Here is a 144179-nt window from a genome sequence, read left to right as displayed (position 1 = left end):
AATGTTATTTACGTTTAAAACCTACCTTTGGACAGGTGGATGCTAAATATAAATTTTGTTTCGAATGTCTTCAGTAGTTTTCAAGTTGTAAGGAATACGCTTTACACGCACCCGCTCGTGAGTTAAGTCCGATGGGACTTGTACAGAAAAACGGTCCTTTAATGATATCTCCCTTATTGATCCTCGTATCGAAATGATGCACATGAGAAAAAAAGGTTTAGACATTAATTTCTACCAAGGTAGGTAGACTTCCATAAACTTTTGTTGTGTATATTTTTTGGAAGTGCAAAATCACTGTTTCGGTTTCGTATAAACCCCCAGTTAGTTCAGGGATTTAGAAACAATATTTGCCCTGAAACCTATCAAGGACAGGTGTATTCTAAATACGAATCTTGGTGGAAATGCATCCAGTAGTTTCTAGCATTCACGTACATACGGCGTAATTAAGGAAGAAAATAATACAATTAAGAATGTTGAAACTAATAGAAAATGGATTATAACTGAGGACAGCCGGATAACGACAAATAAATAAATGCCGTGAGTTATGGATATAATAAAGCGTTAACAGAGGAGAAATTTAGGTTCAGTGATTCTTAGGTAAACAAATATGAAGATGACTAATGGTGTTATTACTTAATCTATTCGAGGGCGGTTATAACCTCCAACGATATTCCGCCAATATCCCGCAGATGAGCCGATTGATGCCTCTCTTGCCATCTACCCAAGGAACAACCACGAATTTAAAAGCATGATGAGGAAAATGGCAATACGTTACTTCCCTACTGGCATGCAGTCAGAGACGTTGCCATGGTAACCTGTAGGTTCGTTGTCGGTCTGTCGGTCACTAAATGCAGAGCATGATACCAGCAGAAAATTGTAAATTTCTCCGTCATGTGAAGAGTAAGGTAAATTATGAACATAACGAAAGTTGTTTATAATGAAGAGACGTTTCACGTACGGTAAACGAAGTTTACAGAAAATCAATAGTATAAGAGAAAATAGAGGAAAACCACTGTGGTTTTCCTATAAACACCCCGTCTATTCAAAGATTTTAAAATTATATGCATATCGGAACCTTTCCTGGGATGAGTATACTCTAAATATGAAGTTTGGCTGAGATCTATCCAGCCGTTTCGACGTGATGGTGGGAAAACCACTCTGGTTTTCCTATAAACCCCCCGTCTATTCAAGGATTTTAAAATGATATGCATATCTAAACCTTCCCCGGGATTAGTATACTCTAAATACAATGTTTGGTTGAGATCCATCCAGCCGTTTCGACGTGATGGTGGAAAAACCATTCTGATTTTCCTATAAACCCCCCATATATTCAAATATTTTAAAATGATATGCATATGGAAAACTTCCCCGCGATGAGTATCCTCTAAATATGAAGTTTGGTTGAGATCTATCCAGCCGTTTCGACGTGATGGTGGAAAAACCATTCTGGTTTTCCTATAAACCCCCTGTCTATTCAAGGATTTTAAAATGATATGCATATCAAAACCTTCTCCGGGATGAGTATACCCTAAATATGAAGTTTGGTTGAGATCTATCCAGCCGTTTCGACGTGATGGTGGAACAGACAAACAGACAGACAAACAGAAACAATTTTATTTATATAGATTTTTACACTCGTTCTTCACCCCCTTTCCATCCCCGCCCAAAGGAGTCCTATGAGTGCCTTACACAACAGTATATTTTTTTCCCAGATATTAAGTCTTATTTGTACCTATTTTGGTTGACAGCTATGCCCAAACGTACATGCATAATCTCACTGCTCTAGAATCCTGGAGCTGACGTTGCCATGGTTACGGCAGTTCATTTCTTTATCCGATTCCTAGAGCAGGTGTAGTGTGGTGCCAATATCTCCGTAACGGTTGGTTTTAGGGCCTTAAAACATGGTTTTCGGGCCCGTAGGGCTTACCGAGTTTTGTTCTTTGCGTCAAGAGGATTAAATTGAGCTTTGTCTCGTCCTTATACGACAAATTCGATATTTTGCCTATAATAGTATAAGAGAAAATGGAGGAAAACCGTTTTTCCTATAAAACCCCCGTCTTTTCAAAGATTTTAAAATGATATGCATATCGAAACCTTCCCCGGGGTCAGTATACTCTAAATATGAAGTTTGGTTGAGATCTATCCAGCCGTTTCGACGTGATGGTGGAACAGACAAACAGACAGACAAACAGACAAACAGAAACAATTTTATTTATATAGATTTTACACCTGCATCGAGACAGACAGTTAGTGTAAATTGAAATATGTGTCAGTCCTATGAGTAAGGAATAGGTAGTAACGAACTGAATTTCATATTTATTCGAAGAATAACTGATATTCAGACAATTTGAACTCCAATTCTTATCTGAACACCAACTCGATGATTCCATAAGCGTTCTTTATTTCTCAAGAAAGTTTAATCAGAGATATTGTAAATAGTAATTGATACAATTTTTATTTTTTTCTTCTTAAAGGATGCATCCAACACTTTTAATATTCTTGTTTTTAATGATTATTTTCTTGCCAGTACGGCACATGTAAATATAATTAATTTCATTCATATTAGTTTAATTGATTATCGCCCAACTTCGTAAGTGAATTGCCTACGAATGAAACCATATGTTTCTTTATAATTCCCAAATGTTATGTAATATTTCTTCTAATATTCTATAATTTTGAGAGATCAATTGACTCATGAAATGAAATGGTAGAATCCTAGAATGCGTTTATTTACGATGAGTTCGGAGGATATGATTTTTCTCAGATGTTGGTGAAGAATACAGACTGTAGGAATAACAACGAATTACTCACTTCAAGAAGTTTTCATTGATCGATTTTAAGATGATTTTTCTTATAATGTCTAACTTAATATTTAAATAAATGTGAGATAGTATAACCTCAGCATTCTTTCTATGTGTTCCTAGAATAAGTATTAGTTATAAGATAGTGGTATCTTCAGTTGACGACAACTTCTCTATGAGCTAATAAGAGTATGGTATCTAACTAGTAACGGGTAAGAGACGTCTTTCAACGTTAGTTAGAATCTACCATTAACCGACCTGAACGTTTTTCTCTTACGGAACCCATACCCATAAAACTTAGTCGTTGAACCAATTGAATTTAGAGCCAGTCAGGATCTCTTGTGTCCATGCCTGGACGCGGGAACGGCGCAGTAGACTCATGATTTTCCTCACGAAGTGGTACTAATCACAGGTAATGTGGACCAATGGTGTTGCACACAGAGTGGTGCTAATCACAAGCAACGCTGAGACACGTGGTGTTCCTCATACAGTGGTACTAATTACAGGTAACGTACACCCACGGTGCTCCTCCCCGAATTATACTAATCACAGCCCCGTGGCGTTCCTCACATAGTGGTACTAAGCTACTGTCTAAGTTGTAGGGGGCCCGCTGTCTGTAATTTCGTTTGCTTTGTCAATTTTTCAGATATTTATCCATTTTAGTCAATTCAAGTCGTGTCTATTTGTCTTTTTTGATCCACCATCACGGCGAAACGGCGGAAGACATCTCAACCAAAGTTCATGTTTAGAGTATACTCATGCAGGGGAAGGTTTTGATATGCATATGATTTAAAAATGTCTGAATAGACGGGAAGTTTATAGGAAAATCAGAACAGTTTTCTTCTATTTTCTCTTATAATATTGATTTTCTGTAGATGCCGTCGACTCTATGAGAAACGCCCCTACATTTTAAACAATTATTGTTATGTACATAATATCGATTACTCTTTAAATGACGGAGAAAATTACTAATTTCTGCGGGTCTCATGCTCTGTATGAGTGACCTACAGACCGACAACGAACCTACAGGTTACCATGTTAACGTCTCTGACTGCTTGCCAGCAGGGAAGTATCGTGTTTCCATTTTCTTCATCATTCCTGTAAACTCGTGGTTGTTCCTTGGGTCGAATGCGAGAGAGACGTCAATCAGCCATTCTGCGGGATATTGGCGGAATACCGTGCAGGTTACAATCGTCTTGGAATAGCATTAAGGGGCGCTGTTAATATTTGAACAGTACCGCGGAGTGTAGCCCAATATTTCATTCCGTATGGTGTTTTCTGGCATTTGCTATAATGTTTACTGTGTATCTATTCTACTTTGGTTTTCCGCTTTAATTTCTTGCCTCTGCCTTGCCTCTTTAGGCTGCAGTAATAACACTTTCGTTATGTCCATAATTTACCTTACTCTTCTAATGACGGAGAAATTTACTATTTTCTGCAGGTATCATGCTCTGCATTCAGTGGCCGACAGACAGACCGACAACGAACCTACAGGTTACCATGGCAACGCTTCTGACTGCATGCCAGCAGGGAAGTAACGTATTGCCATTTTCCTCACCATGCCTTTAAATTCGTGGTTGTTCCTTGGGTAGTAGGCAAGAGAGGTGTCAATCGACCATTCTGCGGGATATTGGCGGAATATCGTTGGAGGTTATAACCGTCCTCGAATAGCTTAAGTAATAACACCATTAGTCATCTTCTTATCTGTTTACCTAAGAATCCCTGCACCTACATTTCTCCTCTGTTACCGCCTTATTATATCTGTAACTAATACCATCACAATTTATTGAGAGGCATTTTATTTTCAAATATATCCTCTTGGTATTTACATATTTCTGCTAAACGTCCGTCCTCTGTTATAACCCTATTTTCTGGTAATTTCAACTTCTTTAACTGTATTATTTTCTTCCTTAATTACTCCGTATGAATGAGAGTGTTAATCACGAAACCTGGACACACTTTTCGTTGAGGAAAAATCCAAGCTGTTCAAATGTATAACTTTTGGCCACGGAAAATATCGAAATATGGATGCAATGTGAATGGCGGTGCAGACCTTCGTTTCGGGATGATTGGAAGCTAAACGGTAAGTCGTATCACAAAACAGTTAGCACAGTCGACGTTCAATTTGAAGAGATCTACAACTTTTGTCCTATGCGTTATTGTCGTGTTTTGATTGTTGATGCGTTAGATAGCGCTGCATTTCTCGATTATAATCAAATCTCTCCAATCGATTGTGACTGGCATAAGGAAGAGAGGCGTGTCTTTATAATGAAAACTGTCCATCTCTACTGTGAATGGCAGAGTCGAAGTAAGACTGCCATTATAATAGAAACTCCGGAACTTGATTGTGATTGGCAATAGGAAATGTGGCCTGCCATTATCCTCAAAACTTCCCTAATACTTACCCTACGTCGAAAACAACGTTTGTTTTGTTTCTCGGACAGCGCCTAGAGACATGAAATTTAATATAATCTTATTCAATGCCTTTACAGTAATTTACGGAGAAATCCCTATACAATGTAGAATACCGTAGCGGAGCACGGGTTCATTTGCTAGTCGCAACTGAAGTCGACCCGTGGTGTTCTTCGCGTAATGATAGGCCTACTAACCACAGGTAATCTCATGGTTCCAAATCCATCATCCCTTGGTCGCCCCTTTTAGTCGCCTCTTACGACAGGCAGGGGATACCAAGGGTGGATTCTTCGTCTGTGTCGCCCCCCCCCACAGGGGATCATTCTTATAGAGTACCATGCCCAAGTCCATCTCTAGTGAGGTATAGTCCCTCGAAAGGCAACACTATAACATCACCCTATGACGTCATCCCGAAGTCAAACACTTGTTGCTAGATACACTAGCCGAAAGGAAGACAGTTTCAGGCGTGTTACGTGTCGGAATGAAGAGCATGTCAGTTAGTGTGACGTCCAACGAGAGCTGTGGTATCCCATTTTCACACCAGACAAATGCTGGGGCTGTACCTTAATTAAGGCCACGGCCGCTTCCTTCCCAGCCCTAGCCCTTTCCTGTCCCATCGTCGCCATAAGACATATCTGTGTCGGTGCGACGTAAAGCCAACAGCAAAAAAAAAAAAAAAAAAAAAAAAAAGAGCTGTGTAATGTATTGTTGTAAGATAAACGGCGCTGCGTGTATGGAACTGGAGGGTTCAGTTAGCTTCAGCGCTCTCGTCAGCAATAAAGTGCGAGATCCTGATACTTGTCTCTCTGAAGAATATTTGCAAATTCTACAATATCTTCGTCACCCGTTTCAAGGCGTAGAAACATTTTCCAGTACGTTTCCGCTTTTTGCAACCCCGTATTCCATCGACGACAACAAAGTTCCAAATAGGTACCAAATGCAACTGTTAAATTTACAATATGACGAATCGTTGGAGGTCGAATACAAACAAAAAAGAGGACTTGGATGATTTTTACAAGAATGTTCTCAAAACCAGATTTCCGAGATTGTATGCACTTGCTGTACGGATATTATGTATGTTCGATTCGACAAACGTGTTGAAACAAAGTCCACATTGTCCACCTTGACAGATCATGACCTAACAAGCAATCTTCGATTAAATATTCGCCGGACATGATATCGTAACATTGATAAACTAGAAGAAAAAGGAAACAGAAAATGCAGGAACATGTCCACAAAATTGCTCTGAATGGGTCTGTTCTAAATTCCATTATGTCTTGTTCCTTTTACGTAACAACATGACTGTCCTTCATATTGAACCCTTTTGGTCCATCAAAGATCATGGGTTCAATATGAACTAGAATTGTTGTACAGGATAAACCGAAATTTGCGCACTCGGGCGTCGCAGCGCGACTCTTCACATGCCAGCAATAAAAAATATATCTCACAAAAGTTCGTCCTGCGAGTATATCCGGCAGAAAAAGGATGTTGAAGAGTGGCAATCTGGCAACACTGTAACCACATGTAGGGTAACTACCTCTGTCAGCACATACTAGTCGTGCTGTGCATTGGATAGAGTTTTGGCTCAGCATGCAGGAGGTGGAGGGACGATCCTGGGTTGAGGCGTATGCTTTTTATTTCGTAAATGTAGTCCAGGTGGTATAGTATCTGGCATCTTAATCGTCACCAGCGATTGCAGCCGGTCCTCTAAAAACCTTTTGCACTTACATACTACGATCCTAGAACTGGACGAACAATCGTTTTCATTGGTCAGCTTTGAAAGACGCCCTTTCCACGTCGTGGCCTGGTGTGAAAATGGGAAACCACGAAAAACCATCTTCAGGGCTGCCGACAGTGTGGTTCGAACCTACTATCTCCCGAATACTGGATACTGGCCGCACTTAAGCGACTGCAGCTATCGAGCTCGGTAAAACTAGTTTGAATAACAACAGAAAGTTCCACCCATCATAGACATGTGCATAACGGTTAGAAGGTTAAACATTATTACAAATGAAGTCACTTCAGAAGTTTCACAACTAACTGGATTTTTTATTTCTTTCTGCAACAGCGTACATTCCTGAGAAAAAGGCCGTAAGTCTTCTGCAGATCAAACATTAAGACGAATCTTGAGCATGTGATGTTATTAGTGAACTGGAATACGATAGGCCTTCCTTTTAGAGTATGGAAGGAAATGATGTAATAATATGTTATTTGTTCTTTACAGTGCTGTCTATTGATTTTATTCATTCATGATGTCATTAATGCACCCATTTTAACGATACTGCCCTGGTAGCATATGGAGTGTTGAATTTATCTCCACAGCTTTTGCCATATGTAGGCCCTATGTATGTTTAGTCATCAGCCCGAAGACTGGTTGGATCCTCAACAGCTCCGCCATCAGCTGTCATAGATGGCCTAGGCATCACTGAAGAGGCGTACTACGGAAATGAGGAGTGAGGTAGTTTCCCGTTGCTTTCCTCACAGAGCCAGAAGTTGCTATTACATATCAGTCTGCCAAGCCCACTGAAATGCATGCACCAACCGACCCTATGAGCAATAGTTTCACACCATTCATAGCAGGGACTGGCTGCATAAGGAATGACACTACTAGCATCGCTCATACCTCAGTCACTTTCATATTGTCAAAGTCAAGGGTAAGACAGAGACAGATCTATGAAAGTAACAAAACTGCTCTAGCCTATACCAGAAGACATAGTGCACTGTCAACACTAGGTACCGCCAGCAAAGGCACCTTTTGCCATAAACAAAAATATATTTATTGTGTTTGAATAGCTAATAGCAATTCCGTCAGTTTATTTTGGAAATGTTTACAATCCATTATCTAAATCTAATAAAACATACAAGGGGCACGTCTCAATATACATTGTATAATCTTCTTCTTCTACCAGACCTTTTCCCAATTACTTGGAGTCGGTACTACAAGTGTATTTGACCCAGTATTCTTCCTAACGTCAGTCCTGCGTATAGGGATGTATTAAACTATTACGTGCTTCTGTGATGGTTGATAGTAAGGTGTATTGTGTGCATTTGAATTGGTATAAAAGTGAATACAAATATCCAGTCAACGATCTAGAAGAATTGATTGATTGATTGATTGATTGATTGATTGATTGATTGATTGATTGATTGATTGATTGATTGATTCCGTGTGGTCTTCGGAGAAGCCCGGTGCAGTTTTTTCTATTTGACGCCCATGGGTAACCTGAGCGTCTGGGTCTGCGATGATCATAATAATGAGATAGGGTAAAACCCGGTATCGGTCTATAGCCACACCTGTTTAATAATACCAAGGGACCTGCTTAAAGTTTAACGTCTCCATCCGACCGAAGAACCACCACCAACAGCATCATATGACCTCAACTCACATGGACACTGCAGAGAGTTTTGGAAATGAGCCCAGGATTTTGACACGCAATCGCACCATCTCTCCTACTTTGCTGGCCAACATTCTGATCGTGAAATTTTTGCTATTAACGGGACTATAATAATTTACTGACGGTATCAGGCCATGAAGACTTGACGCGATCATGGTCACATGCTAGAAGAATTAATCAGACATGACTAAAATCTCCGACCGACTGGAAATAGAAACTCGGACCCTGTGAACCGAAGGCTACTACGCTAATCATTCAACCTATCTGCCTTAGTGCAATTATGTTTAATTATTTTTGATACGACTTATTCTCCATTGTCACTTAACATTTATGGATATTCACTTTGCTCATGCTAACCCTCAGATCTTATTAACCTCAGATTCGATTCCTAGCTCATCCGAGAAATTTAATCCTTGTTTAAGGTCTGGAAGTGGGTTCACTCAGTCTGATTTTTCAGCCTGAGAGCTGTGGTATGCGAGATAGAGAACGCGATCAAAATGCCAAGGATTACAGCTGAAGAGGTTGTCACTCTGACTGCAGCACTTAACCTAATGCAAGTAAAAAGAGATAAACGGACAGCGATCAAGATGACATCGTTTAGAACAGTCTTTTGCTCAATAGCTGGTTATTACAACCTCGGAGTGGTCGTTGACTTCCGTTGTTTTGACATCAAGAAAACATATTCAGTGCTAAATTCTTTAAGAGCTTTACAAGCCTGCAATAAGAGGAAGACGAGAGTGGACGTCTATCTCGCCAATTAATCAATCATGGAGGGACAGGCTACCTCGTTAATGACCCAGAGTGCGCCACACATCATTATAGTAATGGCAAGGGAACAGCGCTGTAAAATTCTCATTCCTTTCTTACGACTGTAACATTATAAAGGTTCGACGTTAGCTCCGAGTTATCAACAGGGACTGTGGAAAAGTTTATCGCTTAATAGAATGAACGATATACATCCGCAAAGAAGCATTTACAAAGCGGAATTGCAAAGAGCCACAAGGATTTTCTGATCTGGCTCGTTATGACCTATCTGTGAATTTTTTTTTAATTTGCAGTATTGCAGGGTGTCAACGGAACCTCGAATATCAAAATGTCTCTACGCTGAATGAGCTCTGAATTTTGCTGTAGTCAGATGTGGAAACACTAAAGACGTGTTAATGAATTAATATAAACTGTAACTCTATTGTATGCAAACGCATATTTAGCGTGTTATAATTATTGCAAATTAAATGACAACTCCATACTGTATCTCTGGTGGCTAAGGTTAAGAAATCCATGATCGCTGGTTGGGGGTCGAAGAAATTATTCTGGACTAACTACCTTCTAATGTTTTCGGAGAAGCCGAGGTGCCGAAATTTGCCCCGCATTCATTTCTTACGACTATGACAATATGAAGTTTCGCCATTAGCTCTTTATCGTGTTATTAATCTACAGACACCAGATTTTAACATTTATCCACTGCGTAGGGATTCTATCCTGCACTCTTGTGCAAAGAAAGTTATCAAGAAAAAATTATATTGTTCCTCTTTCTTTATTGAGGTTAAGTGTCCCGCCTTTTGTTTATGGCCAGTCATATTCGACATTTTCCTTTTATCGTAAGACCACTTAGTATTGGCAATTATGCCCGTCTTAATTTGTTGTTGTGTGTAGAATTGTTTCTGGTGTGAAGTTCCCTTGAGGGATAGAAAGTTATAAACAGTTTAGCATTAGGTAATCCCACCTCCGTGCTACTTGGTGTAAATAATTTCATTGAGGACAACCGATGTATTTTCAGGCATGACTTACGGAATTTATGCCTCTGCGAGGCTGGCCGATAGCACCATTTGGAGCTCATACTCCTATGACGTATAAATGATCAGAGCAAATATGTTCTTTGTAAAATACTGTTCCTGTGAAGAGCAATGATGCTCTTTTCTATGTAAATCCGTCCAGCTATTAACGATTGTAAATTTTGTACCTGATTTTTGGACTTTAAATCATTGTTATTGCTAGAGCCGACGAGCTCATTCATTGTTGTTATTCATTTATATTTTCTATTTATAAAATTTTAAATTAAAAAAGGAAAGAAAGAAAATTTCACAATTTGTTATGTTCAGTTATGCTGTAGTTACTTTCTTGTCTACCCATTCAAACCAGGCACTTCCTAATCCTCTATGAGCCACGGAAACCCCATAACGAGTGGTAGCAGAGCGTGGTTGAATGGGCATGCACAAAGCCCCTTTTGACAATTTTATCTAATATTTGGATTCGAACACTAGATATTTTTCGGTTTTCCAATTTTTCAAAATGTTGTTATTCATTATGTCTGGCCCTAGAGAGGTTCTTGCTCCTTGGTATTTGCCCAATGGAAAGCTCTTTTATGAATTAGCTATTAGAAAGATTCTGTCTGGTGGCACGGTTGCGATAGATGCGTCTAGATTCAAATATTCTTTACAGTTACCCATTTGTATTCCTGTTATGGGGAGAAGGATGTTGGTGAGGCTTCATTCACGATCACCACAAATATATCTGATCTTGAATTTTTGTGAGTTTTTTAAAGGGGGGTGAGCCCTCCGGTAACCAGCTTACGTGTTCAGGCTAGACGGTTTCATTTTTATAATAGAGTGGGGTATCTGTTGTCTCTTAATCGAACATTCTAGAATGGCTAACTCCTTGTGTCAACATATTTCCGAGCTGTCCAGTAAGGTATACCAGTTACTATCCGGGTTTGTTAGTGTGAAGAGTGACGCCATTAACCATGAATACGGAAGGAAGAGAACCCGAATAAGTCTTCTGACAGTGGAGAATCAGTTGAGCAACAGCAAGCTTCTGCCCCATCTGAACAAATTGCTAACCCCGTTGGCAATCCACATCTCCCACCATTTTTCGTAAGTGTAATGACGCTTTCGATCTTCAACCTCCGACTGTCTCTCTGGTAATATCCCCAGTCTTAAGGTGCTTACCCCATCCTTTAGCCATGTTGCTTAAAGGGATTTCTAGATTTTCTGTTAGCTCCACTAATGACGTCATAGCCTTCTTAAGATTTCTCGTAGTATTCCATGCCTATGCTATGGTGTTCGCCCTGTCACACTCACACACTTTACAAACGATCTATCCCTACAAAGTTGGTGTTCTATTAGACAAGATTGTTAAGACTACATCGGAAAGGGTTTCCGCTGAAACCTTTGATACTCACTTTTGGCAAACTTTATTCCGGCAAGAGCTTTGTCATCCCTAATTCAGAAATATTATTCCCGAGTCCAAAGTCTGGATGAAAATCTAGCTGATTTTAAGTTCTACACTAGAGTTTTTGCTTTGCACTATTCCGAAGGTCATATTGTACAAACTAACATTGAAGAGATTTCGCCCTCTCATAGATCATATTTGTGTTTTGCATCCCGTCCTCAAATGTTTAGGGAACTTGAGGTCATGTCTGTGTCTACGAAAGGAGTAAAATATGCCGATATTCTGCGAGTCGCTCGAAACCCACCACAATCTTCTAATATTTCTCGGCCACCCATTCGCCGAACTTTCAATCCCCGCAAATGTTATGCATGTAGGTCTGCGGACCATTTACGAACTACGTGTCTTCTATTAAATACAAAGGATCTAAGAATGGATTGTCGTCTTCTGTAGGCTGTTTCAAATGTGGATCATTTACACACCTGGCTAAGAATTGTAATTTACGAAATACTACACCTTTTTCTACCTCTAGTAACAACAACAAGAACAGAATTTGAATAGAGTGCCCGGCTGAGTCATCTTCTCAGTCTTTCCCCAGGCTCAGCCTAGTTTCAATCTGACGATACTATTGTATGTTTTGAGGAAATAAGACCGTCTTAAGCTCTCTAGATGCTTGTTGTTTAAAGGGGCTTAACATTTAAGGTCATAGGCCCTCAAGCTCTCTTTGAAAGTCCAAAAGAATGCCTCAAAATTGCCTCCGATATTCCAGGATTTTTACCCTTCAACAAAATTGAGCTAAACAATGAACCTGTTATTGCCCTCTTGGATTCAGGAACTATTGTGTCCATTATTTCTGAAAACTTGTATTCTAAGTTAAAGTATTGTTGTAAATTTCCTGAATATGTTTCTTCTGTAAGTTGCGTTTCGGCTAACTCTTCCCTGTTAGAAATTTTAGTATTTATCCATGTGAAAATTCGCATTTTAAAATTATCCCATAAATTTTAGTTATTTTCTGCTAAAAGTTTGTCATGCCCTATAATAATATGGGTCGATTTCATGCCTCACTCCGGTCTGGTGCTTGATCTTCAAAATAAGTCATGCACATTCAAGTTTGATAATTATGTCCATATGCCAATTTTGACGTGCATTTCTGTTTCATGTTCACTTATTTCGCCTCCTCAGTGTGAGATGGCGTTATACCTTAGGCATCTAAATGTGGATCAGGCTAACTTCATTCGTAAATTATGTCAGTCATTTTCCGACGTGTTCTCGGAAAATCTTGGGGTGACTGACTTAAATGAATACAAGATAGAGGTCACGTATTTGATTCCCGTAACATTTCTTCCTTATAGGCTATCTCCACCTAAAGTGAAGGCCCACATGGAAATTGTAGATAAGATGTTGAGTGATGGTATCATTCGACCCTTGTAGCAGAGTACAAAATCGTAGCAGATATAAGAGTTGTGTAGTAAGTAAACCACTCCAACTCTCCAACTTGTCACTGGCGTAGTTGCCTTATTTCTTTCTTGTGTGGTATAGTACTTCACCTCGGTAAACTTTGTTTTTCTTTGTCATCTTCTCCAACATGGCTTATTTTACTGACAATTTTTCTCCCTACACTTCTGCGACTTCTGACATTTCGTTTGAGCCTTATTTTAATTTTTCTGATCCAAATCCTTTTACTAATATGCCTTACAATCTTTTGCTGCTTGCAATTCAGATCTTACTTCCACTTCCAGTACTCTTACTACTACTACTACTACTACTACTGTCTCTTCCAGTACGCACTCTGAACCATTACTACCCACACCTCAACCTGATCCCCTCCTCTATGCTGATCTTTCTTTTTTACTGCTCACTCTAAACTTCCACTCAATCAGGCACCTCCCCCTTCTGTCGATAAAACTCAATCTGAACAGCACTACATTCCAGATTGGCGAACTCCACCACCATCCCCTTCTCAGCAATATCTTTATGAATCTCCATTTCATCACAACCCTTCTTCACAACCACTTAATTTCCATATTTTGACTAAATGTCTTGACCAGGTACCCCTCATTCAGCCTACTGACCCTGATACTTTGACACAATGGCTTTTTTGGTTCGCAAATTTCTACAGACCGACTTAGCTCCATTTTCCCAACAACTTTCGTTGCTTCACCCAAAAACATCTGGCCATCTTAGTAATTTTTGGCTACAATGTATGAAGTCTTCCCATGAGTGGGCCCATTTCCGCTCAGTTTTACATACTTATTTTTTTCCATATGAAATTCGACAGCAACTGAGTAACAAGTACATCAGACGTCACCAACGTACTGATGAATAGGCTTATGATTATCTTGACTCCATTATCGGCTATTCTGACGTGTTAGCTATTGCTCAGCATCCCCAGGATATTATTTCCCTTATTCGATTTTATGCTTCTCCAGCTTTCCGTCAAATAATTAATCCCTTTACGCCACCCACCACTATCCCTCAGTTTTACAATATCGCTCAACTAGATATTCTGAATACCCACAGTAACTTTTCTTATTATTCCTCCACTCCACCTCCCCACTTTAACACTTCAACAAGTCACACCCCTCCTACCAATCGTCGACCTTCACATGGCAATATTTCTCGTCTCCGTTATTATCGATGTCAGGCTATGGGGCATTTAGCACGAAATTGTACCAATTCTAATTTGGGAAACTTCAACTCCCGTCGTCAGTAGGCAGCTCACGACCTCATGGGCAAAATCTGCCTCATCTTTCGTCAACATCCTCTTCTGGTACTAAATCACAGTCATACACTCTTGTACAGATACAAAACACTCCTTCCTTAGCCTTATTAGATTCAGGTTCTGCAATTTGCCTAATAAGTTTCTCCTTTTTTCAGCAACTTTTACGAATATATCCTCATCTTCAATTACACCCTTCTACCATCAGGTGCCTATCCATATCTCAACACTCTCTTCAAATCGTGGATCAACTAAATGTTAACAATTCCAAATTTCCTTGGCCATTTGAATTTCAGTATGTCAATAATTGCTCACTTCCTGTCATATTGGATTATTATATTTTTACCCGTACTGGCCTTATTTATAATACTGCCATATCCTCTATCTTTTTTTTCAATCCACACGTTCATATTCCTTGGGTAGATAGTCTCGATTTTTCTATGAACCACGTTTTCAGTCATCAGCATATTTGTGCCACTGCTCTGTAACAAAATGCCTTGAAATGTGAATTCGCCGATGTTATCACAGATAAGCTAGGCTCTGTTGTTAATTATCAGGCTCACATTGATTTACTTGATGATAACCCTATCTGTTCGGCTCCTTACCATCTTAGTCCTCTTAGGATGGCCAAAATGGATAACATTATTCAGAAAATGCTTCAGGATGGTACCATAGTTTCGTCTTCTTCTAATTATGCATCTCCTGCATTTTTAATCGACAAGCCTGATGGTTCTTCGCGCCTCGTTATAGATTATAGGAAATTGAACTGCAAAATTATTTTTGATTCTTAACCTATTCCTCAAATGCAAAATGCCTTTCACTTCTTTTCCAAAGCTAAATATTTCTCTCTCTCTTGGATATTAATTCCGCTTAACCAAATCCTCTTGGATTCGCACAGCATCAGGCTACTGCCTTTATCACCCCGAATGGTCTTTTTCAGTTTACGAAACTTCCTTTTGCGTTTGGGGTCGCAAATTATGCAAAGATTGGTGGATTCTTTATTTTCAGATATTAAGTATCAATTTATGTATCCTTACATAGATGGTCTTTTAATATTCAGCCCGGATTTTGAGGCTCATATGTCACACCACCAAGTTCTCTCTATATTACGTTCAATTGGACTCACCGTTAATCCTTCCAAAATCTCCCTAGCTCAGACCTCTATAAAGTTCTTAGGTCACATCGTGTCATCTCATGGAGTAGCTGTAGATCCCGAACGTACTTCTGTTATTTCTAACATCCCACCTCCCAAAAATCTTAAGCAAATGCGCAAATGCTGAGCCTCTCAATTGTCTGAAGCGCAAAAATATTCCCTTTAACTGGACACAATCTCAACAGGATGCCTTTCTTCAGCTTAAATCTCTTTTGATGCATGCCCCCATTCTTCATTTTCCCGGTTTCACCCTACCTTTTGAAATACATACTGATGCTTCTAATCTTGCTATTGCTGGTGTTCTAACTCAGGTTGTTAATGATGTTCCTCTACCTATTGCCTATTTCAGTCGACTTCTTTCTCCTATTAAGAGGAAATATTCCATCTTTGAGCGTGAAGCCCGGGGTTTATTAAACACAATTGAACACTTTGCTGAATATCTGGAACATAAAGAATTTCTTGTTAAGACAAATAATCAGGCTCTTTCATGCACCTAAGATTGGTAGAACTGGCTGACGGCTTATGCGACTGTCAAGATTCAAATTTTCCCTTAAATTTGTTTCTAGCACTCAAAATTCTGTAGCTGATGCTCTTAGTCGCTTATTTGAAACTTCTACCTCCCAGTCAAGTACGACTGACGATCTACCCCCTGATGTCTCATTGATGCCTTCATCTTCCTCAATTAATGCTGTTTTTCGTTAACAGGTTTTCCTCTTTCACTTCAATCCTGTCAGTCACATCAGCTCACCGAGCAGTTCTGCATCCAACTCAGTCTATCCTTTTTGACCCCTCTTATCAGGGTCCCTTTACCATCTTCAAAGATCTCTTGGTCTACAAACCCACTAAGAATGCTTCTCCTAAAGTTTTACCTCCACAGGCTCTTCAACCCATGATCCTGCAGTATTATCATTCCTCCCCTACGGGTGGGTATCTAGCAATGACTAAAACATACAATTGTATAACCTCTCTTTTCTTCTGGCCTCAAATGCGTAAGACTATTCGGAACTTTGTTCAAACTTATGAATTGTGTCAAAAATCTAAACCTTTAAACATAAAGTCCGCTGGCCTTCATTCTGCCCTTCCAACCACTCACCCTGCTCAAACCTTATTCATCGATCTAGGTGGACCCATCGTTCGTTCTTCTCGTGGCATCTTGTATATGTTGGATGCCTTTTCAAAATTTTTAGTCACTCGACCCTTACGGAATATTTCTGCTAGTATCATCATCCATTTACTCACAGAACAAATCTTTCCTATTACTGGTTTACCTGCTAATAGTGTTTCTGATAATGCTTCTATCTTCACTTCAAGTGTGTTTTAATATGTGCCTTCTACTGGGTATTAAACGTATTTTGACTTCTCCCTATCACCCTCAGTCCAACACGTTGGAAAGGTATCACCGCAATCTCAAAGTTGCTCTATCTGTATTTCATAGTTCTTTCCAGAAGGACTGGGATTCTCATCTCTTCTCTTTGGCATTAGCTTTTAACTCCAGCATCAATAGTTCCTCTGCTCAAACTAGGGCTAACCTTTTTCTAGGCCGTGATCGTCAAACCCCTCTTTCCCTTAATTGGGATCTGCACAACTTCTTCGAATCGTCTGATCAGCCATCTTCTTCATCCCTCTGGAAAGACGCCTTTGATAAACTGGCTAAAGCTCAACAAGTGCACAAAATAGCTTTTAACACCCGTCATACGCCATCCAACTACAAAATCGGGATTTAGTCCTCGTTGCCAATCATCCGCACAGCTCGGCAGTTAATGCTACCTCTGCTAAACTCGCCCCTCATTAGCTCGAACCATATCGTATCTTGTCTTTCCCTTCCCCTGTCACTGTATATTTGCAATGTACTACAGACTTGTTTGACACTAAGAAACTTCATCTTAATCAGCTCAAGCGATTTTATCCTTCTTAAACTTTCACATTACGATTTCTTTTGCCCTGAGTTCTCCTTTCCCTTTTTTCTCGTTATTACCTCCACTTCTTTTTAATTTTCCCTTCTGTGTTTTGTATGGAAATGTTTAATGCTCCCAGTGTTATTTATATTTTTTGTTCTTTTCTTTCCTTTTGTTTGTCTACCTCATCCCCCTTTTTTCTCCCTCTTTATGGATTTTTTATTTTCTTTTTCCCCTCCGCACAGGTTTCTCCAATCTGCCTCCCAGCCCAGAGGGCACAGTTGTAATGGGAGTGTAAATATATATTTCCAACTATTGTCTTCTCTTTTATAATTGCTCTTACTATTTGTAATTTGAGATATACATACCGTCATTTTGATAACACGCCGTATTTATTCAGCAACTGGGACGCAAATAGCTCAGTGAATATATTTATTGAAAATCACATACTCTGCACGGACTTCAGCTGCATCCATCTTCACTATCTACAGTCAACTGACTACCTTCTTGCCTGCTGACGTCATACGATACTGTTCGGTTGTTGCGCATGCTCCCGTAACATCTTGAATCTTCCTGACGTATTTCTCCTCAATTATTTTCCCTCTACTCTAGCGTATAAAAACCAGGCCATTCTCCGGATTAGTCGAGGTGGACTTTAGCCTGCGTGGAGGGTGGAACACTAAACGTCGTCTCCGTCATTTGCTGACCTTGTGCACACGAGTGCTCTTTCTGTGCCAGTACTACAAACATCAAGATGAGGTATGACAAACAAATCATTCATTTACTGTAAATATTAGCAGCTTCAAAAGGAACAATATTCTTTTGAAATTTTAATACGGAGCATTTCCAGACCAAGATTCCACGTACTTTCAAACTATTTAATGTTTCCATTCATGAACTTAGTTGCAATTCTCTTTCGAGCTGTGCGTGTTCGGTATCTGGCACTCCGCGAGTCCTACCCACGCTTATACGTGAACAGTGCCTCGCATTCATGTTTACAGTTGTTCATGTTTCAATGTGACTGTCTTGGAACAGCTTTATTGGATAATTGTGATTTCGGACTGCTTGATAATCCTACTTAGTGTGAATTCATGCTGTGACTGACTGGTAACAGATGCAGTTCTGATTTATATTTGGACTTCACTTCGAAGGATTTTGGTGTTGTGTAAAATTTTTAAAATTAATATTTCTTGTTACTCTTGACTTTTCAATAAGTAGGCGTATTTTTCCTTTTTCCTCCATTTTCCTTTTCATTCCTGCTTCATTCTTCCTCATTTGGTTTCTTTCTTTCCTTCTTGTAGCTTTTATCTTGTGTAATGTTCCAAATCTTTAGGTTAATGGTTGGGAAAGCACCATATTTGTGTGTTTCTTGTTCTTTGTGAAAATTTGTAAAATGTTTAGTGTATTTCAACATGTCTTCAAAATTTATTATGATTTTCTCTTTTTTTTGTAATCTTGCCCTATCATGTTCCTAACTTGACTTCACACTCACTGTTTTTCTAACACTCATATGCACGGTTTCCACTGCGTTAGTTTGTTAGTTGGACGTGAATGCAATTAATCTTGGTTTACCACGGCCTCCATTTATCCATCTGGAAACTTCTCGGTGTTGTGAACATATGGGGATCTTGCCTTAGTATAATTTATTATTACTATTATTATTATTATTATTATTATTATTATTATTATTATTATTATTATTAACATTTGTACGTATGTATACCCCATCGGTTACACCCTCCAAGTCGGTGTAATCTTCACCTATTCTTCTAGTGCCAAAACCACAAGGCGGCTTCAGGCCAGTAATTTATTACAGGGCGTTGAATCGTAAGATTGTACTACAATCAGTACCCCTTTCCAACTTGCATTCATGTTTTTCTTGGTTTCGTAAGTCTAAGTTCTTCACCATTTTAAATTAAAACCAAGCCTATAATCAGATACCTCTGGCAGAAGAATGGAAATATCTGACTGCTTTCGCTACCATCTGGAACCTGTACGAATACAATCGCGTGCATTTCGTGCTCCCCACGGGTGCAGCGGTTCTTACTAGGCTCCTACATGGAGTCTTTTCTGATATTAAATTTGAATATCTTTACCATTATTTAGATGACATTGTTATTTTCTCTGAGACCTTCGAAGAACATTTAGCTCATCTAGAGGAAAATCTAAAACTCCCTCAACAAGTAGGTTTGACGGTCACGCTGCCAAAAGTATCTTTCGCAAAACCATCTCTTTCTTGGGGTATATTGTTTCACCTGATGGAGTCGCCATAGATCATTCCAGAACTCAAGCTATCCGTAATTTCAGGCCTTCCAAAGATATTAAAGGGTTTGCTAGATTCATCGGCATGGTAAAATTCCTTAGGAAATTCACCCCCGACTTCGCTAATAGGGTGCCACACCTGAATCTTCTTCGGAGGAAAGGCGTCAAATTCGAATGGAGCCTTTCTCAACAGGCCGCTTTCGAGAATCTCATATTAGCCCCTTCAACGGCCCGGCCTTGGCTATGCCAGACTGTTTAGCAAATTTTGTTGTACATACCCACGCGTCTTCATCGGCGGTCGCTGCGATTCTTCTTCAGGAATTTGAACTCGGAAGGCGGCCTATCACCCATGTGTCTCGGACCGTGTCACCTAAAGAGCCCAAATACTCCATATACGAGTTAGAGGGACTGGCCGTGCTCTTTGCCTTTAAAACTTCCACCTTTACTTCAGCATGTTAAATTTGAATTAGAAACTGACCATCAGTCCCTAAGCTGGGTATTAGCTAGGTCTTGTCGTACTGGGCGCATCGCACGCTGGGCCATCAGAATTTCAGCTTTTCAGTTTGTCGTGGATCTGAGAATGTGGTCGCAGAAGGGTTGTCTTGGAGGAAATCCCTCGACCTTCTCTGTCAACACCTTTTGGTATAAGTGCAATTCTGACTGATATCCCTATGCTGTATCATGACATAGCGAAATACCAATGTGAAGATCAGGTGCTGGTTCCCATCACGGATACCCTTTCTTCCGGGGAACATGTCGTCCCGTTTGTTTTGAGTAATGGGGTCCTGTGTTGCCCCTCAAAGCACGATCAAAATATGAAAATTGTACTTTCAGCAGTTCTAGTACCTACGGTTTTCAAATATTACCACGAGACCCCATTAGGGAGACATCGGGGCATTTTTAAAACCAGAGAGAAGGTAAGGGAATTGTTTATCTGTAAGAGTATAGACGGCGAAATTAAAGAACTGGTTGAAGCATGTAGATCGTGTTGGATTACTAAGCCCACGTTGTCTACCAAATTAAGACTATTCTCATCAAACCAAGCCTCTCGCCCTATGGAGTGCTTGTACTGTATATTGATTGTGTGGGACCTTTCTCGCAATCTGAAGGATCGGGAATAAATTCATTCTTGTGTCTGTGGATGGTTTTACATCATTCTCATGGCTGTTTCCGACCAGGCTTGCCACCGTACAAACTATTATTTCTTGTCTCAATTCAATTGCATGTTTTGGACTCTGTCAGTATGTTGTTTCAGATAAATCTAAGCCGTTCACTTCCAATTTATTTCGTATGTTCTGTTTTGATCTCTATATTTCACATGCCACTACTTCGTGATATTACCCACAGCCACCTCTAGCTGAGCGGGTTTATCGAAATATTTGATCAGCCCTTATTGCCTTCCACCAAGAAGATCATTCTCGTTGGGACACGTCTATACATTGGTTATCATTAGCCTTTAACTTGGCCGTTCATGTGTCTCACAAGTTTTCTCCAATATCTCTTAAGTTTGTTCCAAACACTACATTGTCAAATTTGTGGTCAATTAATGAGCTATTACCAGAGACGATAGATCCAGTAGGTATCCTGGTTCTATGGAGAGAGGCTAAAAATAATCTGTCATCTCATAAGAGAGTAGAAATGACGTACGACCGTGGACGAAAACCCACCAATTTAAAATTAGGAGATCAAGTCATGGTAAAATATTTTGTTCCCGCGGGCAAGCTTGCCCCAGATGTCATGGGCCTTGTATAATCGTAGATTTTCTTACTCCTGTCACACTTTTGGTGAGTAATCTGGAGACAATGGGTATTTCACGTTCATCTGTCTCAAGTCAAGCCTGTGTGAAGGCCTTCGCTTTGTTCAGTAAATGCCACCAAGTGATTATGTTGTTGAAATAATTATATTCCTTTCCTTGGCATATTTACTAGTTTAAGTTTTATGGAAGTAAAATGAAGGAGGCCTTCTGCTCCTATTGGTTATCAAAAGTTAAGTATGTAAACAGGAATTTATTTACATGTTTAAGTTACATCCTAAGTTAACCTTGGTTCGTTGTTAAAATTCTTTTGTAAAAACTTTCTTGTGTATAAGTTATATGTAATCTGCCATGAAAGCCCCTACCTCTAAACTTGAATCGAAAACTCCGTGTGCTCCTCCTCCATAGTCGTCAACCTTATCTACACCATGTGTAGCACCGTTTGATAAACAGTTACTGTCGCTACAAAATTGAATGTTACAGTACCCAACTTTCATCCAAGGCCATGTTATATCAACCTGAGGGAGATGCTGGCACGAGGTATGGGCCCGCCTCGTTCCGACCAAGTCTCAGATTTCTGCCTCCTTTGGGACTATTTTCATCATTGGGAGAAGGCGAGGGGCTGGATTCAATCTCCCACTCTATCCTTAGACTGGACCGTGTTACCCTGGCTTCTGCCTTCCATATATCGGGAGGATGGTATCTCAGGGTACCTAAAGGTCCGAGCGACCCCATCCTAACATCGGCAGCGGCGGCCTCTCTTGGCGTCAACCCCGGGCGCTACAGCGCGGACTTGCACTACTTCGAAAACGCTATCAAGACTGCTATATTTCTATAATCCGAAAACAAACAAACCTGAGTGTACACTCTGTCAACAGATACTCCTACCTATACATGCTTTTCTCAAGATTAACGTATCTCAAGCTTTGAAGATTTCAAACAGTTCATCCAGTTGTAAAACCTTAGGGGGTGGAGGTCTCTACCGATCAGATTTTCAGTATGCGCCAGGTAATTGAGAAATGCTACGAGAGGAATATACAGTTATATTTATGTTTCGGAAATCTAGAGAAAGCATATGACAGGAGTATCAAGGGAAAATATGTTCACCATTCTAGGGGACTATAGGTAGAGCCGTGCACGGATGCGGATATCCACGGATTTATCCGGGGCTACTTGGTGTAAATACTTTAATTGAGGACAACCGATGGTTTGTCAGGTGTAACTTCAGTGCGCCATAAGAAATGTATGCCTCTGCGAGGCTGGACTCCAGTACTTTTTGAAGCTCAGACTCCTATGTCGTATAAATGATCAGCGAAAACATGCTCTTTGTAAAATACTGCTCCTATCAAGAGCCATGATGCTCTTTTCTATGTAAATCAGTCAAGCTATTAACAATTGTAAATTTTGCACCTCATAATTGTAATTGCTAGAGCTGACGAGCTCATAAATATTGTTGTTATTCATTCATATTTTCTATTTACCAATTTTTAAATTAGAAAAAAAAAAGAAATATAAAATTTCACAATTTTTGGGTGAATGATTATTGTGACTAGTAGATATGACAAAAGAAGAAACACTTAAACTTCAACGAGCACTGAATTCCTGCCTGCGATTTATTTATAATATCGGGTACGATGTTCATATTACCCCATACTATAAGGCTCTCTCATGGCTGAAGCCTGATAAACGTCGGCAGCTACACATTTTAACGATGGTGTTTAGAGTACTAGCGGAAAGTCAGCCACTGTATATTTCTTCTAAATTCACCTTTTTTATCATCGTTTCACAACTTAAATACACGTTTCAGATCCACTCGTTCTATTCCAGTGCACCGCACAAATAAAATTAATAGATCGTTTGTAGTGACCGGCGCAAGATTATGGAATTCCCTGCCAGCTCAGGTCAGAGAAACTAGCTCTTTACAAAGGTTTAAGGTCACCTGCCGAGACTACCTGCTGAGGACAGCTAACTGAATGGCTGAAGTATGAATGTGTGCGCGCCTGAGGATTAGTCATTATTAAGAGTTCTTACTATTAATTAGTTTTATTATTAACTTAGTAATGTATTTAAATTTGTTCTCAATTCTATTAATTTTTTGTTTGGTTTTAACTATTTTAAATATCTCAATTTTATTTTTGATTTTGATTAGTATGTGGTTAAGTGGAAGAGAGGGCCTCGAGCCCTAACTTCGCCACTGAAAACAAGGCATTAATAAATAAATAAATAAATAAATAAATAAATAAATAAATAAATAAATAAATAAATAAATAAATAAATAAATAAATAAATAAATAAATAAATAAATAAGTTATGCTCTAGTTAATTCCTTGTCCACCCATTCAAACGAAGCGCTTCCTAATCCTCTGTGAGCCACGGAAACCGCGTATCATTATTATTATTATTATTATTATTATTATTATTATTATTATTATTATTATTATTATTATTATTAAAATTATTATTATTATCCTCCGTGGCTCAGGTGGAAGCGCGCCGGCCTCTCATCGCTGGGTTCCGTGGTTCAAATCCCGGTCACTCCCTGTGAGAATTGTGCTGGACAATGCGGAGGCGGAACAGGTTTTTCTCCGGGTACTCCGTATTCCCTGTCATCTTTCATTCCAGCAACACTCTCCAATATCATTTCATTTCATCTGTCATGCATTAATCACTGCCCCCGAGGTGTGCGGCAAGCTTCAGCAGCCGGTATAATTCCTATCCTCGCCGCTAGATGGGGCTTCATTCATTCCATTCCAAACCCGGTGAAATGACTGGAAACAGGCTGTGGATTATTATTATTATTATTATTATTATTATTATTATTATTATTATTATTATTATTATTATTATTATTATTATTATTATTATTACATTGCAATTGTCTTTACGTCGCATCAACACAGATATATTTTTATGGCGACGATTGGACAGGAAAGGGCTTCGAGTGGGAAGGAATCAACTGTGGCCTTCAAATGCCTAGTGTGAAAAATGGGAAAACCTCAGAAAACCACCTTCATAGTTGCCGACAGACTTATCTCCCGAAAGCACACCCATCGCTGCCTATTATTATTGTTATCATCATCTATAGAAGAACTTTGTAGTATTTTATTGACTGTAACGTACAGAATAATAATATTATTTCCGACTCCCCCTCCCCCCTGACAGGAGCCGTTCAATATCCTCATTGTGCAAGTGTTGCTAATTTGCAACACCAGCTCAGCCCTTGTGGAGGGGAAGCTACCCTCCAGTGAGCAGCACACAGTCTTGCTGTATCTTTTCTGCTTGCCACCTGCCAGCTGCAACTTGTTCTCCTCAGTGTGGGTGAGAGTTCTGTTAATATACTACACAATATAATGTACACCGTACATAGAATATGTCAAGATATTTTGCAGCACTAACTTGGCACACAACAGCGTAGTTAGCTCACGAATACAGATTGTCACACAAGTAAGGTAAGGGTTATTCTGGCCGAAGGCAGGTCCGAATCTCCGCAGAGGTGTTCCTGAGCCGGAGTTTACGTGCGGTAGGGTGGCCAGTTCCTTTCCGCTCCTCCATTCCCTTACCCCCACCAACAGCGCGTGGCAACCCATCCAACTCCTGACCACGCCCAATGTTGCTTAACTTCGGAGATCTCACGGGATCCGGTGTTTCAACACGGCTACGGCCGTTGGCGATTGTCCTACAAAGTGGAGTGTTATTTCAGACTTACTTTCGGGTAAGAAATTCAGTTGTATTAATCTACTTGCTGTTATATCCGTTGTTGACGGGACAGTTTTGTATATTGGCAGCAATACTGTCATCTAGCTGAGATGAGTGGTAGTGTAAAAGATACAACATACTTCATAGACGCCGAGTTTTGTAAATTCCCTATTTGATTAGTATACAGTCGCGTAGCAATATTAAAGAGACAGGAAATGTAAAATTTCTCCGTTAATATCAGCTGTAGTCCGTCTCTGTGGTATAGTGGTTAGTGTGATTAGCTGCCACCCCCGGAGGCCCAGGTTCGATTCCCGGCTCTGCCACGAAATTTGAAAAGTGGTACGAGGGCTGGAACGGGGTCCACTCAGCCTCGGGAGGTCAACTGAGTAGAGGTGGGTTCGATTCCCACCTCAACCATCCTGGAAGTGGTTTTCCGTGGTTTCCCACTTCTCCTCCAGGCAAATGCCGGGATGGTACCTAACATAAGGCCACGGCCTCTTCCTTCCCACTTCCTTGTCTATCCCTTCCAATCTTCCCATCCGCCCACAAGGCCCCTGTTCAGCATAGCAGGTGAGGCCACCTGGACGAGGTACTGGTCTTCCTCCCCAGTTGTATCCCCGACCCAGATTCTGAAGCTCCAGGACACTGCCCTTGAGGCGGTAGAGGTGGGATCCCTCGCTGAGTGCGAGGGAAAAGCTGACCCTGGAGGGTATCCAGATTAAGAAGAAGAATATCATCTGTAGGGATAAACTATACCATATAAATGTCATGCAAAATAATGTTCTATCTTTCATATTTTATGTACTTTTACCTTACGAATAATAAGGGAGATATTCGTAATTATTACATTTGTCTCAAATTTTCAAGTATTTTATGTCCAGAATTACTGACCCTCAGTTGGTCGCCCGTCGGCCCCTTCGTCGCCATTTTTCCTTCATCTAGTGATGACATTGGTTAAAGTCTCCCTCCTACAGTGTTGTTTCCTATTGTAGGTTCTGTTCCTTTGTTATGTTATAAATGATATATTATTTATATTTGTTTCTTTGTTTTTGAGTGAAGTGTTGATAAACACAGGGTCGGTCGTTTAGACCGTGCTGCGCCTTGTAAGGAAGGTGACATATTTCTAGCGATGGAGAGTTTTCATTCTGAAGTTCCGAGTTATGCATTGTACATTTTGTTTATAGTTGGTGGGCTTCTTCGATTTTACGAACCCTTAACGAGACATCCGTGATAAAGATGAAATTAGTGGATATGAGGCGGGGGAAGAAAATAATGTATAAGAATATGATCATAACACGGACACAGAGAATGCATTTTCTGAGCAGGAAGCTAACATTAAGAGTGATTTATCAGATATCGATGGGACTTTCGTTTTAAGAAAGGATATACACACAATTATTTTATCATATACATGTTCAAGGGCGCCCATACCCGGGGGCAAGGTGGGGCCGCGGCCCCCTCTAGCTCTCAGGGAAAGGCAAAAGTCTAGTCTAGTCAGGTGTTTTCCTTTCAAGAAAATGATTTAAAAGTCAGTATTACGTAGAAGCGGTAGTACCGTTCCCCACCAACAGGCAGGGAACACCGTGTGTTATTCTACCACAGAATACAAGTCGTCATTTATCTTCCAAAATATTAAAAATACTACGTGCCCCCAGGTCTGCCCCCCCCCCCCCACTTACAAACTCTCATATGGGCGCTGATAATACATGTTCTAGTTGACAATCCACATATGTGGAGGGGGCGATAACAATCCTAAGGGAAAGAAAGTCGTGACATTGTTTGGCACAGTTTGTACTTCATTTTTTCAATCCACTTTATGACTTACAACGCTCTCTTAACTTGTATACGATGTAGCCATGAATTTCGGAACAAGTACCAAGCACGGCGAAACGACCGACATGCGAACACTAGCGTTACAGAACTAAGCACGCCTCACAACGGGTTAATACTATCTAAAAAGTGCACTTAACAATAATTATAGAAAATCCGCCCGTCGGCGTGCAGATTATGAGGTGTCGTGGAGTCGGCACGAAGGATCCTCTCGGCTAATATTCTTTGCTTTCTAGACCGGGGTTTACCATACGAGCTGTGGATACAAAAATATATAAATGTTTGAATATACAAGGGATATAGATAGGCCTACAGTATTTAAATGCCATTAAAAGCAGCTGATATGACTGTATGGGAAGCACTATTTATTTCTCACACAGAAATTGAAATTAATTCAATGTTTCTAAAATTCGGTAAATAAATGTCCGATTTTATATTAGTTATGAATATGTTATTTTCCTCTACCACTTTCACTCAGTTAATGGGTTTTTCATAGCTTAATCTATTGTATTTACATTACTCTTGCATGTGGACTACTCTCTGTGGCTGTAGCCACAAATATTCAAATAGAAAATAATATTACGGCCACACATTGTCGACTGCATGCACCACTTACTACAGCTTATATTATACTGTCAAACAAAAGGAACTATATACTCATAGGCATGATACTGTATAGGCTTTTGGGCTTAAGCCGTGTCAAGAAAATAAGGTGAAATTATTTACGTTTCCAGAAAACTGTGCTCCGCGTCATCAGAAGAAAAATCTCAGCTTAAGCCTTAAGAAGCCTTTCTCGTGGACAGTCGAGGTTTTTCTTCTGATGACGTAGAGCACTTTTTTCTGCGAAACGTAAAGAATTTCACCTTATTTCCTTGAGAAGGCATAAACCCAAAAGCCAATGCAGTATCATGTCTATAAGTACGGGCCGTGAAAGCATCCATGGGAACTATATACTATCGCCCGTCGGTAATAACTAGAGCCCGGATGTTTTGGCAATGGGCCGTAGCACTATGAAGTTTGGTTTGGTTTGGTTTTCGTAGAAATACGTTTGTTGAAAAGTACCCTTTCCTTCATGTTTTATTGTTTATTCACGATATAAATTTAAAATACATTAGCACCGAACTCCCATAACATAACCATGGACTTTTCTGTTCAGTGGTCTACTTAACATAGACATACTGTGTATTTCTCTACTTAGTATTTACTGCCAATTCAAATTTACAGAAAATGTAAACAGAAAGTATTCTATTGCAGAAAAGCTATTTTAGGGTAGAGACTCAGATTGAAAGGACAATTTGGGGAAAAAACAGACTGCCTCCATACTGTACAGTCTATTATAAGGCTTAATAATTCTTGTAAATTCTGAGAATATCTTTGTATTTACAATGGTTGGAGAACATGTGATCTGCTGATCTCTCAACCATTATCGGCAGTGACAAGCAGACAATACTTTGTAGATTATTAAATGAGAGAAGGTTTGAATAAAAGATGCATTTTTGTAAAAGTGTGTCATACCAAAATTACGAGGAAAAGTGAATAAATATATCAGTGTACAGCTTCAAAAAGGCTAAAAAAGAAAAAAAGTACTGCACCTAGGTATTATGAAATGCAGCAAAGATAGACAAATAAAAGCTGTCCATGCCAATCTCAGATATGCCACAAGAGGTTTATTTCCATAGTAACACTTTCATATATCAACTCAGAAAAAAAGGCATGTCGTGAATATCCCCCGTTACCACAGCTCAATGGGATAAGGTTGTACGAGATGTACAAGTCGGGAAGTAGCATTTTTGACATTAGTTATGTACAGTTCTTCGATACCGTTAATATTTATGAAAAAATTTGACATTTACTGTTTTGGCTCATTAATATTTCTATGCCATTTTACAATAATCAAATAATAATGTCTTAGCGCACAATCCGGCTATCGTTAAAATTCAATATAGAGTTTCGAGAAATTCTGTTAAGTAATTTTCCTGTGATGTCATAACAACCAAACACGGACAGACTGACAAACACTTACTGTTAACTTATGTATACCTCCTCCGAGTTAAGAGTGAAGTGTGCGGCAAAAATTTGAAGTGTATAGACAAAGTTATAATTTATGTACTATAAATAAAATCACAATGACCGAGCGAGTTGGCCGTGCGGTTAGGGGAGTACAGCTGTGAGCTTGATGGGCGAGGCTGATATATGAAAGCGTTGTTATAGAAATAAACCTGATCTGGGAGATAGTGGATTCTAACCCCATTGTCGGCAGCCGTGAAGATGGTTTTCAGTGGTTTCACATTTTCAAAACACGCAAATGCTGGGGTTGTACCTTAATTGAGGCCATGGCCGCTCCCTTCCCGTTACTAGCTCTTTCCTATCCCGTCGTCGTCAAAATACCTATCTGTGTCGGTGCGACGTAAAGCAACTTGTAAAAAAAGTAATTAAAATATGAGTTTAGAACATATTTACTGTTAGTTTTATTTCAAAAGCCAACGGCCGTAGCAGTGTTGAAACACCGGATCCCGTGAGATCTCCGAAGTTAAGCAACATTGGGCGTGGTCAGGAGGTGGATGGGTTGCCACGCGCTGTTGGTGGGGGGTAAGGGAATGGAGGAGCGGAAAGGAACTGGCCACTCTACCGCACGTAAACTCCTGCTCAGGAACACCTGCCGAGGTTCGGACCTGCCTTCGGGCAGAATAACCCTTACCTTACTTTTATTTCAAAACTCAGTGGTGTCCGTGAAATTTTACCTTAGTTCAAGGGATCCGTGGACTGCAGAGTTTGGGGAGCATTGAGTTTGATTATTACTCGCCGCACCATAGTCGATGTTGAGTAGCTGGTTGTACGGTCCAGTTACTGTATAGTAACAGGATGAACCTGGCTAGACAACCCTTGATACCAAATAAATTAATGAATTTCATAATACCGGGAAATTCTTGAAGGCACTACGCAAAAGGATAGTGATATGTGAGTGACACTGCCATAGGCTTCGTATCCGTTGAGTCACGATACTCTGAAATCTAGAAATACTGACACATTCCTCTCACCAACGAACTCCATGTACCACCTTCGTCATTCACATAGCTTTGAAGCTCCTGCCCTGATTTGTTTTAACAGTTCCTTGTTGCTATAGGCCTACAAGTCATCGAACATATGTATGTAAAATGTCAGAAGTTACATTTCAATAAAGCAAGTTCTTCCACAGAATCGATGGTAAGTTTCTTTCCTTGGTTCACGGTGATTGTACGAGAAAAAAAAATACCCTTTCGGTATTGGCATTGTGGTCTGTTACTGAAACAGAATCGAGCCATCCCCACAACCTGTTCTTCACTTTTGCCAAGTTCTATATACCCCATGGCACTACGGCCTTGAAGAGCCTTGGCCTACCAAGCGACCGCTGCTCAGCTCGAAGGCCTGCAGATAACGAGGTGTCGTGTGGTCAGCACGACGAATCCTCTAGACCGTTAATTCTTGGCTTTCTAGACCGGGGCTGCTATTTAACAGTCAGATAGCTCCCCAATTCTAATCACATAGGCTGAATGGACCTCGATCCAGCCCTCAGGTCCAGGTAAAAATCCCTGACCTGGCCGGGAATCGAACCCGCGGCCTCCGGGTAAGAGCAGGTACGCTACCCCTAAACCACGGAGCCGGCGAATCCATAGCCAATCCATTTTCCTTGGCTAGACTCTGCTTACCCATCATAAGAAAGGACAAATTTCAACAAAGTGGAAAATAAATTGGAAACAGTCGATTGACAGTTCCACCGGCCTCTAGCCAACGTCTGCGTTCTTCTGCGTACTTCATTCGTGCGTGAAGCTAACGCTTAACACTTAACGCACTTAACACACAAATATGAATAGGAAATATCTCTTTGTGGAAAATGCAGACAAACTGCAGTAGATTTCCAAAATGTATGCGGATAGCTAATTTTATTATAAAAAACAGACATGAAGGCATAAATACTGACCACTATGTCTGTGATTCGAGTCATGGATAAAGAGTGTAGGATTTTAATGTCACGTTACTGTGCTTCGGTCACTTTCATGACACCTGTGGCTAACGATAGCAGGGTTAACAACTACGTAAGTTTGCGAAATTTTTACTGTTGCCTGAGATGTTAAAACTCCTAAGCTTGAAATGTAGTCGTGTCAACGTCACTGCCATAATTTGGCACTTTCCTATTACTTTGGTAGTTCTCCAGACATTGAGCGTATCCCGTCGGAAATGCTGTATTTTGGTGGTTGCTTCCTCTGCCCTGGCGAGCGTTAAGACCGCCCATGCAGCATGGTCCTCTGCTTATTTACGGCTGGTAATATCCATGACAGATTATATGTTTTATGTGTATGAGTGAAGCGATTTATAGGTTGCGCGGCACAACATTAACTTTATAAACACGGCGGTACTAATGTATTCATTAGAATCTTCTTTAGCAGGTCACTACTAAATGTCGCCAAGCTGCCTGCAGCTTGAGGTATGGCCATTAGAATACCGCAACTGTTGACTGAGATACATCCTAGTAAAGGCAAAATATAACTCTACAAGTTTTAATATATCATATTTCTTGAATATATTCTACTCCAGACGCATTTCCCAAACCTTACATTTTACAGGAGGTTTAGTTTTTATATAGGGCCTATTCATTCAACAGCCTAAAGTATATACTATTTTTAGTCTACCCTATTGAACCGAAGTTTAACTTGCGGATTTCTTACTCTGTCTTCTGTCTTAGTGTATCTATGGTTGCTAAGCTTCTGGGCTCGGTGATATTAATACATTTATTAATTTAGCTCATGGTACAAGATAAGCCGCGCACAAATTGAGTAACATGTAAAAGCAGCAAATCATTTACAAAATAGAATAAATGTAAAAAATCAAGGTAAACATAAAGCAGAAATCGAGATAGATATGCATTATATAGAAAAGTAGAAAGAAATAGTACAAAAATACAAAAATGATGGAAAATATAAATACGTAAATTAACAAATTAAAAATGAAAACTAAACTAGGATGCCCAGTTAAAGTAAATATATGATTGAATACTGGATTAAAGCCACTATATTTATTTAATGAAGGCGAGCTTTAAGCCAAATTGCATTGGCCTTTACAAAATTCAAAGAAACGTGGAAGCCATGACCGTACTATCCACGGCCTACCTCACTAATTGGACTCAAGGATCGTTGTGCTGTGATTCACCGCCCTCTGTCGACTGTTTCCTGAGTGCGTCTCGCTGTTCCATGGTGGTGTTATGCATGCATTTCTGCAGTACAGGTCTTCTTGTATTTGATAACTTGAAGCCGTCTTCCCTGAACCCGGCATACATAGCTAATGAATTCGCTTCTAACAGGGAAGACGGCGTCAAGTTATCAAATACATGGAGACCTGTACTGCAGAAATACATGCATAACAACACCATGGAACAGCGAGACGCACTCACGAAACCGTCGACAGAGGGCGGTGAATCACAGCACGTCGATTCTTGAGTCCAATTAGTGAGGTAGCCGTGGATAGTACGATCATGGCTTCCACGTTTCTTTGAATTTCTTTGCTCACTGTCGGAAACAGAACTTAACATGCAGTGATTAAGGCCAATGCAATTTGACTGAAATATGGTGGCTTTAATCCACTATTCATTTATTTATTTACGTTAATACAATGAGCCACGAAAACCTACGTTCATTACTTAGGATGTCCAGTTGTTGCAGCCATTGAATAGCTGTTATTGAAGCTGTCAGGAGGTCGTCGATACTTCCGTGGAAGGCTCTATGTGGGCATCTGAAGGTGATGTGTCGCACTGTCTAGAATTTTTCACCACAGTCACAGCTTGCAGAGGGGCGCAGGCCCCAAGAATGCATCGCAGAGCCGCTTCTTCCGTGCGAAGTGCGCACTCTGCAGGAAATTAAACCCGGGCGGGGGCTGCGTAGGGTCAAAGATCGATCTCCATTCGTCGGGGAGCCTTAGCAGTCCATTCTTCATTCCAAGTTCGCAGTCGACAGTGGTTTTCTTTCATCACTTTTTGAACCAGCAGCAGGGGAGGGTGTCTGGATTTCAGTCAAGTTGAAGTGATTCTTTGGATGTCTTGATGAATTGGAAGTTATCTATTGGCCTGTATTTTACTTGCTTCTCGGACGAGATTGCTCATGTGGCGTAGATCTGGAGGAAGGATATTACTAAGGACTGGAAGCTAGTGCAGTGGGGTTGTTTTGATGACACCGCTGATAGTCCACATTGTCTGATTCAGGACAGTGTCAATTTTCGTGGTGAGGGCGCTATTCAGCCAGACGGAAGAGCAGTATTCAGCTGTTGTTTAAACCAAGCTTACGGCAGAAGTACGTAAAGTTGCCACTGTGGATCCCCATGTGCTGCCAGATAGCCTGGATAAGATGTTGTTTCTTGTACTTAGTTTGGCTGCAAGTTTGGAGAGATGTTTACTATATGGCAGTGTCCGGTCCAGTGTTACACCGATATATTTTGGGTTTGGGTTGTACGGTAAAATGCTGTCATGGAGAGTCACTTTCAAGGTGGTATGAGCCAATACGTTACTCAGATGAAAGCAAGATGTTTCTGTGTTGGTTGTGCTAAGCGTCAAAGGCCACTTTTGAAAGAAATTTGTCAGTAAGCAGATATATTTCGTTAGCGTGTCCTCAAGGCTGCAGAATGTAGTGTGTTGCGTGGCTATGCAAATATCATCGAAATAAGCATATTGTCTTGATACCACTTCGGGGGTGTCTGCGAGATAAAAACTGAATAACAAGGGGGCTAATATGGAACCTTGCGGGAGTCCATTATTTATTTTTCTTGGTTTGCTCAGGGTGTCGTTCATGACCACTTGAATTATTCTACCTGAGAGCATGTGATAAGATTTGTAGTATTTTTACACTGTAAGGGTTTCGAGAGTTTATACATTAACCCGTTCTTCAACACAGTATCAAAAGCAGCCCTGAGATCTATGGATACCGCACCGATCTTTAGCTTCTCTTCAAATCCAGCTTCAATGAATGTCGTCAATGCAAATACTTGGTCTTCACAACTTTGTTACGGGCTAAAGCCAGCTTGTTCTGCGTGGAGGATCTTGAACATGTCTGAACTGATTCTGTTGTAGATAAGCCTTTCCAGTAGCTTGTAGGCTGAGCTTAATAATGCTATGGGTATATAACTCTCGGAAGCATTGGGCGGTTTTCCAGGTTTCAAGAAAGCAATGATCTTCGATCTCTTGAACTCCGGTGGCAGGTGTCGTGTGCGATGGATGGATGGATGGATGGATGGATGGATGGATGGATGGATGGATGGATGGATGGATGGATGGATGGATGGATGGATGGATGGATGGATGGATGGATGGATGGATGGATGGATGGATGGATGGATGGATGGATGGATGGATGGATGGATGGATGGATGGATGGATGGATGGATGGATGGATGGATGGATGGATGGATGGATGGATGGATGGATGGATGGATGGATGGATGGATGGATGGATGGATGGATGGATGGATGGATGGATGGATGGATGGATGGATGGATGGATGGATGGATGGATGGATGGATGGATGGATGGATGGATGGATGGATGGATGGATGGATGGATGGATGGATGGATGGATGGATGGATGGATGGATGGATGGATGGATGGATGGATGGATGGATGGATGGATGGATGGATGGATGGATGGATGGATGGATGGATGGATGGATGGATGGATGGATGGATGGATGGATGGATGGATGGATGGATGGATGGATGGATGGATGGATGGATGGATGGATGGATGGATGGATGGATGGATGGATGGATGGATGGATGGATGGATGGATGGATGGATGGATGGATGGATGGATGGATGGATGGATGGATGGATGGATGGATGGATGGATGGATGGATGGATGGATGGATGGATGGATGGATGGATGGATGGATGGATGGATGGATGGATGGATGGATGGATGGATGGATGGATGGATGGATGGATGGATGGATGGATGGATGGATGGATGGATGGATGGATGGATGGATGGATGGATGGATGGATGGATGGATGGATGGATGGATGGATGGATGGATGGATGGATGGATGGATGGATGGATGGATGGATGGATGGATGGATGGATGGATGGATGGATGGATGGATGGATGGATGGATGGATGGATGGATGGATGGATGGATGGATGGATGGATGGATGGATGGATGGATGGATGGATGGATGGATGGATGGATGGATGGATGGATGGATGGATGGATGGATGGATGGATGGATGGATGGATGGATGGATGGATGGATGGATGGATGGATGGATGGATGGATGGATGGATGGATGGATGGATGGATGGATGGATGGATGGATGGATGGATGGATGGATGGATGGATGGATGGATGGATGGATGGATGGATGGATGGATGGATGGATGGATGGATGGATGGATGGATGGATGGATGGATGGATGGATGGATGGATGGATGGATGGATGGATGGATGGATGGATGGATGGATGGATGGATGGATGGATGGATGGATGGATGGATGGATGGATGGATGGATGGATGGATGGATGGATGGATGGATGGATGGATGGATGGATGGATGGATGGATGGATGGATGGATGGATGGATGGATGGATGGATGGATGGATGGATGGATGGATGGATGGATGGATGGATGGATGGATGGATGGATGGATGGATGGATGGATGGATGGATGGATGGATGGATGGATGGATGGATGGATGGATGGATGGATGGATGGATGGATGGATGGATGGATGGATGGATGGATGGATGGATGGATGGATGGATGGATGGATGGATGGATGGATGGATGGATGGATGGATGGATGGATGGATGGATGGATGGATGGATGGATGGATGGATGGATGGATGGATGGATGGATGGATGGATGGATGGATGGATGGATGGATGGATGGATGGATGGATGGATGGATGGATGGATGGATGGATGGATGGATGGATGGATGGATGGATGGATGGATGGATGGATGGATGGATGGATGGATGGATGGATGGATGGATGGATGGATGGATGGATGGATGGATGGATGGATGGATGGATGGATGGATGGATGGATGGATGGATGGATGGAAGTCAGCAAACCATTTCCTAGCGTTTTTACGACAGCTAACGAGGAACTCATTATGGATGCCTTTCCAATTTTTCAGCTTTGAAGGGCTATTGTGACTTCATCTGCGGTGAATGGTGATGCTAGCTCCGATATAGAGGAGCATGATTTTCTTAGTTTCCGCAGGTCTCCTATGATTGTTTAGGAGTGTGCTTTGTCTAATTTAGTCTTGGACATCTGAATGATTCGGTCTGCTATTCTATCTGGTTTGACTTTTGAGGTGTTTGTGGTTTGTGGGAGTGGCCTCCTAGTTTCTTTAGAAGTTTCTAGGCTTTTTTACTTGAATGCTTGAAGTCTAGTTCCCCAGCCGTTTTAATCCATCTTTCCCTTCTGTCCTTATTCAGACTGCTAATGAGATCATCTGCAACTTCTGTCTGACCATTCTGGAGGAATTCTTGATACAAAAGCTCACTAGTGTCGCTCCAACATGGCATGTACTGTTTACGAATGCCTCTGGGTATGTGCTTTTGGCCGTTGAGATTACCATCCTGACGAACGTCTGGTAGTTAACAGGGGTGGAAGCGATCCATCGTATATTGCTGTCTAGGTTTTGAGAAAATTGGTCCCAGATGGCTTCGAAAAAATTCTATCGCGGGTGTTGTGAATTTTCAATGATTGGTATCTGCAATCCTACTTCTAGGATGATGGGCCGATGTTGACTCTGTGGAAAGTTATCAACAATGTATCTGCTGGTCGGTAGATGTTATACTTCATCGTCAGTCGTGAGAAAGCTCAGGTCTGGATTTGTTTCACATTTCCATCTGGCTGAACGAAATGTGCGTTTGTCTTTAGGATCATACACGAGGAGCAGATTGTGTGCTTTGACCCAACTGATTACTTCAGTACCATGTGAATTATCCTGTGTGTATCTCCAGCTGGTATGATGACTGTTGAAATCCCCGATGATGATTGCTGGATGTGAGATGGTTGGCAGGAACCCATCAGGCCATGATGCATTTGGTGACTTGTAAATGTTTGTAATTTTGAAGTTACCCATTTTGATTGTTATTGCTGAATAGTCATAGTGAGAGCTTATTTCATTGAGTTGAGCGTTAGGTATTCACTTTCGTTCATAGTGGTCATGATAAGTTATGTGATATCCAGGGATTGAACCACGTGTCTAAAACTGGTCTGCATTGTCCACATGCGTCTCCAGCAATGCGGCAACATCTACTTCGTTGTCTCCAAGGATCTTGTGTAATGTTTCGCATTTTTATCTGCTGAGGCCTTCAATGTTGGGATGGCATATACGGAGAGCTCCTCCAGGGAATCGAGCCTTTGGGCAAGCCTTTGTTCGGCTCTCAGAAGAGCGTTTGAATGTGTGCGCGTATCGCTTCATCCGGGAGGTCAGGAGACAAGTCCGGATAACCAGTGCTGCACAGTGCCTTTAGGAGCAGATAATGGAACTCCTTTGCGCCTGCATTGACTGTTCTTTAACACCACCCAGGAGACACGTGCAGTTTAAGGAATACTACGGGCGCGAACAGTCATTGTCTCCCATTAATAAAATAATGCTTAATTACCTTTGAATGTTTAATTTTCTTTGTTCGGGGGAATGAATATTAGTGCTGTTCCCAACATATCTGCAATGAACAATGCTAACATATAATACCCGCTCAAAATTTTTGTCTAAAGTGTGTTTAATTTTTTTTTACATATCTTTATTTCCACCATTGTACATACCATCGGTTATGTAATAAAGATAACAGGCCACTACTGCCCCCTAAGTCTAAGTTTACTATCTATTAAATCTGCTATGTATCATCACACACATGCGCGGATAGCCAGCACCACATGTAAGATGCTACCTTAAATACAAGTTACACCAACATCCTTACCAGCTTATTCTGCTGCCTAAGACTATGTTAAAAGGGCTAGCTGGCCGTGGTATCCCTCGTGGTAAGGAAAACTGCCCGTCCAACCCGTAGACACCACTACCAGCCTCGCCTCGTGTGGTCGGTTACCGGACCCCACGGGTAACTTGCTGACAATGTGTTGTCCTCAAGTGTTTTAATTCCTTCCTCGTCGAAGTTGACCTATCTGATCTAAATGTGTCAAAATCTGCTAGAATTAACAACACCGTCGGCACCCTGAAGATGGTTTTCCGTGGTTTCCCATTTTCACACCAGGCTAATACGATAAAACCAGCAAAATATGACATTTCCGACCGGATACACCCAATATCTGGAGAGGTAATGAGAAAGTGACATATAATGGCAGTAACGTTGACACGACTACATTTCAAGCCTAGGAGTTTTAGGATCACTGATAATAGTAATTAGTTCGCAGACTCTTGTTATTGTTAATCTTGTTACCGTTAGCCACGGGTATCGTGCAGCGACCGAAGCAGAGTAACGTAACACACAAATCCAACACTCTTCAGCCACGACTCACCTTAATTAAGATCACGGACGTTACCTTCCCAGTCCTAGCCCTTCCATCTTCGCGTCGCCGAATACCTTGAATGTGTGAGTGCGACGTTAAACCACTAGGAAAAAAAGAACTTTCTGGAACTTCCCGAATTAGTTCTACTGCGTTATAATTCGCTAGTGTACTCGATATTTGTTTTCAAAGAAAGTATCTTCATTATGGCTCCGAAGTTCAAGTTATCAGCCACTTAGGGAATGCGAATCACAACTAGTGAAAATAAATTGTTCTGTGTTCTACTAAGACAACACTAGGCCCAATATGTCTTGATCAATACCCACTGGAAGTTTCGCAGGAGCGGATTGTAGGTCTTAACACATCCAAAATTTAAATGAACATTGTCATCCGAATTTCGTTTATGAGAATCACTGGTGAATTCTTTTAATGACGAATCAATTGGCGATTTAGCCTATTTTTTCGACATCCAGGTAGAACTGTGTTGATTTTGAGGCGAAGACGAAATGCTTTAACATTTTATTTAACAGCATAACATTTGTATATCGTAAATGAAGGGTTTATAAGAAGATTCTGGATAATCCAATGCAGCTTTACCTGGAGTCTTGGATTCTGCGCCTCTCTCTCAGGCGGCTGCGATCCGAATCCCGGCCAATATAAGTGGAATTTTAGAAATTAAATATCACATCGCTGAGGTTAGAATTTAACATAAAAGTGGAAGTTTTGAGGTTATGATCATATGAACAGTTACATGACACTGCAAGGCAACTTGTTTGCTTGCTAGACACAATCGAGAAACCACTGACCACGCATAATTTCACCCCGAGTTATGCGTAACAGATTTCTACGCAATTCTCCCTTATACGTAGCCAGTTTTTGAACTCTTTCTGACATTGGACTTCACGAAATATATTCATTTCTTGTATGTGCTTGTCATAAAACAAGGAGCAATGATACAAATTACGTTCAAATATGAACAAAAATTAAGTGAACTTCATGCTATGGCTGTTATTCTCGTGATGCTTTATTGATGGTCGTAAATGTTTCTCGTTATTATGAATGCAGAAGTCCACTGAAAAATGCATTATTCGATCAATCAATATTTTTTTCCACTTCGACCTCGTTATGTAGGAGTAGCGTGCCTGTTTCTTGCTCAGAGGCCTAGGCCTTTACCTCCGTTCCGTCTAAAAATAATAATAATCGTGGAATGAGCGCTGGAGCGGGGTTCATTCATCATCGTGAGAACAATTGTGGAGATGTTTGGTATGAGAGGCAGCGGACCTCGTCATGAAAGGCAAGTAATACGACTGAGGTGTCATCATGCTGACGATGAGATCCTATATCCGTGGGCCATCGACTTGGGCATCACCCGTCTTGGTAGGTCAAGGCCTTTAATGAGCTGCATGTGTGACGAGTTTGTTTGTTTGTATTATAGAGTACACTTACTTATGATATAACACTCAGTGAGTATTGTTACGAGCTTTACGTTACATGAAGGTAGTAAACGATAGTTTAACAAGATCTAAACTCAAACACGCTCTAGTATATCAATGCTTTCATTAATGTCTTCATGGCATCTAGAAATATAAATGAAATCATTTTCATCATATCATTAGGAGGGGTGATAGCTATTTTTTTTTACAATTTCTTTACGTCATTCCTATACAGATATGTCTTAAGGTGACGATGGGATGGGAAAGGCTTACGAGTGAGAAGGAAGCGGCCGTACAGCTACAGCATTTGTCCGGTGTGGAAATGGGAGGCCAAGGTAAACCATCTTCAGGGCTGCCGACAGTGGGATTCGAACCCACTATCTCCCGGATGCTAAGTCACAGCTGCGCGACTCTAACCGCATGGCCAACTCCCCGAAATAAATAAATAAATAAATAAATAAATAAATAAATAAATAAATAAATAAATAAATAAATAAATAAATAAATAAATAAATAAATAAATAAATAAATAAATATTTAATAATGATAATAATAATAATATATCAATGCTTTCATTAATGTCTTCATGGCATCTAGAAATATATGAAATTATTATTATTATTATTATTATTATTATTATTATTATTATTATTATTATTATTATGTCCTTGATCATAGCTAGGTGGTAAATGTTGGTAAAGATCACATGTTTTTCGTATCATCTATTAAATGTATTCTTTCCTCCATTAACAATCACTGCACTATTTATTGTATAAATCAATTTAAAACTGACTACTGTTTTTTTTTTCAGTTGACTCTTACCTAAGGAGTCGTAGTCTGAATAAAATCCAGCTTCAATATAACCGGTGCCAGCCCTACGACTAGCGGTTCGTGTAAGGATTTGAAATACTGGTAATCAATTATTATTACTTATTTACGCGGAGGCGGGACAGGTTTTCCTCCAGGTACTCCGGTTTTCCCCGTTATATTTTATTCCAGCCACACACTCCAATATCATTTCATCTGTCAGTCATTAATCATTGGCCCATTAATCAGGAGTGCGACAGATTTCGGCAGCCGGCACAACTGCTATCCTCGCCCCAAGGGGCTTCTTTCATTCCTTTCCTAACCCGATCGGAAGACTGGAAACAGGCTGTGGATTTTCATTAGTATTTGCTTTACGTCCCACTAACTAATTTAACGGTTTTCGAAGACGCCGAGATGCCAGCATTTTCTCCGCTAGAGTTCGTTTACGTACCAATAAATGTACTGACGCGAGACTGGTGTATTTCAGCATCTTCAAATACCACTGGACTGAGCCAGAATCGAACCCGCCAGCTTGGGACCAGAAGGCCAGCGCTCTATCGCCTGAGCCACTCAACTCAGCAAGGATTTAAAACCTGGACTAAGAGTTGGAAAGAGTTTCACCCAAACTCGTGAGATTAGCTGAAAAACAGGTTGATATGAGAGGTAGTGGAGCCGATTGCGGTAGTTAAGCAATGCCGTCGAGAATGCCGTTGCGCAGACCATGTGGCATTCTTATTATCTACAAGTGAATGCCCTTAATGGGCTGTGTAGTCCATGGATTTATTTATTCGTTCGCTTTGCTTTTGTTCAATATTTCAAATAACAATCACGAGTAGTGTAACGTCATTTCATTCTAAAATACAACTTTCGAAACGTAATGATAAAAGTTTTAATCGAAGATCTCTGTTACACAGAGCCAAGTGTACAGTTAGTATATTGGCTGTGGTAGCTGACTGTACCGGTGGTAAAGACCTAAAATGAACCACTTGTGTTATTAATACCTGTTGCTCTGGGCCATTATTTGTCACTCTCTGATTGGTTTAATAAAAGCTCGCCATATTAAACACATAAATCCCCTCCCCCCAACCAGCCGTAAGGTGGCGTAGAGAGCTAGTAGAGAGAGGCATACATACTCGAGCAATAAACAGAGAGCACCGCCCGCCTTGATTTAGATGCTGCAATTACACTCTGCTTGTTCGCAATATCCTCCCCCTCCTGGCCAACATTTCCCACTATTTTTGTGGATATACCCTCACTCTCCTGCTTACCCCGATCCCTGTTACCCTCCACAGCTTGTGAATAAGTGTACGTGTGTGCTGCATTCTAAGAGAGAAAATAAGCAAAGATTATAACGAAGAGGAAAATTGTCCCTACTTCCTTTTAAGAATATGATGACAGCTATAATGCAGTAAGTTAACATAGTTCAGTACATTTACCTCGTCCCTTTCTCCCCTATAACTGAGAATTCCGGTCTTTTAACCACAACTTATAAGACCAAACGTAGAATAAGAGTATTATCTCGATCGAGTAGACTTGCTAGTGAATCAATATTTCAGATATCAATAAATGGTCGCGAAATGTCGTTGCATTATAAAAATTGCATAGTGTAATATTCCAAAGGTAACGATAAAGATTTAATCGAAGATATATGTTATAAAGCGTCAAGTGTGGATTAGTAGATTCACTTGCCATAATAAGTAGAAGTCACCGAGCTCGATAGCTGCAGTCGCTTAAGTGCGGCCAGTATCCAGTAATCGGGAGATAGTGGGTTCGAACCCCACTGTCGGCAGCCCTGAAGATGGTTTTCCGTGGTTTCCCATGTTCATACCAGGCATATGCCGGGGCTGTACATTAATTAAGGCCACGCCCGCTTCTATCCACTTCCTAGTCCTTTCCTATCCCGTCGTCGCCATAAGACCTATCTGTGTCGGTGCGACGTAAAGCAAACAGCAAAGAAATAAGTAGAAGTCACTGGTAAGATCCCAATTAGAATATGGTTCCAGTGTAAGCGAACACTTGATTCGAGAACTGGTTAAGATGCAAAGGAAATAAGCACGTTTTGTTACGGGTAATTTCCGACAAAAGTGTATATTATGAAAATGTTGCAAACTTTGGCTTGGGAACACGTGGGAGTAAGGAGACGCATTGTTCGACTAAGCGGTATGTTTCGAGCTTTCAGGGACGGATAGTGTGGAATGACATTACTAGAAGAATAAGCTTTAGTGGATATTTAAAAGTAGCAGTCATAATATGAAGATAAAGTTGGAATTGAAGGGGGACAAAGTGGGGCAAATATTTTATAGGAAAATTAAGAAAGGACTGTAATAATTTACCAAGGGAGATCGTTTTCTTCTCCTTCCACTACCGCTTTTCCCACATCTGTGGGATCGCGGGTGCGAACTGTGTCGAACATGTGGATTTGGCCCTGTTTTACGGCTGGATGCCCTTCTTGACGAAAACCCTATATGGAGGGATGTAATCACTATTGCGTGTTTCTGTGGTGATTGGCAGTGTGGTGTGTTGTGTTGTCTAAATATGAAGAGGAAAGTGTTGGGATAAACACGAACACCCAGTCCCCGAGCCAAAAAAATTAATCAAAAGGGAGATATTCGATAAATTTCCAACTTTATTGATTGCCAAAGGGGTACTGTCAAACAACCATCTTCTCTGAACAGTTATCAAAAGAGAAAAGGGAAGAGGACCGAAGGAAACTATTAGCAAGAGTAAAGGGGAAGGTCATGGACGTGAAAATGAAACCCTCCTCAAACCTTAATAATGTTGGGATCGGGAGAGTTGACCAAGACATAGCAGATAGGGAAAGCGAAAGAGAGGAGCTCGGAACAAGTAAATCGAAGAAATGCCAGAGTCAGCTACAGGCCCCATCTTCAGCAGTCCTCGCTGCCAACCTGAGAACCCCACGGGGTCCTCATCTTAGTCTCTGTTACTACAGGTAGAGGGCACCAACGCGAAAGCCATCGATAAACGCAGTCTTCCTGAAAACGATTGGTAGGTTAAACAAATTTGGAATCTGAGAGCAGATCAGATCACTGATAAAGAAAGCTAAAGCAATACTCAGTTATATAAATGTAAGAGTAAGTTAAAGACCATGAAACCGAGCCAAAGGAATGGTTGGGGTCTGTGGTGGAGCCAAGGCCGCATGTCTCTTGAGCGTAAATGCATTACGTGGGCTCTTTCAAATAATATTCCAAGATCCTTCACCTGATTAACCTTTCGTAGGTTAAGAAACCTTATTTTGTACCTGAAAAGAATATGGCTTTTTCCTCCCATCTTGTAGGAACAAGGGGTACACGTGCTTCACAAGCGAGAGAAGTGAAATGAAGAAAATAAGTAATTATTTTATATCAGTACGGAATAAAGAAAGCATGATGATTCTTTTGAAGTACCTCCTGAACCCACGTACACAGAATAAAGTGAAAGGGAAGAACACATCGCAAGTACCGGTAGATTTACTCAGTTCAAGACGGAAATAGTTCTGAACACGATGGGGCCGATTGTTGGATATTAACTTCAAAATATTACTTCTTCCAGAGAAACGGGTGGCTTTATGGTTGTAAGGCGTGCCAGGATTTTACAATATTAGGACCACAAAGAACAGATGGAAGCGGAAATTTCTTCAGACGACGGTACATCTGGAGATATGAACAAAGTGTGAGATACGGTTTTTGAAGTTTGGATGACTACTGCCACCTCTCGTCTTAGAAAAAAAAGAATGTACTGAGAACAGGTATAACATTTTCTTATGAATAATTTAGAGCTTTGGCAATTAAATAGCAAAGAAGAATTACGACGCATCAAATTTCTTACAATGGAAACGCGCGTACCGGGGAATTTATTTATTTATTTATTTATTTATTTATTTATTTACTAGCTGATGTACCCCTGCTTCGCTACGGGATTCTCAGAAAGACTGACTTTGTGGTTTTTCTAACTGAAGTCAACATAGATGACTACTAAAACGTCAGTAGTTTCTTTCTTTTTTTTTTTTTTTTTTTTTTTTTTTTTTGCTATTTGCTTTACGTCGCACCGACACAGATATGTCTTATGGCGACAATACGTCAGTAGGAAAGTAGCGATTAAAATCATTATTATATAAAATACTCGATCAAATGAAAAACCGCACATTTTCTCACTTTTAACGAACAGTACTATGGTGCCGATCTAGCAGTCCAAAGTTCTAGAGCAGGTATGACCAGGCCGCAGACAGCCGAGAACACTCCTCTGCTATTATTCCGTTAAATATGCACACTGCTCATTCCAATCAGTGCCTCAGAGTAGGGATTGAAATAGGTCGAATGCTATGATCTACCAGTGTGTTACGAACCAGTAGTATCAAAAAATTTATGAAGAAGAGGAATGGCATGTTAAAGAAGAAAGTTATCTAACTCCCCAGCTAGTTCCTGCCAATGTTCAGGCAGGCTGTTACACTCGGTACGAGTTGGCCGGGAGATAGTGGATTAAAACCTCACTGTTAATATCCCTGAATATGCTATTCCTTGGTTCTCCATTTTCACACCAGGCAAATGCTGGGGTTGTACCTTAATTAAGGCCAAGGCCGTTTCCATCACACTCCTATCCCATAGTCGCCATAAGACATATCTCTTTCGGTGCGACGTAAGGCAAATTTGAAAAAATACTCGGTACGCAGCAGTAATCATATCTATCGGAGATGAGTGGCAACAGAAGACACAAAGCACATCACAACAAACAATGGTCAATGTAATGTTATTGTCGATCAACTTTATGAGCTTTCTATGTATATTGTAGGCCTTCACATTTAGTTTTCTTTCGACTCTGTGATATTAGGGCGTCTTATAAAATTATTTATAGCGTAGACTGTAGTTCCTTGTTCTCCGACTTTTCATACCGATTTTCCTTAAATTCTGTTTACCCATTTTCTCGTGACTCAGCGCTGATATGGACTTGGTAACAAAAATCCAAATTTATGAATATCACTGTGATCATAGCCGGTACGGTAACAATGTATAATACATATATTTTCGGATTTTTTTTTGCTAGGGGCTTTACGTCGCACCGACACAGATAGGTCTTCTGGCGACGATGGGATAGGAAAGGCCTAGGAGTTGGAAGGAAGCAGCCGTGGCCTTAATTAAGGTACAGCCCCAGCATTTGCCTGGTGTGAAAATGGGAAACCACGGAAAACCATTTTCAGGGCTGCCGATGGTGGGATTCGAACCTACTATCTCCCGGATGCAAGCTCACAGCCGCGCGCCTCTACGCGCAGGGCCAACTCGCCCGGTTTTTCGGAAATTTAATACTATATAACATTAGTTATGTAGTATTTATAGATACGACCACCAATAACATAAATATTTGAGAATAAAAATTTTAGGCCTTCCGCTAAACTACCATTTCACTCAGCGTGAATAAAATTACTTATAACCTAGATTATAGAAACGTATTCATCGAACTTGAATACCGATTTTAATTACGATAGGACAACTAATAACATAAATATTTAAGAATTACATTTTAGACCTTCCCCTAAATTACCATTTTTCTCAGGATGAATGCAATTATTTATGGGCTAGGTTGTAGCGACTTATTCCCGACTTCGCCTACCGATTTTTGTTGACCATATATAACATAAATATTTGAGAATTAAATTTTGGGCCTTCCCCATAACTATAATTTCACTCAGCATGAATAAAATTATTTATAGCCTAGACTACAGAGACGTGTACCCGACTTTTCATACCGAAATTTATTAAGTTAAGACCACTAATAACATAAATGTTTGAGAATTAAATTTTAGACCTTCTCCTAAACTACCATTTCAGTCAGCGTGAATAAAATTATTTATGACCTAGATTGTAGCGACTTATTCCCCGACTTTGCATACCGATTGTCAATGAATTCTCTTCTACCGTTTTCTCGTGATGCGTGTACAGACAGACAGTAGACAGACAGACAGACTGAAATTACGAAAAATTAAAAAGTGCACTTCCTTGTTGCTGTGGACATAACTGATACAGAAATACCATCCTTTGTAAATTGTGAGCAATGCACAGATGAAACTCTTATTTTATTTATTTATTTATTTATTTATTTATATATTTATTTACTTTTATTTTTTTATGCCTTTGTATGTGGCGAAGATAGGGCTCACGGCCCTTTCTTCACTTAACCACAACGTATCTTACGTATTGAACACTTTCGGTCCATATTGAGGGATACCTACCTTTTTTACCTATCAGCAAAGTTCATGAGATCTGTCTTTTGGGTCGTATCGGGTTCTTCGTCACTTGCTGAGGTAAAGGTAGGGTTCAGTAATTCTAATCTATCTACTTGAATGAAAGGTCTGTTTAAAAGATTCCTGTTTATTCATTAAATTCTGAAGCATTCTGATTTGTCAACGGTATCATTGAAATTAATCGTGTCCACTGGACACCACAATCATTTTATTTCATAGAAGGTTAGAACGCTGGTGGGCCTTTGACGTGTCTGCCTGATGGGTATTCTTACTAGAAACCATTGTGTCATTTTTTTATTAAAGAAAGAAAAGTCTGGAAATCCTTAAATTCGGCTTCCATGTGAGACCACATGTACCATCATAGTGATTCGTTATGGTCCAGCCCTCGTAACACGAACTCTGGACTCTGGGTATAATTAAGACAGTCCAATCGGTGTGTGCCACACAGTGGTTCTACGGCATGGACCCTTAATTGAATCAATGTGACCTGCGTCTATGTCATGGACCGATATCTAAACTTCTAAGTTACTTTAAAGTCATTGTGGATGATGACCGCAAGGAAAATGATGCTACAGTGGCATATGGCCCTAACCTAAGTCACTGAGGTTGATGACCCCCTGACCATCCAAGTTTCTAAGCTGAAGGCTAAACACAATTAAGTTACATCGGTTGATGACCAAAGTTTCCACTTTACTATCCTCAGCACATTCACTGCTCAATCAATCAATGTTAAATAATTCAACAATAGCAATGCTCACAAACTTTGTGGCAGTAAAATCCATTACCTTCGGATATGTCCCCTTAATCGTTACGTTACCATTTACACATTCCCCAGAAAACAAACTAGGATTTCCAGAATGCATCTCCAAGTTATTCGCTTGATTTAAAGTTATTTCAAAATGCGGTTTACTGAATTTAATAATTAAATAAGTTTAAATGATTTAATGAAATCTTAAAGGACAACAAATTCTATCTCCGCGGTCTCTGGTTTCTTCACAAATTCCTACGCAATTGTGTTCTCACAATTTTAAAATCCTGCGATGTTCATCTATTTTGCTGGAAAAGAACGATTGTATCATTCATGTCCTGTTTATAATATCCTGTTTCATGACCTCACACTTTAAATCTAATCTAACCCTAGCCATTATTAACACTTGGATAACCCTAATAGTCTACGTACAAACCAAAAGCAACTCGTCATATAATTACGATGTCATATCTCGTCATAACATTTTATAAAGTTTGCGCACCCCTCACATACAAACAATCATCACTACCATCGCTCTATATTTTGGACAACCCTGAATTTGGCTATTCTTGTCATTACACTCTGAGTCCGTCGTTTCAAATGCACATTACGTCCCCAATTAAACAAATTTTACAGCATCTAATAACACTCAGGTTTTTACCGGATGAAAGTTTCAACTAAATCCAACATTTAACGTTCTCCCCGGCCGAGAAATACAATCTCAATTCCACGCGTGTCCCGTTATCTTGCGGTGGACCCCTATCCGCTGCCGCCTCTCGCCCCCAAGCTTGCTTGTCAGTGATACGATACATCTGTTTCATTCTACCTGACTGGTTTCTCAAAATGCTCCCTTTTAAACTTCGCCGACATAATTAAACAAAATACGATATTTCTGACCAACAAAAATGCACATGGATTATACTTCAAAATGCCTACAATAATTATACACGTCGCAAATTAATACCGCCATGGATTCCTATATATTGCTTTCCATTCTCAACATTGTAAAATCTTCCTCGGGCTTCCACAAGTCCCGGCTTCATTGATAGGTCTCTAACCTGCTTCACAAATCTCATCTCGACTCACACGACAAAACTAACCTCTGTTTCCCAACTCATGACTATCATCGACAAAGGAAATGGAATAAAATCCGTACTAGAATCCGCGACACCTAAAACGCACAACGCATTAATAATGAATAACTTCGCATAAAATGATATCGTATTTTAATAACGGGATTTTCACGAAAAATGACTTAAAATTTCTACTAGATCTTTTTATTGTCAGTCAGACACAGTTTAAATGAGCCTAGAAAAACGTTTCACTCCGTAACCAAATTCATCACACTATACTCTCACCCGACAGCACGCTTCCACTCGATTGAAAATGAGTAACTAAGGATTTCTTATATTCTTAACGTCAAAATTTCAGACAGAAAAATTTTACGTCGAATGAACATCTTAATTGGACATCACCAAATATAGGCAGCAAGCGCACGGAAATGACGATCTACATTGGACGTGATATCACTTCGAAACCCTATTTAATAACTTTTACATCAACGGCACTCGCAAGACTTCAAAATTTTATCCAAGTGGAAAAGAAAACAAATGACTTCTTTTAGTCGTATTCTAACATTTACAAAAACCACATAGGGGTGACCACTGCGTCGTATATACCCCATTCAAGTACACATTTAGAGACCATGAAACAAGATATAATAGGTAGTAAGATGGAAAGTCACATACCTTAGGTGGTCACGCCAGTATTCATCATAGGGCTCACCTACGACCCTGGCATTTTTATTTCGCCTTGTTTTGTTGAGCGCACACGATGGACTGTAATTACTTCCGCACACGACTTACTTTCGTCATCCACTCCAAATTTTATTCGGTACTTTGACCGTCCTATCTGGTACAACTATTTCCACTCAAGAAAAACTATCTCCACATGGAGTCAAGACCCCAGCCACAATGGCTAAAATCTGCGGTTGAACTTAGTCTACTTTTGTTGTTTGATTTCACAGAGCAGCTCAACCCTCTTTCGTCTTCTTCGTAACACAAAATGCAGGAGAAGGAGACTTCGTCATGGCGTCAATTCTTATATATAGCAGCTACCCCCTCTCTTCGGGCATCTCCCTTTGTCGCCAAGAAAATTTCTATAAATTTTCTGACTAAACTAAACTGTAATTACAAGAGTTCTGAAGGTGACTACATACTCGCTACATTTCTGGCGGTAGTGTTCATGGACATTTAAAATTTATACGTGTTCGATTTGTGGGATAAATGACCTCATTTGATAGGCACTATGTTTTCGACTCGGCTTGGGCACGCCATATACACGCGCTTTGAAATAGTTCACAAAAATGACTTAAGATTCTTCCGCCGTTGACACGTGCGACTGACGTCACGTATCCCAGAGCGTGGGACTGAAGGTAATCACCCCCTTGTCACGTGTCAATTCCATGCAATCAAGAATCGAACTTCTTATTAAATTGAAAATTCATGCATAATATTCTTAGGGCACAAAGTCATGGGTTCAGTATATTACATACATTTTGCACTAACTTTAAATGAGCCAAGAATAACACAACGACTAAAACATTTCTTTCGGGAATTATCTTGCGCGACCTACAGAAAGCGTTGAAGTTCGCATGTTTGAACTGGCGCTCTTCTATACGCGGGACTGCTGCGCGTGCTGGGTTCACTCGTCGACGGACCGCGCCAATGATCTTTTCTATTCCGTTAATAATTGCGTAGCACATCGCGAAAATGGTGTAGCGGCATTAAGTGATATAATGCAATTCCTGCATTGATTGTGGGTCAATAAAGGCAATAGAATAAGATTGTTATAGTGAAAATGAAGGTTAATCAGTATAACATCGAGCGTTACACACGAAATCAAGTTACTCCTTATAGCTCTTGCAACAATGATGCGTGGTAGAAATGTTGAAAACACAAAACGGTTCTACACTAACCACACCTAACGAAGCGAGGATAAGGGCTTAATATCACATGTTCCAAATTTTCCTTCCAACGCAAAAATAACTTTGCCTATATTGATTACCATTATACTAACAAAAACTTGTCTCACACAACGACCATAAATGTATGTCAGTGTGGCCTCAAATCAGATGTCTGGACAGTGCGAATTGCGGATGGGGTATGGAGTAGCGGCCTGCGTAGCCGAGCGCGCTTATTCAAACATGCGAACTTTTAACGTTTCTGTAGGTCGCACGATATATTTGCGAAAGGAGTATTTTGACCATTATGTTATTCTTGGCTCATTTAAAGTGTGTGCAAAATTTACGGAAGATGGGCGATTTCTCGGTACGTGACCTTCCCTTGTAAGTGTAACTTGTGGGTTTGCATGTCTGAAAGAGAGTTACACTGTTGAACAGGATAACGTACTATTTCATTACCATCATCGCATTCTGCGGAATCAGTACTAATATACGTTGCTTTGTCACATTAACGTTAGCATAAAATTGCTGCTTTCAAAAAAATTGATTCTTATTTGGATCCAAAGAAGAACATAATAAACCTTTTACAATGTGGAATCTGATTTTTGTGGAATGTCAATAGTATGGTTTTCCCTAGTTCTCCACTGCCAAGTTTCGAAGCCTTTCACTGTTTTTGGAATCTACTACCCTTTCATTTTTCTGTAGTGTAAAAATACCTTTGGGCGAATCTTGACTGAAGAGAGCTCGGGAACAGCCTAGATATAAACTTCTGGCTCTGGAGTTTGAACTCGTTTGTAGTGATTCAAATCTCATTTATATGTACACTAGAAAATGTACCCGTGCTTCCCTACAATATTCTACATTGTATATGGATATCGAAGACTATTACTGTTCCCGCAGTGAATAAGATTTTTTAAAATTGCAGTCTCTTAGCGTTATCCAAGACACAGCATGGGGAGTTTCTCATACGTTGTTTCCAATGTAAAGTGCGAGTTGCGGAGTTGTGGTGATAACAGCAGGCTCACTTGCCTAATGCCATTCACATTCGAGTTGGGAAGTTTTCATTACAATAGAAGGCCTCCTTGTTTTCTGTGCGGTCACAATCAATTTGAGGAGCTGGTCCCCTTTCCTACATCCAGACACGATCGGTAAGGGAAGTTTGAACAAAATTGCATGCTACCTTGCCTTCTGTCAGTCAAATCCGGAAGGGAATTATTCATTACAATGGCCGGACTTCCTTACTAATCCCAGTTACAAAAGAGTTAAAGAAAGAACCCATTCCTACTGCCAGTCAAAGTCGAAGTGGAGAGTATTGATTAACATAATAGACGCCCTTCTTCTTACAGTCAATATCGATCTGTAAAGTTTTATTCATAATGGCAGACACACCCCTCCTAAATCGCTACAAATCGACTTGAATGAATAATATATAGATCGACAAACGAAAGTATATGCATGCTTACATATTGCAGATTAACTGCTGCTAAACGGTACGTTATATGGACAAACGTATTAGACCACAAGACGCCTCTTTTACTGGCCCAATGGTTGATAGTATGACATATTCTCGTATCTCCTCTATTTACGGATTAGCCTGAGTTAGAAAGTGTGAATAGCGAGAAATTTGGGCAAGGTTTTCACAGAGCATTAACTTCTGGATGATGATCCCGTCTTTCTTATAAGTGTGTCTGTTAAACCTGTAAAATTTACAATCAAGAAATAGAGACAAATCAGGCGTGTATAAGGGATGGAGATACGACAAAAAGTTTTAGGTCTAAAGTTGTAGATCATTCCAAATTGAACCGAGATTGTGCTATCTGTTTTGTGATACAACTTACCGTTTAGCCACCAAATACATCGAGACGAAGTTCTGCACCGTCATTAAAACTGCCTCCGTATTTCGATATTTTCCGGGGGTAAAAAGTGAAAAATGTAAACAGCTTGGATTTTTGCGTCGGTTACAGTATAAAACCTATAATTTTGACAAATTTCAATTTTCTACCTCGTTTCGCAGAATGTGCCGCGATCATGATTTTGGGGAGAGGAGTGAACACGAGGACTTTCAGAAAACGAAAGTTAAAATATATGCAGATTGTCATATTGCACATGAAACGGATAACTATACGATAATTTCGCCGAAATAGTCAATGTACAGACACACAGTCGTTACGATTTTATTTATATAGTTAAGTATCATAATAAAAATGCTTCAACCCCTATTTCACATCTTTTCAAGCCCCCCTTAGGTGAATTTTCCGAAAACAAAAGATATGTGTTTCTTTATTTATAATGAAGATTCCAAATATTAATTTTCACGTCTGTAACGTCATCAATTTTTGAGATATAAGTATCTTCACAAAAGGTATTCAACCCATTTTTTACCAGTTTTCACCCCCTTAAGGGAATTTTCCGAAAACAAAGAAATACGTGTTGCTTTATTTTTAAAGTAGATTCCAAATACCAATTTTTACGTCTGTAAACTGTTATGTTTTTGAGATATGTTTACTCATGTTAACAGTTCACCCACCTTTTCACCCCTTAGTGACGGAATATCTAAAAATCCTCCGTTAGTGAGCATCCCCAAAATTTCGTTTCTTTAGCCCATGTCGAGTTGTTTTGGCTGGGCGTTGATTATAGTCAGTCGGAGTTAGAAATCTGTATAGGCCTATGTAAAAGGCTAACTTCGTTTCCTAAGTGCTCCCTCTCATTTCTCTTTTAACTCACTTTAACATTTAAGATCATTCAAATCTTAATGTAGAATTCCCGTATTTACTTTAAATTTCATACAATTGTATAGAGAGCAACCGTTCCGTACTGTTCTAGATCCAAGCAATATGGCGGTCACGCGTGTCCGTTGGCTTCGACTCTGGCAGCACAATGCCAACTCCAACTTCAAAGCAAGCAGTAGGACATATATCACTCATGTGTCGGTAGATGATGTTAATGTTGCCCCGTGCAAGAAAATGACAGTCTCGCCTCTCTGAATTAGAGGCATTTTATCCACGAAAACGAGAACCAAACATGCGAATTTTCTATCCCATCCGAATCATACATGCATCCAAGAGTCCGGCTCCTTGACTGAATGGTCAGCGTAATGCTCTTCGGTTCAGAGGGAGCCAGATTCAGTTCCCGGCCGGGACGGAGATTTTAACCTTAAACGGTTAATTACACTGGCTTGGGGACTGGGTAAATAGAGATGGAGAGTTTTCATTATAAACACAGGCCCCCTTTCCTAATACCAGTCACAATCGAGTTGGAGAAATTTGATTATAATCGAGAAATGCAGCGCTATCAATCGTAAACAATCGAGACACGACAATAACTCATAGGACCAAAGTCGTAGATCTCTCCAAATTGAACGGTGATCGTGCTATCTGTTTTGTGATACGACTTACCGTTTAGCTTCCAATTATCCCGATACAAAGGTCTGCACCGTCATTAAAACTGCATCCATATTTCGATATTTTTCGGAGCCAAAAGTTATACATTTGAACAGCTTGGAATGTTTCCTCAAAGAAAAGTGTGTCCAGGTTTTGGGATTAGCGCTCGCATACATACGGAATAATTAAGGAAGAAAGTAATAAGTTACAGTTAAGTAAGTTGAAATTAATAGAAAATAGGATAATAACTGAGGACAGCTGGATAGCAGAAATATGTAAATACCAAGTGGATGTATCTTATCTTATTTTACTATATATAAAAATGTATGTATGTGTGTAAATGACACATCTCCTCCTAAACCATTGGAGCAATTTGAACCAAACTTGGTACACTTATGACTAACTATCTGGAGACGAGCACTGTGGGGGTAAACCATCCGTAGCTCCCTTAGGGGCGGGGGTCAGTGGGGGCAAGGTATCAAAATTATCGAAAAAAGTATCGAATCCACGGTTTTCGGGCTCGCTGATATGAATAGTAACACTCCCGATTTTTTTAAAGTCAAAGTTCAGCTCCCTTTTGGGTGGGGGGCGAGGGAGTTTAATATATAAAATTAAATGAAAATAGTGTCCAATATAGAGTTTTCGGGGTCACTGAGGTGAATTGTACACTCCAGATTTTTAGTATCAGGAGACAAACCATGTGGGGTGGGGGTAAGACAGCCCAGGAATCCTTAGGGGGTGGGGGTGGGCGAGGGGGGTTAGATATACAAATAAAGGAAAATGGTGTCGAATCCATACTTTACGGGGTCGCTGAGATGAATAGTGACACTCCGGATTTTTTAAAAGTCCAAGTTCAGCCCCCTTTGCGGTGGGGGCGAAAGGGAGTGATATATAAAATTAAACGAAAATAGTGTCGAATGCATAGTTTTCGGGGTTGCCGGGGTGAATTGTACACTCCGGATTTTGAGTATCAGGAGACAAACCACGTGGGAGTAAGACAGCCTAGGAAACTTTAGGGGCGGGGGGCGACGGGGTTAGATATTAAAATCATCGAAATTAGTGTCGAATCCATACTGTTTGGGCTCGCTGAAATGAATAGTGACACTCCGGAATTTTTTAATGGCCAAGTTCAGCCCCATTCGGGGTGGGGGGCGATGGGAAAGTGATATATAAAAATAATCCAAAATACTGTCGAATCCATAGTTTTCGAGGTCACTGAGGTGAATCGTACACTTCGGATTTTTATTATCAGGAGGCAAACCACGTGGGAGTAGGACACTCCAGGAACGCTTAAGGGCAGGGGGGCGAGGGGGTGAGATATACATATAATCGATAGTGTCGAATCCATACTTTTCGGGTTCGCTGAAATGAATAGCAACACTCCGGATTTTTTAAATGTCAAAGTTCAGCCCTTTTCGTGGCGGGGGGCGATGGGGGAGTGATATATATAAATAATAGAAAATAGTGTCGAAAACGTAGTTTTCGGGGTCGCTGAGATGAATAGTGAGACGCCGGATTTTTAGTATCAGGAGACAATCCACGTGGGGTATTACACCCCAGGAACCCTTAGGAGGGGGGGCTGAGATGTACAAATCATCGAAGGTACTGTCGAATCCATACTTTTCGGGATCACTGAGGTGAGTAGTGAGACTCCGGAATTTTTTAAAGTCCACGTTCATCCCCCTTTGTGATGGGGGGGGGGGCGAGGGAGAGAGATATATAAAATTAATCGAAAATAGTGTCAAATATATAGTTTTCGGGGTCACCGATATGAATTGCATACTTCGAATTTTTAATATCAGGAGACAATCCACGTTTGGGTAGGATACCCCAGGAACCCTTAGGGTCGGTGGGGGGGGGGGGTGGCAAGGGGGCTGAGATATAAAAATCATCTAAAGTAGTGTCGAATCCATACTTCTCGGGGCTGCTGAGATGAATAGTGACACTCCGGAAATTTTTAAAATTCAGTCCCCTTCATGGTGTATGGCAATGGGAGAGTGATATATAAAAATAATCGAAAACAGTGTTGAATCCATAGTAGTCGGGGTCGCTGAGATGAATAGTGAGATTCGCTGAGATGAATAGTGAAATTCCGGATATTTTGTAATTCCAAGTACATCCCCCTCTGTTGTGGGGTCAAGGGGTGATTGAGATATAAAAATAATCGAAAATAGTGTCGAATACATAGTTTTCGGGGTCCTCGAGGTGAATTGTACATTTCGAATTTTTTAGTATCAGGAGACAAACCACGTTTGGGTAGGATGCCCCAGGAACCCTTAGGGTCGTGGGTGGCAAGGGGGCTGAGATATAAAAATAATCGAAAATAGTGTCGAATCCATAGTTTCCGGGTTCGCTGAGATGAATAGTAACACTCCCGATTTTTTAAAACTCAAAATTTAGCAACCTTTAGGGTGGGGGAAGGGAGGAGCAAGATATAATAATAATCGAATATACTGCCGAATCCATAGTTCTCCGGGTCGTTGAGATGAATAGTAACATTCCGGATTTTTAAAGTCCAACTTCAGCCCCCTTTGGCATAAGGGGTGATAAAGGGTGAAAAAATAAATTGTCAAACATGACCGAGGTAATGGACGTGTGTGTGTTTCAGTATGACTTTCAAGTAAGACTTACTACTGTGGGAGTAAGACGCCCCTAGAAGCACTAGGGAAGCGGGTGAAAATAATCCGTATTAAAAAATGGAAGTCAGTTTGGCGCGATCTATATATACTGTACTATATGCATATATAAATTAAGGCATAAAAATGAAAACAGACGTGAATTAATAAGACCATTCTAGGCATCTTAGAAACTTAAAACTTAGTACCAGACAAGCTGATGACTTCAGGATCCCTAGAAAAATCTAAAATTCTCAACATTCTCTGAGGGGGAGACGCTGCAAAACAACACAGTCGGTGATATTTTTCCATAACGATAACGTATAGGTTTCATGGGCTTAAAAGTTTCCTGAGGGTCCTAATTTTTAACCCCTTCCCCCATATCAAGATGGAGAAACAATCTCCCAGACTAGTTAGAAAATTGAAATTTGGCAAAATTGTAGCTTTTAGCCTGTAACCGACGGAAAACTTACGAGATGCTAAAAAAGTTAATTTTTTTACCCCCGAAAAATATCGAAATTTGGAGGCAATTTTATTGACGGTGCAGACCTTCCTATCGAGGTATTTGGTGGCTAAACGGTAAGTTGTATCACAAAACGGAGTGCACAATCTCAGTTCAGTTTGGAGTGATCTACAACTTTGGTCCTATCACATTTTGTCGTATCTCTATCCCTTATACGTTAAATGTGGCTCTATTTCTAGATTTACCTAAATTTAGCACTATGTTCACGTATAATTAATGGTTTGATTCACTTATAAGAAAGAGGGGATCTTCAAATTCTACGCGAATATTGGCCCATCCAGTAGCCATATGTGAGCAAAATTCTATGTCTGAAGCTGTCGCATAAGTGTCTGAAAAGTAATTCACTGTGTGAAAAATTACACAAATTTCACCCTATTCAACGTTTCTAAAACAATCTTATCTTTAAATAGATGAGATACGATGAAATATCATAGAGCCAGCCTTTTAGATGGCTAAATGAGGCCAGAGGCGTCCTTACATACAATTCGCTTTTCGATATGATGCACCGTTTAGCAGCAGTTATTCTGTAAATGAAGGTGAACATGAATATACTTCCGTATGTCGATCTACATTTATTCATTTAAGTCGATTTGTAGCTATCTTGAAGGGGTGTGTCTGGCTGTGTAATTAATACTTTACAAATCAATAGTGACTGTCAGCAGGACGGCGTCTGGTGTTGTAATCAGTACTCCCCACATCGACTTTAACTGGCAGTAGGAATGGGGTCCTCCTCCAACGCCTGTGTACCACTGTAATAAATAATTCCCTTCTCGATTTGACTAGCAGAAGGCAAGAGAGCGTGCATTTTTACAAAACTCTTTTACCTGATTCTCTTTATCATTATTCATTAGATATAGGTGCACCCTTGCAAGAGTGCCCCCGATTATAAACAAATTTACCCATCAAAATGTGACTGACGTTACGCATGGTGAATTGCGGTAGACAAGTGGACCTGCCGTAATCATCACAACTCCGTAACTCGCACTTTTCATTGGAAACAACATCTGCGAACCTCGCTATGCTTTTTCTCGGATAAGGCCAAGAGACATGCAATTTAAAAATTCTTATTGACTTCATGTACAGTAACTTACTTCGATATCCGCATACAATGTAGAATACCACATCGAAGCACGGGTACATTTGCTAGTTTGTTTGAAAATAAAATGCCCCTCAATAAATTGTGATGGCATGAGTTACGGATATAAGAAGGCAGTAACAGAGGAGAAATTTAGGCGCAGGGATTCCTAGGTAAACAGATAAGAAGACGACTTATGGTGTTATTACTTAAGGCTAAAGAGGCAAGGCAGAGGGAAGAAATTAAAGCAGAAAACAGAATTAGATTATAAATACAGTAAAAATTACAGTAAATGCCAGAAAACACCTTACGGTGTGAAATAATTGGCTACACTCCACGCTACTCTTCAAATAATAACAGCGCGCCTTAGTGCTATTCGTGGACGATTGTAACCTCCAACGGTATTCCACAAATATCTCTCAGAATGGCCGATTGACGTCTCTCTTGCTTTCTACCCAAGGAACAACCACGAGTTTACAGGAATGATGACGAAAATGGCAATACGTTACTTCCCTTCTGGCAAGCAGCCAGAGACTTTGCAATGGTAACCTGTAGGTTCGTTGTCGGTCTGTCGGTCACTCAATGAATAGTATGAGACCCGTAGAAAAGAGTAATTTTCTCCATCATTTGAAGAGTAAGCAAAATTATGAACGTAACAAACGTTGTTTATAATGAAGGGGCGTTTCACATATAGCCCACGGATTTTACAGAAAGGCAATAGCGTAAGAGAAACTGGAAGAAAACTGGTCGGTTTTCCTATAAATCCCCCGCCTTTTGAGAGATATTTAAATCATATGCATTTTAAAACCTTCCCGGGGATGAGTATACTGTAAATATGAAGTTTGGTCTAGATATATCCAGCCGTTTCGTCGTAATGGTGGACCAAACAGACAGACACGAGAAATAAAAACTACTGAAATGGTCTTGAGTTGACCTAAAACGGTAAAATATCTGAAAAATTGGCAAAACAAACGAAATTACAGACAGAGGACCCCCCCACAACTTTATTTATATAGATTATAGGCCTACATCTAAATTGGAAATACCTACAGCGAGCATTCGCCATCAGAACTTCATTCCCCAATCTCAGACGTGCACAGTTTCATCTATCGACATGAGTTCTAACTACGCCCAACTGTGAGTTCTTTCGCCTTCCACAATATACTGTACTAAGGAAACGAGAACGTCTGGAAGGCTGACAAAGGCACCAGAAATATGTCACAATAACAATACAATGATGGCCATCATATTTCAACTGTTTATGGAAAATACCTTCTTTCAGTGACATGAATGAATAATGTTCACCCCCCTGGTTCAGAGTTTTCGAGAGGGAGTGATGTCTGCAATATGCGATCTGCGCGTCTATGAAGATTGGGCCCTGCCTTTGATGAATTTCAATGTCGAAGGCGGAACCCAGAACCAGCCCTCGAGCCATCGGAGTTAACCCGGAATTAGCCAATGAAGGTAAGAATCTTCAACCCAGCGGGGAATTGAAGCCGGGATCCCTTGGACCAAAGATCAGCACGCTAACCATTCAGCCATGGAGTCGAACGGCACTTCAATATATACAGGTCATCTGCTTGGGAAGCAGGGCAGTTAATTTAACAGACCGAGAACCTAATACTCGTCTGCATAGGCCAAGCAGCTTATCACATTGCCACCCCAAATGAACCCCTCCCCTACCAGGCGAGTTGGCCGTGCGTTTGGTTCGAACCCCCCTGTCGGCAGCCCTGAAGATGGTTCTCCGTGATTTCCCATTTTCACACCAGATAAATGTTCACACCTTAATAATTAAGGCCACGGTTCCTTCCTTCCCACTCCTAAGCGTTTCCTATCTCATCGTTGCCGTAAGGCCTATCTGTGACGGTGCGACGTAAAACAACTTGTAAATAATAATAATAATAATAATAATAATAATAATAATAATAATAATAATAATAATAATAATAATAATAATCCCTCTCTGCCGGTTTATATCTTTCAGTAAATCATCCACGGGATGAACTATTTCAGTTGTTCTAACTTCTACAGCTACACTGAACCGAGAACTCATTCTATCATCAATTAATACCGTGGCCCGATTATCAATATAGATACCTTTAATTGCTAATAAACCCCTCCCCTCACTCCACCCCGCAATGATCCTATAATGTTCCAGTACGGTCACCATATTTTCCCTTGGTACAGTGTAATATACATTCTAGAGATTTGAGAGACATAAGCATAACTAGATATTCCCCACGTAGCATTCAACTAAGAATAATATTGATTCAAAGGTAAAGCAGTAAAACATACTCTAAACGCAGACTATTTTGGCAAGCATGATTTCAAGGAACTATTTTAGTTGGGCTCTTTAGTCTCAGGACTCGTAAATATTGCTTTGACTTGCTGTTGTATGAAGGATGGTTTAAGTTTGTTATTAATGGCCAGAGACACCGCGACCAGCTGCTGCGACATCGCTGTTACATCAACCACCACTTGGTATCATGTGCAATTTACAATCGCGTGCGGTCTCAGCCCAGCAGTTCAACGACAAAAACAGGTTGGATAGTAATGAAATCATCTCGGTGATGGCGAATCCCTTCCTTCGGTAAAGAGCGTCGCTTACTTCAGGCATGATTTAATTTGCCAATTTACAAAATTGTCCTTTATGGTGTTCTCAGACGTTCAAATAAGTGTTAAGAGTCAGTTATTTTAATAAACAAATCAACCTAGTCTTTAAACGTGTCAGTTACTTGACTGAAGCGAATTTGTCACATTTGGGCACTGTGAAATACCGTCCGTCTGAGCACCCTAGCTACTGTACCACCTTGAACACAAAAGGCACGCCTCTCACCAATTACGCGTCTTAGCGGGACGTTAGATGGAGAGCTTCTTAGTTTGATGTGTGAGTGAGGCTAAATGGCTGAGCATTCATTTCTGGGCTAGGATATGAATATGGTCCGGCTCCATGGCTAAATGGTTAGCGTGCTGGCCTTTGGTCCAGAGGGTCCTGGGTTCGATTCCCGGCCGGGTCGGAGATTTTAACCTTAAATGGTTAATTCCCTTGGCTCAGGGACTGGGTGTTAGTGCTGTTCCCAACATCCCTGCAACCTCACACACCACACATAACACTATCCTCCACCACAATAACACGCAGTTAACTACTCATGGAAGATGCCACCCACCTTCATCGCAGGGTATGCCTTGTAAGGGCTGCACCCGGCTAGAAATAGACGCACGAAATTAAAATGTGAATACGAATTCTATGTGACAGCTTGAACTGGCATGGTGTTTGAATTGTACAGTATATCTCTATGTTAGGAAAAAAGAAGGTTAATACTTAAGAGCAAGACACAAGGCTTGCCTATATATTAGGCGATTAGTAATTCCTTTAAATTATTCAACAACATGAATACAAGGCTGGGTGGCTGAAACCGTAGAACACTTGTTTTCTGAACCTAAGTTGCCTAGTCTGATCCTGGCTCAGTCCGGTGGTATTTGAAAGTCAGCCTCGTATAGGTGGCTTTATTGGCAACTAAATTCTCGTGAGACAAATTTCAGCACTTCGGCCTCTCCAAAAACTGCAAATTAGTAAGTAGGGCATAAAACCAATCATAAAAAGAAGCTTCACTTAGACTACCTGAAAAAAACTCCACATCTGAAAAGGAATCCAGCTAACTTAGAGCTAGTTAATAGAAACACAACTGAAATGAAAAGTCTAGCTGAATTAATAAAGGTGTGCTCAGTTTACCCGGAAGGGCGTTTCTATGAACTAGCTCAAAGCTAGATTTCTTTGCAGATGTGCACCTTTTCCAGAAAAAGAAATTCAATTTATCCAGATAGTCTGATGAGAAGCTTCTTTCTATGATTGGTTTTATGTCCTACTAAATACTTTTTCAGTGTTCGGGGACGCTGAGGTGCTGGAATTTGTTCCACAAGATTTATTTTAAGTGCGAGTAAATCTACCGATACAAGGTGTCTTCGTACAGGGCACGATGGCCTTTGGTCAAGTCTTCCACCTTCCGTAACATCCACGGAAAAGGGGGATGGATTCGTTACGGTTAGGAATTAACCAGGTATTCAATACTCTGCAAGTTTAACAAGAAACATTGTTCTACATTTCGCTTAATACACTGAAAGCAGGCCAGTGTAGACATAACACTTGAATTCATTTCCATAACATTCATCATGACAAAAATACTCTAGCAGTTTTCGGAGACGCCGAGGTGTCCCACAAGACTTATTTTAGATGCCAGTAAATCTACCGATACAAGGTGTATTCGTACAGAACACTTCACTTTCGCTTTTCTGACATGCATGTGTTCCTATGCAGATATATATTTGCAGATCTTTATATTTTAATCAGGTACCATTAACGTAGGAAAAGTGAGGCTTGCTTTTGTTTTGTTCTGCACTCTAGGAGTAAATTATTAAAACTCTACAACTGTGACTTCCTTCTAGATAACTCTCAGTTTTCCTAGAGAGGACTCATTTGTACAATGCAGTTGAGCCTATTTACTCGAAATCTCACTCTTACATATTCGGAGCTATTTCCAACCCGTCACGAATATAGTTGCATTCATTAACAATGTTTTTTTTAAATTGGCACCGATCCTAGACATACAATCATTAATCATTAACTCAGCTGTGTGCTATTTTCACTTTCCGGGCATGCATGTGTTCCTATGCAGATATATTTCGCTTAAGTGTGGCCAGTATCCAGTAATCGGGAGATAGTGGGTTCGAGCCCCACTGTCGGCAGCCCTGAAGGTGGTTTTCCGTGGTTTCCCATTCTCACACCAGGCAAATGCTGGGGCTGTACCTAAATTAAGGCCACGGCCGCTTCCTTCTACTTCCTAAGCATTTCCTATCCCATCGTCGCCATATCTATGTCGGTGCGACGTAAAGCAAATAGCAAAAAAAAAAAAAAAAAAAAAAAAAAATTGTTTGCAGGTACCATTAACATAGGAAAAGTGAGGCATGCTTTTGTTTTGTCGGCAATTGAACGTACTGATGACTTCATTAATATGCCAGTGTCGTTCTGATAAAGTGAAATAAACATATTAACCAAGGACTTAGTTCATTTTCTGTATTATTATGTATGAAATTCCCACATCGTTTGTCATTTCGTAACTTTCAGACAAAACAAAAATTATTAATATCTTCTGTTGCCTTACCAAAATGAAAAATACATGGGAGGCTATGTACTTAAGTAAATAATTCATAGTAACTGAAGAAATAAAAGTCAAATGTTATAAAGTAATAAATTAACATATTTTTTCTTGACGCAAATTTTATAAAGTACAGTTCTGTAATAACTGCAATAAGATACATACCGCATTTTAAACACGTGCACTGTGTCACTGTTCACATTAAACTCATATCTGAAACAATAAATTAACGTATATTTATTTCAATCTATTTTACAACTTAATAACTTTTGAGGTATTTAACAAACATACATGGGATGACTCTCGTTGGATGTATCGTTTATCTTCCTTTTTAACGATATATTAATATGTAGCTATTACCTAGCTTACTTTCAAGCCCAATTGAGATTTATGGAAGGACTGTTTTTGAAAGGAAAACGCGAACTTCTACACCTTGTAGTTTGAGACTCAACGGTTTGGTTTTAATTCCGCCTAAACTATTTTAACATTTGGACGTTGCTCTTTCAAACGACATTTCGTTAATTTCGATATCTTAACAAGTGAGAAAATTGTAGACGGACACAATTGCCAAAATTTTTTTGATGTGACCCACTGCCAGAACTTCCTATACCAATATAAGGAAAAAAGAATTCTTCATCAAAACACCTGATGATGTTTTCGCATATGAATCATTTATTGACTTCGACAAAAAATATGACTACCTAGTGAGAATTTGGGAAGTGAGTATGAAGTATTCCAGACGTAAAAAGTGTATTCAAAAGTTATACTAGATACAATGTTAAAATTCTATGTTTCGGCTCGGGGTGAGAAGCAGTGACCTTCTGAGAAACAGAAGTGTATATGAGTAAGGATGTTCGAAATTAGACTAGTAATGTAAGGCAAACATATCGTTATATGTAAACGCTCCAAACTTTGACGAAGTTTATTTTTCAATAGATATTCCACCAATACGACAACATCCTTTACTGAATATTCAGGAAACTGACCAACAGTAAGATACGTAGGAAGAATTATTCCATTTATTCCATTTATCTGCAAGATATGTTCATTATGTTTAATAATAATAATGTTATTTGCGTTACGTCCCACTAACTGCTTTTACGGTCTTCGAAGACGCCGAGGTGCCGGAATTTTGTTCCACAGGAGTTCTTTTACGGGCCAGTAAATCTACCGACACGAGGCTGACGAATTTGAGGATCTTCAAATACCACCGGACTGAGCCAAGATCGAACGTGCCAAGTTGGGGTCAGAAGGCCACAGCCTCAACCGATTGCACCACTCAGCCCGGCGTTCATGATATTTAATACACACAAATACGTAAAAGTAACATATCCTGAGTGGTGTTGGCTACTGAATGCATGTTTCGAAGCAGTGTATCGATTCATTCAAGTGTCCGAGTGCCGGGCTGAGTGGCTCAGACGGTTAAGGCGCCAGCCTTCTAACCCCAACTTGGCAGGTTCGATCCTGGCTCAGTCCGGTGGTATTTGAAGGTGCTCTAATACGACAGCCCCGTGTCGATAGATTTACTGACACATTAAAGAACTCCTGCGGGACTAAATTCCGCCACCTCGGCGTCTCCGAAGACCTTAAAAAGTAGTTAGTGGGACGTAAAGCAAATAACATTATTATTATTAAGTGTCTGAGTGAATCGATTCACAGGAATGGCGAGCTCACGCCACACGATTCAGCTTACTCCCAGCGGACAGTGCTGAGTGGCGCACTCACTGGATGTTGACGGGGAGCCGAGCTTCCGCTGCAGCGAGACAGTGAATCATGGCACATACAAAGAATCGTAAACGAGCACGACACACAAGATACACACGGCTCCTGATCGGCACAGTGGACACTGGCGGAGAGCCGAACTTTCGCTGCAGCGAGACATACAGTGAGCAATGGCACACCGAAAGAGTCGTGAACGAGCGCGGCTCAGTGAGACACAAGACACACACGGCTTCTTATCGGCTCACTGGACACTGGCGGAGAGCCGATCTTCCGCTGCAGCGAGACATACAGTGAGCCATAGTACCCTGAAAGAATCGTATGCTATAATGGACTCTCGATCTCAGCTCATTTGAAAATAATAACCACTTGCATTCACTGCCCTCTTCTTACAGGGAGGTTTAAGTAATAGATGGATTTATTTGCAGTGTTAGAAGGATAGTCAAAACATAATTCTGAAGTAGCTAGTAAGTAGGTAGGCTATTAGGTTATACTATTTATTAGTTTAATGAATCTTAGTATTATAACTTAGTTGACATTTGACAATTAAACTCAACTCTAGCCTGCCCTATGACTATGAGTCATGGTCATGACCACTCAAAAGTACCTGTTTTATATTGGGAAGAACGGCTCAGTATTCTCTCAGTTCATATGTCACATCGTTGCACAAGACTTCAATCATATGTGGACAGTAAGTGAGCCGACAGACGCAATAACTTAACCAACAGTATGTTGAATCTGAAAACCAGTGGGCTACTGTACATCTCGGGTAGCCTATACAAAATATGACGATTTAAAAAATCCTCAGCTGATAGAAAACTACATATTTTCAAAAATGACTGAGCGAGTTGGACGTGCGGTTAGTATCGCGTAGATATGCGCTTGCATTCGGGGGATGGTGGGTTCGAATCGCACCGTCGGCAGCCGTTAAGATGGTTTTCTGTAGATTCCCCATTTTCATACCAGGAAATGCTGGGACTGTACCTTAATTAAGGCCATGACTGCTACCTTCCTAATACTAGACCTTTCCCATCCTGCGTCGCCGGAAACCTTCGATGTATTAGAGTGACTAGCATTTTTTTCTAAGAAAGGAGTTCATAGTATGAAGGCCACTGCGAGCACTGAATGCTGTTGCTGCTGTCTTACCAGTACATACTACACAGATGCAGTAGGAGCGCTGACTAATGTGCCGTGAATCGGATCACTGTATCGATTCATTAACGTGAGCGGAATCAAATGAATCGATTCAGTAAAATGAATCGAATGTCCCATCACTATTCCTGAGTAGGTCACTAACCGACAAATGAGCGAATGAGCGTCATTTTCTGAATTTGCATTGATTGATGACTCAATTTAGCCTCCGTGGCTCCGGCGGCAGCGCGCCGGCCTCTCACCGCTGGGTACATGGTTTAAATCTCGTACACTCCATCTAAGATTTCTGCTGGGCTAAGCGAAGACGGGACAGATTTCTCTCTGGGTACTTCGGTTTTCCCTGTCATATTTCATTCCGGGGATACTCTCCAATTACATTTCATTTCATCTGTCAGTCATTAATCTTTGCCCCAGAGGAGTGCGACAGACTTCGGCAGTCGGCACAATTCTCATCCCCGCCGCTAGATAAGGGCTTCATTCATTCCATTCTTGACCTGGTCGGATGACTGGGAACAGGCTGACAATTGTTTGATGACTCAGTTTGAAGGTTATCATCGTCGAAGACATTGGTTTTACAAGTGAGAGAGCATAAGAATGAGTTCTATATGAGGGTGTCGAGTAGAAGGAAACGAAAGGTACAGGGTGGCCACGAAGTGGACGTATTCTTCCCACTTCCCTCATCTTTTAATGCTACGATCGTTATCGTTGCATGATCGTTATAGACACTTATCTTACCTGATGACTTAAGAGTGCAGAACATCGGCATTACGGCAGTTTTTTCGTACCACAGCTGAATTTTGTGCCATTTCTCGATACAGTATATATTTTGTGGAGAAAATCCTGGGTCACGTCCAGCTGTGAAGCACCCACAATTACTGCGTTGTGTGACATTGCTTCTTTCAGAGTCTCTCCTTGATATCCTCACTGAGCATTATTACGTGTTCTAAAGTATAAACTTCTTGGTGTCCCGGCTACGGGAGCTGGACAATTTTCAGAACATCTTTCAACCAACGGTCGGGAAAAGTAATATTCAGATAAGCCAGTTCCCTACCAACATTTTCAACCCTCGAGAAACGTTGCATTTGACAACATAATGTTTGCTTTGTATTCTGCTGAACCGCGTCAGGTGATTCTAAACACCCCCTGCCCTCCCTGCCCCCCCTGCCCCCCCTGCCCCCCCTGCCCCCCTGCCAAATATGGTCACATTACATTGCCTTATTCAATACTGAAATGAGGTCAAATAGTAGAGCAACCTAACAGAAAAAGAAGAAGAACTGCTGGGATCAACTTTGGATGGTCTCGTCTATAATTTCTTTACTTATGTAACCAAATCTAATCATTTACAGAATGCTTGCCCCTTAGTAATATAGATATGCCGCATATTTCTTTAAATCAAACCCAGCTGAATCACGAATCAGAGTAGAGAAATCTCCGAATGGACTGGAGAAAGACTCGATCGAGCAATTGGATAGTTTGATCTGCTGATTTCTTCTCTGGCCGTGTAAGCGTACACCTTCATAAATATCGAATATCCTACTCATCTACAGTACTGAATATAGAATGCGAATATGGCCAACAGGTATTCAAATTTAAAATAGAAAAGCAGCTCTCTGATGAACTGTTCAGTTAGTTACTATTGACGTTACCTTTAAGCCTTTGGCTCAAGACCGCGATATATTTTAAGAGATCAAGGTTGCATGTGAGAATTTTGGCAGTCGTGTTCCATATGTTGAGCACATGTTTTCACAAGATGTTTTTCATCTCAGCGCTCCCTATATTTCTGTTAACTGACTCCCTTCCGCTTGACATCGGTGATGAAGTTACCGGAGATATAGTACCTGGTGATCCTGAAAGACATCCTCTCTGGTTACCAGTGGGGTTTTTACCTACCAAGACATATAGATCAAATATTTCTTTTGAAGTGTAGTTCATTTTGGAGATGACTGTTGGCTATCCACCCAAATATCATGGGTTCGAATCCCAGTGAGTTTGTTGTAATTGGATATGCTGTGGCAACAAGAAGAGCATTCTTCTGGATAAGATTGAAACCAAGTCAAGTGATGCAGCAACCTCGCACAGAAGAAGAAGCAGAAGAAGAAGAAGAAGAAGAAGAAGAAGAAGAAGAAGAAGGAAGAAGAAATACTGCTGAGGTCAACTCTATTACTAGTACATGTTGGTTATGTTTCCTGACAGGTGAACGATGAATCAATTTTTAGGGAAATTGAGATGGAACTCATTAGTTTCTTAATAGGAGTCAATGAAAAGGAGGAGTTATGATACCGTAACGAGGAAAAGGACAGATGTGAACTATGAAAAACACAAATATGGACTCCTCCATAAAGCTTGCAAACCTGTAACAGGCCAAGTTAGAAAAGAACAACATTTGCTATCCTATTGCATGAAAGAAGTCACCAAAATATCTCCCTGATTTACCAAGATGAATAATAATAATAATAATAATAATAATAATAATAATAATAATAATAATAATAATAATAATAATAATAATAATAATGTACTGACATATGTAGGCTTATAAAGGTATGTGCTTAAAGACTCCATGCAAAAAAGTGTTTAATTATCTAGTGTATTTTGAAATTCTTCTTCTTCTTCTTCTTCTTCTTCTTCGCATTTGAATATATTTGTCGATGCCAATATAGAGTAATATGAAGCAGCAAGAAGAATATCAACGATTTAAATGTTTCTTTTTTCCCCTCATCTTGCTTGTAAGTCATCATCGAATGCTGTATTTTCTCTCTTTGAAAATATACAACTAAACTCTGGAAAGTTCTAACTAGTTTCAGAAATGTATCACTTACGTCTTGCATTATTGCAAAAAAGTTATTTCTTTGTGAACTGCAAGGTTCTTTGTTTTCCAGTGTTCCTAATAATGACAAATATCTTTTCGTATGTGCATTAACAGTATTTTCTCCACAGATACATGTCAGAAATGGAAGACTGTGTGGCCAAGGCGGTTAAAGTGTGCTCGTTTCACCTGGAAACAACCAGGTTAACTTCCTTGTTAAGAAGTAGAGAAATGTGGAAATGAGGTTTCTCATCCTGGAGAGTTTTTCTAGTCTTAGGATTCACTCAGCCTACATCAGAAATGAGTGCCAGGTTAATTTCTTGGCCAACTTGTGCCTATGATCACGATATCAACAGTCACGCAAAACTACAATCTTTATTGCATCACTTTCTGGGCCAAAGGTGGACAGGCATAAACTAACCACTCTATCCCAGTTACGAGTGTTGCGAGGGAGCTCGCGCAAATTATGATAACTGCAAGTAAATCGCGGTTTATTTGAAGGACTGGCGTATGGATTACAGATTCACAAAACGTATTATGTCCTATCATGAACAGGCCTACTACATTGTAAACTACAACCATTTGATGTTTTACTCTCAGGCGACTACCGTATGTCTATCATCACTAGAGTCCGGACTTTCATGCATTAATAGGTTAGAATGCAAAGTACTGAAGCGAGCAGCAAGTCTACTCTACCTTCACAACGATTATGCTATGGGGATTGCATAAACATTAGGGGCATGGCCCATCAGAACCCCTATAATTTATGTTACCCTTGCCACATTATGAAAGAGCGGGTGGCCGACACTTTCTACTAACAACATTAGTTTGCAATCTAACCTGTTACTGCATAAAAATCCGGGCTTTGATCATTACATTATAAAAGCAGTCAGTATAAATTCTGTAAACATGTCAACGTGAGCTGATTCATTGTTTGTGTTTTCAATACTTGACAATGTTACATCGAAGGTCAAGTGATGAAATTATCGGAACATCTAAGGGCTCTTAAAGCCACAAAATCAGGTTCAGATCGTCTCGAAGTCCAGCCAACTCACGAAGCAAACCATAGCGCGTATTCTCTTCCAGATTTAGTCTTCCCACACGCATCCAAAGTTTCTTCTTCTAGCTGACTCGCTCGGAACATATCTTGATAGAACTACGGTCGCATACACGTGTACCTTCAGTGACTCGATGTACTAAATTTTCTTCTCTTCACATGTCAACGAGGGATTAAATTCACTGTGGATATGTACAAGGTGTCCGAGAAGTCCCCGTACCCACAGGTCTAAACAATATATTGTATAGTGGAGCCAAAAAACCAAACCCCATGGCACTACAGCCCTTGAAGGGCCTTGGCCTACCAAGCGACCGCCGCTCAGCCCGAAGGCCTGCAGATTGAGAGGTGTTGTGTGGTCAGCACAACGAATCTTCTCTGCCGTTATTCTTGGCTTTCCAGACAGGGGCCGCTATCTCACCGTCAGATAGCTCCTCAATTCTAATCACGTAGGCTGAGCGGACCTCGAACCAGCCCTCAGGTCCAGGTAAATGTCCCTGACCTGGCCGGGAATCGAACCCGGGGCCTCCGGGTAAGAGGCAGGCAAGCTACCCCTACACCACGGGGCCGGCGCATAGTGGAGCACTTACAGATAAAAACTATGTATCCAGCAACTCTGTATGTGCTTCATCGTACCTTACATATAGTTCTGTCCGTCTCCATATCCCCACTGACACCTTGCGGAGTATCTGAGAAGTTATACTTCGAAAGGTTTCCTCCATACTTTCGTCTTGTACCGAAGTTGAGCCACATGGGACTTGACTACTCCCTATAATGAGTTGCCTGGCTTCGTCGTTGTTATTCAAATGGGGTTGGAGATGTTGCTGAACCACGCTTTATCCAGCGGCCACGAAATTGTTCATCAAGGAACTCACGCATCTGATTAGCAAAGCGTGCTGAAACCCTGTCCTGCTGTAACCACACATAAGCCATGGTTCCCTCGTCTTGGAGATGAGGTATCAACCAAGTTTGCAACATTTTCAAGTATCCTTCAAAATAATACGGTCCGAACAGGTATGGTGATGACATCCCGGCCCATACCATAACTTGAGATGGATACCTGTCCAAATCTTGCACATAATGGGGATTTTCCTTAGACCAGAAAACCACAATCGTCCTCTGCGAACTGCGATGTATTGCGCATTCATCAGAAAATAACACTCTTGAGCGAGACGTGGCACTTGGAAGTTGTGCCAGCAAAGCACGGCAGGTGGCAACTCGCTGCTCCATGTCATTGTCAGATAGTTCATTCACAAATATCGGTCTAAATCCTCTCATTTTCAAATCTCTTTTAATGTGGTCATGCATTGTACTTGAAGTTCAGTTGCTCTTTTGCAAATGGTTTTAAGTGGAGACTGCTCAATTGATCGAGCGACGGCGGCACACGTTGCTTCCCTCATTTTCGTACGTCCACTACGCGGCCAGTTTTTGACATGGCCTGAAGCAAAAGTACGCTTTTTCCCCCCACGAAGCAGGGTTGCTTTACGAGGTGGGGCTTGCCAAAGCGATCCCTAAACGCACTTATTATCTCTATCATTGTTTGCCCCATCTGTGGTGGTTCGTCCTCTCATGTTATAAATTACCTGGTATTTTCCATCGGTACGGTGCTCTGCCGTATGCCTTCTCGATCTACGAAATATAAAACAGCATCACTCCTTGTTTAGATCCATTTCTGGTATGTCTTCTTTCTGTGTTTAAACGCTGTCTAAACTTCGACATCCACCAAAATGTTCAATTTTCCCACCTTTACACACAGTTATCCCTAGGCATTCCCTTGCTGTTCCTACTATAGCATCCCTGTGTGCCACTCAATCTCTTTCTATATTCTGAACGTCCTTACTGTCTATTGTTTGGAACATTTCACTAATCGCTCCCCAGTAGTGTAACTGGGTTCATTAGCATCAGCCTTGGGTTTACAATTGAAATAACACTGACGACAACGCTTCTTGTGAGTTTCAAAGTAGGGGAACCAATAAAATAGGTAATGCTTCACTTTCCCAATTATACAAACGCAACAGGCCATATAATAATATAGCAAAATAGTAATAATATGAAACTAGGGGTACGGGAACTTCTCGAACACACTGTATAATACACAATCAATTCTATTCTCTATCTTCGCAGACTTCGTTAAAAATTCCTTACTGTAGATTGATATGACGACTTCATCGTCAAACCAGAGAGGTTTCAGATACCTACCGAACGGATGAGTGAGGTTGAAAATTAGTGTGATTCGGAAGATTAACTTCAAGAATTGCATCTACTGATTGTCTAGATGCAGCACACGCAGTGCACTCCGTTCCTAAGGCACGGCCAACTGTACGTGGAGCGGTCCTGCGAAGGATAAATCGCCTGGTATTCAACATCGGTACTCTTTAACTATAGCGTATGCTGAAAATATGATCATGACAGCCCCTCTGTGGTCACAAACCACACTGATTTCCATTCAGCTTACTCTTAATCACTGACCGCACCCCCTTCCAAAATGCCAGTGAAAACCTCGCTGGTATACTGATCAGTGAAATATCTCGATATTTGCTGCAATACCTTGTGTTCCCTGCTTGCAGATACGTGCAGTTACCGCTTTAGTTCAATCAGAAGGTACCTTACTGAAATTCTTACTCTGCGAAGCCATTTCATTTCCGGCTTCCCACTACATTTTATCTTTTCATGTTTAATTTCCCGTTTCTTTATGGCAATTGAGTTTATTTGAACAACAGAGTCAGACCAACTACGAAGATTAAGTGGTTTAAGCTTCGAGATAGACAGCACAACCACTCATTGATTATATCGGGGCTTATATTTTACAGGACATGCAGGAGAACGACGACACCTGGGAGATATTCCTTAAGTACTGTACCAGCAGGGCAAGGCATCATCCTGGAGTTTCTAACGGTAGACTAAAAATAGACGAGGAAACATGATGGTCAAAATATAACGTCTAGAAGATAATGAAGAGGAAAACACCTGTGTTTGAAACATGATGGAAAGAGAATGACAACCAGAATGCGTAATACCTAAGGGCAGAATATACGGTCGTCAGAATTCAGGCCAAGAGGGTCGTCGCAATAGCTAAAAGTGAAGCGAAGGAAGGCCTCTATAAATACTTAGAGACACCAGAGGGTCTGCAGTGGATCTACAAGATCGCTGCTTAGTGCGAAAGACATTTCAGGGATATTGTGGCTACCAAGTATATCCATGATGACTTTGGAACAGTACTGACATGATAAAGCAATTAACAATCACTTGAAGAAGTATTTCGAAGGGTTGCTAAATGAGGAGTTTCCACGGGAAAAAACAGCTTCATTGTGTCCAGTTGAGGGGCCTGTGGATGAAGTCGCCCCTTCTAACACTGTAGTAGCTGTGTCGATGAAGAAGGCAAAGCGGTTGGCACTGGTGATATTCTACCTGAACTGTGGAAAGTCCTAGGTGCCGAAGGAAATGAATGGTTAACAAAAATGTTTAACTAGGTATTCACTCGATTTCAAATGCCAGGAGAGTTCCGTCCGAGGTTCTTTGTACCCATCTACAAGTAAAAAGGTTGATGCCCGAGAATGCGAGAATTACCGAGGCATCAAAATCAATTCACACACATTCAAAAGCTGGGAGCGCATCGCTGGGTCAATGGTTTGATTGACATCCACCGGAACTTTTGTGGTTTCACATTGGATGTCAACAAGTGATGCGATTCAGACTCTGCACATCTTGACTGAGAAACACTGCGAACAACGTAAAGATGTACGTATGGTATTCGTAAATTTTGAGAAAGCATTTTATCGCGTTCCTAGAGATATTGTCTAGGGAGCACCACAAAATCAAAACGTTCTTGAGATGTATGTGAAAACTATCCAAGGTCTTACGTCCACTTACTAAGTTGAAAACCCACTGCAGATGTTTCAGATAGTTTTTGTGTTGTTATCGGTGTACATGAGGAGTCGACACTGAGCTCGGCATTGTTCAACATTGTCACCAATTACCTGACGGAGCAATTGTACACAGGTCTGACTCAGACGATATTATTTTGATTGGTGAGCCATGTCATGAGGTTGAGGTGGCCTTGGAACGATGGCGAACAATGCTAGAGGTAAATGGATTCAGAATAAGTCGCAAGAAGACAGAATGCATGTTCTTCAACTTTGCGCAGCCTGGTTATGGGGGCTCACACAACACTGTCTTCCTTGCTGGAGAACCACTCACGGTGACCGACCGATGATCTTGGATCCGCCCTCACAACAGATGGTAATATCGATGCAGATGGCAAGCACCGCATCAGTGCTGGTTGCACGAAATGGCGGTCTCTTTCTTGTGTTCTGTGTGGTAAGTGGATACCAGTCAAATTAAAGGTTAAGTGTACAAAACCACTATCCGTCCTGCCCTCGTGTGTAGCTCCGAATGTTAGGCAAGGCCAAAGGAGCATGATCATCGAATGCATGTCACAGAAATGCGGATTCTGCAATGTTCGGCGGGCGTCACTCTGCATGAGAAAGTGCGCAATTAGAATGATTGATTGATGCTTGTTGTTTAAAGGGTCTAACATCCAGGTCATCGGCTCCTAATGGTGCGAAATGAGGCGAAATGAAATGACAAATTATAAACCTAAAATCCTCCATTGACCATCGTTCAAAACGTGAGGACGAAGAATAAATGGATGATGGATATGAATTTAAAACGATCAGTGGAACTGACCCACAGTGTCTCACGTGCACAGAAGCTGGCATAAAACAATAGTATTACTGACCAAGGGACTGCTTCATTATAGCACGATACTGAATCGATGATTCTTGCTGTCGAAGGGAGTCCAAAATCCAAGTCATCGGCCCCTCATAATGGTACTTATCTCTAGAAAAAGTAGAACCATGGTATTTGTCATGTTGCGGAACTGATCAAGAGTAGCGTAGACTCGCGGTATTCCACACATTAAAGTACTACTCACAGGTAATGAAATCCACACATGTATTACAGACCTACTGTGTTTCGCACATTGCGGCGCCATTTACAGGCAACGCAAACCTATGGTGTTCATCACCTAAGTGTACTAACCACAGTGACTCGTACTATCACGTGGTGTTCCTCATATAGGTGGTACTAATCATAGGCAAGCCAGAACCGTGGGTTCCGTCATCCCATGGTGCCGCTCATTAAGTGCTACTAATCACAGGTACTGTAAAAACCGTCGCGCTTTCGTTTGCTACTAATCACAAACCTATTTGGTACCTAACATAGTGGTACTATGCGCAAGAAAAAGCGACCCTTGGTGTTCCCGGCGTGGTTCTAATATAATCATCCCTTGGTCGCCCCTTTTAGTCGCCTCTTATGACAGGCAGGGGATACCGTGTGTGTATTCTTCGTCTGCGTCCTCCACCCACAGGGGGTCGCAATCAGAATGTCTGAGGATCTTTTAAAGTTGTGCCCATCAGCGGCAAGATGAAGAAAAAACAGCTACGCTGGTACGGACACGCCAGAAGACGCATGAATACCATCCATTACAGAAAGCTCTTGCTATCGAAGAGCCGACGAGAAACGAGTGGAGGCTGAGGCTGCTTTAAGGAAAAATGAAGTGCCGGTAGATCTACTGGAAGAAAGTCGGATATACTCTCGCCGCGCTCGGGAGTGCCCTTTTTATGGGTACATATACGGTCAGGAAAGAAGGAGAAGAAGAAAAGTAAGAAAAAAACGGATGGTCTGTGGGCAGGAGTGAACTGAGTAGCTCCTAGTATCACCGACTATTCAGAAGTATAAGATGATTGGACCGCAGTTTATACTGTACATGATAATGAACATTTTAAGCAATTCCTTAAGGAAGGGTCAGAGACGAATTTACCCGTTCCTATCTAATGACAGCCCTAAACCTGCAAACAGTGGGAAGGAAAATGTTGATTTCCAACCAGTAGTCTACTGCTCTATTTTCGATCCGGGGCCGAACTAGTACTGTTGATTTCTTGATTCGAGACCGAACTAGTATTGTTTACTTCTTGGCTTCGGAACGAAATAATATTTCTGACTGTGGAACTTAACTAGTAAACCCCGTTGCCAGCTAACTAACATTACTAATTTCAAGTTGATTAGAATTTCCCTGTACAATAAACCAACCTTTGCGTCTTGACCATTAGAACTCCAACATTTTCACAGGGCACAATTAAACATGTTCTGGTGTGGTGATAGTACGTGTATGTACGCACTACTCCAAATTCGCTTTCAATTGCTGAGCTCAGAATTTATCTGTATTAGGATCCGTAAACAGCCTCTCCATTGCATGTTCTAGTCAAAAGAGAAAATTTAATTGGGTTTTGTTGTTTGACTTAAACAGCTATATGGAGCACAAAACACTATAGCTACATCTGTAATGTATAGTTCTTAACATGGTACAACAGAAAAGAGTTTTGTGAGTGAGGGTTTAAAATTTATCGACCTGACAACAAAAACGCCAGTCGATTGGTGTGAAAAGAGATAGTATTTGGGGAAACGCATTTTATGTGAGTTAAGGGGTAGAGGTAATTGTGAGCGACACGATGTCATTATAGTGTTCTGAAAGGGTAGTGTTTTGTATGTACCACTGACAGACATTCTTCCATTTCCAAGCTTTACAACTGTTGTAAATCAGGATCCCTTTTGGTCATGGGTACATTTCTGTTCCCCTTCCCAACCTTCTATTGCTTCATTTAGCCTCTTCGATAGCTACAGCAAATGCATAGAACAAGCATCAACAACTAGTACAAAAAAAAAAAAAGAGAGGAAGAAGAGAAAGTCCTTGTTATACGTGAGATAGCAGCGAATGTTTCCTTCTTCTTAACAAGCTCCTTGACAAGACCAGCTTCTCATGCTGGAGATCCTTTCGATACTACCGACTTGAAATGAAAACTCTGCTGATACGTATCGATTCACGGAATCTTTGAATCAGTGCTATGATTTATGGCAGGAGCAGTCACAGAAACATCAATATTAATACTGAGGAAAGGATAAGAATCAGGGTGGCTCTTCGGCAAACGACTCATTTCATAGCAGAACAACACGATAAATTTATTTATTTATTTATTTATTTATTTATTTATTTATTTATTTATTAACTGTATTATTGGTCATTGACGAGTTAGCTTTAGCACAATTTCATAAAATGTATCCACATTATTCCCATCAGCAGTAGTGCCATCTAGCAGAGATGTGAGGCAGTAGTTAGCATGTTGTTATTGTTTCTTTAAGGGCAAAAATTATGCAATCGACCTTAATTAACAGTAGTCATTTGTTCTATGAGCTTAGAACGTTATAGGCCCGTCAATCTTTCTCTATATTTGACTGTGTAGAAGTCTAACTCCATGGATGACTGTTTAGTTCCTTGGCCTTCAGGCCTCGCGAACCCTTGTTTGAATACTGGCTGGGTCATGGAATTAAAATCGTAAATCGTTAATTCCCTTCGATCAGGGTCTGGGTGTTTGTGCATTCCCAGACATTCCTGCAACTCATACACAACACCATTATTCACCACAGTAACACGCAGTTTCCCTTACACTTCAGTAGCCACCTATGCGAATCGGAGAGCTGCATCTAGCTGTAACATCCACACGAAATAATAATAACAACAACAACAATAATAATAATAATAATAATAATAATAATAATAATAATAATAATAATAATAATAATAATAACTCATATTTTACGCTATAATTTCAATATTTCTCCAAGAACCGCAAAAACCGCAACATTAGCTCCATAATATCATAAATATCATTGTGTAATCATTCTAAATAACTGCGAGTATCATATATTACCTATAGGAATGTAGGCTAATTAATGTGTCGTCTTTTCTTACCTGTTGAGGTCCAGGGGTGATGTAAAAGAACATGAAGTATTATGTCCACGAAGGCTGAATATTTTAGCGTTTGTATACCGCACACGTCATTATTTTACTGAAAACTTTATTTGGCAAAGCGAAAACAAACAAAAAACAAAGAAAACAGCCCTGGACCAAACGTAGGAGTAATTAACAAATTATTGGCGTAAGTCTACAACACGGTTTATTTTGGTATATCGTAAGTAACACTTGTTAACAAAATATACATCTCAGTAAAAATTGAAAATTCTGTATTTGACAAGTAAATAAAAATAAACATGAGCCCTGGACTAATTGTAGGAGTAATTAACAAAGTATGGGCATATGTCTACAAAACGCTCTAATGTCGTAGTAAGTTTTCTGTTTCAAGATGTCGCCCGTATTTTTTTCTACACGTTTCTCTAACCGTTTCCAAATGCCTATACATTTAGGAAGAATCGATTAACAAAACTAAACAAAAAATTCCACAAGAGCTAGAAAGTCTCCATGTTACTAAACGTGTAACACCTGGCGAGTTGACCGTGCGGTTAGGGGCGCGCAGCTGTGAGCTTGCATCCGGGAGATAGTGGGTTCTAACCACATTGTCAGCAGCCCTTGCTGATGGTTTTCCGTGGTTTCCCATTTTCGCACCAGGCAAATGCTGGGGCTGTACCTTAATTAAGGCCACGGCCGCTTCCTTCCCTCTCCTAGCCCTTTCCTATCCCATCGTCGCCATAAGACCTATCTGTGTCGGTGCGACGTAAATCAATTTATGAAAAAACCTGCAACAAAAGACACGCTATAGCGCAGATCTATAGTAGTGAAAGCTGACGGTCACCGAGCAGTGCAAGATAGAGACTCATATTTTACGCTGTAATTTCAATATTTTTCCAAGAACCGCAAAACCCGAAAAACAAATTGGTCCACTATCTCAAAAATATAATTGTGTAATCATTTTAAATAACCATGAGTATCAAATTTTACCGATATTAACCTGTGCAGTCACTTTACCTAGTGAGAAAATGGGACATCATGGAAAACCATCTTCAAAAAACTGCCGACAATAGTGTTCGAACCCAGTATTTCTCGAGTTTACGTTACCACGGGCCCATACTGCAAAGTTAACTCACTCGGTAAACAATGGAGAGAAACAGTGGAAATGGTTATGAGGGTGTAATTAAATTCAGCAGAAACAGTGTCTAGTTTAGCATACAAGACAATAAAAAAATGAAATCCCTTCCAGGTTACAATGGAAGATAGGCTACAAGTAACAAATTTGAAAATATTTAAGGTTACCCATGGATATACGAAAATCAAATTTGTTCACCATAAAATGGAAAATGTTACTGTCGAAAATTGTATCCTATAACCGCACTCGGCAAAAATGTGAAATTGATATTAACTTGCGATTCTATAAAACACTTGCTGTGTTTGTCAGCAACATGTTCTTTGTACATTATTGTAATTTGAATTTGGTTAATTTTTCATTTATTTCTTAATTTATATCATCACGAGTAATAGAAATAACCAGATGGACTTAGCTCATTTTCCAAATTACATTTCTTACTACATAGACTCTACTAGTATCCAGTGAAAGCACCGGTTGTAATACACATTTCTGTTTTTTATAGTTTGAAATAATGAGATATTCCGTTGTTTTCATACAATGTGTAACATACATTTTTTTTTCAATTATGTTTCCAAATGCTGATCTTGGAACTTAGCCCCTTGGAATCTCAAGTCTTCTATTATTAGGGATACGATTATTGTAAGATTTTCACGACCAGAAATAAAATACACTCCCCCAACCTTTCCCCATACGTTTGGAGTACCAAGGAAGAAATCTACACTCAATACAGTTACACTGTTAAATACTTGTCACTTACATTTTGCTATGAGAAATGTACCAGAAACGGTTTTCTACTGATATAATGTCCGCCTCCTTGGCTGAATTGCCAGCGTAGTCATCTTCAGTTCAAAGGATCGCGCGTTCGATTCCCAACCGGGTCGGAGATTTTAACCTGAAGTGGTTATTTCCCTGCCTTGGGGACTGGGTGTTTGTACTGTCCCCAACATCTCTGCAACCACACACAACACTATCCTTCACTACAATAACATGCAGTTCCCATACACGGCAGATGCCGCCCACCCTCATCGGAGGGTCTGCCTTACGAGGGTTGCACCAAGCTAGATATAGCCACACGAAATTATTATACACTGATATGATAACGGGCCATGCTACCAGAAATCGCGATAGGACAAAAATGTTAAAAATACCGAATATTTTCCTACAACTTCTATTATATGTACTGTTTTTGAAAAACAAACCACTGTGATATCATGCGCAAAAAACGTTAATTAGGAGGCCCCTACTAAACTCGCCCTCCTTTACCTAGGAATAGCGTAATTATTTGCTGTGTAGTTTTCTCACCAGTATGACTTCTACTCAAATAACAACTTGATGGAAATAACTCCTGCAGATTTGTTATGACGCCTCCACAAACAAACAAAGACAAACATACAAGCATAATACTGTGGGTGGAAGTGAACAATATACATTTGTATCTACCGAGCGGGATGCCCGCGCGGTTAGAATCGCGTAGCTGTGAACTTGTATTCGGGAGATGGTGGGTCGAGTCCTACCGTCGGCAGCCCTAAAGATAGCTTCCCATTTTCACTCCAAGCAAATGCTGGGGCTGTACCTTAATTAAGGTCACAGCCGCTTCTTTCCCATCCTTGTGTCGCCGGAAACCTTCGATGTGTTAGTGCGACATTAAATCACTAATAATAAAAAAGTAAACAACATATATCTCGTCACAGATAAATGAGGATTACAGTGTTCGTCGAAAATTCGAAATATATAGAAATAACAACATGTATTTAATTTCTGACATAAGTATGTTTTTTTTTTTTTTGCTATGGGCTTTACGTCGCACCGACACAGATAGGTCTTATGGCGACGATGGGATAGGAAAGGCCTAGGAGTTGGAAGGAAGCGGCCGTGGCCTTAATTAAGGTACAGCCCCAGCATTTGCCTGGTGTGAAAATGGGAAACCACGGAAAACCATTTTCAGGGCTCCCGATAGTGGGATTCGAACCTACTATCTCCCGGATGCAAGCTCACAGCCGCGCGCCTCTACGCGCACGGCCAACTCGCCCGGTGACATAAGTATGCTCTTATGTAGAACCGTTTCTTGATACGGTGTCAGGGATAAGGTGAGATGATTTTACTTGGCATGTTTTTACGGCCACATGCTCTTCCTGGCACCAAACCCAGTTGAGGAGCTAATGAAAGTGGAATGAATTGTGGTTGAATGAAACTGGGTAAGGAAGTGGAAGGAATCGGCTGTGGCCTATGAATAGGAACTGTCCCGGTGTTTGCCTAGAAGTGAAAATGAGAAACCATATTAAAATATTTTCAGCATAGTCGACGGTGGGTGTCGAACCCATGCGTCTTCCGAATACAGAATTCGCTTCATAGCCGTAGCGCGTTAACAAATCAAATTACTCACTCCATTACGCGTTTTCTCCATCGTCACGTGATGAAATGATGACATATATTGTTGCTCTACTTGATACACAACTGTTTTCAAAAAATATATTATAGAATTACATTTAAGAGTAGGAACTATATACATCAAAATGCATCATAAATTTATTACGATTATGTTGGGACAACTAAAGGTGTCGACTAGTCTCAGAATTATACGGTATACACTATATTTGCTGCTAAAGCTCATGATTTTCAAAATATCCATTTTCAATTCTATCACTGAGCTTGTGTTATGGATCTATTAATTGATGTCTATATGTTTCTAAATGTTCATTTTTATGTCTAATAATAGTAAAGTTATTGGCTTTACGTCCTATTAACCACTTTTATTTTTTACCGGGCTAGTTGGCCCTGCTGTTAGGGCCGGGAGAGACTGGGTTCGAACGGCAGTCCTGAACATGATTTTCCGTGGTTTCCCTTTTTCACACCAGGCAAATGCTGGGGCTGAACCTCAATTAAGGCCATGGCCGCTTCTTTCGCACTCGTAGACTTTTCCTATCAAATCGTCGCAATAAGACCTATCTGTGTCGGTGCGACTTAAAGCCAATTGTAAAAAAAAAACTACTTTTACGGTTTTCGAGGCGCCGAGGTGCCGGGATTTTGTTCCACAGGAGATATTTTCTCTCTCTACTGACACGAGGCTGTCATATTTGAGCACCTTCAAATACCGCCGGACTGAGGAAGGATCGGACCTGCCAAGTTGTGGTCAGAAGGCCATCCCCTCAACTCTCTGAGCCACTCAGCCTGGCAGTTTTATCTTTTCTGTATGTGTGTGTGTGTGTGTGTGTGTGTGTGTGTGTGTGTGTGTGTGTAATACACATTTTTGGAAGGAGCTATACAATTGGATGGAGATTTGCTATAGTATCCCCATTCTACAATGGGAATGGTAATTCACATTAATCGGATAATCACACGCCAGTTAGCTTGAGATGTGTTGTGTTTAAGCTCTAGGAAAGAAATCTTCCTGCATACCTTAGACACGTTTATGAGATTACCAACTTGTTTGAAAGAAGATAATTATTTCGTGTTTGGGAAAGGTTATCCTAAAACCAAAAACCAAACCCCATGGCACTACAGCCCTTGAAGGGCCTTGACCTACCAAGCGACCGCTGCTCAGCTCGAAGTACTGCAGATTACGAGGTGTCGTGTGGTCAGCACGACGAATCCTCTCGGCCCTTATTCTTGACTTTCTAGACCGGGGCCGCTATGTCACCGTCAGATAGCTCTTCAATTCTTATAACGTAGGCTGAGTGGACCTCAAACCAGCCCTCAGGTCTAGATAAAAATCCCTGACCTGGCCAGGAATCGAACTCTGAGTCACCGGGTAAGAGGCAGGCAAGCTACCCCTACACCACGGGGCCGGCGAAAGGTTATTCTAGTGAGGCCCAAGTTGTAGCATTCCAGCAAGATATAGCAGATATTTTAGATTCAGAAGGTCAAAAGGACGGTATGGATATTAATTTATCCAAGGCCTTTGACAGGGTAGAACATGGGAGATTACTGACGAATATAAGGACATTTTGACAAGGCAAAAGTGTGGTTGAATGAGTGGCAAAATTTCTATAAAATAGAAAGATTTGAGTAGGTGAAGCATTATCTGATGAAATAGTTTAATATTAAGAGGGGGTCCGCAAGGGGTATTATTGGGCGTTTATGTTTTCTTACGTGTATAAATGTCCGGCTACGTGGCTAAATGGTTAGCGTGCCGGCCTTTGGTCCAGAGGGTCCCAGGTTCGATTCCTGGCCGGGTCAGAGATTTTAACCTTAAATGGTTAATTCTTTTGGCTCGGAGATTGCGTGCATGTGCTGTCCCCAACATCCCTACAACACACAGACCACACGTAACTATATCCTCCACCACAATAACACGCAGTTATCTACACATGGCAGATGCCGCCCACCCTCATCGGCGGGTCTGCCTTACAAGGGCTTCACCCGACTAGAAACAGCCACACGAAATTATTATTATTATTATTATTATTATTATTATTATTATTATTATTATTATTATGTATATAAATGATATGAGTAAAGAAATGGAATCACATATAAAACTTTTGCGGGAGATGTTACTCGTACCGAGTGGATGCACGGTCTGAATCACGTACTTGTCAGCGTAGATTCGGGAGCTAGTGAATTCGAACACTACGGTCGGAAGACACACCACGTAAATGCCTATCCATCGCCCTCATAAGAAATATCTGTGTCGGTGAGCCGTAGAGCAAATTGTAAGAAGTAAATGTTACAGGATTGTGAGCGACTACAAAAAGACCTCAACACAACAGTGTTGTGAGGTGGATATCATCATCATCATCATCGTCATCGTCATCGTCATCGTCATCGTCATCATCATCATCATCGTCATCATCATCATCATCATCATCATCATCATCATCATCATCATCATCATCATCATCATCATCATCATCATCGTCGTCATCACGTAAACAGGTATTATGCCAAGTGGGGGTCTGTTACAGTCTCCGTCCATCTCTTAGCTGGGCGTCCAATGGAGCACGGGACTTGAATGCTGATGAACGAGGTGAAATGTCAGGTTGTTAGTTTCAAAAAGAAGAATAATGCCCTCAGTTTGAATTACTGTATGACGGAGTGAATGTACTTCATGGGAACTGCTGTTCGATACCAATTAGTGTTAATACAAGAAAAACCACGAACCTACTACACTGGCGTAGCAGGGGGAGAGGTGATATCCCACGTGGCGCGTCCGAGATAGCGGATAGGGAGATCCTAACCGGCTTGCCGGCGGACTTGAAGGAAGTAAAATACCTCTCGTGGACCAAAACACATAACTCCCTATGGGTGGTGGACGCAGACGAACAGTTCACCCACGGTATCCCCTGCCTGTCGTAAGAGGTGACTAAAAGGGGCGACCAAGGGATGATCAAATTAGAACTATGAAACTACTTGTGATTAGTAAAACCAGGCTGGGAACACCATGGGTCGCTTTTACTTGCGCGTAGTACCACTCTGTTGGGTACCAAATAGGTTTGTGACTAGTAGCAAACGAGAGCGCGACGGCTTTTACAGTACCTGTGATTAGTAGCACTGTATGAGCGACACCATGGGATGAGGGAACCCATGGTTATGGCTTGCCTATGATTATTACCCACTATATGAGGAACACCACGGGATAATGAGTCGCTGTGGTTAGTACCCTAGTACCATAGGTTTGCGTTGCCTGTAAATGGCGCCACAATGTGCGAAACAGCGTAGGTCTGTAATACATGTAAGTAGTACCATAATGTGTGGAATACCGCGAGTCTACGCTGCACTTGATTAGTACCGCAACAGCACAATACCATGGTTCTACTTTCCTGGCGATAAGTACCATTGTGAGGGGCCGCTAACTTGGATTCTGGACCCCTTTCGACTACAAGTATCATCAATTCGGTATTGTGCTATAGAAGAAGTCCCTTGGTCAGTAATACTATTGTTCTACGCCAGCTTCTGTGCATGTGATCCATTCATTCATTCATTCTTCGTCCTCACGTTTTGAATTGCGCTCAGTGGATGTTCTTGGGCTTTCAATTTGTCATTTCATTTCGTCTCATTTCGTACCATTAGGGGCCCATGACCTAGATGTTAGGCCCCTTTAAACAAAAAGCATCACCATCATCATCAATATAAGAAAATGCCTTCATTAAAGGAATCACATTAACGAGGTTTTAAATGAAGGTTAAAACTCTCTTCATATGGTTTCTTTTTTCTTTGCTAGTGGCTTTACGTCGCGCCGACACAGATAGGTCTTATGGCGAGTATGGAATAGGGAAGACCTAGGAGTTGGACGGAAGTGGCCGTGGCCTTAATTAAGGTACAGCCCCAGCATTTGCCTGGTGGGAAAATGGGGAAACCACGGTAAACCATCTTCAAGGGCTGCCGACAGTGGGATTCGAACCCACTATCTCCAGGATGCAAGCTCACAGCCGCGCTCCCCTAATCCATATGGTTGTGACGGTATTTATGGGTTGTAGTAAGGATGTATAGGAGAGGGCGTGGAAGTCGCTGATAAGACCCCAATTAGGGTATGGTTCCAGTACATGGGACCCTGAAAAGAATTGAAAAGAAAAACAAGGAAAAACGAAGGAAAAACGCTATTTGTTCAGGGTGGTTTCCGACAAAAGTAAAGAAATGGAATCACATTTACAAAAACGTTACAGAAAGGTTAGGCTCTTTGGGCTAGGAAGACTTGGGAGTAAGGAGACGAGCTGCTCGATTAAGCGGTATGTTCCGAGCTGTCAGTGGCAAGACGATCAGGCTTGTAGTGTTTATGCGAAAGTAGGAAAGATCATAATATATGAAGATAAAGTTGGAATTCGGGAGAATAAATTGGGGCAAATATTCATTTATAGGGAGAGGAACTAGTGTTTGGAATACATTTTTCAAGGGAGATGTTCGATAAATTTCCAACTTCCTTTGAAATAAGTTAAGAAAAAGACTAGTACTCAAATTTTAGGGAATCGGTAATCTGGGCGACAGCCCTAAATGCAGATCATTTGTAAAAGAAGAAGTGGCTGCTGCTGCTGCTGATTATTATTATTATTATTATTATTATTATTATTATTATTATTATTATTATTATTATTATTATAGAGCATGGGAAGGACATGGACCCCGGCTTTGATTAAGGTAGCATACAGCTCCAGCTTCTCTTTTGTTTGAGAACGGAAAACCACGGAAAATCATGATCAAGGCTGTCAACATTAGGGTTCAAACCCACCATTTTTCAATGCAAGCTAACAGCTACACGACCCGATCCGCACGGCCAACTCGCTCATTAGTAGTAGTAGTAGTAGTAGTAGTAGTAGTAGTAGTAGTAGTAGTAGTAGTATGCTAAATAAACTTTTCTAAAACATAAAAAAATGGTTGTTAATCCAAAAATAATCTTTCAGTTTTCAGTTCCAGAGTCTCCTTCTCCTTTTCGCGCTGTTAACAGATCTGATTAAACAGTAACCGTTACATTTCACAGATTCTTGTGATGGTAAAGAAAAAAGTCTGTGTCCGTTATCTGGAGAAGTCATTAGACAAGTCGCTAAGGGCACATTGTTAGCCCTAATGAAGGGAATGATGGAGCGGATATGGTTTGTCCCTTGTTATGTCAAGCTTAATGACGAGTCCTGCCAAGGGAAACACAAGCTGCTTCAAAACTACAGACCTTCAGTTCCTCGCCTTACGATATGATAAAATATTTTAAAAAATTACTTTGCAACGGGTGGTCTGCCACAATAGATCCAATAAATGAAGGTGATCACCCACTATTTTTTCTAGTAGACGGCATATAGGCGATCTGCAGGTCTCTTAGGATGGGGTCTCCACCCCCGAGCAACATAAATTGACCAATTCAGGTTAAAATCCCCAACCTGGTCGGGAATCGAATCCGAAACCACTTGGACCAAAGACCAGAACGCTAACCATTTAGCTATGGAGCCAGGCTGTGTACAATAAGAACCGATCGTGATAAAGGGGCACCGGGGCAACTAAAATGAGGATAGGGACCACCCTACAATTCGCAAAGTGGGGCAAGTAACGTAATGCCCTTTCAAACAAAGTATGCATCCCGTATTTCCCGAAGGAAACCCACGAAGGCTAATTGGATCACCATGAACTGTCGTACACAGCCAAGGCGTCATTGAAGTGGCTTAGACTATCTGGGAAATGAGGAGAGACTTGGTGTTCCCACTCAACCAGAAGTTATTACAGTACATACCAGTCTCCCAAGCCCATTGTAATGCAGACTCCAACACACTTTATGAACTATTACTTCATACCATTCAATGATATTAGTGGTATTAACGAACTCGATAGCTGCAGTCGCTTAAGTGCGCCCAGTATCCAGTAATCGGGAGATAGTGGGTTCGAACCCCACTGTCAGCAGGCCTGAAGGTGGTTTTCCGTGGTTTCCCATTTTCACACCAGGCAAATGATGATAATAATAATAATAATAATAATAATAATAATAATAATAATAATAATAATAACCGTATTGTCCCGGCTGTCGAGGACTAGAACCTCTCAAGCTGGGGCTGTACCTTAATTAAGGCCACGGCCGCTTCCTTCCAACTCCTAGGCCTTTCCTATCCCATCGTCGCCGTAAGACATAGGCCTATCTGTGTCGGTGCGACGTAAAGCAAATAGCAAAAAAAAAAAAAAAAAAAAAGTGGCATTGATTGTACCTACAGCACAACACATACATTTACATATTGTCCAGGCCAAGCATGACACTAAAACAGGTCTAGGATACTTGTTATAGCTCACACCAGAAGGTATATTGTACTGTAGACACTACATATCACAGAAGATGGATCTAGGCTCTGTAAACTGCCTCAGTGGATCCCATTCCAGACCCCAAGTTCGCGGATTCGTTCCCTGTTGATGTAGTCAAGTTTTCGATGGCAGTCAAAAACCTTGACCCTCCCATATCATTGTTATTGACATGTTAAAGATGTCTGGTAGTGCATTCACCGTCACCTGAAAAATAAAATGTACCGTACTCAGCTATGGGAACTACAGTAGACAATAGGGTTCCGTTTCCGTTGGTAGACAGTGAAACAATCGAAATATCACAACTGACAAGGAGGGTGTCTACTTAGTAACACTTGAGAGTTTTTTTTTTTTTTTTTTGCTAGTGGCTTTAAGTCGCACCGACACAGATAGGTCTTATGGCGACGATGGGATAGGAAAGGCCTAGGAGTTGGAAGGAAGCAGCCGTGGCCTTAATTAAGGTACAGCCCCAGCTTGAGAGGTTCTAGTCCTCGACAGCCGGGACAATACGGTTATTATTATTATTATTATTATTATTATTATTATTATTATTATTATTATTATTATTATTATTACGTTCGGCTCCATAGCTAAATGGAAAGATCCAAGGGGTCCCAGGTTGAATTCCCGGATGGGTCGGTGATTATAATTTTCCTTGGTTAATTCTTCTGGTCAGGGGATTGGGTATTTGTTTCGTCATTATCACAGACGCGCGGGTCGCCTATAGGGCGTCAACTCAAAAAACCTGCACCAGGCCTCTCCTGATGCCACACGCTATTATTATTATTATTATTATTATTATTATTATTATTATTATTATTATTATTATTATTAGTTTCATGTATTAAAATGTTGTTCGACCAGCTAATATTTTTCACGTCTTACAGCCCTTGGAAAATAACCTCTTCACTCTGTAACGTGTGACGGTAATGAAAGAATGAAGACGTTTCCCGTTAACGAGCGTGCGGACAGACCTGACTTTAAATCTGCGGCTCGCGATATGAGCAGGTGATTACTGTATTAATTAGACGCTTCACCTCGTCCTAATGAGCGACTTGCATGTGATGTTAGGGCGTAGTATACCAGAAAGGACAATTAGTTAAAAACATTATAGCGATGTAATGTAATGAGTTGAGTGCAATGCTGTGAATTCCAGAATCAACAAAGAGGAATGTCACTGGAGAACAAGAATTATTCTGGTGGGAACAGGCAGGGGAGGACAATTAAATCATTACTTGAAAGCAACGCGAGACGTTACCGACACTGATCGAGTACATGCCTGAAGACAGCTTGAGAAAAACATGACGATAAATTAGAGTTCTATCCTCAATCCGAGAATAATAATAATAATAATAATAATAATAATAATAATAATAATAATAATAATAATAATAATAATAATAAACGACGGAAAAATCGTATGGAAAATTGCAGGCCCCAAACTCACATGCAAGCAATGCAGACTCAGAAACAAACAGCGATTACAATGACATTAGAAAATTCAGATTAAAACTTTTCGGATCTATAAAACGAATTTGATAGAAAAAAAATTAGATGAATTCTACTTAAAAAAAGAACAATCGCAACAGGCATTGGGAAAACAGAGAACGACCTTAAATTGGCAGGAATATTTCATGTCCAAAGTTCAAAAAATGGGAAGCTGGCCAAGAAGGCAAACTGAAGAAAAGGTCCGGAACAACTTGGACGAAAGAGAGTAAAGAAAATCCATGGTAAAAGAATGGAAAGAATATGGGCACAAAGGAAGAAAAATTAACACGTTTAAGAGCTTAGCGTGGTTCTTAACTGAGCTAATAGTAAATAAATAAATAAATAAATAAATAAATAAATAAATAAATAAATAAAATGAAATAAATAAATAAATAAAAATTATCATAAGTGTAGGACCTCAGCTACAGGTATGTCGACTTTCTGAAGTTTTTCCATATAGGCGGACAGCCAAACAATTTTGATATTCTTAATGTAGTGTCGTCTAGCAACGAAAGTAGAATCATAGCGGTCGGTTGCTATGGCTATGCTTTGTCGGGTACACCTTAATTGCGCAACCAGAAATCTTTAACATATCATGAACAATGACATGGAGTGTCATGAATTTTGATTGCCCTGAAAGATGGGTTATTTCGGTAGGGATGGAAACTGCGAGCTACAGAACTTAAGTCGAGCAATGATCCACCGAAGCAGCTATCAATTCCAGTGACTTTCTCTGGGATTTTTACAACAAAAACAACAACAATAATAGTAATAAAGAAGATAGCACGTTTAGCTTTCATAGTCACATTATGCTTCAGGTCGCGCTCGTATCATGCTATAGTTGCTCAAAAAAGAAAAAGAAATTGAGGGCACGGTATTGAACGTTCTCGCATTTTATCAGACTTAATTTTACTTAGTATCAAAAAACATTTCACCTCCTATGTAGATATAAACCCTGTGATTCAAAAAGTTGTAAGCTTGCATTTGGGAGATGGTGGGTTCGAACCCCACTGTCGGCAGCCCTGAAGATGGGTTTGCATGGTTTTCCCATCTTCATACCAGGCAAATGCTGGGGCTGTACCTTAATTAAGACCACGGCCACTTTCTTTCCACTCCCAGCCCTTTCCTATCCCATCATCGCCATAAGATGGGACGGTGCGACGTAAAGCAGCTTGTTAAAACAGACATAAAAAAATAGCATGACACACACAAAGGAAAGAAAAGCATACTCCACTGTTTCTGAGAAAATTGTGCTTCCGGGGAACTTCTACAATACTATACGCTCATTTCTCTTCTTTCTCTATTTTATTTTGAGGATTGTAAGTTACATACAGTAGGCCGATATGCCAAAATAAGTGCTAAGTTTCTTTCTTAATCTGCTTACCCTCCAGGGTTGGTTTTTCCCTCGGACTCAGCGGGGGATACCACCTCTACCACCGAAGGGCAGTGTCCTGGAGCGTGAGACATTGGGTCGGGGATACAACTGGGGAGGAGGACCAGTACATCTCCCAGGCGACCTCACCTGCTATGCTGAACAGGGGCTTTGGCGGGGGATGCGAAGATTGGAAGGGATAGACAAGGAAGTGGCCGTGGCCTTAAGTTAGGTACCATCCCAGCATTTGCCTAGAGGAGAAGTGAAAAACCACGGAAAAACACTTCCTGGATGGCTGAGGTGAGGAACAAAAATGGCCATCCGGTCCGGCCGGATACCAGTGGGACCTAAACACGCAGCCTTCGACTTTCACATCCGATACTCTACCGAATCAATAACTTGCTAATTGCTACAGATTTTAAGCGATGCGGGATATCGTATTTCTCCCCGCAAGAGTCCCCCCCCCCTTTTTCTTTACAGGATCAAATTGGACTGACCTCAATGGAGAATGAACCCATTATCTTGGGTACAGAAAATCGACTGTGTTATAGAGGTCAACAAATTCCTGTCAGCCCCATAGTATAGGCGTAGCATACCTGCCACTTACTTGGAGGTCCCGGGTCCGAATCTCGGCTAGTTTAAGGTTATTGATATTGATCCCACATTGAGCATTCGAACCGGACTGATCAGCCTCTTGAATTCAACTGAGGAGCTGTCTGATATAGGAGACAGCACTAAGGAAGTCAAGGAGCAGATTGCGGTTTACTCAAATACTTGGAGACCTTCTGCTGCGTAACAGTCGTCTGTATGCGCCACAAGTTATATCCTCAATATTTAACCAGGCTGCATGGCTCAGACGGTTGGGTGCTGGATTTGTGACCGCAAGTTGGTGGGTTCGACCCTAGCTGAGTCCGATGGTATCTGAAGATGCTCAAATACGTCAGCTTCGTATCGGTGGATTTACTAGCACGTAAAGTAACTCCTACGGGACAAACTTGCAGCAACACAGCGTCTCCAGAAACATACAAGTAGTCAGTGGCACATAAAACCAGTAACTTCTTTCTATTGTTTCTACGTCGCGCCGATTTAGACAGGTCTTATGGCGACGATGGGATAGGTCAGGGTTAGAGCTAGGAAAGAAGCGACAATGATGCGTTTTTTACGTTCTACTGATTACTTTTACGGTTTTCAGAAACGCCGAGGTGCCGGAATTTTGTCTCACATGAGCTCTTTTACGTGCCAGTAAATCTACCGACATGATGCTGACATATTTGAGCACCTTCAAAATACCACCGAAATGAGCCAGGATCGAACCTGCGAAGTTGGGCTCAGAAAGCCCGATCTACTCCGCCTAGCTGCGAAGGAAGTGACCGTGCCTCCATCAAGCTAATTCCCAGCATTTGCTTATTTGTAGAAATGGGAAACAACGGAAAACTATTTTCCAGACAGTGGGGTTAGAACCAACCATCTCCCAATTGGAAGTTCAAAGCTACACGGTGTGGACTGCGCGGCAACTCGGAAGTATTATTATTATTATTATTATTATTATTATTATTATTATTATTATTATTATTATTATTATTATTATTATTATTTAGTGTTACACCAATTACAGCGCTGTAATAGCAGATCCTACTTGTGTTATTTTATTCCTAGTTTCTGTACGTTCAACATCGCACAGATTCAGATGGGTTTCCGAGAAAGGAAATGCCTAGTACAATCCCGGCTTCTGCCAGGTGTGAAAATGAGAAAACACAGAAATCCACCTTCAGGACTGCCAACTGTGGGGTTCGAACCAACTATCTCACGAACACATGCTTACAAATACTCAGCCCGTCTCTGTGGCTGAATGGCCAGTGCACTGGCTTTTAATTCAGATGTCCGTGGGATCGATTCCCAGCCGACGTAAATATTTTAACTGCTAATGGTTAATTTCTCTATTTCGGGCACTGGATGTTTGAGTTTGTCTCAATACACTTCACTTCATCAAGAACATACCACACTATCAACCACCATAAAAACACTCAATAGTGAATACATCGCTCTACGTAAGGTTGGCATCTGGAAGGGAATCCGCCCGTAAAACTGGGTCAATCTAATCACGTGACTACCCCAAAAAACTTGAAAAATGTCCAGGAAGGATACGTAAAGTGCCCGCCTCTGTGGTGTAGTGGTTTGTGTGATTAGCTGCCACCACCGGGGGGCTGAGTTCGATTCCCGCCTCTACCACAAAATTTGAAAAGTGGTACGAGGGCTGGAACGGGGTACACTCAGCCTCGGGAGGGCAAGCGAGTCGAGGTGGGTTCGATTCCCTCCTCAGCCATCCTGGAAGTGGTTTTCCGTTGTTTCTCACTTCGTCTCCAGGCAAATACCGGGATGGTATCTAACTTAAGGCCACGGCCGCTTCCTTCCCTCTTCTTTGTCTATCCCTTCCAATCTTCCCGTCCCCCCATAAGGCCCCTGTTCAGCATAGCAGGTGAGGCCGCCTGGGCAAGGTACTGGTCATTCCACACAGTTGTATTCCCCGACCCAATGTCTCATGCTCCAGGACACTGCCCTTGAGGTGGTAGAGGTGTGATCACTCGCTGAGTCTGGGGGGAAAACCAACCCTGGAGGGTAAACTGATTAAGAAAAAGAAAAATAAGAATGCGTAAAGTACAAAACCTTTACTTGACTCTTGATAACGTGATAGCCATGAAACCTCCAGTTTTACCTGAAATCCGAACCACAAGGACATAACATTCCATTTTGAGAATCCTGCAAGTACTGGCTAAACAGTAATAATGAATTTTTTTGAGATAGATCTTTTTTTACAAATAGTTTTGTATGCTGGAACTGAAATTGTATTTTATATGTCGTTTTTTCTTCGTACCGAAAGGTGTATTTGATCGGATGTTAACTGCAATATGGCGTAGAGTGTCATTATTAGTTGATCAGAACCGTCGTTATATTACATAACAGCATTTCGGACATCTGCGCCTTTTACAATTCAATTTTGTATCAAAATATACAGTGATTTCTAAAATTATCACCGTTAATTTCGATACATTTGGCTTTTGCCGTATAAGTAGTATATATTATCCCACTCATTTCTGGGGTGACTGAACTCATCTTGGTTCATTCTTTATTTTGACGGGGCAAAATGTGGGGGTGTTGGTTTATAGCGGAGCATGTGATCTTTGTGACGGTAATTGTGCTCTAGGATTCACAGGGTTTTGATTCTCGGTCGTCTGGGTTGAGTGCTCGTAATAATCCACAACGATAAGCACGCCTCGTCCTTCCCAACTGTTATTTATCAACTGTTTTCATAATTCTTTTATTTAAACTGAATTGAACTACCTTTTACAAGCAACATTCAAATGTGTGTAACTTTCTTATTATTGAAAATAGCACTGAATTTTGTGCGTCATTATTATTCAAAATTTTCGTTAATAGTAGTAGGCCCTAACAGTTCGGTAACAGTAGTAATTAGTTCGCCTAACTTTTGGTTACGTCTTCATTTCTCAGAACATTTCTCGCCGTGGCTGTTCGCTTTATCACGCCTCAAGCATTGTCGCACAGTAGATACTGTGGACTTCGGTGTGTTGTTATCATTCTGGGACCCCTCTGGACAACTAGTCTTCTACTTCGCAATAATTAACTTAGAGGACGTGTTCGCTTTCGCTGTCCATATCGACATAAGTTCTCAGACAACAGCACATAGAGTACTAGGTCTAGTTGTCTCAAGCTGTCACAGACAGATTCCCCGTCAGAAAGCCGAAAAATTTAAGAATCGAGATTTCCACTTCCGGGGATCCGTATAGTCCTGAGGTTCACTCAGCCTACACCAAAAATGAGTACCGGGTCAATTCCTGGGGACAAAGGTGGCCGGGCGTAGTACTAACCACTCTATCCCATCAAGTGCCGAGGTTACGGATAGTGAAAGCCTTTACCTTCCACCCCACCAAGGGCTTTCATGGCCTGTACAGAGATAACCTGGCTTTGCTTTGTTACAACCAGAACAACAACAACAACAACAACAAAAATACAACATCGCCATCATCATAATCGTGAGCTCAGTTTGCGAAAACCGCCTGAAACACGTACCCAAGTCGATAGCGTCTGCTGTCCGACAATGCTTGCGGGGTGATAAAGCGAAATGCTTCCAAACCAAACCAAACCCCATGGCACTACAGCCCTTGAAGGGCCTTGTCCTACCAAACGACCGCTGCTCAGCCCGAAGGCCTGCAGATTACGAGGTGTCGTGTGGTCAGTACGACGAATCCTCTCGGCCGTAATTCTTGGCTTTCTAGACCGGGGCCGCTATCTCATCGTCAGATAGCTCCTCAATTGTAATCACGTAGGCTGAGTGGATCTCGAACCAGTCCTCAGGTCCAGGTAAAAATCACTGACCTGGCCAGGAATCGAACCCGGGGCCTCCAGGTAAGAGGCAGGCACGCTACCCCTATACCACGGGGCCGGCAGCGAAATGCTTCCGGCTTCCAGTATCTGGGATCTTGCAAATATGTGTCGCTTCGACTCACAACGCGTCGCTTCCGATATAAGAGGGAGTCAATCTTAAATCGTCAAATATAGATGTCTACTCATGCTAGCTGAGACTCTATTATACTAATATTGTCTCATTTCGTACACTTATCAGAAAAGATAGTAGTTTATTACTTTCTACTTAGGTAGGCTTTTCATCATCATCATCATCATCATCATCTGTTTACCCTCCAGGGTCGGCTTTTCCCTCGGACACAGCGAGGGATCCCACCTCTACCGCCTCAAGGCCAGTGTCCTGGAGCTTCAGACTCTTGGTCGGGGATACAACTGGGAAGAATGACCAGTACCTCGCCCAGGTGGCCTCACCTGCTATGCTGAACAGGGGCCTTGTGGAGGGATGGGAAGATTGGAAGGGATAGGCAAGGAAGAGGGAAGGAAGCGGCCGTGGCCTTATGTTAGGTACCATCCCGGCATTCGCCTGGAGGAGAAGTGCGAAAACACGGAAAACCACTTCCAGGATGGCTGAGGTGGGAATCGAACCCACCTCTACTCAGTTGACCTCCCGAGGCTGAGTGGACCCCGTTCCAGCCCTCATACCACTTTTCAAATTTCGTGGCAGAGCCGGGAATCGTACCTGGGCCTCCGGGGGTGGCAGCTAACCACGCTAACCACTACACCACAGAGGCGGACAGGTAGGCTTTTTTAATATCAAACATCGCATTTATTCTGAAAATATCACCCTCAATAAGGACACAACAATGAGGCAACATGACTGCGGTACCATTAACATATCACGTGAAGTTCTTCCAATACTTTCTTACATCTATTTGAAACAACAAAAAATGTTATGAATTAGCGCTGTGTTGCTCTGCGTATAAATGAAGGCGACATAGCTGTCTGTATCCCGCAGGCAAGGAATGGATAATCATCCATATTCATAAGCTGCTGAAAACTCTTATTACACTACTCATTAAAATAGCTTTATTTAATTATTATTGTTCTATAAAAAGCTGTGTAGCATGTCTGCTGAAAGGGCCATCTTTCTTCCCTTGCATTACAAGCCGCCTATGATACTTGTCCGCTCAGACGAGGAGCGAACCCCATCTCTTCCCCTACTCTATCGTCTTTGACATTTATAGATGATCCAATTTTCTCGTTGGCTTCAACCCAAATAACTTGTAATATGATATTTTATAAACATGTTAAGCACTACACATACCGCTGACGTAGCTGAAAGTTTTTCAGTGTTTGGCAAAGCACAGCGAGATGGGACGAGAAGACGAAATTAGAATAACCCGTTCAGTTCTATCTCATACATAAATTAATAGTGGTTTTATTTTTAATTGCTTTTCTGGTTTCTGGATTATTTCCATTTTAATTATCACACCATGTCTGCGATATATTGTTGTTACTAATACCGTTACAGTGTTGTTGTTGTTGATGATGATGATGGTGATGATGATGATGATGAAATGAAATGAAATGCCGTATGGCTTTTAGTGTCGGGATATCCCAGGACGGGTACGGCTCGCCAGGTGCAGGTCTTTTTATATGATGGCCGTAGGCGACCTGCGCGTCGTGATGAGGATGAAATGATGATGAAGACAACACATACACGCAGCCCCTGTGCCTTTGGAATTAACCAATTAAGGTTAAAATCCCCACCCGGCCGGGAATCGAACCCGGGACCCTCTGAACCGAAGGCCAGTACGCTGACCGTTCAGCCAACGAGTCGGACATGATAATGATGATGATGATCACGAACTCCTTTATAATATTGTGATTACGTAGATGTACAGTTCACATATATTGTGTAGCCTTCGTTGACGGGTTAGTTGTTTTGACATATAGTAGGCATATTATTTCGGAACCGTTCTCGGATCGGTGAGTATTATAGTTTTAAAAGTAAAATACTTTATAAACAACGCATGCGATAGCAGTGTTCAATATTTCATTGTAAAGACGGAGGACAAAGAAACACGAGTCTGATAACGGTACGATTTCATCGGGTGATACAATATATCTGTGCGCTTGCATTCGTACCGAACGTCGCTAGCCCTGAAGAAGGTTTTCCGTGATTTTCAAGTAAGGTCTTTGCGTAGCCGAAACCTTCGATATGTTACAGCGACGTTCAACGAATAACACAATAACAACAAAAATTCAAAATCACCAATGTGGAGCATCGGAAGGTTTATCGGGAACGTCTCAAATTCAGAGCAGCCACATGTAGATCTACTGTTACTCCTTATAATACATCAACTTCGTCTTGGAGGTGTATAATGAATTAGTTTAGAATTAAGAAATAATATGTCTACAATAACATTTCAAACACATACTGACAAGATACTTCATTTCCACGATGTCTATATAGCAGTACGTATTTCACGTCAAAAGTTAAGACAACCATGATTACAACCACCACTTTACCTATGATGAGTCTAGAATATTTCCTGTGAAGGAAGCCCGCCCTTGATGGACTTGGAAATACAAATTAGAATTAGTGAATATTTCGAAAAAAGATGCAATTATATGAAAGGTTAAAAATTAAATTCAAGGTAAGTTTTGTTTAAGTCATTACTAAATAAAGCTAACTATTTTAAAAACATCAGCAAGGAGCCATTTCAACTTCCCTCTTAGCCCCTTTCCTCCTTCCAGTATCGTTTGCCAATTAACCCAGAATCCAGTAACGGCTGGTGGTATCTGAAGCAGGATGTTTCGCCAACATTTCCAATGTCACAGCTTACAGAAATAGGAAGAAACTTGATTATCATTAAGTAATGAACTACTGAAACCGTACAATGTCCTGTGCAGTTCATTGACAGCATCTACATCTTTCCATTCCATTAAAATCACTTCAGAAATCGCGTTATTTGTAGCATGTTGAGCAAAAGGAATATCCTCGGGGCTTGATCGGTGTGTGATAATAACAAGACCTGCGAAAGATATCCCGGCGGAAAAAAAAAGCGCTCTCAATTGTAAGACAGAGTAGGAGTATATGTCCAGCCCACTCATGCCTATTGATCTTGATGACTGTAACAATGCCGGGTTCGTTAAATAGCACGTTAAAGCTCATGGTTCTATAGTCTCCATACACCATTTTCTTATAGTGGCCCAGAAAAGAACTCAAAATCCTTCTCTTGACGTTACCAAGCTGTCTTCCATCATATTTTAACAGATACCGCGTTTCAGAACAATATATCTAACGTAACGTAATGTAAAATATATGCTGATTTCCATAAAGTATGAGCTGATACTCATACATACATACATACATACATACATACATACATACATACATACATACATACATACATACATACTGTGACCGTATCGGTCATGCACATAATTATTTATTTATTAATTATTTTAGGCAGTAAGAAACTTTAGTTAAGCTCCCTTGTACATATTACAGGAAGTTGCATTAGGTTGCACATGCTTGCACAACGCTTCTAACTCGGTAAACCCGACTCCGTCGTAACTGAAGGAATCCCCAGATAGATAGATAGATAGAGAGAGAGAGAGAGAGAGATGAAAAATGACAAGGAAAGAAAATCAGTACTAATACCTCCAACCGCTAAAAATGGCCGAAACACGGTAATACCAACGTGCAAGCTTGATTTGTACGGTATGATTTCAAGATATGCATAACAATTAGTAAGGGAAACCTCGGCATGTCATATGTTTTCATAATAGCCCTCTGCCAAAATTCGAGTTGGTTATAAAATGTTAACGTGTGGAAAAATACGCGATCATCTGATTATTTAACTACTAATAGCGTACCTACGCTAACTAAGTACGCCGAATCCTTAAGGGGGATTCTGTAAAGTCATCATTTTGATAATAAATTTTAAATAAACGGCCGATCGATGCAGCTTCTGCACATAACAAGAGTACTTAAGAGTCTGAGTCACACATTTGAGCGCATTACCGATGTCATACAACATGTAGAAACATTTAAAAAAAGTGGTGGGGACTGACCGCCGTCTATTCTGTGTGTAGGGGTAAGGTTATAAAAGGGGCAGCCGTGATGACACAACATCCACTTGACGCGAAAGATTCAATGCAGACCCACGGTTCGCTGGTGTTCTGACCTTACCTGTATTTGAGAGTGATAATATACATTTTGCAAATACGCGGTGTTTAAAACCTTGTCCAAGTGAAAGTATTGAAAGTGTTTAAGTAACGTGACCGCAAGAACTGTGTTACAGTTTTTTATTTTTTAAAAATGTGTTTGAGTGACGTAACTTATTTCAACATCATTAGAGTTGTTACTGTGCAGAAGAGGACCCTAGGATTGTGAATGTGCTCCGCAGGAATAACAGTGGATTCGCACCTGTGACCCACGTCAGCGCCATGAGAGCCTAAGCGACGATAAGGGACTTTTTCCTGGGCCCGGGCCATGGATTTCACGACATGACGATAAGTACAAAAATATACATTTTTATCTAAATAAATGCACGGTTATGTAATATGTAGATCACATAAATTAGGTTAGAAATGTAAATTGCATGTATTCTTGAATTAGAGGGAGAACTTGTGAGTGGTCTTCATATTATTTTTATATTCATCTAGATGGGAATTGAAATTCTATTATATGGGCTAAAATTTCAGGCTTGAAAAATATTTAATGTACTGCATGTACGTGATTTAATGAAAAAATATCAGTAAGTCCGTGAGTGCTTTAGATTAGGTGAGAAAAATGTAGATTTGTATTATTGATAATTTCAAACCGTGATATGTACATTTTATTTTATGGGATAATCAAGCATATTTTGGTAATGCATGGTGACAGTGTCTTCAAAATGCACTATCGGCTTATATCATGGAGAGAGAAAGGCACTCTTGTTTTAATGTAATTTTGCATGATTAGAATATGTAGATGGCTGTATTAATTATATACGTAACTTATGACAAGCCTGGACAGCGAACAAACACCCTCCCATTTAGATAAGTGTTTTCCTTTTATATCAATTATTTGCCTTTCTGTATATGAGAATAACATTATGGATACGTTTAAATTCATATTTGATTTTTTGACTGAGTTCAAACTGTAGGAAAACATAGGCTGAGATATTCTACGTAGTCGGATGGATGTGAACCTGGACATTCTAAGTATATGGATGTGAAATTGAGAATATGAATAGTGGCTTTATATTAAATTAAAGAATTGTAACAGGGCAGTGAATTAATAAGCCAGTGGAGCTTTGGAATATGATATGAGCACATCAGTTGAAATGATATTATTTACCATGATGTATTTTAAAGGAGTTGTTGACGAGAAATATTCTGCGGTTGGCCATTATTTTGTGTGTATATACGTATGATTTATGATTTAGGAAGGGGTGAGTGAGAACTTCCCTTTGAGAAGGTTCGACTGCCAAGTGTATTGTTCAAGCCTGTCCACTAAGACTGAATGCAGGGACGTTCGCATAAAACCGATTACATTTAAAGGATTTCTTTTAACGCTTTCATGTTTATTTCTGTAATGAAATCAAATAACTGGAATGCCAGTATTATTATTATTGATTTGTTGACCTTATGATTAATCGAAAAAAGGAGTTTTTAAAGACCCGGTTGTTGATGTCATCCGGGTGATCATCGGTTCGCACTCCAAGACAGACCATGGATTTTCTTTGTCACACAATATTTCTTTTACGTTATACAGCTAGTTGCATGCGTATATTGTTTATAGTTTGTTTTAAAAGATGTGTACATATTTTTTGAATATGCTCCTTGAGTTGTGTTTATTTTTTTTGCTTGGATTCCAGAACGAGTTCTGTCTCGTTATTTTGTCATCGGATTCATTGTGATGTGGGTTCGATTTCCAGACCCGACATCAGTCAAATTTTATTTTTATGATTATGATTTTATTAACTAGTGTTCGCTTATTCTTTTGTTTACTTATTTAGTAATAATTATTTAGTTAGGGGGCCACTCCAAGTTGTCTCCAATTTTATTTGCATAAATAATTGTTTCTTCTAATAGTGAAGAAGGAATGTAATGAGAACCGTCGCATTCATAAGGGTATTTCTGTTCTTAAAAATGATTTTTTGAGTATTTCATGTAATACTTTTCATCATATCAAAAATTAAATGGAACAAACAATTTTGACATTTAATCAATAAATACTAATAAAATATGAATTCATAAATTTTATCAATGAAAGGAGTGACATCTCCAAATTTGTATTTAGTCCATCGGACATTGTATATTTTATTTTCATTATATTAGAATTATCAGGGTTAATTTCAATTATTTGTGATTTTATCAAGAACTAATAATAGGTTTATAATATTTTTTGTTTGCCTGTCATTTTGCCGCAAAAACAATGCATCGTAATTCCTTCCGTTCATTTATGCCTTTTAGTTAAGTGTTATATTATGATCTTTTGTCGCGAACGCACCATGCCCTTTGGAGGCCGTTGGTTTGATTCTTTGGAACGGAGGAGTGCAGTTGATCCTTGCACGGTCGAAAGAGCTTTTGCTCACCCATCATTTGAAGTTTATTTTTCTTAGTTTTTTCCAGATGAGGTGGCATTTGACTCTAGACTAAAAAAGGTCCCATACCATCGAACGCCTTGGCGTATGGTGCTATATGGCGGTATCCCGAAATTATGGGGACTATGATTCTGTCATGTGGTTCTATGGGGCAATGGCGCGGTGGTAAGGTTGCAGTGCATACATACATACACTAACCTGCGTTCTCTAAGGTTTGGAGAAAGAAGAAGAAGATTATGATGATGGCGTATAATCCTCGGGCAAAATTAGTAAGGAAGTGGAGATCTTCGAAAAACGACTTCTACAATTGTCGAAAGTGTGATATAAACTCTTATCTTTCCTCAGATGAGCTACAGGGGGTCTCATAAATCCAGACCGAACACACGGTGTTTTTACTCTCCGCTATGGGAGACGCGCGTATAGTTCTTGACCTTGCAAGCAGCCTGCACGTGTTGGACCTGGCAAGGATGAGTCGCCAGTCTGAATCTCAGTTGTTAACATGGTGAGACAGTTATCACTGCAACACCGTATTTTAGTATGTAAATGTTCTGGTTTTATCTTAATGGTCGCGTGAACAGTCTCGCTATTGGTGAGCAGAAAATCCTAATGGTGTTCATGAAGTCCCTCATTACGTTGGGAAGATTGGTATTTGGTGTGCTGTTAGTGTAAGATGTATTCTTGGGCCTATCTTCTTCAAGACGACAGTAAATGCAGGGAGGTATTAAGATGACATTTTGACGCCGTTCTACCATCAGTTAACGGAAGAAGAAAAATCGCGTGGGTGGTTTCAACAAGATTCAGCCCCTGCTCATACAGCACAAGATTCCCTTCTTACAATCTCGGAAGAGTGATCAGTGCTGGTCTACTTCCCCCTCGCTCTCTAGATGTAACAGTGTGTGATTTTTACTTGTGGGGTAAACTGAAAGAAAAGGTGCATCGAACAAATCCTCGCACATTGTAGGGACTTAAAGAAAACATTACGAATGAAGTCAGAAACATTACAGTGGCAGAACTCACTTGCATCAGCCAGAATGTGGTTGCCAGATATAACCCAGGAAGGACGACACTTCCAGCATATTTTATAGGGTAAGATTCCACATAAGATTGTATTCACGCTTAAAGCAGGGCGGCCGCGAGTGACATAAGACCGGCTGAGGCAGCTGCCGTAGCGCAGAGAACAAACACCGTGCGTTCGGTCTGAGTTTATATGACAGACCCTGAATTCATCATCTCCCAGTACCATTCCAGACATCTGAGATGGCGTGCACACCAGGAAGATATTAATCTCATGATCTTTGCGTTGCGCTATTTTTATCGTAGGAGGGCTTTGCTGTAGACTAAAGGCATACGATCTCTGCTATAAGACATTTTCCAATCAGTTTCAATAACGAGCTCGTCAATATTGATCTATTGGTAACACGGAGACTAAACGTCCTCCTTTTCTCCGGACATATCCTACATTGTTACTATCTGCCCGGCGTGCAGATGGTAATTTCACTAATTCCAAAATATCCTCCACTTGTGATAATTGACATTTCAGATTTTATATTTTCGAGAATTGCTTTAAGAGCGATCTTTTATTTAGATTCCGCCATAAAATGGCATGTCTCCCATAAGTCCAACCCCTCGTGCACGCCGTGGGAGATGGGCGAGGTTTGAAGTAGGGGAATGCCTGTAAGAGTGAAGTACAGTGGGAACTTCGTGTGCTCCGTGACCGCTGCGGTAGCTGAGAAGGCCTTACAGGAACCCTGAAAATAGCGGCTAACAGGGCTCTGGTGAAGCTACTGCGTTGTAGTATAGGGAGTTAGAAGGCTAAGGGAAGAAATCCTGACAGAAAATCAGCACGCCTAGATGCTATTGGAGGCAGCCCCTCCACTGGGCTTTGGGAGCTGTGTGCTAATAACTTGCACACCCGAGAATCAAGTATTACAGAAACACATTCAAAAGTAAACCGGAAGGATATGTCGATGGTAACTTTTGGAATGAAAACTCGGATTCGAATTGGTTTCTGGAATGTGCGAACAATGTACGAAGCAGGGAAGTTGGAACAGATTTCAAAGGAAATGGATCACTGATAAGATGATGGTGCTTGGACTGAGTGAAACACGACGGAATAGATTTTGAGAGCATCAGTTGAAAGATGGCAAAACGTAGTTATATTCAGGAAAGGAAGATGATGATGACCACCAAAACGGAGTGGGACTGTTGCTGACAAGAGAAGCACGAAAATGCCTCCTTGACTGGAACCCTGTTTCAGACTGCATCATTACAGCACGGTTCAAGACAATTAGAAATGTTCATCTGGTACAGTGCTATGCACCAACAGAAACAGCAGAACCGGAAGAGAAGGGCCATTTTTATGGACAGTTTGAAAGTGTCTTGACAAAGATTAGGAAGAAAGAGATCAAAAGGCTAATGGGTGATTTGAATGCCAAGATTGGAAATAAAAATGACGGGGTGGAAAGAGTTCTAGGGAAACACGGAGTGGGAGTCGAGATTGACAATGGAGAGCCCTTTGTTGAACTTCGCCTAAATAACCATTTGGTGATTGGTGGATCAAGTTTTCCTCACAGGGCATGCCACAAAGTAACATGGGTTTCACCAGATTGGAGAACATCAAATCAAATTGAACACTTTGTAATCAGCTAGACGTGGAGGCGATCCCCCTTAGACACTCGGAACAAAAGAGGCACAGATTGTGGAAGTGACCACCACCTGGTAATAGCTGAAGTTAAACTGAAGATTGCTGCAGTAAACCGAAGAAGTAAACGAAGTGGAAAGAGAAAATTCAACGACGAAAAGTTGAAAGATGCTGACGTTAAAAAGGATTTTGTAATCAGGCTGAAGAATAGGTAGAGTTCACATGATCTAGATAACGCAGGACGAGTCCCAAATGAATCGAGAGTGAATTAAAAATAGGAAAGGATAAAATCAGCCTTTCTGAATACAAGTGAGGAGATATTGGGATTCAAGCAAAACAGGAGAAAGGTATAGATATCAGACAATACCTAGAAGAAGATAGGAGAGAGTAGAGATATCAAAACAAAGATAAATCATTGCAAAGAGGAAACAAAGATAAGAAGCTTGATAGAACAGTTCAGTGAAATGAACCGAAAAATAAATAAAAAAGCAGCTAGAAATGATAGAAAAAATTAGGTAAATAGCCTAGCAGAGTTGACGCAGGAGGCAGCACTAAAAGGATACTCAAAACAGCTCTACAACATTAGAAAATAGCTGTCTCAAAAGAAAATCCATCAGCGCAGGCCAATAAAATCCAAGGAATATAAGAAGCTTACGAGTAGTGAAGAGCAAATGAGAAGGTGGAAAGAGCATTTCAGAGAAGTGCTAAACGAAGTCATGGTACAGGAGGACCAAGGAGAGGAAGACTATCGAGAGGTTTAGGAATTGAGAGTGAATATCAACCTGCCGACGAAGAGCGAGATCATGAAATCATTGAAAAGCTGCAAGGCAGGCAAAGCACCTGGAGAGGATGATATTGTGATGGAGGTGTTGAATGTAGACTACGAGTTGACAGCTGAGATGCTTTTGTCATGGTTCGTAGACATACGGAAGACGAAGACACTCCATGATGATTGGAAGAAGATAATTTTGATAAAACTACCAAAGAAGGGGTATCATACTTGTTGCACTAACTGGCGAGGAATTACATTCTTGTCTACACCAAGTAAAGGTTTTTCGAGAATCATACTTGACCGATTGAGAGAACCATTGGAGGCTAAGGTCCGGAACGAGCAGGCAGGGTTTACAGAACACCGATCCTGTATAGACCAAACAAATAGCTTACGAATTATAACAGAACATTCCATGGAATATCAGTATTCACTGTACTTGGCATTCGTTGACTTTGAAAGAGCTTCTTATAGTGTACAGCGCCAAGCAATCTGGAGGGCGATGCACGGGTATGGGGTTCCAATGAAAATCATACACAGGTTACACCTGCCAAGTGGAACATGATGAAGACCTTTCAGATGGAGTCGGGAGTAAGACAAGGGTGCCTGCTCTCACCTTTGCTGTTCTTGTTGACATAAGATCTGGTCATGAGAAAAGTGGTTGAAGGGAAGCAGAGGGGAATACAATGGGGGATGACTGATCGTCTGGAAGATTTGGATCTTGCGGATGATATATGTCTATTATCTTACTCATTTAGACATATGACTGAGAAAATGAAAGACGTCGAAACGGAAACATAAAAGGTGGGATTCAAAATAAACTTTGCCAAGATAAAGAAACTGAACAGATTAAGAAAACCATTAGAGGCTAAGTTCCGGAAAGAGCAGGGAGGTTTTAGAAAACACCAATCCTGTATAGACCAAACAAATAGCTTACGAATTATAGTAGAACATTCCATGGAATATCAGAACCAGAAACACGAACCCACTGGTATTAGAGAACGAGATAGAGCGAGTTTACAACTTTACATAGGAAGTATTATTTCTAGGAGTGGAGAGGCAAATGAAGATGTCCAAAATAGGGTGAATAAGGCCAAAGGGGCCTTTACCCAGCTCTGGCCGGTGTGGAAGTCCAGAGAATTGAGAACAAAGACTAAACTGAGGATCTTTGAGACAAATGTGAACTCAGTTCTCTTCTACGGATATGAGACGTGAAAGATGACTGGAAATATAACACGCAAGGTCCAGACTTTCATTAACAGATGTTTCGGAACAATCCCAGGAGTGCGAGGGCCAGATATTATATCAAATCAGAAATTGTGAGAAAGTACCTAAAAACGCAAGGCTGAAATCCAGATAAAAGAACGTAAATGGAAATGGATAGGTCACACACTGCGTAAAGGTCCTAACAGCATTCCAAAACAGCCTCTTGAATGGAATCCACAAGGGGCTAGAAGAAGAGGGAGACCAAGGATTACATGGCGTCAAACAGTGGAAGCGGAGGCGACATCAGTTGGAAAGTTCTGGAAGAATATCAAAATTGTGGCAGCAAATTGAGTCAAATGGAAAGCTCTTGTATGTATCTTATGCTCCGCCCAGGAGTGATAAAAATTAAGTATAAGTAAGTATAAAATGGCATACCAGTAATTTCTGTAAGTACATTCTAAGTCAACAAAGTGTTTTAGAGAATATATGTTCTGCAGAAAAATATTGTTAAGCACGTAATGGCTGCAACCACTAAGTCTCTTATTAATTGCTTATAAATAAATTATTGTTTTTCCAACAATATGACTTTCCTTGGGCAGGTTTAATAAAATTTAATACTTGTATATATGAAACGAAATCAATGTGTATGTTTAGTCCTCAGCCCGAAGGCTGGTTGGATCCTCAACATCTCTGCCATCAGCCGTCATAGATGGCCTAGGCATCACTGAAGAGGCGTACTAGGGAAATGAGGAGTGAGGTAGTTTCCCGTTGCTTTCCTCACCAAGCCAGAAGTTGCTATTACATTTCAGTCTGCCAAGCCCACTGAAATGCATGCACCACCAACCCTATGAGCAATATTTTCACGCCTTTCATACAGGGACTGGCTGTAGAAGGAATGGCATTACTAGCATCACTCATACCTCAGTCACTTTCATTTTGTCAAAGCCAAGGATAAGACAGAGACAGATCAATGAAAGTAACAAAATTGCTCTAGCCCATACCAGAAGACATAGTGCACTGTTAACACTAGGTCCGCCAGCAGAGGCCAATATAAGAGTGCTTTTAACTTTTATTCTGTACTGGCCTACATTTTTCTTGAATATCCTACACTTTGGGGCATCATGTCCTCTTTTCTGTTTATGAAATCTAGTCACGCTGTATTAAAAGAATTGAAGGATGAGACATAAGTATTGGGTGCATCCTTATAATGCAATTAATGTAATAATTAAATTAAATTCAACTGCAGCAGTCTTCCAGGCCAAACCTGTCACCTCAGCTTCATTGTAATTCCATTGTAATTTCGAAAAAAGAAATGTTTTCGACAGTATTGTTTGTCTAACCCTAAGTCCCATTTCTTGATGTGGGGTGGGATGATGAATTTATATGGCATGTTTTTATGGCCGGATGCCCTTCAACGCCAACCTCAGCTAATAAATGAACTGGTGTATGGCTTTTAGTGCCGGGAGTGTCCGAGGACAAGTTCGGCTCGTCAGATACAGGTCTTTTGATTTGACTCCCGTAGGTGACCTGCGCGTCGTGATGAGGATGAAATGTTGATGAAGACGGCACATACACCCAGCCTCCGTGTCAGCGAAATCAACCAATTATGGTTAAACTTCCCGAACCTGCCAGAAATCGAACCCGGGACCCCAGTGACCAAAGGCCAGCACGCTAACCATTTAGCCATGGAGCCGGACACCTCAGTTAATGAAAATGAAAGATGATGAATGAAATTTGGTAAGGAAGGGAAATGAACTGGCTGTAGACTATGAATAGGAAATGTCTCGGAATTTTCCTGTAAGTGAAAATGGGAAAACACGGAAAGCCATTTCCAGGACAGCCGACAGTGGGATTCGAACCCACGCGTCTCCCATGCAGAGCTTGTCTCCACTGCCATAGCGCGTGAACGCGCGGCCACGTACTCGGCCTGTGTCAACAGTGTTAATGAAGGAAATTAAGTATGTTTTACCTTCAGCTTCTATTGCGTCACCCCTAAATACATATCGTTGACTTAAAATGTCGTACGACACTGACCGAAGAGACTGGCAGAGCATGGCGCTGAATACACTATCTTTCGATATATGTCGTTCTTGTGTACACCACTTTAGTCATTTCAATGTTCGCGTATCGCTTATGACATAAGAGATATTGTCGCTGCGCGAGCAATACCTCGTATCGCACAATGCTCTTCCTATCCATTATTTTCCTTAAGACTGCTCACTCTCCCAGCCACACATGGATATGTGGTCCATCAGAACGATGTTCGTTGTATGAGGCCAGGAAGTAGGCCTGTACGATGAGGAAGGCATGGTTGTTTGGAATCGAACCCGTTATCATGGATCGGATACCAAAACTGATTTACAGAGAAAGATAATAAGAAGGAAAATGAACTTTATTGTACCGTAATGTAGGAAAGTATATTTTCATGAAGTATTTACGCACTCCTACAGTATAATCAGTGACGTATGCTAGGATCAAGATGTGGACTACTACTAGACTTAAGTTACCCCATCCTTTTCTTCCCGACAGTTAGTTTAGTGAATGCCAAATCTTAAGAGTTTTGAACCATCGGAGTAGCCTGCTGTATTGTCAAGGATGCCTCACTAGCTACTGCTAGGCCTCTGCCACTGCCAAAACTCAACGCCTAATCAGTGGAAATGGTAGCATAGTGTTTAGTAAATTTAAGTCCGGCTTGTGGCTAAATTGATAGAATACTTGCTTTTGGTCAGACGGCACGGGATCAACAAAAGAGAACACTAACCCTAAAAGATTGCCTTTTTTTTTTTTTTACGTCGCGCCGACACAGATAGGTCTTATGGCGACGATGAGGCAGGAAGGGGCTAGGAGTGGGAAGGAAGCGGCCGTGGCCTTAATTAAGGTACAGCCCCAGCATTTGCCTGGTGTGAAAATGGGAAACCACGGAAAACCATCTTCAGGGCTGCCGACAGTGGGGCTCGAACCCACGATCTCCCGAATACTGGATACTGGACGCACTTAAGCGACTGCAGCTATCGAGCTCGGTAAGATTGCCTTTCATTTTAGTAGACCTACCTATAAAAAGGAAACAATATTACTCCTATAATAGCAACCCTGGTGTCTTCCTACAAGGATGTAAACGTAAGACGGGAGTGAAATACCAAACACTGTCATCTACAGTATATGAGTAATTCAGAAGTATGAGGTCAGTAAGTAGGCCTACACGATGAGGAAGTCATAGTTGTTTGGAACAGAAACCGTGATCATGGGTCGGACACCACAACTAATCTTCCGAGGAAGATAATAAACCAGTGAACGACGGGTACGACCGTTGGTAATGCTGTAAAATTGTGCATTTTAATAATAATAATAATAATAATAATAATAATAATAATAATAATAATAATAATAATAATAATAATAAAGGTTCCAGGAATTCACCAGGGAGAAGTCCATGTGGCTTTTGTCATCACATGGCTCTGGGCAAATGGGAGTGAAACGCGTCGTAGCTTGTTATCTGCGACTGTAATATATTGGGTTCAGCAAGAGAACCCAACTAGCCCCTTTCACTCCAACTCCAGCATGTAACGTACAAGAGGTGTCCCTGTTAAACCGAGCAACCCAGTAGAAGGTTGGGTAACCAATCACAACGGGAAACTTTGTCGGTGAGCTTATCACTACTGGTGGCTTCACGGCTTACAACATTGATAATTAAAAACCCGTTGCCTTTTAGGTAACCGCCATTACGACTCTCGTAATATTCTAAATATGGAGACAACGAATATTCAGAAATGTACCCCAGGTGGTAAACAATCAACCTCCAAACAGTCTGGGGCAAGTAGGTCATCGGATTCTGGGGAACCTGCAGCTTCATGGTTCCCACTTCTATCACATTCTGTTAAACGACAACCGAAGAGAAACAGACCCTCAGGAAGAATACAAAGAAAGAAGGATGGCCTGCCTTACAAAAGAAAACTTGATGGAAGCCGCTCAGCAAACTATCCCTGCCTCATCAACCAAAGGCAAACGCCCATGGTGGAGTACAAGGTCTGATGAGGTTATAGAAGAAAGGTGTAAAGCCTGGACTAGGTGAAACCAATATAAAATTGAAGCCAATTATGAAGCCTTCCTCGTGCAAAGAAAAGCTACAGCTAACACCATCCATAGAGCCAAGAGAAATTACCTCAAGAGCCTAATGCAGTAGGCTGAAAATAATGTTCAGGGAAAAAACTCAAGAGACCTTTACAAAGGACTTAAGAAGCAAACGACCCAGTACACAGCTCCTACCCTCACCCTCCACGGGCCAGATGGAAAATTTCAACTGAACAATAAATATTGCACCAAAACTCTTGCAGATTATTTCCAGAAGCTACTAAACGCGCAGGAACCTAAATAAAAGCTTATTTTCCATGAGCCTTCACACAGGAACCCTGATTCTCAACCACGTACGAGAGAAATAATGGACAGGAACAACAAGGCTTCAGGTGTAGACGGCATAGTTGCCGAGATGTGGAAATATGCAGATGACCAGTCTTGGCAGAGCATCTATCAAATCATAAAGTACATATGGACAACAGAGTCCCTACCCGAAGGATGTACGTCTGCTGTGATTCATCCCCTCCACAAGAAGGGAAGTAAGACCGACCTCAACAATTATAGTGGTATTTCCTTGTTACAAATTACCTACAAGTTTCTCTCTGTAGCCCTGCTCAATAGTCACTACACAGGAGGCCCCTTCTACAATTTCTCTGACAGACACTACCATACGAAAAGTACCTGCAGTTAAGTACTTGGGAGAATGGACCTCTGCGAATCAGAACGAGAACCTAGCCATAGATGCCAGATGTACCAAGTTTGAAAGGGCTTATCACTCCTGTCGTAGTATCTATTCATCTAAGTGCCTCTCGAAAAACCTCCAACTCAGACACTACAACCTTCTGTTCTGTATGTTTCTGAGTGCCTTGTAATGGCTAGGAAGGGCCCACTCAGAAAGCTGGAGTTAAAAGAGCGGGAGATCCTGAGGAGGATATTAGGACTAATCAGAGAGGAAGGAGGGATTACAGAATCCGCCATAATGATGAACTGTATGAACACCCGGAGGACATCGTCACGTCTATAAGGAAAAGGCGCCTGACCTTTTATGGACACTGGCCCGAAAGACAGCTTCTAAGCTTTTAAGAACAAATGGATCACGTCAGTTAAGTCAGATATCGAACAATAAGATATCCCACTGGGACAAACTTATGACCGACTACTGTTCCGTCAAGCCATCCGACACGGAGTTTTCCCAACGTTCCTTACAAGTAAGAAGACTACAGGAACTAATCGGACAGAGGGGAGAAAGCTGGTTTATAGTCAGCAAAGGAAGGAGTATTGGAAGAAGAAGAAAGCAACAACTTTACCGCAGAGTAGATACGAGCCCCGTGGTCCTCAGTAGGCCTAAACGACAAAGAATAGTAATAATTATAATAATAATGCATATCTTCTGGAAAGGCTTGATGGTGACATAATGATGGGATGAATTGCGAAGACGTCATAAACACCCAGTCCCCAAGCCAGGAAAACTAAGAGTACGAGGAGGGGAAGATGTGGGATAGGCTTACCATTTTAAGCTATCAGAGATTTAAAACATTCAAGTTCTTAAGATTTTAGGCTTATTCAATCGCTTCATTTAGAATCGATGAAATTATGGTTTCCTTAAGTTGCGAGAATGGTTTATTCAGTACCTGCTTTATACGCTTCAGCCTACTTACAAAAGTCGTACACGGTCGTCACGTTATACACTGTAACTTAAAATAAACTGAAATAGTTCTGAGAACAGTAATATCGTTGAATTTTTTCAACTATAAATAATCAGTAAGATGTCTTGTACACTCGAAATCTTTAGTATCTCGTGGCCAGAAATAGTCATTTCAGGCAAGTAATCAGTACAGCTCTCTGAACCACTCAGTACATGCTTACACACTCTCTCTCTCTCTCATTGGTCACATCCAACAAACACATTAACACATGCACACATTTGAAGAGTGAGGGGAGGTGGAGAAAACGGAAGTATGGGGATATCTAGCACGAACGAAACACACGCGGAGGGGAAGGTACTTACTTTCCCGCCTGCCCACACGTCCTACTGGCTCGACAATGAAGGGAGAAGGGAATGAAGGGAGGAACCACACGCCTCCTTCAAGGCAACAGACGTAATGTGTATGTCAACTCATTGAGGACCAAATTCTCCATTTTATTTGTAATTCTTGTGTGCGAGTTCTGGCTGAAATGATAGCAGTCTCGACTATGACTTCATTTTCAAACGGCATCGCTCTCGACCACTGTAGGGAAGAATGGTATTACTTTCGTCAATATAGCCCCTGTTGAATACCACTACAAGCCACACCTCCTGGAAGACGAACACATGTAACGTTGTCTTGGTTGGCCAAAATCTTCGCCCAAACGTTACCTATTTTCTTTCCCACTCGGAATTCTTGTAATCGCGATTGTACATGCAGCAGCAAACAAATGACACCACAGTACATGGGTCAATCGTTTGTCTTCTGAGTCTTCCCTCGTTAGCTGTGGGAGGGCGAATGGCGAACTGACGGAACGAAGCTTTATCCACCTATCCCTTCGGTCCCGGCACCTATCGGATATTCAGCAACGGGCCACACGAGGTGAAGCGAGGGGAGAGTGATGCAGAGCCTGGACTGCGATATCAGTCTCCGATACGAGCGAAGTTTTTTTATCATTGTTTTCAAGTTTTGTAAACGGAACGATGTGTCAGATGCTTACATTAAAATTTGACTTACATGTCCATCTTTCTCATTTGCGGTTTGGATTTCACCGATAGCCTTGGTAGCCCTCAGTATACGCCACTGAGTATAATGTATTTACAGTTCATTTTCCTTTACACATTATAATAAAACAATGAACACAACGAACGTTTTCCCTATGGACTGCATATCCATTGGAGGATAATGGATAGAGAGAGCATTGTAGGATACAATATATCGTATCGCTCTTGTGTGCAACCGACCTAAAATACATGACTCAGTCGGGGATCGATTCCACGCCAAACGGGCGGAACTAAGAGAAGGTATTCTCCCATCAACACTAACCATTCTCGTAGAAGATTTATTTGTGGTTATCCGATTAACGACAATATGATATAGTACCTTCAACATCAATATTCTATTCAGCGGTGTCATCCATTCGTGATTCCTAATCTCTGATTGATATACACCTCCTAGAGACTCGACGTAACTTGGCCTACTCACTATAAATTTCGGCAAGAGCCACATCTTTCGTGAGGATGTTTAGTGAGTTGACAGCATTCTTTAAAAGCAGTCTTGACAATATGATACTTCCAGAAGAAGACAGATCCTCAGAGATCCATTCCTCCCTCATCTTTCTGGATCTCGTTAGAAGAAATAACTCTACTGCAGGAATGTGTAAGTTCACAACGTACTGTGTGTGTGTGTGTGTGTGTGTGTGTGTGTGTGTGTGTATACACATGTGCTCTTTTAATCTCTGTCATATGTGGACAGGGTGACACGTGTGGAATGTTGCGAGCTGGGGCGGTCCATCAGCCTAACTGTCTGGCGTCTGTCCGCGACGTAATTTGTTCCGACAACACCGCGTCACCTGACACACGCACCACATGCGTGCGTGTGTGCGTGCCTGCCTGTCTGTAAAGAGAAGGGGGAGAGAAAAAGAAAACTTATGACATGTCAAAAATATTTTAATGCCATGTATCCATAAACTATATCCGCCTACACTGCTTCCGCCAGTTACTGAGGTCAGGGAATAATAATAATAATAATAATAATAATAATAATAATAATAATAATAATAATAATAATAATAATATGGAACCAGCATACCGACTGACCTAAAATGTCTAAAATAAAATATTTGTTTCCAAACACACAAAATCAAGACTTTCTTTTTTTGCTATTGGCTTTACGTCGCACCGACACAGATAGGTCTTACGGCGACGATGGGACAGGGAAGGGCTAGGACTGGGAAGTAAGCGGCCTTGGTATTAATTAAGGTACAGCCCCAGCATTTTCCTGGTGTGAAAATGGGAGACCACGGAAAACCGTCTTCAGGGCTGCCGACAGTGGGGTTCGAACCCACTATCTCCCGAATACTGGATACTGGCCGCACTAAAGCGACTGCAGCTATCGAGCTCGGTTCAAGACATTTTAAAACTATTATTAAACCAGAATGTCTCTCTGGATTGGTAACTCTAATTTTGATCACAAAGTAGACCTCGAATATATTGTAGAAGACGACACCATAAGAACAATTCTGAGCTCAAAATTTAGGAAGCGAAAGAAACAGTCGGAAACAAACAGATGCAAGCTTTCATAGTGAAATCAGTAAACGTAGATTAGAATTTGCGGATACAGCACAAGAATGGGCCCTGACGGACTCGCAAAGAAACTAACAGGGCAGTCGTAGTCGAGTAATATGGGAGGAAGAAAAAAACCGACACTTTTTTATTGACGAAATAAAGAAACACCATATATTAGCAGGGTTCATACAAAAAGAGGACACCGACTGATTTAGCTATCCAGTTCTTGTCACATAGCTGTGAGCTTGTATTGGAGAAGTGCTGGGTTCAGATCCCACCGTCGGCAGCCCTCCAATGTTGTCGTCCTGCAAGTCACATCTTGAAGTGTAACTTTCGGGTTTGTAGGTACCATATTAACGCCTTGGCGCTTTTAGTGATTCCCATAAGGTACTTTCACCCCATCAACTGAGTAATTAAAACTGACGATGTAGTGAAACATACAGACTGACTTTTCACCCCATTTACCATCATACCATTGTCCGATGTCCATCTCACAACAATGCCAAGGTCATTTTTTGCAGTCGCTCGCAATCCTGTGACTTATTTATTGCGATACTCTATACAGTATAACATAATTCGCGATTCCAGTTATTTTCTCTATAGTTATATTGGAAAAAAGTTCCCGTTAACTAAGGGATCAGATAATGTTTCACTTACTCGTACTCTCTGAATTTTCTAGAAACTGAGCCACCCATTCAATCATTTTTTTCTCTAGTCTTCCATGATCTAAGATATCACAAGCTTTGGATAAGTCAATATCGATAGTATCGATTTGACGTCCTGAAAATAAAATGTCTGCTATATATTGCTGAAATCCTACAAGTTGAGCCCCTCTGGAACAACCTTTCCTAAAGATATGCTTAAGCTTCTTTAGCCTCTAATCATACAATTATATCATTGAGTGCTTTATTTTATCGAAGCCTAAATTTTAAATTGGTAAATTCGTCTACATTTCAGTATTGGTGAAGTGAATACTGCTGCAAACTGAGAACTGGTGTTTCGGCGAAAGTGAGGTTATGGGCAAAGCAAATGATTTATCTTCCTATACGATCACTGTGACATAGTACCTTCTAAATGAAAATAAATATACATAACAAGAAATAGCTAACAGGTTAGGTATTTTATAGAAATCAATGAGTAGAAACCGTAAAACTCTGTTTACTGGGGAGATGTCCTACAGTCTAACGCGCAAGGGAGCAAACCGAGATTGAGTTCCTGTTTGTAAACAAAACTTGTTAAAACTGAAGAATAATATTATGTCCTCTCAGTTTAATTTATGCGTTGATGAGGTAATGAAATGACGTATGGCTTTTGGTGCCGGGAGTGTCCGAGGGCATGTTCGGCTCGCCAGGTGCAGATCTTTCGATTTGACACCCGTGGGCGACCTGGGCGTCGTGATGAGGATGAAATTATGATGAAAACGACACATACACCTAGCCGCCGTGCCAGCGAAATTAACCAATGTATAAAATTCCCGACCCTGCCGGGAATCGAGCCGGGGGCCCCTGTGATGAAAGGCCAGCACGCTAACCATTTATAAAATGGTTGATGGGGTGAATGTACCTCATGGGGTTACTGTGAATACCGAAGTGTTAATATAAGAAAAGGTCTTCATTAGGGTAACCAGACTGAGTTTGTTAATAAAAGTTACAGATCTCTGGAGCATTCCGAAACGTATAAGGAGTTTAGCAATCAGATTAAGGAATACGGACCGGACAGAACACCATCGCTTATTCCTTGTAGATTGCGCGCCTCTGGACTTCCAGCATGCAGGCTAAAATCAATCCTTCCGTGGAAACAAAACGTCAGGAATGGGCAATGGAAGTGCAAGCCCAAAATAACTGTGATACGAGCAAGGTATAGCATGATATGGTCCAGAAAATAATTCTGTTTGTAGGACACCAAAACCTGGGTCAAAGACATTCCATTTTTCTATTTCACCATATGACATTATTTCGCCCGAATTTTTTTACCGTAAATATAAAACAACACGGACGTCAATGTACTTTTAAATGTACTGGGATATCTTGAGGTTACCTTCTCTGACAACTCTGTGTTCTCCATTAGCGAGGAAATCTGTCACTAACGTATGTCCGAAAAGCCCTTGGCAAGACGTTTCCTTCACATTGAATGTTAACATCAAAAACACTCTAGAGCTGCATGCCAGTGCATAGACTTGGAAGGCTCTACATAGTAGAAGATATGGACCAGGTTCAGTAGGTTTGAAATTTTAATAAAGACAACTGCAGGAATGTTTTACAAACAATACTTTTGACGCAAGTAATGGAGTGAGTGGTCTCTGGTTGGAGAATGATGCCTGTTGGTGTTCGTAGTAACAAAGCGAAGTCACTAAGTAGGTATCAGGTGGAAAACCACATTAAAATACTCCCTTGGCCGCGGACAGTGTGGGCTTAAATCCTATAGAAAGCCCATGGGCAATGCTCAAGACGAAAATGACGAACAATAAGTTGGAAGATACATTTGGTTGAAAACCTCGTCTACATGCCAAAACGTATCAGGATGGTACTAGAGAACAAAAGGATGCTAACTAAGTATTCCTCTCTAAAGAACCAGAGAAACAAGGAAATGCCATTTGGTCCTTGTTTCAATGACGGTGAAATCCTGACATTCACCTCCCCGCGGTAGAGAGGGGGCAACGACTGCATATAAAAATAATATTTTACATGCAGGCGGCTAACGAATGACGGGACCGATTATCTCCCGGTATAAGGAGATGCCCTATACCAAGTGCCAACAGTCTCATTGAGAGTGGATGAGCGGGTATGGGTAAGGGCTCTCTATTGTCCTGGGGACAAGAAATTGTTCCCAAAGACGGAGGAACCAGTTTGGTCAACTGCATTAGGATGCAGAAGGCAACGGGAAACCACTGCATTAAAGATCCTGAGAGATATTCCAATAAATCCACATGGCATGGCTGCAACGTCAAGATCGGAGCTGGCCGTGTGGATCGTCTACCTCCGTTTGGAGACGACGACTTAAGAAGAAGAACTAAGTATTAAGTTATCAACACGGAGATAAAATAAGACATACTTGGCTAAAAGTGATGCTTTCCTTTACTAGACCAAAGGTACAAATTTAAATACAGCGTCAATTCGCGAACGTTTACCTATTCATTCTCGAAATATTCGTGGAATATTTTGTTTCATGCTTCCTGCAACATTTACCCGCTATTCCAACATGTCCCGTAGATTTTCAATGGAGTTCAAATCAGGTGATTTTTCAGGCTAGTCGAGATGTAATAGGGTGGAGAGTGTTCATGAAACCAGTCACATATGCACCCAGCCCGATGAACTTTCCTGTTGTCATCTTGAAAAATCGAGGTATCAATAGCATACTCACCATGCAGACATTGACTGAAGGGCAACATGTGATCATCCAGAATGTTGAAATAAACATGCTGATTCATGTTAGTGGTTACTTCAGTGAACGGGCTCAATCCATGACACAAAAAACACCCCCAAACATCCCCGACCCACCTCAGGTTTGAACCTGACCTTGCACACATCCAGAATGAAACGCCTCATTTGTCCTCTTTCGGTGCACTCGACGACGTGAGTCATTGGAATACAGATACACCGAAGAAAATGGAATTTGCAACACGCGGAAGGAGTGGTGGTACATTGCTGCAATTGAACATGCAGGACGAGTGTTCGGTTGTGATTCGATGAGTACACTTTCAGGTCCCTCCGACCGCAAGTTTGGACAACAATCAATACAGGATGTGCCCACCACGAGCTGCAATACATTGATGAATTCGTCGAGGCAAGGAGTCAATAAGGCCCTGGATCGCTTCCTGTGGAATTGTGGCCCATGCTTGCTGCACTGCACGGGTCAGTTGTTCCAGAGTTGTGGGTGGCTGAGGACGGTTGGCCAGGTGTCGACCCGTCATGTCCCACATATGCTCAATAGGACTGAGGTCCGGGGATCTGGCGGGCCATTCTAAGGTTGTGATGTCGTGGAGAGCTTCTCTGGAGATGCATGCAGTGTGAACCCTGGCATTGTCCTGCTGAAACATCCCATTAGCAATGTTCGCCATCATAGGGACAACCACTGGATTGAGTACCCTATCAACGTACTGTCGAGCAGTCATAGTGCCCTCAACAGCACTAATTGTGATTTCACATTAAAGCCAATAGCTCCCTGGACCATAATGCTTGGTGTTGGCCCTGTGTGCCTCTCGGCAATAATATCTGGGCGGCCCCTCTCCCCGGTACGTCAGCGCACACGATTCCGGCGATCACTGCGGGCAAGACAGAAGCGCGATTCATCACTTAAGACGACCGTATGCCATTCGTCGACCCACGTCGATCTTTCTGGCCACCAGGCCAGCCTTACACGTCGCTGTTGTGGGGTCAATGGAACACCTTCTGCAGGGACACGGGCCCGTAAGCCAGCTGCATGCAGGCGATTACCAACTGTTTGTTGTGTAACGTTGAGTGCCACAGCTGCTCGAATTTGCGCTGCTGTTGCATGGAGTCCCATCCGGGCCATACGAATGATGCGGCGATCCTCTCTCACAGTTGTCTGTCGCGCTGGGCCTGTGCCAGGTCTACGAGTGTGGGTACCTTCATTTGACCACTGCTGCCATACACGTTGTACTGTAGATGCCTGTCGGCCAACACGTGCAGCGACAATCCTTAGCGATAATCCAACCACACACAGCCCAATTATCCGAGCCCTCTCAAATGGCGACAGTTGTTGATAGCGTGCTCTTCTCTGTCGTCGAGGCATGTTTGACGGGGAACACTTCACTGCACAGACTGCAAGTCAACTACGCTACACCAGAGTCCGTATACTGGAGTTGATTCCTCCGCGACCAATCACGCGGGGAGACCTGTAGCAACAATCCAATGGGTCTGAACCTTTGATCTTTTACATACCTACATGGCATCGTTCCACATGTTGAAAATCAACACAAACGACCAATGCCTTCATGGTGTTGCAATTTCCATTTTCTTAAGTGTAAAACCATGATTCGTCAGATCACATTACGTTCAGCCAGTCAGCTAATGTCCACATTTGACGATTTCTAGGCCATTGAAGATGCGCATCTTTATGTACCTGTGTGAACAATGGCCTCTTGCGAGGTGACTAATTCCAAATGCTCATTGCATGCAGTTCCCATCACAATATTCTCTCACTAACAGGTTGGGGTGGACCTTCATTAACTGATTGCAGCCATTCCCGTTGGGTTTGGAAGTGATTTTGATTCACAAGCCATGAAACGAGTCGCCGATCCCTCTGTCAGTATCTTTTACCGACCACAATTCGGATGTCATGTTTCGTCGCCTTTTGCAGTACACCACAGCTTTTAGACACGTTGAACAGTCCACTGGGAAACACCAACAAATCCAGCAACTTCACGCTCTGTATGGCCACAGGCACGACCAGACCAAATGCCGTTGCCCCCTTTTGCCACACTGTAACATCCTTACATCTACCCATGTTGACGTCCACTTTCTGCTACACACATCAATCAATGTCTCACCGATCGCTACTGCCTTATGCTCACGTAGAGGCAGAGCGCGTGCGCACTACGGTGACTAATATTTTGTCCAGTGAGCTGAAATGAAAGTACTCTCCAGTAGTTGCATTCTAAAAATAACGTTTGACTCAAATATCTCAAATAATGTATCATTATAAGCTTACGAGCAGACACACAGACACGTTCTTTTCACTCATTAAAAGCCTTTAACGCTCACATTATTTTATATTTAGTTTGCGTACAATACACTGACTGACAGAGCAAATGCAACACCAAGAAGGAGTGGTCAGAACTTTATGCCAATTGCAGGGTAGACTGACGTCACTGAGGTATGCTCATGATGTGAAATGCGCCGCTGTGCTGCGCACGTAGCGAACGATAAATGGGACACGGCGTTGGCGAATGGCCCACTTCGTACCGTGATTTCTCAGCCGACAGTCATTGTAGAACGTGTTGTCGTGTGCCACAGGACACGTGTATAGCTAAGAATGCCAGGCCGCCGTCAACGGAGGCATTTCCAGCAGACAGACGACTTTACGAGGGGTATGGTGATCGGGCTGAGAAGGGCAGGTTGGTCGCTTCGTCAAATCGCAGCCGATACTCATAGGGATGTGTCCACGGTGCAGCGCCTGTGGCGAAGATGGTTGGCGCAGGGACATGTGGCACGTGCGAGGGGTCCAGGCGCAGCCCGAGTGACGTCAGCACGCGAGGATCGGCGCATCCGCCGCCAAGCGGTGGCAGCCCCGCACGCCACGTCAACCGCCATTCTTCAGCATGTGCAAGACACCCTGGCTGTTCCAATATCGACCAGAACAATTTCCCGTCGATTGGCTGAAGGAGGCCTGCACTCCCGGCGTCCGCTCAGAAGACTACCATTGACTCCACAGCATAGACGTGCACGCCTGGCATGGTGCCGGGCTAGAGCGACTTGGATGAGGGAATGGCGGAACGTCGTGTTCTCCGATGAGTCACGCTTCTGTTCTGTCAGTGATGGTCACCGCAGACGAGTGTGGCGTCGGCGTGGAGAAAGGTCAAATCCGGCAGTAACTGTGGAGCGCCCTACCGCTAGACAACGCGGCATCATGGTTTGGGGCGCTATTGCGCTATTGCGTATGATTCCACGTCACCTCTAGTGCGTATTCAAGGCACGTTAAATGCCCACCGCTACGTGCAGCATGTGCTGCGGCCGGTGGCACTCCCGTACCTTCAGAGACTGCCCAATGCTCTGTTTCAGCAGGATAATGCCCGCCCACACACTGCTGGCATCTCCCAACAGGCTCTACGAGGTGTACAGATGCTTCCGTGGCCAGCGTACTCTCCGGATCTCTCACCAATCGAACACGTGTGGGATCTCATTGGATGCCGTTTGCAAACTCTGCCCCAGCCTCGTACGGACGACCAACTGTGGCAAATGGTTGACAGAGAATGGAGAACCATCCCTCAGGACACCATCCGCACTCTTATTGACTCTGTACCTCGACGTGTTTCTGCGTGCATCGCCGCTCGCGGTGGTCCTACATCCTACTGAGTCGATGCCGTGCGCATTGTGTAACCTGCATATCGGTTTGAAATAAACATCAATTATTCGTCCGTGCCGTCTCTGTTTTTTCCCCAACTTTCATCCCTTTCGAACCACTCCTCCTTGGTGTTGCATTGTCACTGTCAGTCAGTGTATTTAGCCACCAGCCTATTGTCAGTAGAAATGAACAGTGGCTAACTATTTAGCCACCAGGTTCTGAAGTTCGTTTGAAAGGGTTTTATGAAAAAATAATATCAAATCAAATGACATCCAACAAACAGTTAACCCTGCTACAAATAATGTCCATCTAATAAAAAATAAAATTTGATCACTCGGGGAAAATTCAGGTGGCTAAATATTTAGCCAGTGACCTATAAAGGGTTAAACATGTATGTTTTGATAGTGGTTTTGCCTAACGTCGCACTAACACATCGAAGGTTTTCGACGACAAAAGGACGGGAAAGAGCTAGGATTGGGAAGGTAGCGGCCGTGGCCTTAATTAAGGTACAACTCCAACATTTGCCTGTTGTGAAAATGGAAAACCACGAAAAACCATCTTTAGGGCTGCCGACATTAGAATTCGAACCCACCATCCCCCGAATGCAAACGCACAGCTGCGCGACCATATCCGCAAGACAAACACGCTCGGAGACTTACATATAGTCATAGTCGTGTTTAGTCCGGACTAATGCCGTACCGACTATGGACTAAGAGCAGACGAACATTTATCTTATTCATGGACGGCTTTTCCCGTTAGTCCGAAGATGGTCCGGCTTTAGTTCGGACTAACTTTAGTTCTGGTCTAGAGGTAGCTTAACCGAGGACTAACTTCCGCAACATGGAGGTCGTACGTGAAGTTGCGGTTAGTTCGCGAAATAAAGGAGAAGAGAAGACGTATGAAAATATATGGAATACGAATGATTATCTTCCTGAAGTTCGACGATACCAGTTTTATGAATAGATATCGGTTTACAAAGACCAATACAAGAGATCTGATAGCAGCTGTGCGTCCTAACCTACATAAGCATGCAAACAACAGGCTGCTAGACTCTTACCTCACTGCTGAAGAAAGATGAGCAATGAGAAAGTTTCACGATATTACTCAGTTTCCTCAAATATTATTTGAATTGTATTAGTCTGTTAACTGCATTAATACCTTGTATAATATGTGGTGGCCATGACTGCTAAACCAGTGAGTTTGTGTTATGATCAGACACTGTAGTTAGCCGGTTCGAGTCCCGTTAGTTGAAAATATATTTACTATCAGAATGTTGCCGGCAGGGTGGTGGTATACAATTTCTAATCACTGGATTGCGTGTCAAAAGCCTCGATTAAATTCGAAACCTCTCCACATTGCTCATATTGAGTGAGGGCGTATGACGCTGTTGATGGCGATTCGTCTTCCGGTTGGGGACATAAAGGCTTGAGCAGGAGTAGGCTATGTACCGGCACCCGGTTTCACCCCATCAGTACTAATCATCATTAGTGGCACCATTGGTAGAACGCACATTCGGATCAAAAATTCTGGAAGGGAAGACGCACAAATGTATATTAACAGAAAAGAATGATTTTCTGTAAATGTTCTGGTAATAAAATTAATAAACCAAACCAAGCCCCATGGTACAACAGTCCTGAGGGTCATGGTTACCAAGCGACACTGGATAAAGTCTTAGAAATATAGTTACCCTGTTTTTAATTAGCTAGCGGTAACAGCTGACATGATTATGGTTCATTTGGTCCATGAAATCATCACATTAATACCACTACCGTAGCACATTTGCAATATCATCGTGTTATCTGTTATATACACACACAGTCATGCCATGTAGGCCCCAGTCCGGGTATGTAATGAAAACTGTTACCCAACCAGTAATGATATTATCCAATGCTATTAAAGTTTTATCTTTATAAACTTCTAAGAAATGAAACGTAAAATCAATAAATCATCAATAACTGGAAGATAATATTAGCGTAATTATGTTTAAAAGAAATTGAAGAAAATGAATGTATCTTATCTATATTCAAATTTGTGAAAGTATATTTTATTTTCGTCCGCCTCTGTGGTGCAGTGGTTAGCGTGATTAGCTACCACCCCCGGAGGCCCGGGTTCGATTCACGGCTCTGCCATGAAATTTGAAAAGTGGAACGAGGGCTGGAACGGGGTCCACTCAGCCTCGGGAGGTCAACTGAGAAGAGGTGGGTTCGATTCCCATCTCAGCCATCCTGGAAGTGGTTTACTGTGGTTTCCCACTTCTCCTCTAAGCAACTGCCGCGATGGTACCTAACTTAAGGCCACGGTCTCTTCCTTCTCTCTTCCTTGTCTCTCCTTTCTAATCTTCCCATCTCTTCACGAACCCCTGTTCAGCATAGCAGGTGAGGCCGCCTGGGCGAGATACTAGCCCTCATCCCCAGTTGTATCACCACGACCTAAAGTCTCACGCTCCAGGCCACTGCCCTTGAGGCAGTAGAGGTGGGATCCTTCGCTGAGTCCGAGGGAAAAACCAACCCCTGAGGGCAAGCAGATTAAGAAAGAAGGAACAATTTTTATTTTCCAGCACTGGTAATTTCTTCTCTACTCAAGAAAAGAGGAATAATTTTTCCTCTCGGCTCCAGCTGGTCTTCCATATCTTCTTTTCGACGTCCATTATCAGTCAGGTCTGCACGTATGAATATGAAACGAACGCGAGTTGTTACTCAGTTGTTACTGACGCCTCGGGACACGGTCAACAAGATACAAGAACGATACATCATGCCGGCCGTGCTCCGTTTTGCGATTTCTGCGCATGCTCACAAGTAATTTGCAACGCTTGGCAGCACTGTGCGAGGATGATCTACGTACTATCTTAGTACGCGCAGAATACAGGTCTATGAGTAACGTATTCTTGGTACGTAGTTAGTCCCGCCTTAGTCCGGACTAGCTTTAGTTCGAACTAAGGCAGAACTAGTGAATGTCCTCAAATAATGAAATTTATAAGAAACGCCGAACGTGGAATGATTTAAAGAAAAACAGGCGAATTTGACTTTTTTTAATACAGTATAGCCAATAAACCGCGGATCTAAACAAGCAGAGTAACACCAACTGACCATCATAATATTAGCATTTCATTTGCATGTAGACATTGTCCATATGCTTTCTTGACAGTTCAGCATACTGCTCTACACAGCATAGCAGGTCGCAAGGCTGTTTTGTACACTGCCTTTCGTTATTATTGGCGCAGAGGCATGCCCCAAGAGGAGTTAATGAATACATATAAAAATGTGTACGTCTATCTATATATATAAAAATGAATGCACGTAAATGACACATCTCCCCCTAAACTACTGGAGCAAAATCAACCTAACTTGGTACACTTATTACTATCTGGAGACGAGCATTGTGGGGATAAACCATCCATAGCACTCTTAGGGGTGGGGGGGAGTCCGTGGGGGTTATATATAAAATTAATCGAAAATAGTGTCGATAACATCGTTTTTGGGGTGGTTGGGATGAATAGTGACACTAGAGATATTTTTTTTACAAGTCCAAGTTCAGCCCTCTTTGGAGTAGGGGCGACGGGGAGTGATATATAAAAATAATAGAAAATAATATCGAATACATAGATTTCCGGTCGCTGAGACGAATAGTGACACTCCAGAATTTTTTTTTTAAAAGTCCAACTTCAGCACCCTTTGGGGTTGGGGGCCAGGGGTGAGTGATTCTGTAAATGAAGGTAAACATGCATACTGTATACTTTCGTATGTCGATCTATATGTATTCATTGAAGTCGATTTGTAGCGATATGGAAACGGTTGTTGCGGTGTTGTAATTAATACTTTACAAATCGATAGTGAATGTCAGCAGGAGGGCGTCTGCTATTGTAATCAATACTCCCCACATCGGCTTTGACTGGCAGTAGGAATGGGGTCCTTCTCCAAATCCTGCGTACTTTTGTAATTAATAATATCCTTCTCGATTTGACTGGCAGAAGGCAAGGGAGGATGCAGTTTTTTCAAAACTCCTTTAACCGATTGTGTTTCGCAGTAGGCAAGGGTGCCCGCCATTAAAGATAAATGTACCCACCTAAAATGTGGCTGACGTTAAGTATAGTGGCCAGTTATTATAATGGAAACTCACCAACTCGGTGTGACTGGTAGTCAGCTGACTGGCATTAGGAAAAAGGGCCTGTCATTATAATGATAGCAGCGCAACTCAATTTTGACTGGCAGTAGGGAAGATGCCTGCCATTATTGGAATCAACGTATGTGGATCTACCTACGCTGTTTCCCGGATAACACTAAGAGACATGGAATTTAAAAAAAAAATCTTATTCACTGGATGTACAGTAATTTACTTCGATATCCTTATAGAATGTAAAATACCGTAGCGAAGCACGGGTACAATTGCTAGTATAAAAATAAAATAATCTGTGCACTCTCAACTGCACTGAATCAGGGATAAGAATAGGCAGGGATGCAACGTAAGTCATAAAAATTAGAACGATACGCATAAGATAGTGTGATATCTTCATCATCGTAATAATCATTAATATCAGTTATGCTATAATCTGATATAGTGCGCACGTTATCTACGTCCCATAACGTTCCCTCACCGACTCCGCGTACCTGTTCACTTGGCTGGCCAGAGATAAATGGACTTGGTTTATTTTTAGAAAGTTTACCTCCAATGTTCCAACTCGCCCTGCCTCTTCCTCTTCCACTCGGGGAAGGAAAATCAATTGGTTCATGAAGATATATGTTACCACGGAAAAAATAATCTCGAGTGGAGTAATTGTAAACTGTATTTCCTGCTGGCAACTTCTTGTGGTCCCTCAGCCTCGCAGCTCCGTTCAGAAAGTGCCGTGGGGAAAAATCACTTTGAAACCTTATGAATTAGTGTATAAACTGAATTAAAAAAATGAAATATTACGGTCGCATTACAAGCATAGAAATCAGAAGCGGGTTAATAATGCTTAATCTTTACACGTTCAAATAATAATAATAATAATAATAATAATAATAATAATAATAATAATAATAATAATAATAATAATAATGGCAAGGGTCAGCTATGTCAGCTTACTGTATTTAATCAAACGAATGGCTGTCTCATTGGCGCAGTCGGTTAGTCGTTGTCTTTGTTCCCCCAGATAGTGGGTTTGATCCCAGTTGTGGTAGGTGGCATTTTAAACAATTGCATACGGATGGCCCCAAGATAATGTTGGAATTCAAGAGGACAAATTGGGACAAATATTCATTTATAGGTAGGCGAGTTAGGGATTGGAATAACTTATCAAGGGATATGTTCAATAAATTTCCAATTTCTTTGAAATCATTTAAGAAAAGGCTAGGAAAAGAACAGATAGGGAATCTGCCACCTGGGCGACTGCCCTAAATGCAGATCTGTATTGATTGATTGAACGTCTCTCAAAAAGTATAGACTGAGGGGCCGTAAAATAAATAAATAAATAAATAAATAAATAAATAAATAAATAAATAAATAAATAAATAAATAAATAAATAAATAAATAAACAAATAAATAAATAAATATCATTATGATTTGTCCCATGTTTTACGAGTATTGTGTCTATCTTTTCACCTGAGAAGTCGGGTTAAATTCTAATATGGGAGGAAGTGTACCCAGTCAAGAAAGCCAAGAAGTACCAGTATAATAGTTTTCCTGTGCGGGATAGGCTTGGTTTACATACGTAGCAAGTAGAGTGGACCCTACGGACAAACAGTGTCAGGTTGGTTGCGTATCTTCAAGACTTATAAGGGACTGATGAACTAACCATTTATTAAACTGGGTGTATCAACCACACCTATTTTTTCTTTAACATATGCAACCTGCTAGACATACTCCTAGTCATGTCTTATGCTGTATCATTCAGCGGTTTTATGTACATGCAGCCTGATATAATCTTCCCTGTGGAAAACAAAATCCGAACATGGGACAATAATTGAGGCTCATCTTAAATAAAACTGCACCATTTTAAGTATTGTTTTACATATCATTTTTAATAAAATGTTACTGCACTATAGAAACTGTAATTATCCAACCGTAGGCCTATAGTTGTTGCTGAAAATTCGCGTATATGATTGGTCCAAGTAGCCATTTATTTTTTGAGAGGAAACGTGGAGCGGTGTCACTGAAGTCGTGCGAGCTTTTTTTTTTTTTTTTTTTTACTTAACGTCGCACCGACACAGATAGGTCTTAACGGCGGCGATGGGAGAGGAATAGGAAGGAAGCGATCGGGACATAATTTAAGATGCAGCCCCGACTTCAGGGCTGCCGACAGTGAGGTTCGAACCCACTATCTCCCGAATGCAAGTTGACCCAAACCACGCGGCCACTTGCTGCGTGGTCGTGATAGCCTACGACCAACTGAAGACATGCCTATTCACCACCACATTGTTCAGCCTCACCACATCGACATTGATAGAAACACCACTTTTCGAATTATAGCATAAAGTAGGCCACATAAACGGTATACAGCAGATGTGGAAGTTTACGGCATGTAAGGACTATTGTAAAGATGGTCAGTAAAGTCTTAAAAACGGGCCATAACGCTATAAGGCATAAATGCATTTTAAGTAGAGATCTTCAGTCTCCTTATGAATTAAAAAGCCTATGGTGCAACAGCTTCGAGGGGCCATGGCCTACCAAGCGACCGCTGCTCAGCCCGAAGCCCTGCAGATTAGCCTACGAGATGTCGTGTGGTCAGCACGACGGATCCTCTCGGCAGTTATTCTTGGCTTTCTAGACCGGGGACGCCATCTCACAGTCAGATAGCTCCTCAATACCTCGAACCAGCCATTAGATGCAGGTAAAAGTCCCTTGCCTGGCCGGGAATCGAACCCGGGGCCTCCGAGTAAGAGGCCTCTTTATGAATTCTGAGTATTAATGTGCAAAGCTGCATGCTTCAGTTTGCTCTGTGCACATATATAGGGTGGACACATGTCGTACAACAGCTGTGAAGATGCTAATCCCGCTTCTTTCTTTCTTTCTTTCTTTCTTTCTTTCTTTCTTTCTTTCTTTCTTAATCTGCTTACCCTCCAGTGTTGGTTTTTACCTCGGACTCAGCCAGAGATCCCACCTCTACCGCCTCAAGGGCAGTGTCCTGGAGCGTAAGACATTGGGTCGGGTATACAACTGGGGAGAATGACCAGTTCCTCGTCCAGACGGCCTCACCTGCTATGCTGAACAGGGACCTTGTGGGGGGATGGGAAGTTTGGAAGGGATAGATAAGGAAGGGGGAAGGAAATAGCTGTGGCCTTAAGTTAGGTACCATCCCGGCATTTGCCTGGAGGAGAAGTGGGAAAGCACGGAAAACCACCCCCAGGATGGCTGAGGTGGGAATCGAACCAACCTCTACTCATTTGACATCCCTAGGCTGAGTGGACCCCGCTCCAGCCCTCATACCACTTATCAAATTTCGTGGCACAGCCGGGAATCGAACCCGGGCCTCCGGGGGTGGCAGCTACACACACTAACCACTACACAGCAGACGCAGACCCACATGTAATTACGTGCTCTTAATTATTGTTGGTCATAGAGGATTGATATAAATGTACGAAAACAATCTACCCGCACTGGGTTTGAACCTCCGAATACATGGCACAACACTGGTCGTTAACGACCACGACGACGGACGAGTCGGTTGCAGCTGCTCTTATACCGTAACATTTCGTTGTCAACGCGGTTTCCGATAGGCAGGGAGCGTTCCTTTTGTACGCTCTGTATGTTCATTCATTGTTACCTCGTAGGATTGCTGGCTTGTCAGCAACGAATACATGCATTTAAATCAATCTATCAATGATCTGCATTTAGGGCTGTCTCCCAGGTGGCGGATTCTATTCTTTACCGAACCTTTCTGTAAACGTTTTCAAAGAATTTGAACATTTATCGATCCTTTCCCTTGACAAATTATTAAAATCCCTTACTGCCAGTCCTATAAATTAATATTTGCCCCAATTTGTCCTCTTGAATTCGAACTTTATATTCATATTATGATCATTCCTACTTTTAAAAGCTCCGCTCAAGCTTATTCGACGACTAATGTCATTCCACAGCATCTCTCCATCGACAGCTCGGAACATACCACTTAGTCGAACATCTCGTCTCCTTACTCCCAAGTCTTCCCAGGCCAAAGTTAGGAACATTTTCGTAACACTAATCCCTTGTCGGAAATCACCGAGAACAAACCGTGATGCCTTCCTTTGCATCTTCTCCAATTCTCGTATGAAGTAGTCCTGTTATGGTCCCCATACACCGGAACCATACTCTAATATGGGTCTTACCAGTGATTTGTACGCCCTTCACGCCGTAGATCTACCCAGGACATTATCAGACGATAAGGGAGAAATATTCACGTTTGCCTAAGAACTGTGGGTTGCAAATATCCGTATATTCACGCAGTTTACATACGGGGTGATTCAAAAGGCTGCGCATGAACTGAAGTAGCCCATACATGGGTCAAAATACGACAAGTTCCAATAGAGATGTAAGCCTGTATAGTCTCGGATGACACTCTGCGGCATGTTAAGCATGGGAATGCCAGGAACGACATAGTGGGTAATTCTATTCAATTGTCCAGAATGCTCTATATCAGAGTGCGCCGTACCCTGACGGCTCATGTGGAATATTAGATTATATCATTTGGCATATGAAATTGTAATGATAAAAGTAGACTGCAGTCAGGCATTAGAAGAGTAGCAGATTACAGTTGAGACCGGAAGTCCAGGAGGCAGAATGTCGCGGGACTCTTGTGCGAAGTTTTCCAGTGACCGTGGGAAGTGACCAGTTTCACCCAGAGTCAGCCAAGCCAGCACATGTAGAGATCGTTAGGCCACGAGGTTTGTGTGTTACGCCAATTGGAGAGCGAGGGTGTGGCTATTATGAATACTGGACCGCGCAGAGTTAAAATTTCAGGATGACCAACGTTGTTCTACGTGTGGTGTGTTCAGCAAGAAAGAGTGGTCAGTTCTGTTATTTGAGGCTTTTCCACAGGTCTGAGAGCTAGAAATGTTCAGGAATAAATTATGAACATTGTCTGAGCAGTAATCTGGTTATCATGAGTGCATCTGATATTAATTTCAGTGAATTACAAAGACATTGTGCGAAACAATAGCTCTGATTGGCTGAGCATTTGAATTTCTAAGAAATCCCTTAGCGATAACGGCGTCTGCTTAGTTACTTAAGCGCACCACCCGTTGGAGCGTTCTCCTTTCTTAGTGTGTGGTCGAGTAGTGAGCATCGGTGTGTTACTTCAGTGTATGCGGGACGCGTAATTGCTGCCACATGGGCAGGAGTTTAACTTTGTACGGTAGTACCGGCCCAAGACAATGTATGTCTTCTCTTGTGAACAGTGCTATTTAAACGGCGTGCAGTCATAATTAGCCATGTGCGCTATGTCACAACTTCGTGTATTAATGGAACAGATTGTAATTTCCGCCGCGGACTGGTGATCGAGCGAGGGATGGGCCGATCGCGTTTCGCGAGAGACTATTCGAATCGATCCGGGGGCCGCTCCTCGTGACAGTGTTTATATTTACTGTATATTGTGAACGTGTTGCTGGTGTTACTTTATTCACGTTGGCTTGTAATTACAGCCGACAGAGGGTTTGTTCGGTGCAACGTGCACAGAGAGCGGTGAAGAAATACTGACCAGAAATTTGTGTGTTGCTGTTATACAGGAACTAGCTTCAAGAAGATGGCATCACCCATAGAAGAAAGAAGATTGGATCCACGTGTTGAAACTCTGCTGATCATGGAGTAGATTCTCATGACAGCGGGGATGTGACATGCTGCATATTTCCTGAGAGTAGCCAAGATAGGACACATGTAAAATTTTAAATGGCATGCTTTGTGAATTAAGATTAATACTGCATTCGGGAGATAGGGGTTCGAATCCCACTGTCGGCAGCCCTGAAGATGGTTTTCCGTGGTTTCCCATTTTTCACACCAGGCAAATGCTGGGGCTGAATCTTAATTAAGGCCACGGCCGCTTCCTTCCAACTCCTAGGCCATTCCTATCCCATCGTCGCCATAAGACCTATCTGTGTCGGTGCGACGTAAAGCAAATAGCAAAAAGAAGATTAATACTAGTGAGGCTTAGATTAGGGATTTTCTTAGGTATAATTTCTGCCTCACGGCATGTGTTCATTTTATATGTGTGCTATTGTAAATACGGACAGGTCGGGGTGCATGCTTTCTTTTTCTATCTATTACTTTTTAATTAGCTAGATGAGATATCGAGGGAAATGATAGGTCGATTTTATCTGTGTGAATTATGCATGTTACCTAGCTTAAGGTTATTCCTGTGTTTTTGTTTAATAGAAATAGAAGGACTAGATAGTTGAAATCATCAACATCTCAAGTTACACATTCGCAGCGTCGAGACTAAATTTTACTTATTTATATAGAGAGATTAGTGACAGATAGGATGCTTGCTGCATGCATTACAAGTGCTGTGAGACGTGTGGAGCTGTATGTGCACCTTTGATTATAATAGGTTCTTTAAATATGGGTTGGAAACTGGTTTAAACAATGATTAGACAGGGAATCGAACGCTGATATGTAATGGAAAGGCTGATGAAATTGCAGAAACATGATAATTTAGTTCATGCTGAAATATATGTTAAGTCAGTGATGCGGGCAGAGTGTATGCCTGGAAATTTTATGACAAATATGTGAAGCGAGAATAGGCCTGTGATTGTATTATGGATTGTTATTGAGAATTAGAATTGCCGTGAAGTAAATGTCAGGCCTAGTGATTATTACATGTGTGTTGAGAAATATAGTAGCATGCAGGCAATGTGTACGTTTTGTATGTGAGTCTCCGAGCAGTTGTTGAAATATTAGCTCGCTATGAAAGTCCGTTTATCAACCAAGGTTATTCTGTAGCTGTGAAGCGACGAGCAATTTCCGTGACATAATCTTGTTCAAAACAGTGACCAATTTCCAAGAGTAGTCTTGAGTTTTAATGTTCTTTTCAGCTGATTGCCAAGCAGGAAATCTGTAGTTGATGAAGGGCGCTACCCTGCGAGCCGATGCAGTAAGATGAATGGGATGGTTGCTCGTTGTTTTCCTTGTGTTTACTGAATTATTTTGTTGGTTTCTTTTACAGGATTGTGTATTTGTGTGATTTCATAGTGATTTTGGTTTGTTGTCTTGTTGATTAATGGGGGAACAGCCCGAGTGCTGAGTTGATGCCTAAAGTTAATCTAGTTCCGACTAGATCTTTGGCGAACCGCGTATCACGTCGAGTCAGTGTTGTGTGTAAGTTTTCCACCTACCTGATCCAGTGCAAATACTTTGATTATTTTAGCCTATATTGATTATTGTAAATATAGAGTAGAGAAATGTCCCTAGTATTTTTCGTATTTCATATCGTCATGTTTCATTACGTCCGGAAGTAGATCACGTTTAGACGCGCTTATCGCGGCAACCTTCCCGAAATTAAACAAATCCGTACAATTGTGATTCTTACGATGGTGTTACCCCATGCGAACAGGAACGTTGGACTATTACGTTGATTCATGATGAAACTTCTCAGTATTTAATGTTGTAATTGGAATTTTTATTTTCTCTTTTTACTTGTTTTGCGTTGATAATGTTCGTTTTCCATATGTCATTTGTTGTATTTTGATTTCATTTCGATGCAGGTTCCAAGCCGTTTTTAATTTGATTTTTTACTTTGTGAATTGTAGTATGGTTCGGGTTATTTTATGCAATAAACTTATCTTATCCCATATCAGTGTTTTTTATTCCTCTCATGATACTTGGAGAGAAGTTTTAAACTTCGACTTATAGACTTACCAACGCATTTCTCTACCTCCCTGAGTTAGTCGGATGTTTAGTCAGGAAATGGAGGCATCTTCCTAGAGCGTTCCTACCCCTGGGTACGGTACAAGAGGTTTCCAATTTGTAAGGGGTCGGGGGCCACATTGGTAACCGTGGGTACGATCGTGGGCTGCACATTAATAATAGGCCAACTTTACTAAAATTACGCAAATAGAACAGAGGTACAAGTATGAAATAATCTGCATAGTTCAACTGAAATGGTTTAATACAGAAATTCACTTAAAACGCTATTTTGCAATTGCTAAAAGAGTGAAATTAAAAATAAACACTATTATACCCAGGACATTGAATTTGAATTTCGAAGAAGAGCATCCGGCAATGTCAGCTCATTTGATTTGATATTTGACAAGTGACAAAAGGAACAACTGCCTACAGACAAACTGAAATTAATAATGTAGTCAATATAAAACTCAAAGAAGTACGATTTAGTGGGTGTAGTGTTAAGGGAACAATGATATAAAGTTGTAAGAGTCTAAAATTCCAGCAATGTACTTAAAGGAGTACTTCCCTGAAAATGTTTTCAAGTGTGCAGCACTGTGTACCAGCCGTTACTGCCAATGAGAGGAGAACAAAGGAATGAAGCCGCTCCTTACCCCAATGGCAACTAAAATATTTCTCGGTATTCACTGCATGCTACGTAACGTAAAATATCCACAGTAAGGTTGGTATGGATCCCATAGCCATTTTTATATTACTGGTATTTCTGAGATCTTATTTTTCGCCGAAGTTTGGTTTTAATATTTTTAAAAATGAAAAATTAACCTATTCATATCAAGTGAATACTTAAATAATGTATTAGTTCTGTCTTGGGTCTATGAAGGGTATAAAAATTAGTACATTTTTGAACGAGCTATGAAATAATTTTTTGTAAATTTTCTTTACATTTCTTAAAAAGCCCTCGCGGGCCGCAAAATATGGCTTCGCCGCCATTTGGAAACCCCTGCTCTATATTAAGCAATTCAGAACTGACAATCAATGAAGTAGACATTACGTATTTCAGTCGATTGTGTATATAGTGAAGTTAGACACTGAGTACTGCACGCTGTTCACAAAAGCTGTTCAAACTGTCCACCACAGCTACTTTCTACATACATGGGTAGAATATTCGTACTTAAACGTTGGAGTTAATCTCTGATTCACAACATGTTTACTGTAGATCTAACATAAAAATCTTTCATCTGAAATATATGCGAAAGTTCTTGCTGCTGCAATCTTGAATGAAGTACTTGGTTTGTACTTTTTCACACAGAATGGTAACTATATTTACACGGTACTCCAAGTATTCCCTGAACAATTACTATTCATAAAATTTGAATTATAATTACCTCAACATCCCTGTGTTGGAAGGGATGGACCACGCTGCATGTGGACATTATTTCTGTGCTCTATTTTTAAAAAAAGGACAGTACAACATGACTAGCAAATTGTCGCGCGTGTGCACTTAACCGCAAGGCTAGGCTCAACCGCAAACGAAATTAAATTTTGAACTCTGGAGTTGCTTTAATAAGCATCTTGATATTGCTGTACCAGCGTGGTCCACAAGGGGATAATAACGTGCATGATATTTCAATGTAATATTATCAGAATGAAGTGTCGTGTTCCGAACATAGAAAAACCAATGATATCGTATTATAAAAAGGAAATTAAACAATTAAATTCAATTTACAACATTATCACAATCAGGCGGGAAAAAGAGGCCAAAATGGTTGTCGTAAATATATTTATACTAAGTGCTGTGTACCCGTCATTGATGGTATATTTTTTGTGATTGCAACAGTAATGCCCTCTAGAGGAGATGAGTGGCAGCAGAAAAAAAAAACAGAGTACACCTTAACTAACAATAGTAGTCAGTGTGATGTTGTTGTGTTGATCATTTTTCGGGGCTTGGGGCATTGTTGAACATCGCTTTCTATTTTCTAACAACTGTGTGATACTACGGCATTCCCGAGGCTTTCAAAACTCTTCCCCTTCCTGATGGCGTTTCCCCTACCTCTTTGAGTGATTGTTCTTTCATGTTTTCCTTCTCATTTCGATATTCATCCTCATTATATTTTTGATCAATAGGGGCTAATTCCAACATGGTTTTACAGCTTATTAAAAAGTTTCACAACAAACCCCAACATCGCCATTGCCTAGTTCCATGACTAAATCGTTAGCGTGCTGGCATTTGGTCACAGAGGTCCCGGGTTCGATTCCCAGCAGGGTCGAGAATTTTAACATTCTCATCATGACCCACAGCTTGCCTACGGGTGTCAGATTAAAAGACCTGCGTTTAGCGAGCCGAACTTGTCCTCGGACACTTCTTCTTCTTCTTTTCCTGCCGCTCTTTCGCACACCTGCGAGTTCGCGCGTGTGGTCTGCGTAGCACATGTGGATTTGGCCCTGTTTTACGGCGGTATGCCCTTCATGACGCCAACCCTGTATGGAGGGATGTAAGCACTATTGCGTGTTTCTGTGGTGGTTGGTAGTGTCGTATGTTGTCTGAATATGATGAGGAGAGTGTTGGGACGGACACATACACCCAGTCCCCGAGCCAGAAGGATTAATCGGAAGCGATTAAAATCGAACCCGGGACCCCCTGAACCGAAGGGTAGTACGCTGACCATTCAGCCAACGAGTCGGACAACTTGTCCTCGGACACTCCCGGCGCTAAAAGCCATATAGCATTTCATTTCCATCACCAGTTAGTTCATTGCCATGGTAACTGCACAATATTTGCATGCCAGTGGCCCTCGATAATTAGAATCTAAATTCCAGAGTCCGTCAGCTTTTTTCATGTCTTAACAGCTCTGGTGATTACTTCTGATGAGGTACGAAATAATTTTTGCAAACGACCAGTTTTCATTTGACTTCCCCTGATGTAAATGGCCGGCCCCGTGGTGTAGGGGTAGCGTACCTGCCAGGTCAGGGATTTTTACCTGGACCTGTGGGCTGGTTCGAGGTCCACTCAGCCTACGTGATTAGAACTGAGGAGCTATCTGACGGTGAGAGAGCGGCCCCGGTCTAGAAAGCCAAGTACAACGGCCGAGAGGATTTGTCGTGCTGACCACACGACACCTCATAATCTGCAGGCCTTCCGGCTGAGCAGCGGTCGCTTGGTAGGCCAAGGCCCTTCAAGGGCTGTAGTGCCATGGGGTTTGTTTTGTTTGTTTGATGTAAATGAGTCAAGAACTGAATCAAAGATAAAGCTTTTGCGGATGGCGTTATATTGAGTAGAGGAACAAAAAAGTTACAGGCTTAAGAGCGACTGCAAAAAGATGTCGACAAAGTTGTGAGATGGACAGCAGACGATGCTATGAAGGTAAACGGTGTGAAAGGTCAGGTTGTAAGTTCCACCAACAGGAAACGTATTACTGTATTGTTAGAGTAAATGTACATGTGCAGGATTGTAAATAAAGGTTATGAGGGTAATGAGAGGTTGTAGTAAGAATGTAAAGGAGAGGGCGTACTGGTCACTGGTATGACCCTAATTTTTTTTTTTTTTTGTTATTTGCTTTACGTCGCACCGACACAGATAGGTCTTATGGCGACGATGGGACAGGGAAGGGCTAGGAGCGGGGAGGAAGCGCCCGTGGCCTTAAGTAAGGTACAGCCCCAGCATTTGCCTGGTGTGAAAATGGGAAACCACGGAAAACCATCTTCAGGGCTGCCGACAGTGGGGTTCGAACCCACGATCTCCCGAATACTGGATACTGGTCGAAATTAAGATGACCCTAATTAGGGTGGGGTTCCAGTGTATGGAACCTTCACCAGAATTACCCCATTTCAGAACTGCAAGTGATTCAGAGGAAATCGTTTGTTCTCCGTGATTTCCGACATATGTTACGGAATTGTTTCAAACATTTTCAAGGGGACCAACAGGGGAAGAAGAGTCAGGTACTAGAATAATTTCCCAATAATGATGTTCGATAAACTTACAACTTCTTTGAAATAATTAATTTTAAGGAAACAATAATTATGTAAACAATAATAGTTAGGGAATCTGCAACCTGGGTGACAGTTCTAAATGCAGATGAGTGTTAAGTGATAAAGAAATAATAATGTTATGGTTTTTACGACCCACCAACTACTACTTGACGGTTTTCCGAGACGCCGAGGTGCCAGAATTTTGTCCTGCAGGAGTTCTTTTACATGCCAGTAAATCTACCGACACGAGGCTGACGTATTTGAGCACCTTCTAATACCACCGGACTGAGCCAGGATCGAACCTGCCAAGTTGGGGTCAGAAGGCCAGCGCCTCAACCGTCTGAGTCACACAGACCGGCTAAGTGAAAAAGAAAAGTGAATTTGGTTTCTATGGGAAAGCTTCTGTGTGTAGATGGTTACAAGCCCTGTCTTCATTCGCGAAAATATTGTGAAATTTGGAAATACGTACTCAACCCAAGCAGTTTATCTCCAAATTTACTGAGCTGTATCAATTTGTATTGTGTGAAAATGTGCCTTTCTTCTCAGAGGCCATTTTTTGCACCATTTCGATCGAGACGGTTTACATCCCTTCTTTTCCACAAAAAAAAAAAAAAGAAAGAAGAAGAGGAGAACACTTGTAACAAAATTACATCTTCTCTCGGTCACAATGACACGATTTCGACAACAACCTCGTCTTCTACCGAAGACGGACGTTCTCATAACGACTTTTGTGGAAACACAATTCCAGCGTATGGACACTGTACGGTAATAAATGGCGTATGGCTTTTAGTGCCGGGATATTCCAGGACGGGTTCGGCTCGCCAGGTGAAGGTCTTTCTATTTGACTCCCGTAGGCGACCTGCGCGTCGTGATGAGGATGAAATGATGATGAAGACAACACATACACCCAGCCCCTGTGCCATTGGAATTAACCAATTAAGGTTAAAATCTCCGACCCGGCCGGGAATTGAACCCAGGACCCTCTGAACCGAAGGACAGTACGCTGACCGTTCACCCAACGAGTCGGGCGGTGTTTCGTCTTTATTGTGCCAACTATAACGTCGTGTGGCCGGTCCTTTACAAAATTCTGACTACAGCGGTTGTCTTTACCTTCCACTCTTCCAAGAACATTCCCGGACTGTACGGAGATGGCTTTGTAAACAATTTATGAGTAACACAATGAGTAAAACATGTTGCATTTCAGTTGCCGCCAAATCTAAATGAACAGTTGAATGACTTTAGTTCGATTTGATCCTGAACCTTCCTAGTTATGGAGAGATAATTCGTTTTCTTACGACGTATTTTTTGACAATGCCCAATCCAGGATTACAAAATTAAATAAATGTTCATTCTTCTGTAACCGATGTAATCTATATTCTGTAACAGAAGGAAGAAAAATCCATTACGAGATCTTACACATTTTTTCTTCTCCATTCATTACGGAATGAATGAATCGGCTATACGACCAGTGAAATGAAATACAAAACCGGACCAAACCGAACCCCATGGCGCAACAGCCCAGGAGGGCCATGGCCTACCAAACGACCGCTGCTCAGCTCGAAAGTCGGCATATGATGGGGTGTCGTGTGGTCAGCATGACGAATGCTCTCGGCCATTATTCCTGCCTCTCGCCCGGAGGCCCCGGGTTCGATTCCCGGCCAGGTTAGGGATTTTTATCTCGATCTGAGGGCTGGTTCGAGGTCCACTCAGCCTACGTGATTATAATTGAGGAGCTATCTGAGGCTGAGATGGCGGCACCGGTCTTGAAAGCCCAGAATAACGACCGAGAGGATGCGTCGTGCTGACCACACGGCCCCTCGTAACCTGCAGGCCTTCGGGCTGAGCAGCGGTCGCTGGGCTGTTCAAGGCCCTTTCAAGTTGCATTAAGTGCCGTGGGGTTTGGTTTTAAGGTAAAACAGCAAAATCCTGGTTATTCGAAAACACGGGTAGTCCAATTCAATAAAAAATCATGGAATACTTGACTTTCTCTATGCACATTGTACCGGTGATGATAAATTCTTGCACCTTTCTCTGGTGTCACCACTGTAGAAAGCGACATATAACTCTATAGGCCTATATGTAAAATATTAAACTTTTACGGTTTAAACGTCCGCCATTAACCATTGTTCCATACAAAATTCTCCAACTTTTATTTTCTTACTTCAAAATGGTTAACAGTTTGTAGGCTACTCCTATTTCACACTCTGCCACCAACTTAGCAACCGAATTCCCTTCTCGAATTTTTACTTTATTGGTAAATCAGTTTTGTTACGTCTTTCTGGTATGGTGAGATACTAAAGAACACACAGGACGAGAAATATATAAACGTTCCATTTTCACAGAGCACACTAGACCTAGAATAATGACTACGATACTCTATCATCATACGTAAGGATGTATTCTGCCCGAAGGCAGGTCCGAACCTCCGCAGAGGTGTCTCTGAGCCGAAGTTTACGTGCGGTAGGGTGGCCAGTTTCTTTCCGCTCCTCCATTACCTTACCCCCTACCAACAGCGCGTGGCAACCCATCCAAATCTTGACCACGCCCAATGTTGCTTAACTTCGGAGATCTCACGGGATCCGGTGTTTCAACACGGCTACGGCCGTTGGCATCATCATACGGCGTGTGATTAATTGCATAGTCATAAAATCTGCATTTCTTAATATCCCAACTTAGATAAAGCCTAGTTGAAAAACAGGAAATTTATTTATTTAAATTTTTTATGTATGTTTAATTCTTAATGTTTTAATGCTGTATTCTATATAAATTGCCCGCAAACCAGGTAACACGACTAATTGGGAGTTTACTGTATCGTACAGCGTAGTTTTTCAAGTGTATTCATGGGTGTTCAGTCTTACATTTGATTACTCAAAGAGAGAAGGGAAAAAATTGTTTTACCACTTGCTGTTTGTCAAGTAGTACCAGGTATTGCCTTTTCTTACAAGGTTGCAAGCTTTTTCTCGCTGACAGTCACGACCCAGTGCTGGCACGGAGGAACATAACTCATATGGACACGACACCTGTGGTGATAGCCATGCATACAGGAACATGCTTCCTTCCCCGTTATTTTAGCATTCCGTGAGACACAAGAGACATATTTCATGGCTGAAATAGTAACGTCTTTCTACAATGTAACCTCTCATTCAGCAAGAGAGAATTGTTACAGAAAAATACATTATTGAAGTAAGCACTACAGTACTACTTATTGAGATGTCTAATGTCGATGTAAACAACATTCCCCGCATTTTGTTTGATTTAAATTAAATAGGTCATATTTTCATTATAAATACGAAGTACTACTCAAACACTCATCCTGTTATCTTAAATATGAGAGCAAAATTTGGCACAGAAGATTTCTCTTAGGTTATTAAGAAACCCTTCAGAAATTTTGGGCAACCATTAAGGGGTGAAATAAAGGAGCAAAAACACGAAAAATGGGTGATTTTTAGGAGCGATAGGTCACTCTGATAGGTCATTTCTATGCCATTTGTAAGCGCTGATAGTTCGCGGGATACTATAACAGTTAATGAACGTAGGTTTTCGTGGATCATTCTATTAATATAAAGAAATAAACGTGTAACTGGATTAAAACCACTATATATATTTATTTAATAAAGCCGAGCTTTCTGCCAAATTGCATTGGCCTTCATCAGGGCATGGGAAGTTCTGCCTCCGACAGTGCCCAAAGAAATGGCTAACAGTTTGTAGGCTACTCCTATTTCACACTCTGCCACCAACCTAGCAACCGAATTACCTTCTCGAATTATCATTTTACTGGTAAATCAGTTTTGTTACGTCTTGCTTCTATGGTGATATATTAAACACCACTCAGGAAGTGGCTTTAATCCAGTTACACATTTATTTCTTTATATTACTATAACAGTAAATTTTTATATCGCTTTGAAGAGGGTGAATTAAAATAAAACTCCAAAAGGAAGCGAAATCACGGACAACTCGTCGAAATGTTTGTTTGGACATCGTAAGAACCAAGGAAGATTTTTCTTTGTTCTAGTATACAAAAGAAAAACAAAGTTATCGTTAACACACGAAAAACCGTGCGAAGAACGGGTAATTCGGCTAGTAGGTAATTTTGTAAATTCAAGCTGCGTAATAACACATTTTAAGGGTTATAGAACCCGACACGAAGAGTCAGATTGGCATCATGCTAATGTTTTTAATCCAGGTCGAGCTTTTGACACCGATCCAGGTCGATGTAGTACTCAAGACGGGAAAGTGCTTTTCTGCTAGTAGTTGTACGTCGCACTAACACATAGAGGATTCCAGCGACGATGGGATGGGAACGGGCTAGAAATGGGAGAGAATAGGCCGTGGCCTCAGTTAAGGTACAGCCCTTTATCTCGTGTGAAAATGGGAAAACCTCGTGTGTGGAGAACAACTTCCCAAGTTTAGCCCCAAATCGAGCTCCTCGCCAGTTGCATGGACACCAGTTTCAACGACGTCTTATATCAGGCATCAATCTGTTCACTCTATCCAGAAAATTCTTTCCTGTAACTTCTTGATACGCAATTTTTGGTTCCAAATTTCACAAGACCAACAAATTTCTGATAGTTTTTCTGTGTGCAGGAACCCATCTGAAGCATTTATCCAGATATTCTAAGAATTTCAATTAGTTTGCCTTCCTGAAGTTCCAACGAGTTTGAGGAAACGATTTAATTAAAGGGACAGAGATGCCCATCTCAAGAAGAATGAATGTAGGTTGACTATTTACTAAGTCACCCATAACTCTTTTCATAACAGGTACTGGTGTGTCTGTGGAGTCACAGGTGACAGAACAAAGGTGTGGTTCGGACTCTCGTATCCAAGCAGCAGATCGAAATTTTCCTTTGCCTTGAGCATCGAAGGCCCTGTGTATATTCTGATCGTCTGGACATTCTGCAAGAGAAATGCCGCAGTCATCATTCCTTGCATATTTCCAACTTTCATGACGACTATTAAGTCTGAAGAATAAATAGCTGGATGGCTTTTATCATCTAGGAGTGCCGCGTTAGGCCAGAAAATGACTGGAGGTTCGTAGACATATACAGCGGCTACGTTTTGCAATCGTATAGTTACGGTATCTGTACTAGATGGAATGAATTGTACGTGCTCCAGGTTATTGTAGGCATATATAGCATTTCCATACAGGCCTGCATTGTAATAAGTTGTATCAGTATTACTGTAACAATGAATTCTCTCTCCCTAGCTCTGTTGCAGCATCTGTTTCTTGAGGGAATACAAGATCAATGTCATTATCACGAAGCAATTTTAATAAGAAATTGCCGCCTGATGCCTTCAGTATTCAGATTTTAATACAGTGAACAAGTTTTTGAGTCATTTGGCTCTTTGAAGATCCGTTGGTTGAATTTCTCCCTACATAGTTTGCACATATTTACTGGGAGATCTTTAAAAGATAAGTACAACAGCCAGAATTATTACCTTCTTGGCACCACTAAATCTTTTGATACAGCAAATATTATGGGACAAAAACTGATATTTTATGTTCCGGCCCCAATAACGTTGTTACAGCAAACTTACTTTCGACTATGGAATACCAAATAAGAGATAAGAGATAAGGCCAAAATTCAAAGTATACAAACAAAAATATAATATTGTTTATATAGGTTTTGGCTTCCGCAACAGACGGTACAGAAAGTGCAGACACACACTCAGGCCTTCAGTGTCGGGTGTTTTCTTATCCAATATGTCTAGCAAAAAGAAATTATCTTCCCATTGACAGTCAACAATACTGCAATTCCCATAGAAGTCAAGTGGAGAGGAACCATGTATTTTCAACCTGATTGAACATGGAAAAGGATGACATTATGATGATAATGATGATGATGACATTTCCTATATTAGAATTACAATACTATAAAAGGCAAGAAAAAATAAAAAGAACAAAGGGAGTCTGTCCTACGAGGAGGGTGGTGGTGGGATGACGATAAACTCAATATTTAAAAGATTTCAAAACATGAGTCGTGGAAATAATGAGGTCGTGTATTATGTCTAGGTAGAGGATCGTGACAGCGACTAGTTTGGACACAAAAGCGTGCAGACTTAACAATTAGAGTAATGGAATTATTACCCATATGAACTTACTGTAATGAATGCCTTTCAATTTCCTATCCTGTTTTGGCTACAACTTCTCTTTACTCTTGCAGCTGATCGAATTGGTAACCAAAACTCGTTTCCTTCTAATATGGTAAACGTTACTCTCTTCTTTGTACTTCCTTCAGTTAAGGATTTAATAGCAAACACAAGCCGATTACTTTCACCTTTAAGTACTCCCTTATAGATTGCACTCTCAATTGACTAGTTAAGAATGTAAACAATTTTATCTTGATGTGTTATTATGTAAGTTATGTTTCATATAAGTACTGTAAAATAGACGCTTCAAAGAATCTCCAGACGGGGGGGGGGGGGGATACATAAAAGAAAAATTTTCAATTTCCTTTCACAAGAGAAAGAAAGACCACATAGATTTACTTGCTTGCATTAGTTTGCGTTGCGGCTGACATCTGAATACTGAGCACAATGGGTGGTCTCTGGTCTGTGTCGCACACAATGAAGTCTCTAGTTCACAATAGGTCATACCGGTCTAAAACACACACCCGGATCTTTCTTTATAGCCACTAAGATATACTTAAATATACACCCACGCACAGTCCACATCATTGTTTCAAGTGCATAGCAAATCGGGGCACTGGAACGGTGTGCCTTGAATGAGA

The sequence above is a fragment of the Anabrus simplex genome, chromosome 1, assembly GCF_040414725.1.
Source record: "Anabrus simplex isolate iqAnaSimp1 chromosome 1, ASM4041472v1, whole genome shotgun sequence".
NCBI lineage: Eukaryota > Metazoa > Arthropoda > Insecta > Orthoptera > Tettigoniidae > Anabrus > Anabrus simplex.
This window is presented reverse-complemented; position numbering follows the sequence as displayed.